The sequence below is a fragment of the Myripristis murdjan genome, chromosome 16 (genome assembly GCF_902150065.1).
Source record: "Myripristis murdjan chromosome 16, fMyrMur1.1, whole genome shotgun sequence".
In the NCBI taxonomy this organism is placed as follows: Eukaryota; Metazoa; Chordata; class Actinopteri; order Holocentriformes; family Holocentridae; genus Myripristis; species Myripristis murdjan.
Window position 1 is genome coordinate 24130397 of NC_043995.1, and position 144179 is coordinate 24274575.

Genomic DNA, 144179 nt, shown 5'->3' on the forward strand with positions numbered 1-144179 from the left:
TCAGTCCAATCAGTCAGTCAGTCAGTCAGCTTGCCCCTGCAGTAATAGTATGGCATTTAAGAAAGGAGAGGTTGAGTAATTGTTGCATCAGACTTTTCCACTGTATTTCTTCTATTATGTTGTTTTTAATATTATGCAACCTCTACTGGTAATATTTGGAGGAAGGTTTCAGTTTAAGCTAAATAATCCGGGAAGGCTTACTTGGCCTTTCTTTGTTTTTATAGCATGCTGTTATGACCGCAGATACTGAGCCACTTGTTCACTTCTCTGAGGTAATGTAAGCTTTAACCTACCTGCTTAGCAAGCAAGCTCAAATTGAACTTCAATAGTTTTGGAAAAAAAAAAAAAAAATACGAGAAAATGTGGTCATACTTTATCTGGACTGTCCAATGTTAATATTTAATTTAGTATCAACTCTGTGTTTCACAGCTGAGACAAGGTTGATGTTTAACTTCATTTTAGCCTGTCCAATATAAATATTCAACTTAGTATTAATAGACTGATGGCTGAATTTTGAACTTAGTATCAGCTTTTTATCACTTAGGGTTAGGGTTACAATTTGGCCTATTAGTTTGATACAAATTTGATGCAAAGTTGAATATTAACATTGGACAGTCAAAGTAAAGTTACCAGAAATGCCCCTAAGTTTCTGCTGAAGTACTGAAACACTCCTCAGATAAAAACACACACACCTGATGACCCACTGCTTTGCAAATGAACTCTCCATAAAGTCTCTATAGGGTGAAAATCATTTACAATTAAAGCCTGATAAAAGCTTTAAACCTGCCGATATCTTCGTAGAGACCTTTTTGAACAACCGACCTCATAAAAAGTGGAATGAATTGAAATAAAAATCCCAGAAATTCTCAGGATCTTCGCAGACCTAAACGGCATGTCTCCTGGCAAATCCAGTCCTCCACACGCAAAAAATATTGCATATAAATATGTCGAAGTGAGCACTTCCAGAATTTTGACATGATAATGACCGCATTCTTTCTGCCTCGTCAGATCAGACACTTGAGGGCCCCTGACTGTTCAAAGTGTTAATGAACTCATTAGCCCCTGGATGAGAAAAACACACTAGCTGTATAGGACGGAGTTTGGGGAAGACTGAAACGACGCCAGGCTCCTTAACACCGTGGAGGACATTACTTGTGATTAACACCCTGGACAGTTCCAGAACATCTGTGGGAGGCGAATCATGGTCGAGTGAAACATAAACAACACTGGTCAGAGAGAAGAAGCATGGCTGGAGTTGTGTAATGCATGCACCATGCGGGGAAAGGGGATGAGAGAGGAAGGGAGAAAGCAAGAAAGAAAAGAACTAGAGAAAAGGGAGTGAAACTTCTATAGTATTCTGGCAAAAGTGAGATATCCAACGTTATCATCTCCTGGTGCGTCCCTTATCGCCTCTTAAATTGCCTCAGTGCTTTAATGCTCCATTTGAAGCATGAAATAGTTAAGCACAGTTGACAGACATTAAACTGCACTGAATTATTATTGATATATTGATGAATACAATATTGATTGTGATCTGTTCTTGCATAGTGTTTGGGTCTCTAGCTGAGGTTTTTTACAACGTTGACGATACCTACAAGATATTGTCACAGCAAATAAATCAGTAAGTCTGGGATTTGCAAATCCTTGGGAATTTTCTAGGCTGCATGGCTGGTATCCAGTAGAAATATCGTTTCGGCAAGAATTTATTAATGTGTGTGAAACCAGCCAATTAATTTTTTTTATGGTAAATATATTTGGGAATCTCTTACCAGACGATAACTCTTGACATGTCATTTCATTTGTGGTGCACCTAGTAAAACCAGTCTTTGGCATTAGCTGCACTTCTGAGAAAACGCCAGCCGTCTGTCTGGCCAGAAAGACGCTGGCAACATTTTCTACAAAAAACCATCTCTGATTCAGTGAGAATTTGGTAACGAGCATGATTGTAGACACAAATAAATTCATGATGTATTATCCCAACATTCACTGACATAAACATCACAATAAATTACTATTATGGCTTCTAGGGTGAAACTACGGCTCATTAAACTAAAATGTTATTTTATTTTATTATTTTTGTGTGTGTGTGTGCCTAATATAGTCTTGTCTTATCAGTTGCATATGTTTATATAACCCCATTACTATATTCCATTCCATTTTTGTTTTTGGCCATTTTTCTTTACTGCCTCTTATTGCAATTTAAAACGGAGATATAATTCAAGATGAATCTTTTCTTAAATTACATTGACATTTACATTTTGAGTGCTGCTTTTGCTTCTTTGACCCTTATTTTTCCTTTGCATTCAGGCATTGCATCACATTTAGTTAATTTATGAAGCTTTACTATGTAATTACATTACCATACAGTTTATTGGGCTGAAAATGTGTGTGTTGTAAATGTTATGTTATCACTAATGCGGGACTAGAATTGCCAAAAAAGAAAGAAAGAAAGAAAGAAAGAAAAAAACAATGTGAAGATGTAAACTCTTCAGTATTATCAGCTATCACATAATATACATAATAGGTAAGCCTACAACTATGTTTATAAAGCACTATGACTGCATAATATTATAAATACTATGCATCGATGACAATTCAAGACAATTCTTTGTGGTCCTGGATCAGCATCAGTCCATTTTTCTCTTCTGGAGATTTGGCAGGGGGACGGAGGGCATGAACATGAAACTGAAGGCTTCATATTTAATCAGACCTGATCAGGCATCATACTGCCGCTCTTGCAGAACCACAAGTATGAGTGAATGGATCATATTTAGCATGCTGTCACTTCTATTCTTCAATCTCACATCTGTAAAATGTGAAATTTTAGATTTAGTAGAAGACATACAAAAAGCACACATAAACTCACACGGACCCGGCTCCAAGTCCCCTCTCTGTCCCGTCTACATACAAAATGAAGGGGGGCCTTACTCAAAGGGAGTAGGTAGTTGTCCATTCAATCTGAAAACAACAGAAAAGAAAAAAAAAATGAAAATAATATACATAAATACAACATAAAATAATAATAGGAGAGAATGCAAACAGGCCCGCCATATTCAGATGACTAATTGTGTATGAAATCTTTACATCAAATTCGATACGGGCGCCAAATCCTTTCATTTCTAGGAATACATGTTATCTTTCTGAGTGGGATGCAACTATTTGTTTCCAAAAATCATTTAGCTGTCTGGAAATGTGAATCTGACTTCCTCGTCATTTCCTGGCAACTCGTTATGTTATTATTTTTTTTTTTTTCTTAAGTTTCTTAAATGTGATTTTTTTTTTTTTTTTTTTTTTTTTTTTTTTTGTGGATCCAACATGAGGGTAAATTCTGCTGGTTTTATTAGTTTTGCCATAATGTCACAGAAGTATTATGTTTTGTACACGACCAAGTGTGATACAAAAATGAGCCCTCCTCTATCCCACATCTAAAACACATATTTGATAACTCAGGTTTGTATTTATGTAATCTCTGCCGTGTGAAATAGAGCTGCCGAGGCTGTAAGTTATAGTGGATCAATCTGTATCCCGCATTAATAGTGGCTGACAAACTTTTTTGGCACAATCCTGACAAATCCTCTGCATCAGTTGTTACAAGTAAGTCGGATTCCCACCTCTCGCTAGATTTATGCAAGCCTGGCTTTGAAGCTCCATCCATCAACAGAAAATACATTTTTGAAATGGACCCAAGTATTTCCCTCATGAAGCAGCTTTTCAACATCACCGAGCCCAGGTGAAGTCATTTGAAGTCCCAGAGCGGTTTTAAGAAAGGATCTTTGTTGAAGAGGCTTTTGCTGGACAAGTCGTCCTTCCTCTTTGGTTTTCCACGAGACATCAGGGATCAATTCTCATAACAGTCCTCCAGAGAGTGAATCCCTCTCTGATGCCACATTTCCAGAATCTTGTTATCCAGAGTCATGACTATCAGTTCATTCTGTCTCCAAGGTGTCTTGAGTGACAGATCAGCTTCTAGTCCAAGACTTTTACAGACCTCATACCATATTTTGACTGTTATGAGTCCTGGTGGTTTTGATTCTTGGGGTTCATTTGCAAATAAATAACAGAGCACTTTTGCTTTAAGATGTATACTCTTAAAAAATTGTAGTCAAATTAAACCTCAAAAAGAAAAGAATCGAGACACATTTAAGCAGCCAAATTATACTTTTTTTTTTTTTTTTTTTTTTAACTATGTAGTCAAAGATACCCACCCAGTTTACAGTTCCAAATAAGTCTTACCTTTCTGTATGAATTGCCTAATATGTTTAATAAGAAAGCCAGCGGTACTTGAATGGCTAACGACTGGAAAAGATATTGTAACCATGCTTATATATTCATTTTAACACAATTTATTCAGCCAATCAATGTAATAGGTAACTTTATTCATGTATATAAATCCACTACTATTTCAGTAACCAATGCAGGGTAAGTACGTTTATACAAATTTTTAAGATCATTATCTACCATGATTTGTTGAAGCAAAAATTGTGATTGGCATAATTTAGATGTTTTTTTTACACCATTCACTTGATATCCTGAGATCGTTTCTGTAAATTTAAGAGTGCGTATATGTAAAATTTCAGAAGGAAGGAAAAATCAACAGGGAACCGACTTCAGGAACAAAATAATGTTAGCGATGATAATGGCCCTGCAACTGAAAATGAACCCGCATTGATTAAAATCATCCAAGACACACGGCGACCGCTCCCATCTTTGACTTTCCAGCTCTCCACTCTCTGCGGGGTCGTACATTGGTATGACACCACAGATTAGGAACCGTTCCTGTGACCAAACAGAAAGCACAATATTGTCGTCCATTCGGCTGAGCAGTCTGGGCGTAGCTCTTGTTTATACCGCAGGCAACATGGCCTGCAGCCAGCTGTGTGAATGACCACCCAACTCCTGACAGCTTCAGATAGTTGCAAAGTTAATATCATACATTTTAACTTTAAGTAGGACCTGAGGAATACAGGGTAAGCATAAAATTAAATAAACATATTCATAAGAGTGCCTCGGAGGGCTTTCTCATGCTGTTTTCTGGAGGGTATCTTAAAATGAAAACAGGATTTAGTGATTTGAGACCGTCTTGGAATCTTGGCAACTTGGCAACAGCGAGCAGCCAACGTGTTGGTCCACCGAACCTTTGCATGTTTCTTTTTATGATCAATGGTGTCTAAATACTAACTGGATTGCTCGTGCCTTCATCAATTTTGCATAAAAACCATGAGAATTATTGTTTTATGTTCCACCAACTAATATAGATCATCTTCGTATGTTCTTGCCAAAGCACAACTGCAAGTTTATGGCATTGAGTTCCATGGCCTGAAAATACCTTTGCACTTGCCTCGGAGGTGTCAGTCAAATACAGGCACACCCTGCATCGCAAATTCACACTGCTTTAGACTTCCCCGTTATAAAGGCCGCTGCAAGACTTCATCACTGTTTTAAATAAAAGTCAGACAGACCTAGCCTCACAGCGAATAATGACATTTCTTGTAATGCATGACATCAAAATGCCAACTGTGATGACTTAGACTAGGAAAGAAGACTAAAACAAATATTTCTGTGTGGACACCATCTCAAAACAAAGCTACATCCTGAGGCAAAACCTATAAATGTGCACACAAACACTACCAACATAGCCACTCCAGTTTCATGATGATTAAGAAGCATGTCTACAGTGTCTCTTTCACATCTGGGTCCCCACAAACATCTGTTGCGGTCAAGCTCCGTGGCTCTAACATTTACCGGCCTTCTTTTACTTTTTGGCTCAAAAACTTGAGCCAGAGAGCCAACAGTGCCATGGCGTACCTCCTCGCTCGCCTGTCTTTCACCTGGTCTGAGCTGCCCTGGGCCAAGACCTCTGCATATAGACCTCTTTCTTAACTCAGCTCAAACGATGTAGACCAAGATCAAATTGCAGAGAAGTATTTAGAAACCTTTCTAGAGAGTGGGCTAAATTAAATTTGTTTGCGTTGAGACTTTTCTCTAAACTGTTTTGCCTGGGTTTGAAACCTTAGAGCAATAAGCTCACCTGGTTTAAATTGTCTGAGAATAACACATAAAACATTTCAACATCTCCCAAGAAGAAACAGCGAAGGGAATTTTAAAGAAATGGAAAAGGCTTTCTCCTCTATAATAAGGGTTTATTCTATTTTTTCTTTTTCTAAAAGGGCATCTTCTGCGCTCACATTAAACAGCTCATCCTGAGGTAATAAGAACACTGAGTGAGATATTTTGCACTCCAATGCTGAGCGTCTGCGTTTTCTCTGGTGTATTAGTAGCGACAAGTATCATCCATGGCTGACAAAAACTTTCATGACTTCTGCTAATCTTGTAGAAAAACTGAGATCTCTACACCACACTGATGCTAAGAAGGGAAGCAGTCTCCAACATTGAGGGTATCAAGAGCAATGAGTAATTGGCACCGCACAGTCTTTTAATGGAACCACATGGCTTACATGTACAAAAATAAGGTGATACTCCGGCTGTTCATTTGAGGACCAATATGGCAAACACATGTTGGCAGCCGCTAATGTTCGGGGCACATTGTTTCCAATGTGATCAATCTTTAGTTTGAAGTGTTGGGAAGAGTTTCAAAGAAAAAGCTTCCCATAACATTTGAGATACACATATCTTCTTTTCACTCGACAAGACAGCTTTTATTTGAGTGTTCCCAATTGAATTGTTGATGTTGAATAAATTGGTATGATGAATTGCTGCGCAGACTGTGTTTAGGACTACTCACTGCTCAGGTGGCCGTGAAAGCCGCGTTTCCAGCGCCTAATATGGAGGACTTCCCTTCTCTAGCAAATATGCCTTGGAAACGACCCAAAAGGCACCACAGCTATGGTAAAGACTGCTGTTCAACTGTATCGACTCCAAATTGGAAAATCAGTTTTACAGCAAAAAGCCACATAAAATGATCCACTTCAGAAATACCACATATGATCATTTATGAATCATTTTTAAAAAATGATGGCTGTGTCCATAAATCCATAAAAATAAAGCAATAACATCATCATTAGCAGCCGCAAGTGCTAGAATAGCCGTAAAACAGGAAAATACTTACTTTGTTTCATATCTCTATTACATGAAGCACATGCATTGCCATATCATTATAATTACCTCCACTCCCATTTGCAGTTTAATACATAAAATAAATCATTAATTGGCTGTTAAAAATGGGCAAAAATAACTGGCCTGTCATAGATCATATACTTCATCATGTCATCCTGACAGCCATAACATCTCTGCAAATGATCAGCAGATAGTAAAAGTGTGTGAAGCGAGGCTGAAATCCATAAGGATATAAAAGCACAAAGGAGTTTGCGCTGAGATTTTGAATTTTGTAGCCGGCACACACCAGATATTTATAGTTATTCTTAGGGCACATAATGAGGCGAATGGTCCATCTTGTGAGGAATTACAGAGCTTGACATGGGACGTGAGAATTAGAGCTGAACCTGAAAAATGATGAAATCCCGAATATTGTTAGTGACAGAAACATAAAAAATTTGGACTGGAGGCTGATAAAAACAGATGGAGATCGGAACGAGGACTTCAGAGCAAACAGTATCAACAAACCTGCCCTCTCCTTCTTTTCTGACTTTGTTTTAGACGTGGTTGGTGGACTTTATTATAGCACTGAATTGAATAACGGTGAGATGAACATTCATCTTTTGATGGGAGGAGAGGAGGGAGGGACAGAGGGGACGACAAAAAAACAAAAACAAAAACAAAAAAAAAAGATTAACATTTCTGCCAATGCTGCAGAGCTCCACTGATCTATGAGCACCATGGTGGACAATGTGTGTGTCCCCGGGGGGATTAGTGTGTCTGCATCACACCCTGTTGAGACCGTCACGGCTCACAGCCCTCGTGCACAACGCTGCACGTTTGGCCAGGAGGGAGCGCACAACCAGGATGGGCCGTACGAGAGGCACCAAGTCCAGGGACGTCCTCATAGCCACGACTGTCCCTCTCTGTGTCAAATCTGACCATCAAAGCTCAGCCTCATCTGCTGTTTGTAAAACACAGAAAAAATTCCACAATCTATAATTATAATATTTTAGTGGTTTGTGAGTAAAGAGGGACATGAACAAACAGTTCTGGATCCACTGATTCTTTTTTTTTTTTTTCATTTGCCACAGATTTGTTTTTGTTCTGGATCCCATGATTGTTTTTTTAAGCTCTTAATGGGCTCTGTTATGATTTAAAAAACAAACAAACAAAAACAATGACTCACATTAGCAGATTACTGTTATTTCATTTGGCACTTCACAAAGAATAGCTAATAGATATTTGAGAGAAATTGCTTTGAAGGATGAAGGAGCCCAACAAACAGTCTTGTGCATGGGTTGGAGACTCATACCTTTAGTCACTAACTCACTCATGATTAAATTCAGCAGGATTCATCTAAATCAACTCTCCATCATCTCAAAGAGAAAAGGATAAACTGTAATGCCCATCCATTGTAGTTCTTGTATTGGTATTACTGTTCAACAAGCACTGAGTTAGAAAGCCTATAACTTTGACACACGTACATATGGTGTAATTGTTTGCACATGATCATTTGGATTTTGTTTCTTTAAATTTTCTACAGCTGTGTATTACCATGTAAGTTGTGGTGCATGCGATTATTATCTTAGCTCCTCTGTGAGTTTTATTTCAACTTGAACAATTTCCCGAGCCACATTGGTAAAAATTCCAACCCAAATTATGGCTACTTGGTATTGTTTTTTTTCTAATCGAAAACACTATTCCCTGTATATGTTTTAACTTTATCCAGAACATAATTTCAATAAATTAAGCCATATGACAGTGGGTTATTTGAGTTGAAGAAGACGTTATTGTTTTTGATTTTGTTTTTGATACTTGTTCAACTTGGTTTTGCAGATAGACAATATAATGTATCACTCTTGATGTCAGGCTGCCAAGAGTATGCAATGATGATGACAAGTTAAGCTTTGACAATGAATAATACATCAGGAGGGACATATTTCCTTCAGTATTTGAAGATGACACAATTTTCCTTGTCAGAGTATTTTAAGACTGTCTCACACAGTTTTCATTAGTGCCGACGAATAATTCCAATGAGTTTAGCAGAGACGACGCACATTTCCACGTTGCTTAAAGTCTCAGTTTCGTTATTATCTTTGTTCTCCGCTTTCCGTGAACAGTGCAGATGCTACAGCCATGAGAAAATTAGATTCCCTCTCTGGTGTGTCTTTTTTCATTTCCCAGGCCTTACTGGACCTCTACAGGTGTCGCAACTAAACCGTGTTCTCAGAAGTCTAGACCACAAGCTGTTCTTTCACAAAATCCATAACTCAACCATGAAACCATAAACAGCATAAGGCAGGGCCGTGGGGGCCATAAAGACACTGAAAATGTTTTTTCTTTGTTTAATAAATCAAACAAGAAAAGAAAACCATGTGTTATATCGTATACTGTACAAAGTGCACGGCTTTACTATGAACATCTTCAAGTATTGGGTTTTTGTAAATAATTTGACTTTGTCCATTAACCTGAAATTCCCAAAACTGGTGAAGCAAGCAAACAACAAAAGCTTGAACTTGCCTACGGCATTCCTCTAATTTCTTTACTCTCTGCAAGAAATGTAAACCAAAGGAAAGGTCTTTGCATTTTCAAGGAACAATTTCAATTAAATTTATCACCCCATTGCAAGTGACCCAAGTCTACATGGAAACCAAACATAGGCACTGAAATCTATGTGTGACGTGAAATGTAAAAGTTAAAAATAAGCCTTATTAAATGTACGTTGAAAATGGACTTGCCCATTCTGTTGTGACCTTCTTGTGAAAATTGTCTCCACTGGCTCTGATTATTCAATAACAATATAATAATCTTATTAGTTGGAGAGAGGGTATTTATTTATTTATTTATTTTAAACACCTGGTGTTTATATAGTTTGCACAAAGTAGAACATCTGTTCTAAATTAAACTTAATTTTCAGGCAGAGGGAATCCAAATACTTGCTGCTATTGCAAGAATAACAGCTACTACTCTGTCTTAATGCCTGCGGGCGCATGATTAACTTACTAATACCTGCCATTTTACAGTCCAAAGGACAGTGGAGAAAACACAAGAGCTCGCTGAAAAACAAACAAACAAACAAACAAACAGACAGACAAAAACTCATAGGAATTTGCAATTAATTATCAATGTAAAATACATAGTTTGGATGAGAACTAATGAAAAGGGACATAATGTGCACCCTGCTAATGCATTTCCTAATTTTTCCTGACCTTTTTGCTGTAGTTAGGTTGTGATATTAAAAATGCATCCTAACCCCTTGTCCAAAAAAATATTTTTGGGGGAGAACAAGGGTCTCCATGCCATGTATACTTTGACAAGTATGGCAGAATAACCAACTGAGCTCATTAACTTACAAGAGTTACGAGAAATTTGTTTCTTTTCTGATAGGTCCATGTGAAATTTACAGTACGTGTTCCATATTTGGACTCCTAGAGAGCTCCTAAGCCAAAGGAAAGCGATGTGCATACATCTGAGAGAAATCCTTGTTTTCTCAGTGAAACCACTGTCTAATATGGCGCTGCTGGAGAGGTCGAGCCATCCAATGACAGCTAATCCGGCTGTATCAGCACTGCATCCGTGTAATTCAAAGTGAGCATTGAAACTGAGCTACAGTTTGTGTGCACTCTGGATATTATAACATGGGGTCATGAGGATTTCTGCACAGATGACTGGGCAGATAGCTGGCTCTGCAGCAAGCCTCAGTTGTGGTTTCATCCATGAGGATCAGACATGAGTAACGAGCAAGAAGTGAGTAAGAAATGTTTAACTGTGAGGAGTCCAAAATACCAACCAAATGCTGGGAAACATCACCACTTCACTATGAACTATTGTGCACGAAAAGCTTTTCTTATTTTTAGTCACGGGGTAAAATAATAGACTCAGTCATCCATACACTTGTGTGCATGATTTGATGCACAGTAGCTGGCATTCATTTTTCCTGTGGTGCATATACTTTGTCTACCTCCAAGGCCAACAGGATATTGATGATTGATCTGATTGTCAACAACTTTAACAGTCTATGCAAGAAACTTGAAAACCACCGAGAGCAAAGAGACTTCGATGTCTATATTGCGAGGTTTAGCGAAGTCTCCAATTCCCTCTCCGACAGTTATTTTGTTATTTATTGTTATTAATTTCTTTTTAACACAAATTATCTATGACCTTTGTGTGGCCTTTCGAATCTTCGGCTGCTTAAATCCTCTGAAAGAAACTCTGAAGCCTGACATGTTTTAATAAATTAGTATAAAGCAAAAAAAATGTCCCAACTGGAGCATCTCTGCCTTCAACAGCTTTGTATTATATTGCTCTCCATTGGCACATTTGACCTGAGGCTACTAAGGCCAGTTTCCAATGAGAAATGTAGCAGACTTGCACAGTTTTAGCGGGTTTAAGAAGTCATTCATGGGAAGCAAGAATGTTCAAGACTAAAGCCCTCACTGAAGTCCAGAATGTTTCAGGAGGGAATAGGTCCGCTGTTCACGGGCATAAATCAGTCTCAGCAAAGATCAGTTTGAGATTATCGGCACTTCTGAAGCAATTTAACATGCCATATGTATGAAACATGAAAACGCACTCCTCTCCCTGCCGTTTCCTTATTAAAAACTGGCTGGACTAATATTTTTTTTATTCTGATTCTAAAGGATTTGAACATTTGCAGTCCAGTCCAATCTGTTTTTGGTGCAGTCAGTACGGTAAGGAGAATGTGAAATCCAAATCTCTCATGTACATAAAAGAAACAGTAGTCTATACAGATTAAATGATGAACACCAGAGACATTTTATTTCATTTAATAATCAAACCTTTTAATTTTTTGTTTTTGTAGGAGAGTGGTATTATTTTCCTTTTTTGTGTGATGGATATGAAGACCATCCATATATTTTATTCGGACGTTCACGCTGTTCCGAACAATCCAGTGTTGGAGTCATAAACCTATCATTAGGCATCATTAATCCCCAGGTCTCTCGTTAAACTGGCTGCTCTGCAGTCTACCCTGGAGGTATTACATTGCCCTTAACTACCCTTGGCTTATAGACTATGACAGAAATTATGACCTTAATAAAGTCTATTTTGTGATATTTGCATGCATAAGCATCTTGTATCTGACACAAAAAAGACCGTCTGGCTCAGTTTTAGGGCTCCCCTGGGCCATCTCTTGGCAGGCACGAGGAAGTGTGGCACTCCCATTTACAGACAGATTCCAGTGGATGTCACAGTGACTTAAAGTGCTCTGGGATTTCAGGCCCAGCTGGTGAAATCTGAAATGTTTAAGTGCATGCATGTCATTTACCTTCCCCTGCCTTCTAACGTGAAAACAGCGGCGTTAACTTCTCACGTGTGGTAACGTTCCTTCGATTGCTACAGCAGAGATCCTCAGCACAGCCTGTGCAGCAGCCAGATTTAACACTCAACCAAAAAAAAAAAAAAAAAAAAAAAAAAAACATAGTATGCACAAGTTGTAGATCGATATCCAGGTTGGAATGTTCTGATTTCTGATATTACTAGAGAGATAAACAGAAATGCCTATTACTAATGAATTCCACAAGTCCACTTCGTCCACTTCCTGAGAAATTACTGGTACGTCCTGCAGACTCAGACTAAAAACTGCTCCCCGCTGTTTTTTATGAATGTGTGGAGTTGGACAAATTATCCCAGTTTTTGAAGAACACACAGGAGGCCCTGAAAGATTTGTGTTCTCTGATATTTAAGATAGGTAGGATTGGTGCAAGAATCTTTTCATGATGAACAGTCAAAGAGAACAGGGAGTTTTTTGGACCACTTTTTTCCTCAAATTAACCCAGTTTAATGGTTTAATCCACAGGAATCTGAAGTAATACAATAGTACATAAGGTAAAAGACATGCAAGCTGACAAAAACAATATTTTAATAGACTCTGTGGTAGTTTTATCAGTCCTGCTGCTGCTCTTTGAGGAGGCAAATAATGTGGCCAGGAATGTCTTGCATTCTGTGCCCCCAAAATGATCAACAGATAAAGCACATTACCTCAAACCGCCTGCCATGTAATTCACATGCAAACTGCAGCGGCATGTCTGTTTTTCTGTCATCACAAACGTCAAGTCCCTCACTGGTCAATGCACTTATGAAGTGATGATGTGTTGTTTTCAGGATTCTGGCCATGTTCTGTTCTTGGCAGCTAGAAAATAAAATGATTACAGCCTACACTGTAACTTAAATCGCATAATAAATCCTTAAGCGGGATAAGCGTAGCAGTATCTGGCTGGTGTTTATTCAGTAGTCTTTCTCATCATTGCAGCATTGATAAATGTCACACACTCTCACATTTTTACAAGATATGCTGGTCTGTGCGATCTCCAAGAATTGTTGTTTATGGCCCCCTGTTGGACCATGAGGAAATGGATACTGATATTTAATACATGGGTGCAGTCTTAAATGAATGACCTGATTATGTGAACTGATGGGTGAAGGCTAAAGTGGACAAAATAATCCCAGCTCTGTTCTGCTTTTTTTGTCCTGTCACATGTTTTGCCTTTTCTTGAGAAACGGGTGTAAATTGGCAAAATCAGCCGCATGTAGATTCCAAAATCATCCCGTTCCAATCTACATACATGGAAAATGCCCCATCGTTGTGTGTGTTTCTTTCTCTCTTTCATCTCCTCTTTCTCTCTTTAATTTTATATGCTTTTTTATGATATTCCCAGAGGCCACATCAAACATTAGGTGAGGGTTTAGAGCTACATCCTGTAGTTCATCTGAGCGAACTCGCACTTAAAACAACTACTTCCAAGCATGCTGAATATATTTATGCACACCAAACAATCATGTGGGTGCCTGAATTACAGTTAGAGGTCAAAGTTGCACGAAAACTCATTAGCACCTATTTTACACGGGGCTGGGGTGCCATTCATTCAAGCACTTAAAAACCACCATCTGTTGTAAAATTTAAAAATAAATAAATAAAATAAATTAAAAAAAAATATTCTGTGTGTGTCCGCTAAGTAGTATCAGGGTTATATTGCATATGTTTATGTTCCACCCCACTCCTCCCATTTCCTCTGTGTTTTTGTTCACTACTTCACACTGTATTGTATTTTATACCTCAGAGGGACTTGGCTGGTTAAATGAAAGTTAAATAAATACAATAAATATGGGTCCAGCTCTAGCGTTGCCAGCACAAACAGTCCTTTGGTTGCTTGTTAAGCCAAAGCACATTAGAAAATGCTACCCTGGCATGCACTGTGAGGTCTATGCAACAAAGTGAGAACCTCTGCATGGTGGAAAATGTACAATTAATTAGATTTTAGCCATATAAGTCACCCTGAGACCTACAAACGATAATGGTGATGTTGAGGGTCAGTGCAGGAGTAGCTTATGAAATCTACTTGGCTCTCTGAGTGGCTTTCCTTTACATTCTTGAAGTTCTACTTCTATTTACGTGGATTTTTCTCACCTGGATGAATTTGACCGTGTAGATGAATCGATCATAAAAAAAAAAAAAAGGAGGAGAAGCTGATTGAGGCCAGATGGAAGCTCTTTATACAATCTCAATAACCAACAACAATCACTTACTGACAGATCCTGACTCATTGTTTTGTGGTTTAAAAAAAAAAAAAAAAAAAAAAAAAAAAAAAAAGTTACACTTCCAAATCCACCGCAGGTTTTTCATCTCTCAGTGAGAATTTGAGGGGTGGGGCCAACTAAATTTAATGCCCGCTGACAGTGCAGGCGCTTGGATGCAAATATCACGGCTTCGTGACTCCACTTGCCACGAGTTGGATGCAGTTCGAAGCGTCAAAGTGGATTTATGTTGAAAATGCTACAGGGCGTCTTGCAGCAAAGGTCCGAACTACAATAAATAAATAAATAAATAAATAAACCCAGGGAGAGTAATTTCATTTTCAAGTATATATTTAGAATTTTTTCTTTTTTTCTTTTTCTTTTTCTTTTTCTTTTTTTTTCTTTTCTTTTTTCTTTTTCTTTTTTCTTTCTTTCTTTCTTTTTTTTTTTGGAGCAATTGATTTTGAATCCATCCATGTGATGGTGCGTGTGAGCCCGGAGCCGTGACGCTGTGACAAATTCTAAATGGGAAAGAAATTAAATCATTTGTCTTTTCAATCGGTGATGGAGAAAAAGCATCTCTTTTCCAACTAACATGGAGGTACCCTGTAGGAGGAGTCCTTTGTAACCAAACAAGTAAAGGATTTTCCTGTATAAAAAAGCACCGACCGTTCACTGGAAGACAGGAGGACCTCGGCGTACAGGTGGGTTGACTCCTAATTTTACATTTTATACAGAATCCTTCAAGCTGCAGACTGAGGACGAACTGATTTATCTGATATGTTTAGGCGCTTTTTATTTACTTTGCTTTATACTTCACAACAGGAAAAAATATTAACGTCATAGATATTTATAAATTTAAAACATTATCTCAATTTGTGAACAATACATGCGATTTATTCTGTCTTCTTCTTCTTATTGTTATCATTATAATGTTATTATTTGCATTAGTAGTATCGTATTATTGGTAGTATTTTACTTCGTGTACTTCCATTTTAATTTCATAGGAAGCATAGTAATTTCAAATACGCTGTGTTTTATGCAACTGAACATATTCACTGCTTTTCATTTGAGTCGACATTTTAATTTTATTTTTCAAAGATTTGCAGTGTAAAATACAGCTGAAACCCTAAAACTTTAAGAGGTCTCGTTTTCATTCATCATGAGCGCCGATGCGACTTTTTAATGCATTAGGTTTTCAAACATATGAGCATACAAGGTATTCATTTCGGCATGTTGTAAGCAGGGACACTTTCACGGGTCATTATTATGTCACTAAGCTTTAGAGTGGAATAGTGCTGTTTGGGGCTTTTTCTTTCACATTAGGTCATGATATCAGATCAGATATAGTTGTCATGATATGAAAAAAGATATTGTTTGGGATTTTGTCATATAATGTTATGGCATAAATGTTGTCTTTTCCTGGTTTTGTGGGCTTCACTATAATAGGTGGATACAGTTTTCTCAAACTGACTGTGTCAGCTGAGCTCTACCTGCCTGGTCATCCCATCTTATATTACTAATGGCTGTTTATCAAAAGTCTTTCATGTATAAATATCTTAAGAAAGCAACAACAGTCATTCTTGCAATATAGTCACAAGATGGATATCAAGATATTCAAAGATATCATGCTGTTTGATTATGTCTGTATTATAGCCCTATAGGTTGTATGAATGTTCCTGACTGCAGCTTCAAAGCAATGGAGGGATGTAACTGAGTGTGACATGATGAGTGAGAGATGCTGGCATTGGCTCTGGACGTGCACTCTCCTCGTCCCAGTGTAAGTAGATGTGTGTCAGCGTGGTGTGTGAGCCTCCGAGGTGAAGCTGAACCGTGCTCCACTGAGCTGCACAGGATCAACCCTCCGACTGCTGGGACTGTGCAGGCTCCGGTCTGATACATGGGCACTTGCAGGGGAGAGCGTGGTGGTGGAGCTGCTGGGAACGCTCACCGGTATGAGGCGAAAACTCAGAGGGAGAGGTCAGTGATGCTCTCTTGCACTCAGAGCGCTGAGCGGCCAGCCTGGGTTTCATCTGTTGCAGGTTTGAACTAACTTTCCCTGCTCTCTTAAAGCAGGACGGGAAGTGATTACCGACAAGTCTGTGGCTTCTGTAGGGTCCAACCAGGTGTTTCCCCGCACACATCTGTGCAGACAACCGTGGTGGACTGGTTACTTACTGTCTGCTGATTAGATTAGAAGGTGTTTATGGGATGTGCAGACTTTTGAAAAGGTCTAAGTGCCTAAGGAGTGATGACTCCTGCTCTTTTTTTCTTGTCTTACCCTCGTTCACCATCTCCCTTCTCTCCCTCTCTTTCCCTTTTTCTCTTCTTATCTGTTTCTCTTTTTCTCTCTCCCTCTTTTCTCGATCCTTCAGTTTTTCACTGTCTTTCTCTCAGTGCGGTTTGGGCTAGTGCCACCACAGCTTATGACTTGGAAGTAGAGATAATGGAATGTTCAAAATCAAAATAAATCAGACATGAATATTTGCTATGTCTGGGTAAAATCACATACCAACTCCCATGGCTTTGCTCTTTGCACACTTGAACAGCAAAATCTGGGGAGGAAAATTGGCTGATTTTAAAGCCTGCGTTTACCGCCAATACTACGTTTGGTGTCCATGTGGCAGGCGCCTCTCAGCAGTAATTTTGTTATAAAAACGAGAGGTTAGTCTGGAGGTTAGTGTGAGGCCACCTGTAGCCACAAAACAGGCACATGTTGGCCGTACCATTTTGGTTATTTGTCATGCTAAAAAAAAAATTCAAACATTATTGTGAAATGTTAGAATTTTATTATTGCATGTGGTATCGCTTTCTCTTGACTTGTTGCTGCGTGCCCAGAATTGTGTTAGTATACAGATAAGGACCATGATTTTTACATAGCTAATATACATTTTGATTATCTTTTTTCATTTAAATCTGTGTCAAAAGGTCACCAGGTTTATTGCAAGAGAGAAAGTTCATGAGCAGGTAGTGTTTGTAACTCTGAGCTCTGCGTTGTGGCACCTTCTCAGGTTCAGTAAATTCCCAGTGTGGGGGCTCCCTTTCAGTGCTTGAATAATTGATAGATCGAAGTTAGGTCTTACAAAGCAGGCAATTTAATCTCCTGACTATTTGATGAGCGGGGCTTAGTTTCATTGGGCTCAGCTGAATGGCGCTGATGGTGAGGAAAGGGACATGGTGCATGTGCCAGTTTAATGGACGAGGGAGCAAAGCCAGACAACATCCAAACATCCAGAGGTGCCACAGTGGCCTCATGGCGGCTCAGTGAGGCGACTGCTCGTGATGCGACAAGCTCAGAAGAACGGGGTCTTCAGTGCTCTATAATGAAACTTCTGCAGGTGGACCAAGTATTCTTTGATAGTCTGCAGCCTGATCCTCTCTGTTATTTCCATGTTGTGTGAACAGATATATGGGCTGAGGTGGACTTTTGGCACGTTGCACAGAGTCATGGGAGTGCTGTGTTACGAAAGAGGCTCTGACACATATCTTGAGTTGCTCAGCGCTGGAAAGCTTGTGGTCTGACTGATCCAGAGCCATAGCATGTCCCGTTCTCCAAGCATCACTCTCTCAAGTAACAAACAGGTGCTGCGCAAGATGGGCTGCTCCACAGTTTTTGGCTCTCTCCTGTAAATATGGCTTTAGGCAAGAGGTGTTAAAGAAATTTTGACTCGTTAAGCATCACCAAGCAAATAAACTTCCCGTTAGAGACAGAGAGCTGGAGGTGCTTCCCAATTAGGAGACGCTGCATTGCTTTGCAGTGTGTGGGTGAAAAGAAGTATCCTCATCCCGCTTTTAATTACTTATTGGGTCCTTGACATAGCAGAGCAATGCTCTTAATGGTGGAGTAATATAGCATGTTAGAGAAATAGTAATGTGAAATGCACTGTGAAATAGAACTTTTTATCTGACTGTGTTTGTATGTGCAGTTGTGTGTGTGTGTGCGTGTGTGCTTACATGCCAACTTCTTGACTAACATGCCACAGCAGATGCCCTTAGCTACCAGCTGCTCCACTTTGAGAGCTTCCCCTCAGAGATACTGTGTGCTCCTTTTGGAGATGATGGACGAGAGCCTGTGATTAAACAGCGTCCTGGCTCACATTAATAATGTTTCACAATAGCAAGACATTTTTGCACACAGCTCCCCCCTTTCTCTTAAAAGAGATTTTTTTTGGGGGGGTGGGAGGGCGGGTATTTTTGGGATTAGAAATCTATCTGTTGTGACAAATGACTCACAGAAAAATGGGCCATTGTCTTACCGTTTTTAAACTTGCAGTTTATTTCTGGAATCGAACATAATTCTCTTTATTTCAATCATCTGGACGTTCAAATTGGATTACAGACGTTTGGGTTAAATAACTCCGTAGTCCAGCTAAGAAGAGCATAGTGAAACCTGAAACGATTTTTGCCCTTTTGATTCATTCTTTAACAAGGAACACAGTGTTGCCGGTTGGAATGTTTAGATATACCAAATGGCATTGTCCTTTGCGCGATTCGGAGCCAGAACCAACTCAACAGCCAAATATGGTCCTATTTTTCTTTATTGAGCTGTGAGGGAGGACCTCCCATCACTCAGATCCTAACATGTTCTGTGTGTGCTCTTCACACAAGAGCTGTAAATACCGACCGAGTTTGCACTATCTGAAAAGATCTCGGCACCAAACATGACAGTGAGTCTTTTTCTCCGAGCGTGTTTTGTGTTTCCCGCAGAGAGTTGGCTACGCTGCATTTTCATCACTTTGCACAAGAAAAGAACAAACATGCTCAGCTCATCACCCAAGCCCAAAATGTAACTTGGTTAGTTTGTGGCTTTTTTGTTTCCTTGTGCCATGGCTGATGTTTTGATTGAACCAGCCAAATACTTCAAAATGACAGAGGTTGCTGATGGTTAGAGTTAAAATTACACTAATCATACTGGATTGAGAGTTGTTCATGGTAAGCAGTATAGCCAAGCTGCATTGACTTCATTGCGGAAAACGCAATTTGCTGCTTACGCAATAATAAAATAAATAAATTAAAAAAAAATCACAAAGTGTTGTTAACACACTGATATTATTTCATTACTATTCATAAATCTGGTGTTGATATCAGTTTCTGCCAAGATGTGAAGATCCTTTTGTAATACTAAACTAATGATGCAATGTTTAGAGTCTCTGTCACATTATTTTTCTCATCCTGCTTCCTCCCACCTCCTCCACCTGCAACAACTCCTTCTATCCAAACTGATGCTCCATCTCTCTCCATCTCCTCTCCTCCTGTTTTTCTTCCTAGCAGGTCCTGGCACAGGCAGACGTGTTGTCACGCATAGGAGTTGAGAACCTGTCTCCATCAGGCTTTTTTATCTCGTGAGCTCACCCTCCCTCTCCCGCGGTGTATCTTCAGTACGACACATGCTGCGGGGCTCAGGCGGTCACTCACGCCAAACGGGCTCCTTGCTTCCTTGCCGGCCCACGTTGAACTTCATGGGTTGAACCACCAGGAGTTCCACACTCTCCTCTCTGTTATCCTCATTTGTTCTCCGCCTCATCCTCTGGTCTGCCCCTAGACCTCTTCCACCCCAACCCACAAGTCCGCTCTGTCTACTCCACATCACTGCAGCATGATGGCTGGTTGTGCCGCAGGCTTGTTTGGATTTGCAACCACAGCATCACCCTCCAATACACGGAGTTGCGGACACAGCAGCCAGTAGAGAGAGAGAGAGAAAGTAAGAAATAAAGAGAGAGAGAGAGAGAGACTGAGAGAGCAGAGGCTGCAGAGCACAGCAGAGAGGAGGGATCGACAGTCCCAGCAGCAGAGGGATCCACCTGTCCCAGAGTGGAAGGGGGCCCCCCGCCTGATCCGTTTGGCTGCAGGGGGGGACCCCGTGTAGCCACGAAAGCCAGCAGAGACTATGCAGCTGGGACTGGTGGCGCTGGCGATGGTCTTCCTCAGCTCCATGAGTCACAGCGATGTCCTCAAGCTCTCCAAGGCGCGGAGACAGAGACGAAGTGAGTTGCCTATGTTTCGCCTCGCTCTTGCTCTCGCTTTCCCTCAATCTCTCAATCTCTTCAGTTTCTTCCTCTTCTTCTGCCTTCTGTTTCCCAGTCTGAGTCACACTCGAGTGTTCCCTTCAACATTTAACAGGCACAGTCAAGATAACATTTTGTTTATTTCCTCGCCAGTCTTATTTGTTTTGAAAAGACAGGTTATGTTAGGTTCACTGTATCCCCTTAATGACTCTTTTTTCCTCCTCTTTTTGTGATTACACCTCTCCATTTATATTGAATGTTTATGGGTATTAAGAGTGTTTACAGTGGGGATTTCAACGAATTCACCCTCAGAGCCATTGCTGTTATTGTGTACAGGTCTGTGGGCACATAGTGGAACAGGCACCTGACAGTCCTCAGCTCACTTGGACTGAGCTGCCTGTGTTGCTGTAAGCATTTTTCTGACCTCACGCACCCACAGAGACGGTGCTTACTCGCCGGATACCTCTGGCCTCAAGACTGGGGTGAATTTGACTGCTGGTCTTACTGTCAGCTTTGAGATAATTCCTTCACTACACACAAGGAGCTTTTAGGCAATGCCAACCTCATTCCCACCCAGCTGCAGCAACAGATGTTGTATCATGCAAGCCCTCTGAGAACTGTTGTTGGCGTCTTAAAAATAAATGAAGACGCTTATATACTCAGATTACCCTCAGACATAAACAATGCCACTCAGTGCTGCTGTGGTTTGTCCCGTGCCATTGCCGCATTTGTACAATATACATCAGCGCCCTCTAGAGCGGAGATTTCCCTCCAGACATACACGGTATCTGCAGCGTCTGGTTTACAGCTTTCAACAATCTGAGCTGAAGGATTATGAAGAAGCGTCTAAATATCAACACCCTATGTTTCCTTTAACTATCCTTCGCTGCTGGTAAATAGCTTTTGAGCAGATTCGCCCTGACAACTGAGAGGCTTGTTTTCCTCCCCGCGGACTTTGTGTCTTCTCTCCCCGCTCGGAGAATGAATAAGATGGAATGCAGAGATCAAACTGAAACCATCAGAGAAGAGACTAGCTCATATTGCTCCTCCTCACGCTCCAGACCACATTAACTCTCGCTTTGAATCAGCCAGGGGTCACAAATTGTTTACAACACCACATTCTCAGATTCATAGCCTCCTCCTATGCCATGGTTAAATATTACAACATCGGGCTATTATTACTTTTATCGTTACTAATGAGTGATAAGACCTGGCTGTAACTGCTGCTCTGCTGAGTTTAGCTCGGAGTTTAGCGTGACTCAGGCATGGTGTAATTGATTCATGGGAGAACACTTTTACCATCCAACTTATCTCTGGAAGACAGGTGGGCAGATGGATTGCTGTGTGAACGTATATGTATATTTAGCGCTGATACAACACAGGACTGTAAATCAGCTCTGATGTCTGCAGTTTCGGCGCTGCACAGCTCCTAGAAACAGGATGTGCACTCTGACACACTTTTCCAAAGCGATGATTTAGATTACTGGCTGTGCATACGACCTCTTTGCCTTTTCGGAAGATGAGGAAACAGGGATATAACGTCTGAATCCGGGATTACATGATTGCTACGGTTAAATGCGTCAGCAGTGCATCTCTAGAGTTTGGACGATCAATAAGCTTCTTGCACGCCTCTGGATTGTGGCTACATAAGCATGGAGACAGATTTTGTACATACTTGTCCCTCGGGCATGCCATTCCCAATCATAATTTTGCCAGTTCTTGATGCCCACATAATTTCTGATTGACCCTGGTGGGGAAGAGATCCTGTGCTATGTTAGTGCTTTATTTTGAACGACCCCTGGTGGGCTGTCAGTCCCAATCACCAGGGTTTCTCCAACTGAAAATCTGTTAAGGATCTTCGGCGAGCAGTTTCAAGTAAACAGTGAGTAACTGTTCAAACAAAGATGTTTGGCCGGGCCCCTGGATAGATTAAGCTGCAAACATTAACCCCTGCTTGTTGGGGTGATAAAGTGCTGGCAGGTTTATGGCTAAGTTTGTGGCGATGTCTGCAAAATATAAAAGTTCACAGATGTTGTTCTCACAGGCACTACAGTACATTGACAGCTGGCTCTTTTATTTCCTCATTAAATGTCATATCAGACTGAAGGTGATCAATTTGTGTTGACAGTACCTCATGCTGGTCTGTTCTGTTCTGTTCTGTTTTGTTCTGTTCTGTTCTGCTTTGCTTCATACCCAACTCATAATCCCCACCCTGCTACTCCTTTCTCTGATTATCTTATTTTTACAGTTAGCACTGAGGGGCTGCCATCTTGCCCCAAAGGCTGCGATCGCTGCTCTGAGTATAATGGCTGTGTGAAATGCAAGCCCAAGCTCTTCATCTTCCTGGAGCGCAACGACATCCGTCAGATAGGGGTGTGTCTCGCCTCCTGCCCCATGGGATACTTTGGCATGAGGAACCCTGAAACCAACAGATGCACCCGTGAGTTTGGCTTTGTGTCGTGGACTCCTGACTGAAGGCACTGCTCGTGTCACTGCTGCCCCAACAGGATGTGTCACTGACCACCTAAGACCCACAGATGCACATCTAGGGTCTTCTGAGTGCTTGAAGGATCCAGCAAACTAGCCAGCAATGCTACTACTGTCTAAACACACAAATCTGACAAGTGGAAAGTGGTAAAATATAAGTGATGACTTGCTGAAATCTCACAGTTGCCGCCCTGGAACTGTGTGCACAAAAGCAAAACACAGAGAGCCAGCAAAGCATTGGTCCAACTGGAAAAGAGTTGGTAGAAATTTTTAGCCAGGCGTCTCTGTGCTGGTTGTGGGTAGGTTTGGCTCATTTGGAAAGAGGGTGTAAGGGTGGCCATATAGTATTTCCCAAACTTACTCCGTTGGGTCTGGTGGCATTAGTCCCATGTTTTTTGGCCGTGGAGGGCCAACAGTTCAGCCTGTGGTCTGTTTGCACTCAGTTGTGTGCAGAAAACAGGACTGGAAGAATCTCCCAACGAAAACATTTCTAATGCACCATTATTTATCTGTTTTTGAGAGCATGCCTGTTATTTTTTATTGGCCCTCAAATGCAGGGTTCGTGCCATTTGACAATCCATGTTTGTTATGTTCCCCCCCCGTTCACAGATTTTATACAGATACACCTGTACACTATTGTACACGCTCTCTGTATAATTTCTGTAATGGGAACAAAAGTAATGAGCTATTTTATTGTAACTGGGTGGAAAAGAACTAGTGCTCGGTCTTTGCCTAACTTAATGTTCAACGCTGTCAAATTATATTGCATTATATTGCGGCTATTACTGGTGATTCAGAATTAACACTTGTAACTAATCGCCCTGAGCGCTCCTTAATTGTTTAATGCTATCCACTCCCTTGGGTTAGATGTAGGTATGGCTTTTTGGTAGGTAATTACAAAGGCTCGCAGCTTGTAGTCATTAATTTTATTTTGCCACGGGAAGACAAATACAGACTGTTTCCATCGTTCAATTGTTTTGTTTGATGACCCGTTGCTATATCACATAATATGTGTCAGATGTGTTAATTTTTTTCCTTCTTTTTTATCTCCAGTTTACACACCCCCATGGCAGACAAAACCCAAATAATTATTCTCAGCGGTGATGCAAGAACTATGATATCCTCTGCTGAGATTTTGAAAACAGGAGCTGAAATGTGTGCTCCAGCAGTCTCCTTATTATGATCCTGGGGTTTTGTTCAAACCATATGTTTTACAGCCCTCGTATTGAGAGTTAGATTAGATAGCATTCAGATTTACACAGCCCTCTCCAGGAACTGCTGCAGCCTTCTGCCCAGCAGATTCAGAGCACCTTGTCTTATTGTAAATCAAGAGAGCTTTGGGAACACATGAGGATGATACACAGCTACCTTAACAAACTTGAATTTAAAATCACTGTGAAACTCATCATACTTATGTGACCGACAGTTCAGTGTTTTAATCGATTCTTAGCATTTGTTGTATCGATTCATTCATTTTTTTTATGGAGAGATACAAGATAAAAAAGTGGAAATGCAAATGAGATTAGGCTGCATAATAAAGACAAAAGAGCTTTCTGTCAGTAGAGTTGTACCAGTAAATATGAACAGCTTTATCCAAGTGTCCTGATCATTTGCAACAAATTCAACCACTCCAGATACTGTGTCAGTATTATTTCAATGCTATGCTCTTTCACCACTCTGATTTGTTGCAGAGTAGGCTGGCTGTCCTGCCCAAATTTGTCCCTCAGTGGCTAACCTGAGGTTATTATCCACTCATCCGCTTTTACTCAAGTCATCCCAGAATGTCTTTTAAGGAACATTTGTCTTATATTAGAGCTACAAAAATGTCAGTACTGTCAAATTTAGCTGTCAAGGGCTTAAAAATAATAATTGAGAGCGGCAGGCTAGAACATTAAGATCCCACTGAGGGGGATTCAATGTTCGCTCATTTCTGACCTGGGCAGGAGACCAGCAGCAGTGTAGGCATTCTTTAGTTTAGCACATGTGAATACATTTCTACAGCTGAATGGGTTTCCCATATAGAAATATTCACACACAGTAATTTACAGGATTCCGTCTTTGTCGACCATTTTTATTGTCCCACGTTGTAGGGCTGCAGTATTAATTCAGATGTAGCTAATGATGAGAATAGAGAAGAGCCATTTGGGATTAGACCAAAGCTTTTGGTAGTCTTTAAATACGTCTGGTTCTTATTCCCCCATGTCTGTAATTATCACAATATGAAGTAGTTGTTTGTTTGACTGGATAGCCGGAAATTTTAACGAGTCTGAGGTATGGAGACTTGTTGAGAAACCCACTGACGTGATACACTGCTGGCCCGCACTCATTCACACCCGCTTTCCAAAAAAACAAGGGCTGTGGTATGTGTGTGCTTTTAGGCGAGGAGTGTTATTCATGAAGTCTCTCTCTAAATAGACTCTCCTGTTGTTTTATCACTAATAAATCTCTCAGAGGAAGTAAAATTCAAGGACTTCTTGTCCTCCCTCTGGAGAATCTTTCACTTTTTCTGCAAAAAAAAGCCATGAATATTCCATTAACATAATGCTGAATGTGTGTTCACTCCAGATTTACTGAACAAGAGCAATAATTTGAGCCAAAATGCATGGCATAAAAGCACCCTTCAACAGAATCATTGTGACTACAACTAATTTGATCCTTTCTGTTGATCCTCTCTTTTTGTCTCCCTTATTTCTTACAGAATGTAAAATAGAAAATTGTGAAGCATGTTTCAATCGCAATTTTTGCACAAAATGTAAGGAGGGCTTGTATTCACACAGAGGGCGATGTCATGTCAGCTGCCCTCCAGGCCTAAGCACTGTCAACGGGACCATGGAGTGTGTAGGTGAGTGACTTTTGACCTCATACTGTTCACCTCAAACCACAGAAATTATTGAACCTCTCACAGCTACCTCTGATGGGTCATTTATCTTGTTTAAAAAGTACCCAATTGAAAGAAACAGCGAGCATTATTTCAAGCTCGCAGGTGTGGGCAGCATATTGACCCACAGCACAGCTCACTCAGCCTTTGCTACGCTTAACATTTCATCTGCGCAGCCAACTATGTTCAGCTTGTCAGAAAATTGCTGCCTGGCTTGGAACAAAAGAAGTCAACACTTAAAAGAAATTACATGTTCTCTTGAGGTTTCCTAGCTGTTCTCTCTCTCCTTCTTTTCCTGTTGTTTCTCAATCACAAGTGAGTGCTTTGGTACATTTCTATAGAATGTATTTCTGTCATAAGTAGGCAAACACAGCATTAATAGCAGGACTCGGAGCTCTCCAAGCAAGTGTGCACTGTGCAGGAAAGACTGTGACTTTTTGACTGTGACTTTGGCGAATGAGCCACCCTGGTTTTTTTTTTTTTTTTTTTTTTTTTTTTCTGCTAAAAAAGTAGCTCTTCCTTCTTCAGCATAGCGGATTTAACAACCACACATTCTTGGTACATTTTCAGACTCACAGGAACTCCCTCCCTCTCTATCTTTCTCTCTCCCTCCCTCTCTCTCTCTCCTTTTCACCTTTCAGAAAAGTCCAAGTTTAAACAAAAATGTCGAAATTGTCTGCTGGTCTGGAAATTACTTAAGCTCAACAGCATGGCCTGAAACAATTGAGCCCTCCAAAAATACAGCCAAATTAGTCATACACAGGAAGGCTCACAAAGCAAATGAGCAGTATTTGAGCCATGGACTTTTCACCACACTGGTTTTCGTCCCGGTTTCATTCCAGGTCAACCTGTTGTCGAGTGTGAACTGGGTGAGTGGAGCCAGTGGAGTCCCTGTATGAGGAAGAACAAAACATGCGGTTTCAGGAAAGGCTTGCAGTCGAGGGTCCGTATGCCCCTTCAGCAGGTCCCCGGCCCAGATAACCCTCCGGCCCTCGTAACCTCACAGCCTTGTGCTCCACAGACAGAGAAAAAAAGGTGCACTGTGGTCAAGACCCCCTGTACAAGAGGTAAACCAGCAAATGCACACACACAAACCTCAGATTGTAGACAAGCAACAGATATTTAGTAAGGATGCAGCACAAAATGTTGCAACTCATTGATAATTATGCATGTGTGCATGATATCCAGTGACAACAGTCAGATGATGTCTGATGAACCAGTGATAAGCTCCATGTGTCTCAGCCAGTTAATATGATGAATGATGAAGCTGTTACTCAACATCCAACGGCCTGAAAACCCGCCAGTGTGTCTGTGACCCGCAATGTGTTGATTGGGTTTGGTTTGGCTGGGCTTGTAGAAGGACACAGAATCTCTTCACTTCTCAGTATGTAAACAATAAACTCCATCTACAAGCCAAGCAGATGATGGGCGGGTGTTATGCACTGCAGAGCTGGACTAGGATCAGAGCTGGAACAAGCTATTTGTTTTGAAGCTCACCGAAGCGTGAGGTTTACACGGTCCTGACATGTTTGCTTGGGCTCTTATCGTCCGCACTCCAACATGCCCTCCAGTGGGTTAACAACCATTCTCACTGTTCAGTGGCCACTATTGACATTCTCACCAGCTTATTAGTTGTACGTTCTCAGCTAAAGCTGATAAGTGATGAATCTAGCCAATTGGTCAAGAGTTTATTGGCTGAAAACTGAAACAAAAAAGCAGTAATCCTGGTCTGTTTGGTTTCGGGCTTATCTTCCAATAAAGTTCAGAATTTAGAACTTTATTCACTATGGTGCTGGGCTAATAAACCATGCAAAAGGCCAATAAATGGCGGAGAAGTTGTTAATTTCTGTTTATTTATGTTAAAGTGCTGGTTTTCCTGTAATGCAGAATTGCTGCTGGTGGGGTGCCTTTTGGCACATATTTATGGCTCTAGTTTATCACACACTAATTCCTCGTACTTTTGTAAGTGCCATTTTCAACCAAAGTTGGAAGCGTCCACTTATTTACAAGGACTAAGAGATCAGTAAACGAGCAGTATTCAAAACCTTTATTGGATAGTGGCATGCTTAGGGGATTTGAAGCACAGCAGCATCATTGTGTAACAGATTTACACAGTGCTGGCAAATATACATACAGTTGTTGCAATATGTAATGGACATTATGCATGCACTTTCACACTCCTGTATCATCCAATTCCTATTATGCTCTGTGTCTAAGGAACTGAGAATGATCTTATGTTGTCTCATACGGATCTTTAGTAAAGTTGAGAGTCAGGGAGGCTGATGTTGAACCGGCTTGTAATTCCTCTGTGAGGAGTGGGCTTTATGTGGGACACACAATAACAGCACCAATTGAGAAATGTGAGACAAATTTACACTGTCTGACGCCTGCATCCTGGAAAGAATTTTCTCCTTTCCTTCAGAAGAATAATTAACAGCAAAATATTTTAAACTGCCTTATAAAAATACTCACAGCCAAATTTCTAAATTTGGAGCAAAGGTAGGTCATGTTAGAAGGGCACGTGAGGTGATAAGTGAGGTGTCACCTGACAGGGGATGAGACTAGAAGCCTCCTGGTTTGCGAAACAGAGGACTGCTCAGGCTAAGGAGACATTTAATCCTGATTTACATCAATTTGGCGGCTACTGTAAACAAGCTGGTATGAAAATTAGACATACAATTGCCAAGATTCATGGAAATGAACTTTGCTCAGTGAAGTAATTCATGGGCGATGGGCAGAGTGATTCTAGTGAACCAGTTCATGTGGGTAAACTCACCATGTGCTAAAGGCGGATGGCTGCGGGTTCATCTGTGGGAGTTGGCCGGCAAGCTGGCTATATAAAACACAGGGGGCAGAGCTTGTATAACATTAGTGATTTAGTGGTCTGCAGATCTCACGCTTTGTGTTGATTTGGACGCATTTATTTTTTTTCCCCTTTCTGAAGTTCCACAAAATGGGCTCGCACGAAAACAGAATATTCTGGATGTGTGATTGCATTTGTCAGGCAACATTGTTTAACTTGGATGGCGAGGAGGTGCAATCAGGGTTGTCATAAACTGATGGAGTCCCCCTCTGTTGGCTCCATTAGTGATTTGTCAGAGAGCTAATTAAGTCCTTACACAGTTAGTACATCAGCTCATATGCCTCAGAGAATGTGTGAGGGCCCTTAACTCCACTCAGACTCCACTTAGATTCACCATGCCTCATTGATATAAACTGCAGCTAATGCTGCACAATACTGAGCGGTTGTTTCATTACTGACCAAAATAGCTCCCAAATGTGTTTACTGATTCAGGAAAACACATAACCACAGATCATGTTGGACATCAAATCTCCCCATGGACCAAATGGCCTCATGATTTTGGCACTGGTGGCTCTCAAAAACGAGTTATTCTTGTTTGTGCAATAATGTGTAAGACCAGGGCCGTTGCTAGGGATTTCGTGCCCCCTGAAAGGCCAATGATCAATTTTACAACTTTTTTTTTTTCCCTAGGACAATATATTATTAGACAATAATTAATTTTTCTGTTCCTCTATGGTCTTGACATTGTCTGATTGACAAATATGCAAAAAACATTGCAAAAAATTACAAAAATTTGTCAAGTTGCATCTTCTTAGTCAGATTCCATTGTCCTCAGGCTCAGTCACATGCAGCATCAGGCCGCGCTGTGGAAAAACCTGGTGGAAAAAGTAGCTTCCTTCTCTCTATCACTCACTACCTTCCTTTTAAGTTTATTTCCAGCAGGCTAGACAGAGCTAGGCATGTTGATGCCATAGATTCCTGCCTCCAAAAGTATGCAAGAATGCTGACTAACTTCACATTGCTTTGGCAAACCATGCACCAAACCATGCACCAAACAATTTTTAAAGAAGGAGGATTTTGCTTGGAAAATAGAAACTTCTTTCATATCCTGCATGATTTTGTGGCTTTGTCTTAACTTTAATGCATTAATATGAGTTTAGGCCTATTATGCAGCATACTTCACAGAAAGGGACCTATAACCCTATGACCCTAAAAGGCCTTGTATGCCCTGTAGTTTTCCAAAAGGAAGGAAAGCAATTGTGAATTGTGGGCTGCACTGAATAAGCATTTTGTTTCAGGTCTCTCTATAACTCAAAATATGAACTCCATTAAACGCATAACCACTTTATTACCATATGATTGGTGTGGGGGCTGTCTAAAAAACATGTTTTTGAGGAAATCAGAGAAATATTATACCTTTGAGCCTTTCATTTTTGTTTTGCACTCAGGGCAAAGAATCACAATTATTTGTACATCAAATTTAAAAAAGCTGGTCACTACCCGAAATAAACACAGGGCTACAATTATTACTGCATAGGAGCAGACAAACACTGGCTGCGCCCTAAGTCCTGCTGTTGTTAAAGGCGTCATGAGCGCCTTCTAGCCCTTGGCGCATGTTGACTCAGTTTCCAGGGAGTGCAGAGACTCTCCACACACAAGATCATAGCAAACATCCTCCAATATTAACTGTCCTTCCTTCTTTACCCATAATGGTGTACTTACAAGCCCTGCTTAAACAATCACCATCTGACACGTGACCCAAGTCCATTTCCACTCTTTGACAGCTCTTCACATCATTTGAGGCCATTACCAGGCCCTTGACAATGTTTAACACGGTACGCCAGCCATTTTTGAGGCAATTCATGCGAACAAAATTTCCAATCAAATGTCCTTGGGTGCTTATACGCTTCATTGTGGTACCTCATTTTCAGTCCTTTTTCCCAATCAGAGTCCCTTGAAATGTGGTTGTAATGGATGTTTGCATTAAGAGAGCAATTATGCACTTAAAATATGTGAGAGGTTGAAATCCTGATATAGAGTACCAACAGGGAGAGGATGGGTTGGGGGTTGTCGGGGGACTGAAACAGGAATTAAACTCAAACAAAGGCTTACCATTATTTTCTGGCCTGCGGTTGTGGTGCACTGGGCGCTGCTGTGTGTATCCTGTCAGTGCGGCGCGGCACTGCATAGCATCACTCTGGCATTTATGAATGGCTGTGGATCCTGTGCTGGATGTGTGAGGCTTAGATGTGATTAGCCTGCATTTAAAGGCAGATCCCACACAATACCCTTACCGTGCACTGTCATCCCTCAGGAATCCCTGCTGTAAATTTCACTTCCCAAAGCAGAGCTACTTCTGCACCCGGCAGCTTCAGAAAGAGTTTGTCTAGGGGATCTGGGAGTGTGGGGTAGGGAGGAGGGGATTTACTATGTAAAATAATTCAATATGTGATTTGTGCACATGTTAATGTCACTAAACAGATTTTCAAAAATACTGTTTGTCTGAATGACAGCGTATTTCAGTAATGATCTTTTTTCTGTCATCTGTTTCAGGCAGGAAAAATAAGGGCGACCGAAAGGATGAACCGGGCAGGAAAGAGAAGGAGAACGGGCGAAGTCGAGGGCGAGATGGCAGTAAAGGAGGAGGAGGAGGTGGGAGCAGAAGGAGAAAGGGCCAGAGCAAGACCACAACCGCTCCCAGCATCACAACAAGTTCTGTCTCCTAACTTCCAATGCCAGCTGGGTGGGGCCGGGAGAAAACCAGAAACAAGGCCTCACCCGACACCTCTGGCCAGAGAGAACATGATGAATATTAAACTGTTGAGGAAATGGATTCATGCTGCTATGCATTTTAGAAGATGCGCAAAGAGAACTGGAGGATTGCTGCAATACAAAAGACTTTCCAGAACTTTGTACTGGGAGAAGAGCATATCTGGAAGAGACTGTGGACTTGGTGGTACTTGGAGAGGCTTGCTGACTTTCATTCCACTATGAGGGATCACTGTTGGACAGCGCAGTCACATTGGAAAAGACTGCGGTTCAACATGGTTCATTTCATCCCTCGTGAGCCGACGTAAGTCCCTCTTGAACTAGGAACAGATCCTGCGTTTCAAGTGCAACTTCCTGATAATGAGTGAGGGATCTCTTCAATCTGCTCTGCTCAATGATGTATTTTTTTCCAATCTAATTTTAATCACAATCTGTTTTTTATTTGTTTCCGTGTTTGTGAGAGGTAGCAGACGGATATTTTCAAGAGCCGCTGTACGTGATGTAGAGAAAATGAACAGTATTAAGAGTCTTTATACCTTTATTTCTTATTTTAAGATGGAACAAAAAGAAAGGCACTGGAACTCATTTGTGGTTGCGGGGGAAAGAAGGTCTTATATATATTTTGGGTAGGAGGGAATATATTACAAAACAAGCCCGAGAATGGATGTAGAGGGGGATTAGTGGGAGCTCAGCTCAAATCCTGCTCTGGTGTCTGACAAAAGTTTAGCCATTTGATAGATTAGTTGTTTGTTTCCAATTAAATGTTGTATCAGAAAATAACAGAAAATGAGGAATAGACAAACATGAGTATGTGCATGGAGACAAAGTTGCGTGTGCGTGTGTATGTTTGTGTGTGTGTGTGTGTGTGTGTGTGTGTGTGTGTGTGTGTATACCTGAAGTCTACGTTTTTTTCTGCAAAGTAGGCCTAGTGAGCACTCTCATGACTGTATGTATATTTGTGTGGTTGCCTGTGTATTTTGTATGTGTTTCTGCATGGAATCTTGTTGTTTGTACATATGTGCTAATATTTGCACATGTATGGTAATTTTGGTCTCATACAGTGAGGGAACAGGATCTGGAAAACAAGAGCAACCATTGTAAAGGCACAATAATATATCAAAAACATAATTATGCAATAACTACAAGCCACTGATTATTATGTAAGCCATCAAGCCATCAGCTGCTCAATAATCATATATATTTGCAACAGGGTTTGAGATTTTGCACAGCCATAGTGTTTCCTACTGCTTGAGTTTCAAAAGAATCATGACATTTTACACATTTATATTACAAAAACTGGCTTCATGACGTCGCAAATACGCAGAAACTTTTTCGTAGAATTTTTAGGACACTACTAGTTTGAGCAAATACCGTCACCTGCTTTGTATAACTTTCCCTGGGGCTGTTTGCTTTACACAAGATATTAGTTTCAGGAGAAGTTGTATATCACATTATTCATTCATATTATGGATTGTGGTACTGAATATGTTTATCATCAAACATAAGGAGTGTAAGTCTCATCATGTATATCTTATTCTGTGAAAGCTCAAATAAAGTTCAGATGAAGTTAAATACTATAAAAAATGTATTTTTGCAATGAACCTATTCGGTTTGAATTCCATTTTTGTGATGCACTTATGGAAATTCCCGCAATTGATCTATCACTTACTATTCTGTTTTTCCATTCTCTTTTGGTCCTTCTTGGCCAATAACTGAGCCATACTGATGCAGCTTTACTTCTTACATGTTGTACACAAAATAGCTGATTCTTATATATCTTTAAACTGAAGGGTATAACATGAGATGATTCATTTGCTTAAGCATTAAGCATTAAGTACTAAGTAGGAAGTGAGCATTAACTGAGTGCCTGATGGAAGGAGGGCAGTCAGTCTCAATCTATTTTGACTATTATATTGACTATTTTGACTGTTTGTAAAAGTGCTTTTTGCCATAAACCTGCTTCAATAGCATAGAGAAGTTATGCATCATGATTATCCAAACAAAGGTGATATTGAGACAATCTCTAATTCCCTTAAATTAACTCAACTCAAACCATGCCAGGAATAAAAAGCTAGATAATCCAGCTCCCGCTGATAGCATGTTGTAACTGGTTCAAATCTGGGCTCCCTCTCCTCTCACCAGCTTCAGGAGGCCATCTTTGGAGGTGAAAGGGCTTGGGTGGGGCAACTGGGGTGATGGTCCCGATCACTGGCCAAATGCTGGCGCCTGGGCAGAGGTCGTAAAAGCAAAGACAGAAATAAAAACTAATGATCTGTCATAGCCAGGGGGAGGGGGTGTACCAGGCCTTGGCCTTACAAAAAAACAGCCGTTTCTCATTACCAATGGGGAGGGCAGGGGGAATGGTAGAGCATGCACCGTAAATTACACATTCATCCCTCTTCCTGACCATAAATTCTTACCCCGGCTCCACTGGCCGGAGCTCTCCCTCACCTCCCACTCTTTCTTTTTTCACTCTCTTGCTCCCAACTCCTCACTTTTCCAAGAGAAATTATTGGTACAGTATATGGAGTATATGGATGCCCTTGATTTGCCAGGATCATAAATGCTTCAATTGAAGGTCAAAAAGGGTATAAAAACAAACCAAATAACAAACAGTTGGTTGTTTAAGTCAAGCCCATGCATAAAGGCAAGGGTATTGCATGTGCAGAGATCTCTCTCAGTTGTACTGTCATCATTTAGAGTGGATGGGAGGTCTGAGGGTACACAAGGCCACTGGAATCTCATAATGGTCACTGCCCTCCGAGTAGTATCTGCACTGCTATAACCAGTTCCCCTCTACTGCCCTTCATACAACGACCCTTCAAACTGAGTGGCCTCCAGCTCTTTCAAGATAAATCCTGGGGTTGTCCTGTCAGTGAAATCGCTGATCTGTGATAATTTCCATTTCTAAAGCTCTTTTCTGTCTTTCATGGCCCAAGATCTGAGAGATAGAATCTGGAAATCTACAAAGAGAGAGGACTGTGCATCACAACTGACAGTCTGACATGTTAAATTAGCAACAGATATCTGTAAAAGAAGCTCTGCCGAGTATAAATATCAATACTATTTCATGTTTTGGGAAGACAAAAGTCTGTGTCAAAAAAATGACAAGCCACATCTGATGATAGTTACAACAAAAAGCCACTTGGACTGGAAGTTAGAATTGAGGCAGTACAGTGGCCGCCCTTTCACTGGTGAACCTGGGTTGAAGCCCCTGTGTTGACAAGCCTTCGTGGGACGTCTTTGAGCAAGACACCAACTCTCTGTCAGCTGCAAAGATCTGGACTGTGGATGGCTCTGGACCCTGACCTTCCTAGGGAAAGAGGTAGGCAAGAAAACAAGAGGATCAGTTTCAAATCATTTTTTTTTTTCCTTGGGAACAAACTTAGAAAAATTTAACTTTTCATGAAGTCGAGACTCCTGTTGCATGACTGTATGTATTCTGCAATGGTCTCTGGCTGACAAAAAGGGTAAGATACCCTGATATAGAGGAGAGAAACCAAAAGAAGATGATAAACATAGCTTGATATGTACTGCCCCCTTTTGGAATCAATCAGGAGTACAGGGATACACACACACACACACACACACACACACACATGCATCTTTTCACAGCCACCACCTGGGGTCCTTCCTGGTATAGTAGACCCCGGCCTCTATCGATCCTGTGCTTAGGGCCTGTTCTGTCTTTCAGTCCAGCCTTTTCTGAGCTGGATTCTACTATCTGTGGGTGATACATGCCATGCAGGGGCTTGTCCTTCGATGATACGCCTTTTCTTCTTCTTCTTCCTCCTCCTCATTGGGCTTCTGCTTCCTGAGGTATTCGCTTAGCAGGTCATCACTGTGGGCCGTCCTCCTAATGTATTCCTGTATCTTTGATGTTTCATCCTGGATAGTGACTTTGACGCTCACTAGTTCTTGGCCTTCCTCTCTCCTCTTAGTGTACGACCATAAGGTGCAGGACTTGAGGTGAAACCCTCCATGCATCGTGAGGAGCTTCCTTGTCTTGATATCAGTGGCCTCTATCCTCCTGTGGCCAGGATATCATACCAGCGGGGTATCTGATCACTGGCAGGGCATAGGTGTTGATGACTGTCCATTCAGCCGACTCTTCCAGACCTGCCTTTCTCTATGGAGGTATTTGGTTGTGGTTTCCATTTTCCTGCAGGATTCCAAGGTAAAAAAAAAAACAAAAAACAAAAAACAAAATTAAACAAATGACAGGAAGAAAAAAAATCATAAGGTCTATGGATGACAGTGCCTCTGTGTATCCAATCAATGACTGTCCATTTGATGTTTTTTTTTTTTTTTTTTTTTTTCAGAAACACCCAATGGAAGAAGAGAATAACTCAGTTTGACTTTTAAATCTTACATTTTGTACACACTTCATATAATACTACAGTACAAATTCTTGGTATATAAGCAGATGTCCAAGTCTCCATGCACAAGAACAGTTTGTTTATTTAGCTTTATATTTATTTGATTTAAAATAGAAATCTAAATGATGTGACCAGGCTGGCAGATTAGAAAACTCAGCTGTGGACTCTGTTATGTTATGTAATAGTTCTTACAAAAGGAGGGTTTCTCTGTTATCCCCAAGGGAACCTACTTATTGCTACACACGTGAAGGACACACAGCACACACACTCACTCCAAAGACAAAGGAAAGTGTTTGGTGTAGTGGTTTAGACACACAAGGATACAGTGCATGCAGTACAGGCAAGCTAAACCACAAAACCCAGACTGCACAACCATCAACCAGTTTCAGCTGGGTCCATGTCTGCAGGAAACAGAAAGAAAGCTAGTAACACACTGGAAGATAGTTTATGAAAAATATTTTGCATAAAAAATAATACAAACAAATACAGGCATCCTCAAGTTACCAGAATACGGACTGGATAAATTGGATAAAAATGCAAACTGTCAAATAGGTAAAACATCAGTTTACAATCTAAACAGATTGCACAAGGACCCATTTCCCTCAGGGTGTGTGTTACTCTCAGACAATAGGGCTAAACTTGGCTGCAGCCATCAGACATTTTTTAGGATTCGCAAACCAAAAAGATGCAATGAGATGGGGAACCACCAGATTTCATGCCAAGCCACTCAACAAGCGCAGGTTTTATACAAGGACGGAAACAGACGAGTAGTGTTTGGTCGGGATGAAACAGTGAAAATATCTATGCACTTTGCAAGAACTGTTCTTTTACAGTTTTTTTCAATCGCTTTACCTCCTCTGTCAACTCAGAAACGCTGGTATCAAAACAGTTAATCCATAGGCCTAATGAGAAGCGCACATCCCAAAATAACACATTTTGTTTGCAAAAGGCTCTTACCATGACAAAACATTTCAAACATGCAGCAAAAGCACATTTTGTCACCGCCCAATACAACTTGCAGTCAAGCGAGTTAATCCAGCCACTCACTCACTTCATACTCAACACCAAAATGCAACATACCCTTTTTAGTCTGAGCAGGTTCCACTTTACTTTTTTCCTGTGTATATTGCAGTCATATTTTTGACAATTTACATAGTTACATATTGTAAAGCAAGTAGCAAAAGCCAATATTTCCCTCAAACAACTCAACTTCTGCCCAAATGAGTAGATTCCTTCAGTCAGCTATACTGTACTGTAACACAGTTGACAGCAGAATACAAAATACAGCTATCAGTTTGAACAAGGCTCTCCTGTGAGCTACACATTCAAATGTGAACTTACAGTAAAGAATTGCATCCAAACTCAAAGACTTTGAAGTGAAATTTTACTGTATTGATGGCAAAAACTGAAATACTATAATTCACATACAGTATTACACAGAAAAACTCAAAGGAGTTGAGAAAAAAAAATACAAAATACAATTTATAGGCCCCTTTTTTGTAGGTGCATACTGATCGATTGGTGAATGGTGATTTGTGGAAAGGGTATTGATGCGGGTGCACTAGTGATTTCACAGTGATGCAGCTCATTTCTATCAGCTGTGAGCAGACGTTTTGCTTTTGACTACCATAGTGAAGTCAATGGAGTCAGGGCCATGTAAATGACACATGCGAGAAGTGTTGTGCAAAAGAGCGTGAAAAATTTGTGAATCCAATGAAAAGGTATGAACACATTTGCAAAAGAATACTTCTGCTGTGGTTTGGAGGTGAAGATGACGACAAAGTGGATCCCAGTTTCATTATACTGGAAAAAGCGAATGAAAAAAACTGTAAGGTTAACATGCATTATGTCAGGGTGATACTATATTTGATGAGCAAATAAGGCCCAACATAAACAAATCAAACCTCTCTCGTTACCTCCTGTTATAATCTCCCCTTCTGTCTTTATACTCAGTGTACATTCTGATAAATTAACAAAATGAACAGAATAATAAATAAAATAATGAATAAAAAAATATTAAATGTGTAGCATATTAGACTGTCATCACCTCAGATTATAAAAATCCATTGATTGTAATCTTAAATCAGAAAACTTATGCTGATGTTAGAGAGGAAGGCTGTGGGCAGATTACAGGATAATCCTTGTGTGGTTTATGTGGAGTGTAGATGGATGGCAGCTTAGATGCATTGAATTCTAAGATCTCACATTCACATAATAAGATCATTAAGGTTTGCAAACTACTCAAAATGGTCTTGGGGTGTGTTTAAGCTTTAGTGCATCAGTAATGAAGATGCAATGAAATGATTCACCACAAGGGTGGGCTATAAACTCATAAAACATTTGCCATCCTGACAGACTAGACATGGGCAACTAATGTGGAACACTCAGTCAAGAAACTGAAGTAATTTAATCATATAGAAGTAATTTAATCATATAGAGTACTACTTTTATAAATTTGGATGAATGTTTTCATAAAGTATGTGTAAATGAATGCTAAGCTTGCTTTATTCATTCAGTATAGTGCATGTTACACATATGATAATCTCAATAAATGGGGGTAAAATAGACCTATACGGTTTTGGGAATCATTTCTCCCTTCAACAACTTTTAATAAAAACTAACATCAGTCACAAAAATGACAAATAGAGGAGCAAGAGAAAAAGCTATATGTTACTTTTAAAATGATTTTAGAAATTCAGAGAAGTTGTTGCATGGCAATTTGATTCTATGTGAAAAATATGTTACTCAACTCAGACAGTTATTTTCATCTGTTGAGAATGGGTAAATAGAAGTGTTGAGGAATGTGAATAAATAGATAAATAAATAGGTAAATAAATAAATAAATAAAAAAACATGTGGTCCCACTCAATAATCTGCCTATCCAAGTAAACCCTTTCAGGTTCATTCAAGATAAATACCCCAAATGCTTCCAAGCATTATACTGGGTTGACTTTTCTCTTTCACTCCATCGATATGCCAGTCAAACCCTCACAAGCACCTAAAGTTTCTTCGTTTTTCTGCCTTAACCACGATAGCAACCGTACTCATCACTCCTTTCCAAAGAGCTGGAGAGCCAAAAAAAAAAAAAAAAAAAAAACATTTGATACCCTCCCAATTTTTTTTTTCATTGCAGAATCTTCCTGTCATTTTGAATTACCATCAATCACAAACGATTATACTCCTCAGAATTTTCACACTCCAAACATCTGATCTCCAAACAATTGTTCCAGGTGGAGCCAGTCAGTGGTCAACCGTACCAGACTGTGATTATACTGGGCCGCTCCGAGGTGGGAAGCAGTGTAATTGTACTGTGTGAATATGAATGTGGGAGTCAGCACAGTCCCTTTCACTGTACACATAAAGGATGAAATCAAGCCTCCAAAGTTTAAGCTCCAATGTTTTATATCAGTTCACCCAGGTTCCATAACCTCATGCAAATTCAAAAACATCTTTTTTATTGTTGTTGTTGTTGAAAACTCTCAATCCCACAGGAGCAGAAAAATGATCAAGTGGTTTCTCAGCGCTAATCAACAGCTTTAGTCGGTTTGGGCCATCTTTCATCACTCTCTCTTCACTCGATGTTGGCCCGATTTTGACGACAGTTTTCCTCTTGACCCTCTAAATTCTTTTTGTAATGATCAGTGGAGAATTCACTATACTGTTCGACACTGTTCTCCATTTTTCCTATCCACTGCTTCCACTCCTTTCTCCAATTCCACCCTCTCTATAGACTAGACTTCTTTCCACCCATCAACAAAGCCGGCTGCTCTTCGGACACTTCCATGTGTTTGACAGCTCCACCAGGAGCTCAGCTAAAAAGGGGTCAGGTAAACATACTGGTATTAAGAAAAAAAAATGACTTCAGAAAAACATTAAAAGCAACTTTCTGTCAAGCATATAAATCTTTATCTTTGACACATGGTGGTCTAAAGTGAATCAGATGACTATCACGTAAATTTGTTTTGAGGCACCAGGTCTCCATGGTGCATAACTGTACACTCCATATAATGCACAGTTGTGAATCTTGTGACATACTTTATTTCATGTCATTACTGAGGTAAAGAAGCACGTAGCTGTCAAAATAACCTAAAAAAGCGTGGAATATCTATAAGCGAAGACACTATATGCTCACATAACATGTGTACACACTGTAGTCACTGTAGTCTGTAGCACAAAGAGGAAGCATTTAGCCTACAAATACATTTAAGACAGGAGTTTGAGACTGAAAACCGCAGTGCAACCCAGACAATAGATGTGAGAAATATTCTTGTGTCCCTTGAATGTTTGAGCCTGATTTGCTTGGTTAAAAAAAAAAAAAAAATCATTACATTCCCACACTCCCACATTATTTGGGCATGTTCATTTCAAAACCACATGAAACCCTCAAGAGTACAAACGTATGGGAAAAGAATAAATGGCAGCGAAACTCACAAACACAGCAAGTTGTAACACATTATCCTGTCTGTTTATGTAGTGTTCCTGCAATACCAGTGTAGCTGTAAAGTCTCAGAACACATATCTCTGTCTTTATAGATCCCCTGTGCGTATATTAAGCACTGGCTGATTTTTGCATTCAGACTGTTGTCCGTTACTCTTGCTGCTTATATTATTTTATTTATTTCCATTCACAACTGACGGAGGAATCAGGAACACCTTATTTTCTAGCTGAGACTTGCCCAGTGTGTTGCTTGTGTCACACAGGATGATGCAGGTACATTTATCATCAGTCATTTTGAGAAACAGAGGGATTGCAATGGAGGTTTGTTCAGAGCAGTGGGTGCATCCCATCCTGAGCTGTGGAAAAACAAGGTCTTGTTTTCCTGCTGAGAGGGTTCATTACACGACAGTATGAGAGCTTCCCACAAGGAAGCACAACTCCTTGGACCTCAGATGGGAGTGAATGGAGAGGGTTAGAGCTCGGGCCAAGCCACAGAGACAGCCTCGCCAACCTCGCCAACAAGCACCGGCCTCGCAAGTGTCAGCTTGGGACACAGATGGATGTTTTTTCTTCCTCTCCATCCACAGTACACAGACCTTCAGCACGTTTTGAACCACTACAGCTGCTCTGGTGTGGGGTGTTACATTCTGTTGTGGTACTTTGGCCAAATATATAAAAAAGGCATGATGCCATGTGCTGTATGAATAGACCAGACTTATGACCAGGGACATGAGTAGCAGATGAATAAGTGTCTCCCTGGTTTATTCATCACTGCTCTGGGCATTACCAGGTTGGAAATGAGACAGAAATGTAGCCACTTATCCCCTGCCAGGTCTCACTAATACTCAGTTTATGGTCAGAGTGCCCACCCCAGAGAAGTGAAGATATCCAACAGCCACAAACTCATCATCCACTCAACATACTGCCTCTAAACTGGGCTGCTTAACACACAGAAATCCTAAGATCCATTTTAACAATGATGTTTAGCAAACTGTAGTCACTGTTGACCTGTGATTTCAATTTTCTTTGCTGTATCATTCATTATTATAAAAATTAACCTCCAAATGATGCACAAAATGCTATTTAAGCCCACATGCACAAATACTGCACATCCATAATCTGATGTTTGCTACTTATTTAGCCATGTTTAAACTCCTGCTGTGAGAATATTTGACATAGAGTATGAGGGCATTTACGAGTCTGTTTGTGCACACTGTTCATGTTTTTATATTAGCATTCCTGTGATGTACTCTAGATGTGCTTGGTAACTAAATTTGACTGATTCTGCATCACGCCATTTGATTTCTCCAGTAGCAAACATGCAGTTAACTGGTCATTGAGGTATGCTGAATTACCGATGAGAACATATTCTCTCAGACATTGGGGTTAACCCACGTCAGCTGAGGTTACATACTACAGACATGACTGCGGTGGACCATTGCATTTTATCAAGTGGACACCTAGGCTAAACCAACTACCGACACAGGCCAAAGGAGAACATCTCGGGGATTAGGAATAAACCATGAAAATGTATGGTCTGGTTTTAAATTTTTCCCTTTTGACAGTTGTGGCTGCATCGATGTCCCGCTGTTGAAAGCAATGAAATGATACGTTTTGTGTTTTCTCTCCAACTACATTAAAAATAAGAACAAAATACAGTACAAACAAAATGCACTATTGCCGATACACTTCTGTAAGCAGTCTCTAAGTGATTGTCTACAATGTTTTAAATTATGGAAACATCTTTCTTGGAAGTGCTCATTTCTGTGGCATTTTTGCACTGAACATTCCAGATATCCCTTGTCAAGCAGCATGTCCAGCACTGTAACATCTTCTCCTTTGGATTTGTGTTGATGAAATTCTTTCTTTGTTCAGCCATTGGCTATCGCTGGTCTTACTAACCGTGTGCTTCTATTTTTTCCTAAACTGCTATTTGCTGCTGCTGATACATATAGAACATATCCCCTCATGACAGGAAAGACCTATCTGACACTGGATGTTTAGGCCAAACAAGTAAGAGTAAAAGCTTTGTGAACTGGATAATACATAGATCCTAATGGATTGTAGTGTATTGGAGAGCAGTGTTCCCTGCATATGGACAGATATGTAGGTGTACACCAAAATAGCAAAAGTTTCACCAGAATTAATAAACATAATGCCAAAACTTGGAGAACAAAGCTCAGGTTGAAAATAACAGGAATTGTGCATGACGTATATGGTTTCATTTAGATCAGTCAGCTATGTAATATTTTCTGCAGGCACTGATTCTATGTAATTCTTAGGTTTTTCACCAGTGCATTTCCTGGTGGGAAGATTAGTGAATGCAGGTAATCCCCGTACAGCCAAGGGGAGGGGGTAGACTGGATACAACCTTTGTACAAACCTGAATATTCCCACATCAAAACTTCCTGTCTGTATGATCCTCATACATCCTTCATTGTCCTCAGTGGCAGAGTGACTTCTCTAAACACACACAGGCACGTGGACACACAATAGAAATGTGTTGGTGTTGTGCTATTGCTTAGTGTGATGAACTAACATCTGTTAAATGTGTTCACTGTGAAGGGAAAAAGCTCGCTTCCTGATTGGCTATCTGTCAGCTTCTGCCAGCTCTGCATCACTGCTGATAACCAGGCTGCAGACTCATACACTTCCAGTTACACTTACAGTCTTTGTGGTTGGACTTGTGCTCCGTGTGAGACAACAAGGGGTTATATGAGCCTCTGGCAGATGAGGCTCCCAATGGACCCCTAATTTAAGAGAATTAGAATGACAAGCAAGCTGCTGATTTATCACTGACGTTTGGAAGCAGCTCGAGACGACGGTTTTGAGGTTCTTGGAGTCATTGTCAGTGAATCAACATCGTCCCAGGAATGCTTACGTAGCCCTTCATGGTGCTTTCTCTCCGACAGCGGAACCAATGCATTTATATAGCATAAAATCCCGGGCATTAGATCTATTCTCGGCCTCTCCAAGTTTGTACAGCTATTATGATCTTTCAGGGTCTGGTATGCAGAGTGAATGAAGAGTCAGAAAATAGGCCAGAATCCTGCTGCTGACCAAGAATGGTTATGTCATCGGATATCAGGGGTTGACAACAGGTCACGGACTCACAAGTAGGATTTGCACATCAAAATAATGCTGCTTAAGGCCACTTGCAAAAATACTAATAATGATGGTAATAATAATAATAATAATAATAATAATAATAATAATAATACTAATAATAAACAGAGGTAATCTTTTAAATATTATACATACATTCTGCACAACAAAACTTGGAGGTAAACATGGACATATTAATCCCCAGCTACAGCCAGCCAATAGTAATGTAGATCAAACTGAGACTATGTTTGCTGAGAGGTGAATATGCCACACCAACAAGAAATATTGTGCCCACATCTCTACATGTCACATTTTAAGCACCAAGATAGCACAACAGCAGTTTTGACTGAGGCTATTTATTCACATCTACAACACACTCTTGCCATTTACTACACAGAGGGAATGCCAGTTATCCAGGCTTCTGCAGGGGACACCCTTCACTGGCACTTGAACAAATGTGTGTGTGACCATACCAGAGTCCACTTGTCCATCCCCTTGGGCTGATATGAGAAACTCTCCTAGCATATTGCTCTCTCTGGCATGACAGCAGGCATTGGGTGTGAACAGTAACACTGTGTGACTGATGACATTACAAGACTGACTAATGCTATGGCGTGCTTGTCTAGACACTGTACAATAAATTGCCTGAGGTTGGTGAAAGAGTCAATGCTACTGTTTCAGACTTAATCAAGTTTCTTTGATTATGTGGCCACTGGCCAGTTACCCTTTTATTCCAATTATGGCTCAAAGACCAGTCCAACACAGGACTAACATAATTAGATAGACAATCACACACAGAAAAGCTGACAGACATGTGACCATTAACAATTTAGAGTCGCCAAATGGTGGTTGACAGTGATAACAAAGTCCACCTGACTTACATATGTTTGACCGTGGGAAGAAAGTGGAGTACCTGGAGGAAACCCTCATAAGCTCAGGAGCAACATGTAAACTTCACAAGAAAAACTTTCTATGCTGTAATAATCATTGAGAACACCTTTAATATTTGATGTAAACCAGCCGAATAATGTATAGGGTATAGGATGACTTTTGTCAGGGAGAAAGTTGGGATATATGAGGTGTTCATCTTGGCTGCGCTGCCCTAGTGACTCAGAGATTTAGTAGTACTGTGCATGCTCCATGTCCCTTTGGTTTTGACTTTTTGTATAGCAACTCAAAAAAAAAAAAAAAAAAAAAAAAAAGATATGAGTTATAGGATCATCCTTTCAGGTGAGTGAGAGCAGATTAGTTGAAGATTTATCTGTATGTAAATGTGCATATATATGGATCAATGGATAACCTACATGCACTGTGTTGTTTTTGTGTTTGCTTACATGTGTGCTAAATTTGACTATGTATGAAAAACACACACACACACACACACACACACACACACACACACATACACACACACACACAGTGGGAGAACATGCATACTCCACACATTAGAGTACTGGTCACTGTGAAGCAACAATGAGCGTCTGAACCACTGTGCTGTTCCCCCCAAAATATGGTATTTGTAATTTTTCTCCCTTGCTGTGTATTCCAGGAGGCCAGCAGCTGACGAGAATACGACTTGTGCTATGACCAACGAGCTAATCCTGCAAACTGCGCATGGTTCCCTGCCATATGATGTCATTCCCTTAGAGGTTACAGAGCAATCAAACACTGTTGCTTCACACAAGTACCCTGTGGCATTCACAGTCACAAAACAAAGCCTTTTCTTTGTAGATGACTAATGCCATTCATTAACGAATAAAATTTGATAGCAGTTACTGTAGCATGACAAATCAACGGTTCTGTGAATCACACATCAAACGTGGCCAGTTAAAAAAAAAAAAAAAAAAAAAAAAAAAGCTGGAATTGAAAGTCTCATTGTTCTGATGTCCTTTTTGAGTTCACTTTTTCTCAAGTTTGGCCAGGCCTCCCAGCCGCCATTTGTTGACACACTTTATGAGACCACATACTGTGTTTCGCCCAGGTCCTCACATCATCGTACTTTGCTGCATACACCATTAATCATACTGATGCTTAAACATGTAGTTATTGTAACTTTTGACAAACTTAGCATTTTGGTATTGTGGGCTAGAATCACTTCATCACCACAGCCTGCACTACTCCAGTCTACAAGTGGGCGTTTTGTTAGCAGTGCATGTGGTCAGTCAGTGCAGATACGTGACCTGCATTAAGCAAATACCTCCTCAGTACACATCAGGCATTAGTTTAGTTATGTGCTTTGCAACTCTACATATACTGAAAACATACAAACAAAAATAGATAATTAGATACATCAGCAGCTTGATTTTATTTGTTTCGATAGATAGATAGATATAGATAGATGGATCTTTACACATCTGTGAGGAGGGGATATACCTTAAAATAATCCTGAAACAAATCTTACAGAGTGCTATGATTTCAATCCAAACTGCGCCCTACAGATCTGAAAATAATGATCTGAAGGTCTCGTGTTTACCTTGGATTCTGATGATTTACTTTCCTCTGAAACTGTGATAAGTGCTCCTGATTGTAGATTGAAAAGTGATCCAACCTTGCAAGAATTAGGCAGAACAGACATCTGGGAGCAATATGGATGGGGTCTGTGCTAATCATCCCTCACTGCTGGTTTTATGGTCCATACTTTCTGTAAACCTTTGGGATCTGAGCCCGTATTAACATGATTCTATCAGCATTTCTCCTCTGCACAGACGTTTTATGGACCTTAGCAGCAGCGCTAACCTTTACTGTCAGGGGGCAATGAAAGACTTGTGGTAAATGTTTTATAAATGTTATAATTTTATTTTTACATTTACTGTATAGCAAAGCATGTTGTGGCAAAAATCAGAGAGCTCTACATTTCAATTTTACACTATTACAATATTATAACTAAATACAAATATCAGTTGCATCAATATGTGCAGAATATGCTTTGGTAGCTTAGAAGTCGATGCAAATTTACTGCCATTCAAATTCAAGCATGCTGATTTGATGCATGTCAGGGGAATTAAAGAAGTGGGAGAATGAGAATGGGGCTTGTACATTATGGCCTGAGTGTGGCGCTAGAGGAAAGGTCTTGAGGTCATCAATGTAGACAGGGTTCATCCCCTAAGTAGCATGAATATGCTTTCCAAATTTCATGGCAATTCACCCGGTAGATTTTGAGATATTAAATTTTGATCGGCCTAACAGTGTAACTACAGGTAATGTCACCGGGTCATCAAAATCAAGAGGAATCTTCCTTCATGGAGCATAAATGCACCTGCCAGATATCATGGCAATCCACTGACTAGATTGACTGGTATCTCGTATGCAAATATGACATTTTGGCCTGAGGATGACTCTGAAGGAAATGTTACAACATCACAAAAACTGAGAGGGTTCGTTCTGCGGGGAGCATGGCTGTGCTTACCACATGTCATGGCAGTCTGGCTGCTAGAGAGTTAATAAACTGCACATAACACAATATATGGGCCAGTCTGTGATCATTTCATATCCGAAAGTTTACCAAAGGGACAAAGGCAAAAGATGTAATGCTCACTAACTGCTGATCAGTTTGCAGCCTATTTTGCTGTTGATTTTCCAGTTTGTCATTTCCTGCCTGTGATCTGTAGTTTCTCTACTAGAATTTGGGACATTTGGGAAATCAAGGCAAATGTATGGAGCTGCCTGGGAGTGATGGGACACACTTCTCTGTTGCAGTCCCACGTCGTAATTCAGGCTGATAAGACAGGTGCATATTATATTAGAATGAGCTGGACTGACTGTGAGAACTACAGTACAACTGGGGTATTTTTGGTGAAATGGTAAATGACAATACTGGCAGACAGCCTAAAATGCAACATATACATAAGGCTATGAGTCTGCTTGTGCTGTTCTTGTCAAACTCAGTCTGTTCCTACATACGTATCACAGCCTGTTTACCTCTGAGTCAGAGCTGGCTTCTCAGCAGACTTATGAACCTCATGTCTTTTGTGTGATGTGACCGACCCCTTGTATGTGAGTGTGAGAACTCAGCTGTGCTGCTGTTTGCAAATGGATAGCGTGCACCGGCTGAAGCGAACATGGCACTTCAATATGTAGCCAAATGAAAGGCCATACTTTCTCAGGCCTGTGCTGTTTCCCAGGCGTTTCTATCGGGCCGGCTTGATTATCGTTGACAGTGATAACAAAGACATGGGACAAACTCAAGGAGAAAGAGAAAGAACATTTGTGCTCTTGTAGAGAAGCAGTGCACAGAAAGGTATTTTCCCCATTAAGCTTTTGAATCTGCACAAAACCAAATCAGTGGGACTTCATATGCTGCATGATTATGTCTTTGACACATGCAAAAAAAAGTTTGCCAAATAACTTGGTGCAGAATTGTTTACAACTTTGTGTGAAAGCGAATCAGCCTGGGTTTTCTACTACAAGATGATACAATTCCTTAAAGGGATAGGAAACCAAAATATGTAATTTCTCATTACAAAAAATGTGTGTGTTTTTTGTATTACCTGATTATAAAAAAGCAAAAAAAGGTTTTAATTCCACTACGATATGAAAATGAACATTCAGAGACCAGACTGGCGTGAAGTTGTAAATAAAAGTAAATCAACTCACCCACGTTAGTCTTCATAAAAGCAGCAGAACTGGTCTGTTTTGATGACTTGAAATTTGGTGGAGTGAAACTCTACTGGAAAATAATTCACTGCACTTTCAAATGATCAGGTCTGTGGTTTATGAATGGCGACAACATTGTTTGCCACAGAGGCAGAACATGGGGTTTTCAACCAACAATTCTAACTTGAAAATTGAAGGATTTTGATTGTATGTTGTGAAATCTTTGGTACGGCCGCACGATTTGCATAATGGTTTGTTATGGCCAAATATTGAAAATTACCTTTGCCAACATTTTGTTGCCATAGTAGTTGCTATTTCAGTTCCAACAAGTGGGATTTTTCCTGCTTTGCTGGACAGCTGGTTGGTCTTACCAGGGTCAAGAGAATATTGTTACCCTACAAGGGGAGCTAAAGCCCACCCATCCCTCCTGGAATGTATCACCAAAGAAAATTCAGAAGATAGTACTCCAGAATAATTCTAAGTATGAAAATCCGATCTGGGGTCACCATCCCTTTAAAGGGAAAATTCTCAAAGTGGGAATGAGGAAGTAGCTTTAAAACAAATCTCTTCAGTTTGAAAGCACAGAATCAACGTATATATTGTGTACATTATACAAAGTTAAAATTTCCACAGCTCCCCTTCTCACATGGTTACTCTGACCCTTCTTGCCAACCCTCACCTCCCTGCCTGTCTCCGCCTTCCCATAAATCCAAGGGGCCGCGTGTGCATCTGACCCCCCATTGAAAGGGCCATGGAGCAACTCCAGATGTGAACATCCTCCCTCCCTTTTCTTCTTCTTCTTCTTCTCTCTCTCTCTCTCTTTCTCTCTCTCTCTCCCACACTCTTTCTCGCCCACTTCCACCACCCGTCACCCCCTCCCCCATGCGACTTTGAGTTTTCCATTTCCTTTTTTGGTGAAAAAATCTGAGACGGGGAGGAGGACATTCACCAATGCCGACAGGAGAGTGTATCTGGCACTGTTTGTTATTGGCCTGTGTGTGTGCTTCATCAAGGCGACGAAAACAGTCGAGTCAGCATAAACAACAGCGTGTGTATACACATTCAAGTGCACACACTTATACACACGTGCACCGTCTCACTCTTTCTCTCACACACACACACACACACACACACACACATGCAGAGGCACGCACTTTTTCACTCAATCTCTTCATTACACACATGCATGCTTTCTGTCTCACACACGCTTTTTTGCTCTCCCGACACACACATGCACTCTCTCACTCTCTCTTACACACACACACACACACACACACACACACACACACACACTCAGATGCGGTTGCACAGATAAGCACACTGAACTTTCCTAGAAATACTTCTCTAGCTTGCCATTAGGATTTTCTCTGTCTGAAATGGAAGACACAAATCCACTGAATCCAAATGACAGCTGTGCAAAAGCAACAGGTACAGCTGAGTATCACCACATTATTTTTTGCAGTGCAGTATTAACGCTCAATCCCCTTATATTGATACACAGCATTTATGCATTTCAGTTTCATACGACGGTTTGACGTCTACATTTAGTTGCACTGCTTTCAGTAAGAGCATTGTACTAATTGTCTTAATAAATTGGAGCTGGAATTCAGAATTTAATTATTTTGAGTCAGTTTGATTTTAATAGTCTATCCAAGTGTTTTCCAATAGGTTGTTTTCAGAAAGCACTTTTATCATAACCCATGCACTGGGGTAAATATTGTATCCTGAAGCCCTTGACAATCCCCAATCCTAATAAACTAAAACTGCAGAATATCCCAGAACATAATTGATACTTCATCTGTAGTGTGGTATTGGTATCTATACCGATATGGGCACAAAATAAGATTTCTTAAAGAACTCAACAGAAAACATCTGTTAATGTAAATTTATTTGATAAGACTTCACAAATAAATCACATCAGTGTAGCATTTAGTCATATCAATTATCATCTGATTTGCGTTCATACTGCTATCACCTTGATGGCCTATTTTTCCATCTTAAAATGCATATTTGCCAACTCTGACTTGCCAGCATCAAAGCTGAAATAATGAAATATAGGTATTTTTAATATTTTTTTTTTCTCACATACACGTGACAAACTAAAACACAGATAAAACAAAGATAAGAAAAAAAAAAAAAAAAACAGCATTGAGGCGAATAACCATGGCAGACAAATACATGCATACTGCATTTCAGCTTCTTTTGGGCTAGCCCATTCTTTCTCTGATAAATGCTGGCTCTTTGAGCAATGATAATATAAAGATTTAATATAACAATTAAAAGACAGAAACAAGACAAAACATTATGCAAAATAAGTGTCATTGTAAAGCTGATACAGGACAAAAAGTGGTTTGTGTGTCGTGTGCCATGTATAAAGTCCTTGACATGTGTTTTGTATGTGCACATAACATGGTGGCAAGAGAATATCTTATCCATAGTGCAAATGACTTTATTGATCATGACTAATATAATAGACTACTTCACTGATCTCCTCAGCAAACATTTTCAATGTTTCTCTCCATTTTCTCTCTCTCGTTTTTTTTACTTTCTATTTGGACACAATGCAAATTAATAACAATTAGTCTAATTATATAAAACTTTTTGCAGCAATGTTACCAACCCCTTCTGTTTAATAATATAAGTTGATCAAGAGGTGTAAAGCAGGACAGGTATAATATGGAAAGATAATTGACACTTGAGGAAAGGCAACATTCAAAATATGCATAAAACTGCAGTTAAAGGAGCATTACAACAGTAGCTCAACCTCACTTTGAAAATACAGACATAAAGCATTACATATATGTATCAGTGTCCTGTGTCTGCTTTTCAGAGCCTCATCTCTATTTTAGGTGACGAGTCACCCACATAAAATACCAGGGAAATGTTTGCATAGTGGCTGTCATATTGCTTTTCTTTGGTTTAATAGTACATAACATGTATAGTATGTTATAATATTCTTAAGGCACTCCATCAACTTTGATTCACATAATCGCCATCTTTTTGGCTGCAAAAGAAATATTTGTAGCGGTTGACCCGAACAGTAAAGCATCAGCCTAGGATTTTGCACACTATTTCAGGGATGAACATGAGGAATGGACATGTGATGCGTGGGTCTACGTGTGATTGTGTTCTCTGTACATCTGTGTAAGAATGACCTGAGAGGCAGCATGTGTTGGCCTGATTTACCATCCTGGGTAATGACTGGGGGTCCTGTGTATGCAGCGAGGAAAGGTGAAAGGAGCAAGGGGGGGATTTAAATGGCTGCTCTATAGATTGCTGTTGCAGTCACGGCACAGGATCCTGTCGCCGTCAGGAAAGAAGCCGGCGCCCACCAGGGAAACAGAGCACTGGGTGCAGGTGAAGCATGACTGGTGCCACTGGCGATCCTCGAATGAGATGTACTTCCCTCCTCCAAAACCTTGGACACAGGAAAAACAGCACAGGGATTAAAGACAGCTGCCAAAAATGAGTGTTACAAAATATTAAAATGTGAAAAAAAGCATCATCACTAGTTAAAGGTGATACATGTAGCATTTTGGATTTCTTGAAAGTAACAGTGACATTTCCCATTACTCCTGCCACCCCATGTGCATGAGCACGGAAAAGAAGCACCATGAACCCGGTATCACTGAGCTGCAGGCACAGAGACCAGCACATCCACTGTTATAGGATAAGTGCTTTAAAACTGGCTGAAGATGGTTAAGTTTAGGCAAGTATTTGCTGGGGTAAAGGTTACAGTCAGGATTCTGGGCCTGTAATAAATAATTTTCCTGCTTCATGGCTATTTTCCACTCTTTCTAAAACTGCTGGTCTAAAACTGTGGTGGTTCTCTGGGCCTGCAGTGCAATCTATCTCCAGTGAAGAGTCCTTGAGGGCAGAAATATACCTATGACAACCTTGTACAGAGCTGAAATCATGCAGCTAGAACAGTGAAACAGAATAAAAATATGTACTATATGTAAATTAAAACACAATAAAGTGTTGTTTTGTGCTACAGAGTAATTTCCCTTTGTGCCATAAAGCAATACAGAACTTCTCCAACAAAATCCAACAAAGTGGCATGTGAAAAATGTTTTCTCTATTTATTTTTAACTTGATCTCTCAAATCAGCGATGTAGTAGTTTCTGATTTTACAGTGCTACAAGTAGTATCTTTATTCCTAATGCAATTGTAAAATTATCAGGCGTGGCAGGACACGTTTACAAAAATGTCAATATTATAAACTCTTAAGGTTGTGCACTTTGTCCTACAAATCCTCTTTGGAGGGTCAGATGCCCTGAGTTAGTGGACTGCATAACTGTACACTATTTAACTGGTTATTTAACTATTTAACTGTGCAATAATTTTATGCCTGGGGAGCTGTACAATAACTGAATAGTGCAATACCTCGATGTATACATGGTGTGTATAGGTATACGTTTTACAAATTCAAGTTTCTTATTTCTGTATATACGGTTGTAATATTATTGTGGGATTAATGCACACAGTTTTACATAATGCACATATTTAAAAGAAAAATTCGAATGCATATATTTTTAGATTTATTATTTTCTGCATCTATAATTTTTTTTTCAAGAATCTGAGTAGCTGCAACTGACCCAATTACCCCTTGGAGATCAATACAGTATTTTGGATTCTGATTCTTATGCAGTCCTACCTGTGATGGGCTTGGCACAGGCCGCACACTTCTTGGCGTAGATGCTGCCAAAGCACTTGAGGCAGTAGGGGCTGTCGTCTCGGGAGGTGAAGTGCTGCCCAGCGAGCTGCATCTTACAGCCAGTGCACACAAAACACTCCTTATGCCACGGCTCGTCCCGATAGGTCACACCACCTTTAGCCAGGGTCTTCAAAGCAGATAGGTCAAAGGTCAATTAAATATATTTTCCTCTCACTTCTAAATACTTTTAAAATTTACTGCAACAGGTGGTGTGGTGGTAAATGCCCCAGCCAAGCCAGGATTAAATCCAATGCTTTAGTAAAATGAATTCATTTTTGGAGTCATTTTTTAGACTAACAGGACAAACAGGAGTTTCTTTGTCGTACAGATGACAATAATTCAGTTAAATGATGAATTCACTGACCTTTTTACAGCGCGTGCAGCGCGGAGCGAACTTGTCCTCGTAGCAGGGCACACAGTAGTGTTCGTCCTTGTCAGGGATGAAGGACTTGGAGCCGATTGGCTGCTCACAGCTGTGGCAGATGAAACAGCCCTCGTGCCACGTGGACCCACCGTACTCCAGCTTTCTAGTACCTAGCAGAGAGGAAGTCAGATGACGGAAGAGAGAGAAAAACAGACAGAGACAGAGACAGAGGGACAGTCATGGAGGATGCAGAGGTGGTGGGAAAGGTAGAAAGCAGGAATCGAAATTTTAAAAAAAAATTAGAGAGCATTTTTACCTCCTTCATCTGAGTTTTAGAGACATTCTGTCCTTGTTCAAGGATATTTCATTGAACTGTGACATAAAATACCACATGTACCACTACAGTAAACTCAAGGCAGGCCCTGGAGAGCAGGACGCTGCTTTCCCCACTGTCTGTCCCTAAACAATCCATCCCGCACCCCTCAATTGTTGAGTTTTTTTGTGATACTAGTTGTTATAGTTTTTGTTGATGCAGTGTTTTGTGTGGGGTCTACATTTTCTCATACTGCTGGCTGCGCGGTACTGACATTTTCTACTGCTGCGGGCTGTGTACTTGCTTGTTTTCTGATCGAAAACCGCTTTATTTTTCTTGACCAGAACACACTGGAAAAATCCCCCAGAAAAAAAAAATCCCCCAGTCAAAGGCTCCCATGAATCACCTAGCAGTTAGGCATGTACATCAGACAAGTCAGTGAAAATAATGAGAACAGGCTGAGGTACAAAAAAGTGTACTCCTTTTTGGGAACATTTTTTGCTCTCTTTGCAAATTGAGAAATTCTCTGATGCTCATAGCTTATTTTACGCATCTTATCCTGCTCGGTCGCATTGGTATCAGTGGACACTCACTCGACTCTACATTATACCTGCAAGTACACTGCAACTGCAATGGCAGACTGAACATGCAGACTGACTGGTGAACGTATGTTTGTAAAGTCAACGCCCTGTCCTGCAAAGGGCTTCATTCTAAATTACTATATGTACATTTTGCAAACATTTTGCCACTTCAAATTGACCAGGCACTATTTAAAAAGCATGCAGCTACTGAAGAAGGCTAAAGCTGAGACATGTGGCTGCATATACAAACAAAAAAATATATATTATTACAAGAAATGTCTTAAGATGACTTCTAACTTAAGTACAAATTCAAAATGTGCTTGACATTCATTCCATCAGTTCCATCATTCCATGGGAGAGCTTTTTTTTTTTTTTTTTTTAATGATCAGTATCTCATTTTGGTGCAACAGTTGGTTGCACCCTATATTGTGGTACACTAATTAGACACAGTTCATAAAATCTAAATAGACAGAAATATGAAATAATCTCGAATTAAACAGTACAACTGAAATATACTGTTATATATAGAGATACTAAACTGCCAAATTATTCTGTAATTAGACACCGAATATTACATTAGACTCAAAATATGCTATAATTAGACACTACACTACCAAATTATACTGTAATTAGATACTGAATTGAATGCCATATTAGAATGTATCACAACATAAAATGCTACCCAAAACTCTTTCTATGTTATTACTGTACGTAATCTGTTCCTATGTTGTGAAGGTTGTCATTATCTCTTTCCAGCAATGTCACCAAAACAAACTCCTTTATATTTAATCCAAGTTGGCAAATAAAGCAATTCCAACTCTGCCGTGACACTTAAATGAGATGATAAGTCACAGGGGACGGTGACAGCAACAGAGCGTCTCTCTGTGGGAGAAATATTTTCACCAAGGCATAAATTAAGACAGAACAAAAGAAGGAGCCTACTGTCTCGGGCACAACATTTTAACACCCAGATGACTATCTCAGGCAACTGGGAGCGTTTTAGCAGGCCTATCAAATCAATCTTGGTAACCAAAACAACTTCTGGGGAATCCATTCACACAGCTCTGATACTAAGTTGCCTCTTTCTTCTTGACACCAGCTAAAATGCTTCAGCTTAGCATCTGATTATTATACAAAGACAAGAGTGTGTGTCTGTTTTTGAGGGTGTGTGCACATGTGTGCATGATTGTGAAGGACTATGGCTGCCGGCGCTGTTGTTAGTAGGTGGGATTTACCATTCAGAAGAGCAACAAAACCACATCTGAGTCTTTCCTAAGGTGAGCTCACCGGTTCACACAACGATACTGATAGCACCTTAACACTTAAGAGGTTGCAGTATACTATTAACTTCCCATGAGCTTCCCTAATTACCACCTACGAGGAGGATGCCTTTGATCTGATCATACTCTATATAACAATTACTACTTCTCAAGGTGACTCGCAGGGGTATACATGAGGGGCCTTGCAGCAAGTGCACAAGCTTTACAAGAAGAAATGAAATGACCTAGAAATAAAGGGCGGCGTCGGACTGTTCCTGGAATCATTTGCTGCTTTGCACAGGCTATGTTGGCCACTACAGGGGCGCTGAAATAATTGACTCGCTTATCTCTTGTTATAATCAGACTGTTGGCAGCCTGCCAGGCCTGAGGATTTGGCTCACAGACAACAAGTCAGGCAGACTGGCAATTACTCTGTCACATTCAGCCGTGGCTGCCGCTCAGTCGTGGACTTCAGTCTTCCTCTTTGTCGCACTCTCTCTGTCTTTCTCTCTCGCTCTCCTTCCGCTGTTTTCTAAACCCTTTTCCCTCTCATATCCACTACCCATCCACTTCCTCTTGCCTCTGGGACGCAGTGCTGGCACGCTCTTTGCCACATCATCACTTTCAAACTCATTTTCCTATTTATCTTGAATTCTCAATTTGTACAGTATGTGGAAAATAAGAGAGTCTGAACATTACCAAATGACACTCGTGCTTTGTGGGGTGAAGGAAAGTGGTACATATGGCACTGTGAAATGCATTCTGTGTGAATATTTTATGAGGTGTTTTACATCTTCCCCTAGCCCGTACAGTATCTTCTCTGTCACTCTCACTCTCTCTCTCTCTCTTTTTTTAACCCTTCAACTCCATGTTTGTCATCGATTGTTATGCAGCTGAGCTTTGTTCACACCTACAGAGATCCCAAGGTTTACAAATACACCAAATTATAGGAAAAATCTGTATAAAATGATGCACACAGCATCAAGTTATTTTCTATTTCATGAAACAGTGCAGCCATAAAACAATGGAATTGTATTTATTTTACTCTATAAATAGTTTCAGTGAAGTGTTGAAACCAGCAGACAAAGATAAATGTGCCATTGTTGTACAATATGGAAATAAAATGGTTTTTTCTAATTTTGAAGCTACTTCAGGGGAAATGTAAGAGAACATGAGAATGTAAGGGGTTAATTTGTAACCTATATGTTATTTTTCTTAAAGCCCTGTCTCAGCTCCACTGGAGCAACTGGGGGTCAAAGGGCACGACTGAGGAAGCAGCTGAGGGAGGCAGGAGAGTCCTTTCTCCATTTCTCCAAGTCAGTCCAGGATTCAAAAAGGTGGTTTTCCACTTGTAAGGCTTCTCTAACCTATGGTGAAAGAATATTCTGTCCTCAAAAACCCTTTGGCATATCTTTAATCAGAACAGCTGATAAGGAAGAGTCATTCAGAGGGTACAATCCTGGATGGGGCCATAAGATTTTCAAAGTCCGCCTCACAAAACCCCTGTTTATGTCTTTACCTGGCATGACGATCTTGTCGCAGGCCACGCACTTGGAGGAGAACTCATTACAGTAGCAGTCATTACAGAGCAGGGCATCGTCCTGGCTGGTGAAGGGCTCATCTGCCAAGGAGCGGTCGCAGCGGAAACAGCGGAAGCAGTGCTCGTGGTAATGCCGGTCCTCGTAGAACAGCTCCTGGTGGCGGCACAAGATGAGATTGTTTGAGGTCACATAATTCACTGGTTATTCCTCTGGGATTTGGTGGGTAACTGCGACCATTGTAGCAAAATATGGATTAAAAAGATTAATAAAACGGTCAAATTCAATTCAGAAATTAGTGACCTTAATTTTATGGCGTTGCGTCCAAATTAAATGCATTTTCATGTAATTCATAGTCTCAGATTTGCAGCAATTTTGTAGGTCATCTAAAGCAAGCTAATAAGGGGAAATGCTGTAGGATTCAACAACAACAGTAACATTGGTTTCTGGTTACAACAGCAGCAGAGAGGAGTGTGGGACTGGTCTGGGTCAAAACGACATGTGTAATATCCGCACAGGCAGAAATGAGATACAAAGTCTGTGTGTTTATAAGTGGTTTAAGTCTGCATGTGCGCACATGGTATTCGTGCACAGCGCGTGTTTGCCTCTGTGTGTAAAAAAGATCTTGACAAGGACAAGGTTGAATTTATCGTGCGTAGGCCACGGGGCCAAGAAAAATGTAGGCTTTTTATGCCCACTGCTCGTGAGAGTGTTGATAACTCACTGTAACTAGCATGCCACACTGTGTAAACTCCGCTTAGTAGGGCACGCCGGTCTTAAATGATCCACTTCATGTTTGTGTTTTCCATTAAGGGAAGATTAAAATTTAACTTGATTGTGGGAAGAGGGAGACGTTCTCTCATGCTGCATTTTTACAATCTGAGACAAAATTAGCCCATTGGCTTATGTGGACTTAGTGGAAATTGCCTGTATAATTGCATGTTAAATTACCCTTTACTGTGTCTTGCTGCACAGAATATATAGAACACGCCTCATTTAGCATGTATTATGCATCATTAACGTGACACTACTCCTGTTTTAGCAATTCAAGGTCATGTCAAAACTGTAAAAAATGGCTTAAAGCTAATTAGGGCAGGGCCTTGAGGTGCATTATCTTTGTTTAACAATCTATACTACACAAAATGTATCTCACAGCATACAGCTTCTGAGATTAGTTGATATGAATGGTTTAATTCTTATTTATCCATTATGGAAAAAAAAAATAGAAAAAAGGGAAAATGACGAAATATTAAAGAGGCATGATTTAATCCTTAGAAACACATTATTTGTAGGCACAACTCTTGACATCCTGGAGCAAGCAGTTAAAATTCATTTTGATGACTTGCACTACTGTATTTCTTTAAAGCCATTTCATCAGAAGGGGCATCATTGTTTCCAAATGGTGGATATTTCACTTTGGATAAAAATCCTTTATGTGCCGTTGTTGGTGCTGTGGTGCGGCAGATTACAAGTCTCATCATGCCAAACCGGGCGCCTTACCCTGGCGTCATGGGCAATCAGCTCCTTGCACTCATCACATGTGTTAGAGAACAGGCTGTCGTAGCACGGGATGCAGTAGGGGTTGTCGTCTGACTGGATGTACTTGCGGCCGTACAGGGACTCTTTGCAGTTGTCACAGTCAAAACGGTCAGCCATTGTGATTTGCTATAAGCCTGAAACACAGAAAGGACACGTTCAAGTCAGCCGAACATCAAACTATACACTCTAGCAGTTCCAAATGAGGACAAGAGCCGATGAGGATAAAAACAGAGGGCAGAGAAAATAGGAGTGCAGTGGAAAGAAGAGTCTAAAGGAAAGATTCAGTCACTTAACCTCCTTTTGCACAGCAGTTGGACATCAGTATAGACTTTCACTGCCAATATTTATGTTGTAAATACTTCTGCTTGTACCAGAGATGGAGCTGAGCTCAAACAAAACATGAAGAGCAAGTGGGAGGGAGTGAAAGAGAGAGACAGGGTCAGAGAGAGAAAGACAGAGGGGGAGAGAGAGAGAGAGAGAGACAGACAGACAGCAAGAGAGAGAGAGAGAGAGAGAGAGAGAAAGGGTGACAGACAGGGAATATGAGAACGAGAAAGACATGACTTTCATGAGAGGCAGTGCAAAACGCCTATTAACTTTTATTGCTCTGTGATGAAAGTGCAGTGCAGGGAGGGGAGGGGACAGTAGGGTAAGACAGTCATTTATTTCTATCTGTCACTACCAACAGCTTCCTAACACTGTCAAAAACTCCAGATCTACAATCGAAAATAAACATAACAAAAATAAACTAAGACAGGCCCTGCCATGGTTGAGTGGGAACAAGGCTGTGAATATCGACATTGGAGTGGTGCACAGACATTCACCCTTGAATATTTATGAGGTAAACATCTATTTGTGACTATTGCATGGAGCAGCTTCTACAAGCAGTGTGTGAATTTGTAAGTGCTTGTGTGTGTCAAAGCAACAGACACTTGAAAACTGTTTTCTTTCTTTCTTTCAAGTGCCTTTGTTTCAGCCTACACATGCACTACATGCACACACATCAGACAGATACAGGAGATACACTGTCTAAGCATATGGTTTTTACTGTTTGATAGGCCCCTTGATCATAGCTGAGCACACAACAAAGTGACAGAATAATATTGTGGGAGCATTATGGCAACAATATCAGGTTGCCAAAACATTACAGCATGGCTGGAGGAAAGCCCGGTGATAAGTGATACAGCCCTCTGGCAGAGTACACTGCTGGCTATTCATCTCCACCACCCAGCAATAATAATCGCCTCTGATATAATAATCAATCAACCTTCAAACTGGCCTTGTGCTGCTTGTCTTACACACATACACACACACACACACATGCAAAAACACCCGCTAATGCAAGCTCACGTGTGCACTAGCACGCATGCACACATAGCACACCCCCACCCCTGCACACAGCAGTATAAAAAACAGGGTGAGACAGGGAGGAAGAAAGAATAATAACCAAATCACACAGGATCCATCATCAAAGAAAACCTAAGTCCAAAGTTCTCATGTTTCATCTGTCTCAGCCCTTTGCGAGACAAAAGCTCTTAATGAGCCGGGGTGAGAGAGTCAAGATCCAACAGACCTCACCTGCTCCCAGTCCTCATATATAAGCCGGTGACAGGCTTTGGCTAACGTGACACCACTTACCTCAATTCTGAGAGGCACTTGTAGCCCCCTTCACTGGCCTTAAGACATAAATTAGAGAGTGTAAATGTTAGACAGCACTGTGGCCATGTGTATAGACAGCACTGGAATACTGTATTTCTCTATCTAATGAAGGGAATGGATACCTCTTAAGGACCTGATGTCTCATGTTGTAGACATCATCCATCTGGAAGCTATGGCAAAATGTCAGAGTAAGCAGCAGTGGTTGGCCTGTGCATGGATAGGTGCTGAACTTGCAAGTCCGTCTTCTAATAATGTTGTCTTTACATTGGACTCACCATCCATCCAGCGATGTTGCCATCAGCCCATAACCACAAACGGTGAGATTAGATCAACAAAGTAAAGAGCTGAAAAGGAGTACTATGACCTTAATGTTATCTGCAGTGCCAGGCAGGTATGTGCTGCCTTCACTTGCCAGGTTAGCGAACGAGACGAGGCATGACTCACAAAGACGGGAAGTGAATACTATGACGTCTCATGTCAGCTTTTATTTCCAAAGCAAATCAGGCAGACGTTTATTGCCCTTCCCCAGCTCATTTGTATCATCTGCTTTCTAAAAACATGTTAGAAAGTAGGTCATAAAATGCTCTTCAGACTGACAAAAAATACATTTTCTGGATGAAAGTTTAAGGAATATTCTTTCACAGATGAGAAACTGCCCCATAGACACCTCTCTCTGTACCTGGGATAGATCATCTAGAGCGTTCAGAAGGCTGCTTATTTCCCGACTGCTAAAGTCCCATGCAGTCTTGGACAACCATCCTAACTACAAGTGTATTTACGGCCTCTGGAGAAACTGGGGTTTGAGGTTGAATAATGGGACTGCCAGAAATCAATTAAGATTAGGTAATGGAGACCACACTAAAGCACAGACGGGAAATCTACACTTGCAAGGATTCCAAAATTTGATTCATAACTTTAAAAACAAAAAGGACTTGTTTTGACTCATCGGTCTTGTAGTGTTGCTATCGTGCACATGATCAGTTAGACCAACAATGTCTGAGTAGTGAGTGGACAACGAGAAATGACCTCCTGATGGCACAGGAACCAGGTTCTCACAGAGAGGGGTATGACGTCAGTACACTGACCTCTGGCACTCTGCATACATACGTGACTGAATCCAGAAACCACTGACCCAAAAGCCTCGATCCAAAATCACTTCCCCAGCATCAGCCTGCCTCCAAGGCGAAGGTGAGGGGGATATTATAAAGTGTATAGGGTGGGAAAGAATGAGAATGAGCAAGAGGAGAGGGGAGGAGAGGAGAGGAGAGGAGAGGAGAGGAGAGAAGAGAAGAGAAGAGAAGAGAAGAGAAGAGAAGAGAAGAGAAGAGAAGAGAAGACTTGGATCTGGTCCACAGTGAATTCCAGTCAGAAGGCCAGTTCTCACAGGGCTTTGGACCCACTATATCCTGTCTTCCCAGCAGAGGTCCATCTCCTCCATGCCCGGGACCCGATGACTAAGAACCCCACTCTAGGTTAATAACATTCCCAAATACCAGAGTTGTGACTGACTTCAGCCCCATGGGAGCAAGTGTGGGCTTCAAGGCACTCACCACAGCCTCCACTGAGGACAATGGTCTAGAAATACTGTACAGAGTTTTATTATAGTATTGTAAAGCGGGAGAGGGATTTCCATCTAATATGGTGCGATGGTGCATTCCATTCTCTGTAATGACCCAGAGGGAGTTCATCTGAGAGGGAGATTTAAAATATATCCAGATACTGATATGTAGGTCAGTGTGAATGACTCTGCAGAAATGCTGGAAATGCAGTTCCATGGTTCTCTTAACACTTTCAAGGCTGTGATTTGTTGGCTCGTCCAGTTTGTTTTAGCATATCAGACTGAGAGATAGCAGAGGAAAGTCAAGGCTACTTTTGTGTAGTCATCACAACCGGGCCTGATTGGCACTCAGGGTGAAGTTCAGGGCCAATTGAAAGGCACCACGGAGCAACTGACTGTATTCACTATGCAGTTGCTGGGCAACATAGTCATGGTTGGTTACTGGGGGGCAAGCAGCTACCCTGTCCAGTCCGGTCCCACAGGCTTGCGTGCTAATCCCCAGCCCAAACTTTGCTCACGCTCCGGTTGACTCCAAATGAACAGTCCGCACACCCTGCTGGGAACGAGCCTAGCAACTCTTCTCCCCTTTCTGCTAGAATCTCCTAGTAAAGTATCTGTTTGACTAAGGCTAGACAAAGCACTAGACAGTATGTTGCATCAACACAGGAGACAGATCATCTTGACTATAGCAAGCAGATGGCTATGTGTTGCACAAGCAAAATGACTATGTAGCTGTGTAATGTCTAACGTCTGTTACAGCTTCTATTAGCGACAAGAGAAAAGAAAAATGAAGATTACATGGAATGCTCATGACAAAAATTAACTGTAAAGGGTAGTTTAAAAATTCCCAGCTTACAATACATTTCTGGGGTATCCAGAATTGTATTTAAAACTGTTCATCATGGTCAGAATGCCATTAACACAGCCATGAGCAAAAACAAAACAAACATGCAAAAAAAAAAAAAAAAAAAAAAAAAAAAAGACTGACTGGAGGCTGAATATCTCTGATCCTTGTCTGGTTTGTGGTCTGTTGAAGCTTACTGTGGATCAGTGTGTGTGTGTGAGTCAGTGCTGTTAGAGGTAGCTTAATGGTGAAAACATGTCTTTGGGAAAGGGAGCCTATCACAGTGAGATCACCTATGTATTTGGGCATTAGCCAGCAGGTGTTCGGTGTCCAGTTCACATCTTTGATAGGCTGAGCAGCACACATTCACAGACATACAGAAACACACTTAAGGTAGAAACAGAAAGCATAAGGGAACACACTCACTGCATTCACGTTAGCCGGTCACTCATGCCCTATTTGCCTGTTGCCATCCCTCTCTGTCTCCCTGTTTGCAAACATGGCTAACTTGCAAATGTTTACTTAAATCCTTTGGCCCTTCCATCATATTGGGCTTACTGCTGCTTTTATGCTTCTTGTCTTCTATGTTATTTTTTTGCCCCATTCTGATCATCCAAAAACAGATAAAAATCCATCCTACCAGTGACAAGTACCTCACAGTGATACAATACTGTAAAAAAAAAAAAAAAAAAAATGTCAGTCCACAGTGCAGTGTGGCATGTAATAATAGCAAGGTTTTTCTAGTTAAACATCAAGTCAAGGTGATGGCTAAAGGAACAAATGACTGTTTTTATATCCGTCATGCTAAAATAAAATGTCAATGCTAGTCTGATATGTTTGCAAAATTCAGTATCTCAGAACATTATTTTTTTTAACCGTATGTATTCTGCGAACTGAATTAACAGTAGTGACAATATTCAGTAAAACAGTTTAAAATATGGCAAGTGTCTTGAAAAGAGTCCCAGTCTGCCTAACTTTGCAAAAACAGGAGCAAAACTAATTTATTTTACCTAGAGAGCTGAGAAAGATGGACACCAAACCAAAATATTAAAATCTCCGGGTGAAAGTTTCTACAAATCTGTCAGTCAAGTATGGTAACATTTTGCTCCACATTTTTTTTTTCTTATTTGCCGGTAGCACGGTGCTTAGTAGATATTATCTGCAATGATATTAAAATCAAAACTCTGGTATTGTGACAACTGGTATCTTTTATTCTGTGTGATCTCTCCAAAAGAGAGGAAACAAAGAACCAAGACTCTCTTGATTATGATGGGCATACATACAATAGATGACACATCGTAGTGGTCCTGTGTAATGATGGGTAAAGTTAGCAGTTTGATTTATTCTGGAGCCACCCGAAAATGTATGCCAAAATGCTAAAGACGTTATAAAGCACTATGGTCAAAACAATCCTTTAAATGACATACTGTATGTTATATTTTAGACCTGGCACTGGCTCCATTTACAGTGAACTGGAGACTATCTGGAAAGGAAACACATATACTTAAGATCAAACACTTAATAGCACGGTTAAAGCTATTTCATTGACACAGTCACTGTAGTAATTGCTATTTTACAAAGTTTTGGGCACATTTTCAGTTTCATAATAGATACTGTTGCGCTACAGTGAAATGGAGCTCATTCAGATGTAAAAGTTCAAACTTTTCCATTATTAATAGACCAGCTCTTGGTTTTCTCTTGTTGACAGATAAGAGCCTGGCTGACAGGAGCTGCTGACTGTTACAAATACTGCCAAATCTGGCAACAATTGAAAAATAATGTAATAAAAATAGCTTAAGATCATAAGAACAATCCACGTGTGTTTTGTTTTAAGCTCAGTTTTTTTTTCTTAACCACCAAAAAATAAATATTTGTACGTAAGACACTGCCCAGATCCACGGCCTAGCTCATTCCCACATCCTCAACTGTGAATGAAAGATATGACGATGTGGAAATGGAGCAACTGAATCCACCCTGATAAGACACCATGTAGATGCCAGTGGAAATACCGTCATAGTCTACTAATGACACCCTTGGCAGAGGATACACAAATGGTTTCCCCTATTGCCAAGTGGGCAACAGCCTAAAAATTGTGGTGCCACTATAGTTATGTAGGCAAGTCAAGTTAGAAAACAAAAACAGGACACAGTGTGTGTCCTAGTTTTAGTTAACTAGGTTTATGTTTACTTCTGTGAATTTATATCCAAGTGTTTTTTTTTTCTCTCTCAAAAATGGATTAGACTATGTTCTTCTATATTCAAAGAAGCACCCATAAAAGCTACTTGAACACCTTTAACTCACTGTGTCCAGCACTGAGTTGAGCCACACACAAGGTAAAAACTGTTGCTGAGCAAGTCCCCTTAGGCCCTTCATGACTCTGTTTCCCTTTGTACAGGTCCCAGAGAGAGTGATGAAGAAATGGAGAAACTGAAGACAAATCAAGCAGAACAATGGGACGAGAAAAAGAAAGAAAGAAAAGAAACAATAACAACAAAGGGAGAGCGCGACATTTAGAGGCAAATGAATGCTGGAGCAGGATCTTAAACTATGACATGTCTTAAATCAAATTGGAGAGAAAGTGAAAAGGCTAAGTTTGGATAAACACATACCATCACATTGTGCTCAGTCCGCTGGACATCTTCCAGACAGAGTAAAGCTCTCTGGCGGGCTTAGAGACGGGGGGAAAAAAATACAGCACTGGACACTTGAGTATATCATTTGAGGCAGCAAGGGCCCAGCTGAGCATATCAAAAATAAAGAACGATGTCAAAAACACACTTCAGAAAAGTTAATTTTCATTACAGTCCAGTGGCCACTTGAAAGCAGCTTGATGGGGAAGTCTGCTGCTCGTTTTTATCCACTGCCTCATGACCGTGGAAGACTTTCCATTTGGTGACTAATGCAAAATGGCAATGGCATGAATTGCACAAGACTTTTTCAATGGCCCAGAACTTATGTTTATGTCACGATGTCAGAGGGATTACATTCACGTTACTCTTCAGTGGGCCGCCAACCAAGGTCGGGGTCCTTTGGGAAAAGCTTCCAGATCCGCATATTCTCAAGGACTAGTCACTCCACAAACTAAATCATGAGCAGTCAACATGACTAAATGCATGCATGAACATCACTTAAAGCGGTCGGGGTCATTTACTCGACATTGTAGGCTCATTAGGTCACTATAAAGCAGCAAACTGTTTAACTCTGAAATTTATTTGTTATATATTAGCTACATCTGCTTACACGTTTGGTTTGCTGTTCTTGCTGGCTTGAGCATCATCAGATAAACGAAGGCCAACAATCGTAAGGCCAGAGTCAGCCAATGAATCTTATCACAGGAAGAGAAGGAAATTGCTCATGAAGGAGAGATAGCAACGCAGCCCCATTCATAAACACATGTGCTTCTTAAAACAAGCTAATAAGTAATGGTTATGGAAATACAAAAACACATTATGCCTGCCCTTAAACGTTCACAATGTTAAAAAAAAAAGCTTCCTTGCTTGTTTGCCTTTGCCAGTTAAGCAAATTCTCATGCTGTTTAGTGCACTAAGTACCCTGCACAGCATCACTGCAATCGCTTTCATGGGTTGAGACATGTAAGGCATTGAGCAATCTGTGGTCATCAGAGTTTATAGCATGGGCCCGGCACAGAGCCACTGTTTGGATGCTGTTGGTAAACAAGTGGTGGCTCCAGTCGGAGAGTTGTCACTTTCTGCACTCGATCCTGTATTAGAGCAGAAAAACCTGGGCCACCCACATTGTCAGGCATTTAATGACGCTAAGGTCAGAAAGCTACAGGGAACAATGCCATTTACTGAGGTTCTTTCAACAACAGCAATGAACAGGTTATAAGGGAACAGCCGTGAGACTTCTTTCTGTGGGAGACTAGGTCAGACTTAAGGATAGAAGGCAAGCTGGAGGACCAGACACGGGAAAGCTAACCTGTCATTGTCCCTGAGCTTTTAAACACCGCCTGGTGTGGAGTGGGAGGAGACAGAAGCCTCAAATGAAAGCCAGCATCATAAACATAAAGGGGGAAAATGAGTACCTGCAGCAGAAAATGTCACCATGTCCTTTGTAATTTGTCCCTTCTTGGCAACCTTTAATGACCATGCAGGTGAAGGGATGTGACTTGATGTCTTTTAATATTAGCCTTGATTTTCGAGCGTGGTACACCTGTAGCATGACTGCATATCAAAGGGTGATAGAGAAAAGCTACGGGTGAACGGCAGCTGGCTTGCAAGAACTATACTTCAAACCATCTGGGTTCAAGTATTAAAAGGATTTGATGCAGTGATTTAAAGATGTACAACAAGGCCAAAAAAGGCACAGGACAGCTTCACTCAGTGTATGTTTGGTTATGCTAAAAACACAAATTTGTCATAACCTGACGTTTTCTTGGCAAAATGAGATAAGAGGACGTGTGAGCAAGGGAGACTCCATGTGCATATGAATGACAACTTTCTGAAGGAGAGCCCGGCCAAAATGCATTTGTCACATCTCATCTCTCCGCCTTCACAGCCCTGTCTCAATCCCAAGGTTCCATAATGCTCCACCAACACCAAACAATAACATTGCAATTACTTTAAATCATACAGTACTCGCTTAACCACCATGAGGGAAAGTTTGGGACTTGGGAATGAATCTGAATTTCTTTTTATATCACTGTGTGTGGATGGTCAGAAGACTACATTTTTGGCCTACATTTGTCTTCCTTTGAAGAAAAAAAAATGCTGCCATACATTAGAGTTTCACATCTGGTTTGCATCGGGGAAACTATGCAGTCAACTCCTGTGTGCCAGTGGAGGTTTTGGATAGTCATTGCCTGGAGAATGCAGGAAAGGCTGTCTTTTCTTTCTCTGTGCTGGTATTTGCCGGTAAATGTTTAGATGGCAGAGGGAAAAGTAGAAAGAGAGTGAAAAAGAGAAAGCAAATATGGAAGCAAGCAAGAATGAAAAAAAGAAAAAAAAAAGAGTTTTGACCTTCATCCTAGCTGATCATAAGATACAAGCGAGGCAGTTGTGGAAAGAAGACAGGAAGTTCAGGAATGCATAAAATGGAGTTAAAAGTGAAGTGTGATTAAGGCGCAATATTCAGCAAAGAATTAACAGCTCATGCCTGTGGAAAAATACTCACACTGAACAAACCTCTGTGAGTAAAAAGGGGAAAAAAAGAAACATGCTGAAAAATATCAGGGTGACAGTTGCAGCAGCAGGAGGTTTCACTCTGAGCCTTAGTGTGGCTGCTGACTGAGTAAGTTGAGTAGGGTTGCTCAGAGGCTTCTATATATCTGTATGAAAGGCGGAGCGTATCATTTCTCTTTGAACAAACAAACATGGCCTTTAATCCCAGGAACCCCCCTCACTCCCCAGTTTCCCAGGGCAGATTTATGCCCAAACATGGCCATCCTTGTCACTGTCTTGTCATCCCCTCACCCTGATTGTCATCATCTACCCTGTGATGCAGGGGATGGGGCATCCCTTTGAAAACTGAAGCCTCCACTGTTATTGTCACAGCAGAGTGAGAGTGCTTCTTAATTTTGATACCATCGGCTGCTGTTTAGCTTAGCTGAGCGCTGTGAACCTGCACACTGTTTGAATAAAAGTGAAGTAATAAAAGCAGATATCGCCTTACATGTCTACTTAAAAATGTCAAACCCGGCCCAGTTTACATTTCAGATTTGAGGAGCCAGGTCATGGCACTCTCTCTTGCAAATGGGCTGATTCAGTTCTTGGTTTGCAAGCATCTGGGGAGGATGATGTTTTCACTCAATCAGTCCACAGAGGGGAAACAGGAGGAGCCCTGCAATAAACTGCAATAAATTCAGTGGCAAAATGACAATATAATTTTTTCCCATAGCTTTGTGCTTCTGATACAAGCTAGACGTTTGTAGCAGAAGTACAAACTCACCTCACTAAATGCAATGCTCACTCAGTGTGGAACGTCTTTTCCTGTTCCTATAAATTTATACTTTCTGAGTACCAATGCTCTCATGGGTACAGTCTATGGCATGATGTTTGAAAGGCGACATAATGGATATGTCCTTCAGTGTCTGGAGTGGCCATAAATGTTCTTTGTTGCATCTGCTTATTGTTATTAAGAACTGCACCAGGCAGTAGCAGACAGAGGACTGATATATTACCATAACAGTCAGTCGGGCAGACAAGCCACCTGTAGCCAGGATTGAAGGGTGCCTGTCACCTGGTGTAACATGGATGGGATGTCAGCTGTGTGAATTGTTCCTGCTAAACAGCAGCAGCAGCACAGCTCCACAATAAAAGCCTCTCCATCCACAAATGCTTGGTGAACTGGCTGCTACAACTCTGTTTTTCTTTTCATTTATGATCTGTTGACATCTTTCACCTATCTTTACTGATGATTTCTTAAAACGCATGGACATAAATGGCAGGACACATCTTCGCCTCGTTCTAGGTGGTCCTCAAATCACTTTAACTTACCACTCCAATATTTACAGACAAACCAAACAATTCAAATTAATTTAATCCAACTTGTTGTGACTCAACAGTTCATGTCTGTTTAGATGTCTTTGGCATTTATTATAATGTAGATTTCTTGTTTTAAATCATGAAACCAGCCCAGGTACTGGAACTACTACAGGGATAAAGTCAGATTCAGCATAAATATACACATCTTGACTGACATATTTATCACCTTTACATCCTCTATTGTGTAAAAGCTTCATATTGAAAAAAGCTTTCGTTTAATCAGCATTACATGACAATGCTTCCAATATCCTCACTTTTGGAGATGTAACAGAAAATTCAAATACAGAATAGTGTGATAAATTACTGCTATAGTAGTATTATCACTTTTGAAATGAGTAATGACTGAAGCATTACAGCTCCTTAGTAAAAAGGGCAACACTGCAAACAAGCACACAGTATTGCAACTATGAGAATAACACTCTAGTCAAATGACTTATTACGAAACGTATGAAACTCATGCAAATGCCTATTTACTCAGAACCCAGGCCATTACCCGGCGGTGACCAATAGCATCCATCCTCTTACCCTGCCTTTCCAGATCATCTGGTTTCCTTTGACCTGTGACAGACAATGCAACAACAGGCCCTCCTGATTTCAGTGCAATCAAAGGTCTACTTACCAAAAGGACTAACTACATAGTATGCAAATTCCAAACCTGGTTGGTTAAAAGGAATCGTAAAGGCCATAATGTTAAGAAAGCATAGTAAGCATAATGTTAATGACTGCATCAGCGCTGACAGATTTACATTCCCATTTGTCCTTACCACTGCCATTTACACAGAAGGTTCACGGCCATCGGTAACCCACAGGGGCCAAAAACCAAGGCTAGCTTTGAACCAAAAGAGACAAAATGGTTCCTACAGACCGGTCATTCCCAGGTGGTCTCCTAATGTTGCTGAGTCAGCACAGCTAGCCAAGGCATCAAGGAGCTGGGCTAAGGTTTCTGAGGCCGCACACTCAGCAATTTAAGCACGCCCTGATGGCCACACACGAATGTGCACTGCACACCCACAACTGCTAGCAATTATTCCTAACACACGCAGGCACACGCTCGCAAGCTCGTGGCTGCAGTGATGGCACCTGACCTTGGGGTTGACGCCCAAAGGGTTTTTTTTTTTTTTTTTTTTTAAACCATATGTCTTTACATCTCATAGCATGAATAGCCAACAGGCTGTCATAAGCAGGTGGACATCTGAAGTCTCTGTGTGCAGAGGTTTTCCAACATGGCAAAAGTGAGAACAACCCCAATTATGGAGTGCAAATTCATTCATTAACTTCCACACTGGCAACAAATCAGACAGTTCTCACTAAGAGCCTCCTCTCTTCCCATTCAGCTCTGTAACCGTGAGAAGCTGGGTTCATACGTGAGGAACAGAAAAATACATTAGATGGGCCCAGAAAAGCGGGGAAAACCTGCCAAAAGTGAAATGACTGGGATGGATAAGTTAAAAGTAATTTCCAGTATATGCAGCCATTTTTTCCCTGCTCAGGCACATCTCCCTGGCAACGTGTAAACAGTGCCCTCATTCCACAGGACCATAAAACTTTTGGCAGTGACATGTAGCCCTCACTTCACCCTCCTCAGCGTTCACTTAGGGCAGAACCCGACGTTCTCCAGGAGATGCTGTGGCAATGCCAAAATTCACTTCAAAAATATTGAACCCCTTGGGGAACTCAGGCTCCTGATCAATATCACAAACTGGATGAGTTTAGACTGGATGACTATTTATAGAGCGGGACATTGTAGCCTGACTTCACTACTTTGCAAGAAAGTCAATGATGCATAAACAGGCAACCAAGCCAAACTTGTCTGCAATGAAGTGGAGAATTCACAAATGCATCCAGAATCCAGAATTTTGTATTCAAAACCGCTTCACAGTGAATTTCCTCCCTGCAAATCTGATGATCTAAATATAGATGCGATAATGTGGGTTGACCTTTCTGATACATCTCCGTTCACCATTTTCCTGTCGTAAAAACATAATGTCTTCTTCCTTTAGTCTGGTATTTGCTGTGAGACCAAAAGTGGGTTCATTTCCTGCTGGACGATGACCCCTTTAACCAGTGTGGGGTCGACAACAATGAGGAGTCCAACTCAATATGAACACACACTGAGCTTCTTCCTGTTCCCCCAGACATCTCTGGGACATCTCAGAGAGATGGTCACACACATATGCACACACACACACAAACAGTCTCAAGGAAAAATATAGCCCTCAGCCATGCAAGCACAAGTACTCACACACATATATAGACAAATGCACACCCACATGCACACGGCCCTGAACGATGCAAAGCTGAGGGAAGACAGAGGGCTCAAACAAAAAATAAACACAGCAGCCAATCTAGGGGGACAATGGGTGACTTGTGCAGGAAGAGAAGACACAGTGAGCAGCTGCATACACACACCAGCAGTTTGTTTAAAGTCTCTTTGTGGGGACTTCCCGTTGAGTGTAATTACTGCTCATATTCGCAATCCTTGGCTTTTCTGCTCACATAAATGAAGCTGATAAGATCCATGATTTTGATGTATTTAGGAAATGATTTTAAAACTAAGTGGCAAGATCTTGGTAACAACAATCTAAACACACTGAGTGAATGATGAATTCACACCAGACTGACACACTAGGACTGAATACTGCCAATCGGACTGCCTTATCCTCACTGGTAGACCACTGGATGGATGCTTTACTCCTTAAAAATGATGTCATCATTAGTGAGACTATTGGGGAGAAGCATTTAAACTGCAATAGATGGTAAAAATCGATCGAGACTCCACTCCTGAAAAAAATTGCCCTGATACTTCAGCATAATGAAAGAAAAAAGGAAAACTAGTTGGATTGTGTCAGATGATATTTCCCTTGACCCAATTTTTATGATCCCCATGGGCTCCTTAAAAAGGGACCACCTCCTTTTCCTTCTCCCCTTTTCCTTTTTCTCATTTTGTCTGTTTTCGTTGACCTTCAAATGGGTTACTGAGGAGAAAGTCACGTGTCCATTGGATGCCTTGGCAGCTCATTTTTGCATGGAGGAGGCCAAACACACGCTGATGAATTGCCACAAAATCAGGAAGTGCATATATGAGTGGTGCACCAGTGGAGGTCAGTGACCTGAGGGTCGTTTTTTTTTCCCCCCCTTGCTGTACCGCCAGGAGAACGCCCCAGCTCTGAAATGCGGCAGGCAGGCCGTGTGGCTGGAATGAGCTCACTTCAAAAGGTGTCCATAAATCATGCTGCCATGCCCAAGACTGCTTCCACCCTCCATTCCCCCTCTCCCCCACTCTCCCGCCCACCCAGCCACCCTTTTCTCTCTCTGTTGTCCTCCAGTCCAGTCTCAGACCACAGGCCTTAGTTCATTTACACACTTTGCACCATTCCGCTCAGAGTTTATTTGTTGTCATTGGATATTCTGGTGGATGGCTGACACATTCTTTTTGGACCTTCTCATCCACCCACTTTGCCAGAATAGATGAGTTTGATCTTGCAGTAACATCGCCATGAGCGGGCCTTGTTAACAAATTCACAGCAGAAGAAAGAGGGAGTGGCAGGCTGTAAAACATGTAGTGACCTGAAACAGATTAGTATCGATATCATTGGAAATCACAGCAGTGGCCTTGGTAGATGGTAGATCTCCATGGATTGGTGTGCGGTTCAATTGAGTCGCGAAGCGCCGCAAGTTCAGAAATCCTATTGCTAGTTTCACGACTTTGCCAGAAGGGAGCTGCAATCCGTCAGGTCCTTATCTCCCACTGTCACACACTGGGATCTCTTTATCATGCAGCCATGCAAAACACCATTCATCTTCCCCACCTAATTCATTACAAGTGATAAAATGCAAAGTCCCAGCTCCAGTTGTTAAATGAAGAGACAACGTGAGCACAGGTGCTTTGGTAAACACTGATAGTGTGGCTGAATTATGTTGCTTCCCAAGCAGGCCTGTCTATCTCTTTCAATCTATTAACCACAATCCCCCCACTCTTGTCCGACCCCATTTTGTTTTTTTTTACCTGCTCCTCTTTACTATATAGGGTTATTCTTGGCTTGCACGATTTCGGGAACAGCACTGAACAGACAACAGACACTAACAAAGACAGCGTGAAGCTAGTCAAAGGCACAAGGTTCTCATCAAGGCTCCACAGCCTGTTCATCGATCAAGTGAAAGTAAATGTATGTCACACATGGTGTAAATTAGCAGAATATATGGCCCCTCCTTCATTAGTGGACTAGTGGGATCCACTGGCACTATACAGAGTAGATGGTGGTTAAAAGCTAAATGGCACAAACTTGGCATATATTAAATGTTGTGCAGACACACTGCACTCCTGTCCAGTTGAGACAAGCATGACATGGCATGACCAACGACCATGATCTTGCATGCTGACATCTTATACTATGAGCTGCTCTTTTCTTCCATTCTTTTTTTTTTTTTTTTTCAGAAATCATTAAACCTTAAACAGTTTCCACTTACCAGCACTGAGAAAGTGGGTGATGGGATGAGGGATGGGGGCTGTTGAGGGGGGCTGAATACTTCCACAGTGAAGTCATGCTGCTAGTGTCATTGGCCCTATGCTGTGCTTTGCTCACTGTCTGGCCCCCATTTTACCCATTGATCTAATTTCCACTGCCAGCATTGGATGTGGTTCTGTTTGAAGCTGGATGTTTAGATCCATTAAAGCACCAACCGAATTGCTAACGTATGGTGAACCTTAGGAAAAGTAAAGAACAAACAACTTAGTGATGTTTGCCAGACTCTTGAGAGGAATGGAGAAAATACAGTTTTGTGCTGAGTTAAACGAGGTAAGAGAGTCCATACCTGGCACGCTATTTCTCCAAGATCACAGAGGTGATTCTTCTTCCCTACACACAATTGCAGAGAAGAGGGAGAACTACACAGCGTGAACTCCTGACACAAATACACCACACTATGTCTAAAGTACATGACTACCTTCAAAAAGTGAAATCCACGCATGACTGAAGGCTTCTAAGAATAGAGCATCTTGGGGGTAAAATCCAAACAAAGTAGTAACAGCTGTTAAGATTTAAGTTGCACCCTGACCAAAGGTTGTCTAAATCTTGCTGGCCACGGTCAGGTTCAGCGGTTAGTTGAGGGCCGCCATTGTTGCTCCTCTAGTCGTAAATGCCAAGAGGGGTATTTAATGGTTTGCTGAGTATCAGGTGATATCGTACTTCTACGCTGATGATTACATATCCCGCATGTCTGTTGCTTCTTTAATACAATTAGAAAAAGGGCAACAGGATGTTGTGATTGACAGAATCAAAAACATTTCTTTGCAGGCACAGAAACTATTTTTCTTTCTATTGGATTGAAAGGGGATTATGCTAAACAACAGTAAATGCAAAACAATAACAACAGCAACAGCAACAACAACAACATTCTCGGGTACTGGAAATCTGTGAGCCATCTGCTCAGCGTGCTGAATGTAAATGCTCTGATCTATTTTTGGACGGAGTTATGTCCAATAACTGTAAACACGCTGAGCTCAATATGATTGGCTGGTTGTGAACATTCTGTCAAACAGCGTTGCACCTCAGTCTAATGATCTCACTGCACCGAGTCTCAAGAACTTTCATGACATAAGGTGATTGTGAGTCTGGAATTACTTTTACTGGAGAGTCACAGCATGTTCTTTCTCTTGTTGTGGTAGGGGTAAAAAGTCACTGGAATTTCTGGAGAATAATACAAACCTCTCCATGTTGGAGTCAAAGAGAGGTGGTACGCACAGAGCAAACTGTACACAGTAAGGACTTGCATTTGTCTCAGATTAAGCCTTTCTGTGACAGCTCATTGACAGATATGCCTACAAGCAATAGTGGTTGCTTGGGCCACTCCTCTCCTCATCTCATCTCTTCATGCTCCGTCTTCACTCCTATTGAGGACAAAGCCAAGAAATCCCTCCTTGGCGCTCTGTTACTCGTCCCTGTCATAAATCACCGTCATCTTCCCATCGAGGAGCTGACGTCCTTTTATAGCCACACCAAGGACACTTTCTCCCATTTATGGTTTCTCAAAGGCACCGTATGACGGCCATCTAGCGTCCCATGAAGGTGAGACAACGCAGAGAGGTGTAGAGGGCCAGAAATCATCCGGTCCCACTCCTCCTTCCTCTTCAGGGCAACATTGAACTCTGACCTTCCGTCCTGACATCCTTTACAATCAGTGCCAACCTGTGCCCAAGCGTTGCCAAGTACACTCTCCTCTGTGTACATTGCAGAGGGGTGACTGTCATATACGCTTCGATTTATGGTTTAGGAACTGACACAAATCCACACCTCGGTGCATGTGAGACATCTGGCCTTTCTCAGCCTGTCTCCTTTGAAGAGACTATTATCTCTTCACTAGAGCTATAGAGAAGAAACTGAGAAGGTGAGGTGTGTGTGTGCGTGGGTGTGTGTGTTAAACTAGAGAGCTACAGATGCACAGAGAAAGACAAAAGAAGGGGAGAGGGGGAAAGTGTAAGAGATTCTCGATAAGAGTCGCATTCTTGATCACTCACCAGTTTAATCATGCAGAGCAGGGATTTTGCCAGTGTTTACTCTACGAGGGGAACGCTCTCGCTCACAGCTGCCCTCTAAATAAACACTCGTACATTTATCAGAGAGCAGAAAACATATATATCTAATCTGGACAAGTAACAGCTTTTCATGGAGTCCAGCGAGTCATGTCCTTTTGGGTCATCCTGGGAAGTCATTTGTACAAGGCAGAGGAAAAACCCCAAAAACACAAATGCACGCTTGCTTGAGCAATAAACATGTGCATGCACACACATACACACAGGCACGCTGCCATACACCCACACTCTTATGACTACACCTCATCTGCCATGACTTCAGTCATTTAGACTCATTCTTTGCAGATGTGGTGGCCGACCTCATTAAGTGTTTGGGAAGCAATCAGCAATAACGCATTCTGTCAGCTGGGTAAGGTAATTAGCCATATAAAGACACAACTACCACAGCAGTCGGGGGTGAAGGCAGTGATAGCGGCATGGTGGAACAAGCAACGTATACAAGGCCAAGGCTAAATTGTCTCTCTAAGACATATCTGTTATGAAGAGAGAGTCGTGCTTGCATGTTGCTGTGGAGAAATACTTTAACAGCCCATTCTCGCTGTGGTTTACAGTGTTTTGAAAGGTGCCAGTTTGAGCCCTGGGCATTGTTGCCTTGTTTGAGGCCTGCTGTGTATCACTGTGTGGTTAAGGACTGCATGCCACATGGCCTCAAAGTATTGTCCAATTAAGCTAGTGTGCCTGGTATGCAAGAACAACCAAATAAGGGCAGGATGACGACGCTACTACTCCCATGCAAAGACGCCTGTTCATTTCATGCAAGCGGATGAGTGTTTGTACGCTTACTCAGAATTCACTTAATGGTTGATTACTAATTCAGAACATTAAGGGGGTGTGCAGTGAGCCCCAAAGGTCTAGTATTAAAAGCCTCCACTTATCTATAATAAGAGAAATCCACGTTTTATGGTTTTCACTGTCAAAGTTTTGCTTCTCCATATTAGCAATTCAATACTGCACCACTTCCAACAGAAGCCATGCGAGGTGGTCTGTGGACCAGTGATGGCCTCAATAAAGAGGCTGCCCAGGAAGAGATCAAAAGATTTTTCCATAACACTCTCTTTTCCACAAGTAGAAGATGTGGTGTTACAGTATGAAGTGTAATCCTTGGCTTTTTAATGTCTCATCTCTCTTAGCGCTGTGACAGGTTGAAATTACACACCCCATGTGCTGGAGAAATTCTCCTTGCCCCACATTTTTCTCCTCAAGTGGCGCTGTTAACCATAGGTTATCCTATGATTTAGCCATTAGCCACAGCCCGACATAGCCATTACTTTATATATGAATTCATAATACACATCACATTACCAGTTGTAAAAAAAACCACTGCAATTTGTCTGCAGACTTACAATTTGTGCCTACTGCCCTCCCTCTACTTCTCCCCCTCTGAGTGCTGCTTGATGTGACTTGCTAAGTTGGTTTTGGAGGCCCATTTCGCGGACAAATTATACCCCGCTGTCATCTTTATTTATGAGCTTCCATTCATTCACCATGTAGAAATGTGCTGTTTACCTGACATAAGATCCTTTATGGGTGCCAATGTATTGAGCAAACTGTTATATTGAGCAATTCGAGAAAGATGCATGCATGTTTGGGCAAAGGAGAGAATCGCTGCTCCCATAGCTGAGGTGAAACACATCTAGGGACAGTCAGGCAGGTTTATCAGAGATTATGTTACCCAGAACGATCACTGGGAGGTTAGGCACATGATGGAGGAGGAGATGTTGTATGAGTTGCATCATAGCATTCCTTTCATCAGCTCTGATTAACTGTATGTGCTATACACTTCTGCTGGAGCATGACCTCCATCTTCTCCCTTGAGGCGAGGGTGCAGGGAAACAGTCACGGCTGACTCACACCCTTCCTCAGCAGAAGTTCAGAACATGACCACGGGGGTGATGATGATGTGGTGAATCGACAGGATTTGGGCACCCAAACAACATCTGTTTCATGTGAGACCTGGTGCAAAGGAAACTTGGTAACGTAAGGTACAGTGTTTACGTGGGACTGCCCTGAATGGCAGTGTGAGTAATAATCAAATGCAGAGGAAAAGAAGGGCAAGGCAAACTAGAGCAGAGCAAGTGACAGACAGAGTGAGGTAATGCATGGCCTCATTCTTTTATAAAACATGCAATTACTTGTATTAAAGTAGTAAGTGTGTAGTTATGAAGTATTTGCAATTTGGTCCATGCAATTTAGCATTTCCTTGGAAAGCAGCATTTCCTTTGAGAATAGCAGATAACTGCTAGGTATAGACCTGTAATTGTGCACCTAGAGGAATGTAATTGCCCCATTAGCACAGAGTGAGATACCTTTTAGTCGCCATTGTTGCCTAAAGAAAGTTTATGTTCCCTTAATATACAATCTCATACCATGTGAATGCCTGGGCAGCATGTACAGAGGGAGGGAAAGGGAGAGAGAGAGAAAGAAACAGAATGACTGAGATGTGAGGGAGGCACATTACCTCCCACGGGGGCCCTGACTCAAAGGATCAGGTTTCAGACGTTTACCAACAAAGCGTCCATGGAGGAAGCCTTGTGCCCCTCATAATAACACCACAGCACCTGGCCATCACCACGCAGGAAACCTGAGGTCACTTCCCCCCATTCAGGGAATGCAGACACACTCCTGCGGCCAGTCATGCGCCCCCGCAGCCTATTGAAGAGGCGGCTGCTGACCAAGTGAAGGAAAAACAGAAGGACGTGCGAGGCTGCAGCCTAAACATACGGTGTGATTTAAATATAAAATCACAAATACATTATGAGCATCTGCACATATGCAATAAGAACAAAAAACAGCTTCACTGTTATTTCTCCCAAATCTATAAAAGACAACATTCACACTCAACCTGTGTGACCCGAGCCTGATTTTGATTTTTTTCATTCATGTGAGAGAGAACTGGTGCTTATTAAAAGCTGCATGGAGTCACACATTTTTTTTTTTCGAACGTGTAATATAAAATTGAATCCCAAGATGTGAAATACATTACATTTTTTATTTGAATGTTCAGATCACAGTTTGGCAGCACTGCCATAACAACATGTAAAATGTACATTATTCATCTGAGACAATTTTGGCCTGATTCACTGAGGAGGACAATAAGACCCAACAGCTGAAAGAAAGTGAATTAGCCGCATACTGCAATCCAAATGTATTCAAATCATTTAGGAAAAGTGCAAGTACAAAAACGGACATGACATCTTCTCTTATTGTTGTTCTGCATGTGTGTCTTGTTGACATCTAATTGGTATTAGATGTGGGCTACACTGGAGAATAGACATGAGCTGTCATCCAAAAAGCATTAGAAATGAGCAGAAATTTAGAAATGAGCCTATGGTCTGAATTCCTTAGACACAACCTGACGGGAAAAAAAAATGGGAAAACAATACAAACAGTATGCGGTGTCTTCTGCAACAGCAACAAGAGGCAGAGATAAAGCTGTGCGACGTCAAAACAGAACTGCCCCGACACAAATCTAAAATTCGCTCCCTAACCACCTGCAAGCACTTGACCGCTGACTCTCCATCATTATCGTTGGCCTGGTTTCAAAAGATGCCAACCTTTAAAACACCCAGCCACAACCAGTCCGACCAAGTCATTTAACTACAGGCTCAATGTAGTTTGGAGCTGGCTATGGTCCAAACACCACGAAGGGCTAACCTTTGGAAAACACTGAGACCTCTAAGGAATGTGACCGTGGTCAAGGCTAGCTGGAGCTGTGTCGCTGCAGCACTGAACTGAATGAAAGAGAGGAGGGAGTGGGAAGAGGAAAAAAAAAAAAAAAAAGCAAACAAATACACTGCACGGCCCATGAGCTCTGCAAGGCAAAATTCTCAGATGCTAAATAAGACAGAATGACTGGCTTCTGACTGCTGCGGGACTGTTTGTGCTTGTTACTGTGACAAACAGTTTGTGCAAAAAATAAAATGCCAGTTTGTGAAAGCACAGCGTGATGCCTCAGAGTCTAAATTCTTCATAGGTGGAAGTTCTGTGGTAAAGGCCAGGAAAGATGGGCTCTGTAGAATATTTTTGTTGTTGTTATTGTTGTTGTTGTTGTTGCAGAGCCAAGGATCTACAGCTTCTACAGAAATCTACTGTACACAAATAAACTTTATATTCACTGTAATCTGCAGCTGTAATGAACCAAGGCTTCCTCACACTTTTTCAATTTGACCTTTAAATTTAATTCAGACCGAGCTGAGGCTGTGCTACAGATGCAAATTCGTTTAACTACTGCCAACTACAAGAGCTGAGGATCAAATCCAGGCTATGGGATTTGATTTAGCTCCAATTCTAGGAGTGAGAGGTTACTCAAGTGATTCAGAGCCTGAATTAGAGAGTTTATTGGGATTATCGCCATCCTCAGGGGAATCATCCTCTCCCCCTAAATTGTATATAGCTTTCACATGTTTTAAAGAGCCTAAATAAAACCTGACAGTAAATTCACTGCCCCTGTTTCTGACATATTGTGTTTGGGCATTTGAGCGCCAAGTCGGGTGCTCTCTACAGATGCCATTCAAAGTCCTTTGCACTAGAAGACAAGACACCGCCGTCTAGAGCAGGAACTATAGGTGAGAACACGTCTCCATCCTCCCCAACCGTACAATTATTCAAAAGAGCAATATTCTCGAATACAACAACAACAAAAATGGTGAGAAAATTTGATTTGAATCCAGATTTTCTTTTTTTTAGCCACGCTGTATCCTTTCCCAAAGTGTAGCTTAATGTACTAGACAGACATGCCAGTGATGCAACAGGTGAGAAGGCTATTAAACTACTAATGTAGTTTAATTACAGTTCAACCAGGAGACGACCTGCACTGTCCTCTCGGGCTCACTCACTACACTAGCCAGTGAGGGGCTGTCTTATTTTCGGCAGGCTCTTTGTATCCTATGTCAGCTTTTCCCACGGGTTCATTCATTCATTTTTTTTTCTACTCCTTTTAACTCCCTTTTAGGATACTTTCTAAGACAGCCTATCAGCTCATCCGCCCGTCAGTGTCCATCATCCAGAGCACCAATCATAATCTCTGCATATACAGCTCATTCATCCTGTGTCCATGCTGTCATTTCAGCTGCAGTTCATTCATGCGTCACACCACCTCGCCACCACCACCAATGTAAAGGCTCCGGTGGGTCACACAGGGGCAAATCCTTACTGCCATCATGATCATCATCACCATCCACAAGAGCCTTTCCCCAGAATCTCCTCATGTTAATTAATGAGCTTTTTTTCTTTCAGCAAAGCCTCATTTTGTTCGTTGAAATTAGTCTCTACTGATTGAATTACTATGAGCCGTGTCGGTGATGCATGCCCTAAACAAACCCAGAAGCTGCACCCCAGACACACCCATCCCAGACACACGCTGCCACATCCCGCTTCCTGTTGCTGAAGTGAAGAAGAGTTTAGCCTGAGGGACTTTGCTCTCTGAGGCCATGACATACCACTCAGCTCGGAGACTCTGTCACAGCTGTTCTTTACTCAACAACACAGTTCAATGGGTCACACAATCCAATACAGCATTATTCTTCCACTGGAGCACTGTTTTCGTGCTTTGCTCTGTCTGTGTGCAAACGTGTGTGTGTGTGTGTGTGTGTGTGTGTGTGTGTGTGTCTGTGTGTGTTTCAAAGAGAGGGACGGCAGACAAGTGTGTGCAGGTGTGAGACAGTGAAAAAAAATGTGGAAGACTGAGGCGTAAGCAAAGAAACAAGTTAAAAAAAAAAAAAAAAAACGAGAGACAGAGAAAATTTCCAGACTCCCTCACTTGTCACAGGAAGCAGTCCCTGTTTTTCTCTCCAGCCCTTTCCCGGGGCATGTGTTTGACTAAGGTGTGAAATATTAAGACTTGTCATCTTGCCATGCCCATTATTTCCTTTAATCTTTACGGTTAACACTGAATGAGAGATTTAAAAACTCTCAAAATTCCCCAAGATTGCAGAATAACTCTGATTTACACGTTAAACAATGATAATAATATAATAAATATAACTCCTGTCAAAATCAAATGTAAAATATATGTTTTTTTGTTTTTAAATACTGATTTATTTATTTTTTGAATTTTAATGTGTTGCTTTTGGGATGAATTTGCTCTAAAGGACCACCTCTCTCCTTGACAGACTGTCTTACAAATAGCTGCCCTGTAATTAATCAATACGTTCAAAGTGTCCAACTTAACTAATAAAGTTAACAAATCCAAAGCTACTTCTGCCCAATTTTTTTTTTTTTTTTTTTTTTCATTTATAACCCCAGCCACAATCTGTATTCATTTCCAGCCCCTCACATAATTGGTATTATTTTAATGAGCAGCACAGACTTTTGTTGGATCAACTATCACCGCTGTGATGCTTAAATTGACATCTGGAATAGACCTCATGTGACCAAATAAACCACAGCAACGTTTCCCCATCGTTTCGCTACACATGAGGTCAAAGAGTGCAAGTGCTTCCTTTTTTTTTTTTTCTGGAGAAACCCCACCAGAGCCGAAGAAGGGAGCAAAGAAGGATAAAGAAGGAGCGAGAGAAAGTGTAAGAAAGATGTCACTCCTACCAGAAGTAATGTCTGCAGCTGAAGGCACCTTTGCAACCTGAAAGTCGTGGCTCTCCTCCCTCTCTCTCTCTCTCTCTCCCTCTCCCTCTCTCTCTCCCTCTCCTCTCTCTCTCTCACTCTCTCTCTCTCTGTGTCCGATCAGCGCTGCCACCAGTTCACAGGTCGCTACTCCAGTGGCTGAGGAGCGTCGCCAGCTGTAAAACTTTTCTGATCCCTTTTCACTGTTAGTCAAACCTCTCTGCCGAGGACTGATACAGCCTACCGGCTACTTTTGTCCTACTACTGAGGAAGTTGCTGGTGAGTCACAAGATCCCGCCTCCCCCCCTAAAAAAAAAAAAAAAAAAAAAAATCCTCCCTCCCTCTCTCCAACGACTTCAAACAAGAGCAGAGAGGAGTCCATGCGCTGGTGGGTCTGGATGGGATGGGAGCTCCCGGCTAGGCCCTCTCTCTCTCTCCCAGTGATAAATTAACCGCTGGGGCTATTTCTGCTTTAGTCTGATGCCTACACGCCTCTGTGGAATTAACTCCATAATTTATTGCTGACTACATTGTGTATACTGGATAAGTGATAGGCCAATTCTATTCTTCTTAAACCTTGATAGAGGACTGTTGGCCACATTTCACAGAAAATCCAGCCTCAGCTAACCCGACGTCTATGAGTAAATGAGGCCAATGTGCAGCAGCTGCTCTATATCCTAGATCAGGGTTTGCACAAAGAGATGTTAGTGCCTGTTTTTCAGATGCGGCTTCTTACCTCATCTAAATTGCAGTCAGAAAGGTTGATCGAAGGGATTATCCCAAGACAGGAATGCATTGTGATTGCTTTCAGAATTACTTTTTTTTTTTTTTTTTTTTTTTTTCTTTTTCCTGATCTGGTCCCAGTTACAAATTTCAGCTTTCATGTTTGCATATAAACACAATATTCATCTCTGCCACATGTTTTGAGGATGCAGAACACCTGCCACTATTTAAATGGCCTCTGAGGCTTTCACTTTAAAAAGTATTCCCAGATATCATCTTCAAATGTTCCATGAGAATCTGAATTTCTTTCTCTTTTTTTTTTTTTTATTTAGGAAAAAGTAAAGTAAACTGTAATATGTTTGTATTCAGTGACTTTGAATACAGTTACATCCTTTTATATTTACGGTGTACACTGTTTCAGATCCACCATTCCTACCTAACAATGTCTACATTATATATCAGTAATAACTTGCTGACATATCAGTTAATATGATTAAATACTGAGTGTTGGCCAAGTCTTTTGACCATGTGATGGATTTTTGAGTGACCACAGCTACATAAAGCCTGCAATGATTTTGTTTCCTTTACAAACTGTAGTTTTTTTTTTTTTTTTTTTTTTCATTTAACTCTTCAGTAACATTTATTGTCAACTAATGTTAAATTCAAAAATACTTCATATATCTCAAAGTTTCCCCTATTTCATCAATGTGATGTGTCACCCAGGCTCAAAGACTGACTAAGCGACGTCAAATGTTTAGAGTTTTAGTTTCAGTTTTTAAATAAGTTTCCCATGGCGTCTCATAGTCTAAATGCTCTTTAGGAAGCTTTTCCACCCTTACAAGAATTAAATTCTGCGCAGGGATGCTGAACACATTTACTTTTTTGGGCATGAAAATCAAATTTAAAGTTATTGAACATCAACTTAAAACATTGGTGGTCAGCAACTTCAATAAAGAAATAAATTAAGATACAAATTTCAACATTAGGCGCACCCCTTAGTTCATTTTGCTCTCTCAAGTGAACTTGGGTTGCCTTTAAACCCTGGCATTGCCCAACAGGAACCATTTGTTCTGGTGCGTGCTTAAATTTCACTTCCCCTATTAAATATATTTTATTCTCCTTTCATCTCTTTTTACAGTTGTGTTATTTAATTTTTAAATGACTCATCAAGTGGGGGCGACTCTGGCTACGAATGCAACCAGCTGTTGTTTGTCCCACATGGAGGCGTTTCAGCTGATCATCTGAGTCAGAAAGCGTTAATCAACGTTGTGCCTAGCTGTGGTGTTGACACAAGCGCCGCCCTACATGGTGGATAGATAGCATTGTTCTGGGGCTGCCACCCCAGCGTGGCTTTAAGGACACAGACTACTGACCAGTATCCAGCTCGCCAGTCACCATTTCTTTTCATGGTCTGTGGTTTCATCCGTATCAGTTGTAAAAATCATGTCGGTCCATACTGGAATCCAACAGTTGTGGGTTTGTGAAGGCAGATACCAATATTTTCAGTCTGAAGCCAGTTTTTTTGCGGTTTTATTCAATGTCTTTGAATGAAACCATTTCTGTGCCAAAAAGGGATTTAGTTTTGGCTCAAAACTTTCATTTTTGTCAGAGTGAAAAGCTTCTGCAACATTTAGACCATCATGTGACACCAAACTCTACACTAAAACTCAATCTAATGAAATGTTAATTGGCTAAACAGCTCCTTAAATCTCAGTGACGGACTACACGTGGCAGGAACTCTTGGAAATTGGTTAGCAGAATTGAAAATAAAACAAACAAACAACCCAAAATCTGCAGCAAAAACTTTTTTTTTTTTTTTTTTACCTTTTCTGTTTATGTAGTAAAGAGAAAATCCTATTACACTCTCTCCTAGGCCTCAGTGTGAAAAGATTGATCTGCTAAAAGAAAATGTGTTCTAAAAAGTAGCTTTAAAGAGTGAATTTTGCTCGTGAACTCTTTTCCCTTTTGCATTTGAGGACTCTGAGGAGAGGCAGCTGCCTGCAAAGCAAACCATCCGAGTATATACACAGATAAAAATCAAGATACAGCACTTGCACAGTGTTAACATGGAAACTGGCTTGTCACTGGAGCAAGACATTTACAGGGTAGTCACTGGTGAAGAAGAAGAAAAAAAAAATCATAAAAGACAATATAGGAGAAAAAAAAATAGTAAAGTAGTTGCTTCATGGAAAATGACACTGCTTTTCCACCTTCATACTGAAAACACATTGTCTTGTTCACAGCCATTTTTAGATGAAAACTCATAACTCAATTTTTATGTCTTTCATGTAGTCTAATTAAGATGTGCATTCTTCACATGCTGAGTACATTTTATTAGCATATGGTGAATGAAAAACACACTGAAAAGCCATTCTATACTTCTATAATTTAAAAAAAAAAGCATAGGCATCCATCGGATTATATATAATTTTTTTTTTTTTTTTCTAAATTGCTGATCACTTGACTATTTTTGAAGATTTTCAATCAACAGCAGCAAATGTTACATAAGGAATAGATTATTTGACATGGATCTTTTACATAACTGTCCAACATGTACATGTACAAGCATGATGACTTGAAGGGGTGATCTTTGATACTGCCCTGACCCCTCTACTCTCCACACCCTACTAATTAGAAATTCTAATTTTACACACTGAGGCGCAGTCTCAAATTAGAGGATAGACACGTGTGTATTCATCATGGGAGAAATGGCCTGATGACTCCCTCTCTGGTCTTCTTCTTTCCAAAGAGGCTGAGAGTGATTCTGTTTACCTATGACACAAAACATCTGTTTGTTTCAGCTTCGGAAAAACAAGACACAGGGCTTCAGGGCTAACTGAGTTAGCAGGTCTGAGTGTGAAAGTTTTCCAGCACGAAGGTGACAGCTGTTAAAGGTTATGCATCAGCATCTGAAAAAAAAAACAGGTACTAATATGAAACCAACAACAGGATCACTGTATGGAGACATTCATGCAGGAATGAAGTTAATTTGAGGTGTTTACCTTCCCACTTGTGTAACTATTGCAGGTATGACATACAGCGTGCAACATGATATATTTGGATGCAGTGTGTGGCCAATTAGGATAACGTGTCAGATGAGTGTTATGCTTTGCTAAATGAAATTTACACTGGACCGACACTTACAGCTTCTTCTCAGCAGTATGGCTTTGGAAACACCTGAGTGAAATTAACCATAATGAGCATCATGGCCCTGAGCAGCAGCCTAATGGGAAGATTAGCGGTAATATGTGGCTATGAATTATAGGCCTATTTTCAGCAAAAAACATGATGGGGAGTTGCAACTGTGGTATGTTGCTATTCTAAGTATTTGTGTAGCATGATATGTCTTAAAGACAAATTGTCCATATGTTGTGACAGTCCATTTGTTGTAAAGGAAATACAACAGGAACATGCACGTGCAAACAGGTAATGCCATAATATACATCTCAAAACTCAAGCAGGGAAAATAAGCATTATATTGGCAGTTAATTGTGGCCGATTTTGGTTTTACAAGAGTTTGTGGTTGAGGGGCGATGGTGAGAATCCGACCCAGGAGAACACCTACCGCTGAGGAAAGGAGGAAAATATATTGTGAAATGAAGCTGGGAACCTATTGACTTGTGCTCTTTTTCTTGTTGATTTTTGTGATGAGAATAAATTTTTGTATGGATTTTCATCCACTTGGGTAGAGTTACGGGAATGCAACAAAACGATCAGATGGGGGGGACTCCTGCTTAAGGCATTTTTTTTTTTTTTTTTTTTTTTTTGACAGGGCTGGCTTGCACCAACCACGGTCAAGGGAGACATACCAGAGCCCTGAGCTCAACCCAAGTCCTGCAGTCTTATGTCAGCAGTGTTATTTTTACAGGGTTATATTAGAAAACCAAACGGCTATGCATCTGCCCCACAAGGGCATTCCTCCATTGCTGACCCCTGACAAACCCGCAGCCTCTTGTCCTCCTGCTCTTGCATCAGCTTGTTACAAGCCTCTGATTTCCAGAGTAGTATTTACCCCTGCCGCGGCTCACCAGCCGTTTCACTTGTAATGATAAATACTCCCATGAATTAAACAGCAAGGAGCCCAGTAAGTCAGAATGCAGACGTATTTAACCCGTAAATCCTGACAGCCGTCTGTGTTTGCCTTGTTAAACACACGTTAGTGGGTGAGTGGATCAGTCAGGCCTTGGGCTGAAACCTTTGCAGGAATCGGGGTCATTAGCCATCAGACTGATAAACAAGCCTGTGACATAATGTGGAAACACTGATCCCATTCAGAGGTCTCATCACCCACAAAACATTCTGCATGCCGGACAAATCTCACACATATAAAACAAATTCTTTGTGGTTAGTGGGGGGATAGTGAGTCGCCGGTAGGGGAGAAGTGGCTGTTTAGTGGAATATCACTCTTCCTCCTATTGGCTTCCTCTCACATCTACAAAGGGCTACGAGTCTGGGTGAAATTAGGGGACTGGTGCCACTTGGGCTTTGTCCATGTCTATAGGCCTGCTCCTCTCTCCCCAAAATATGTCAGGAAGTTGGAAGGAGTCTTTTCCCTCAGAGTATGGTGGTGAGCCCTTCATCTTCCCAGACCCTGCAGCACTTTTTTTCTCTCAAAATGGACAGTTTATTGGACTGAAACACTGCTTGTCTTTTGTTGTTGTTGTTGTTGTTGTTGTTGTCATTTGGATGGGAGCTAAAGCCAAAGCCATAGCCCATTAGTTCTATCTGTAGGCTATCCACAACAAAATGGTTCATTTTGAGTGGGAAAATGGGGTGTGTGTTATGTCCTAATTGTGCATATTATAAAATATTGTGCACTTTTTCCATGTTTCTATATTTCAACATTGGAAATTCAAGACAAAATACATAATAAAAAGAAAAAAATATTGCTTTTGGGTGTATAAATAAATAAAAGCAGCTTGAGGAACTACACATTATATGTTTTTAACACTGAAGTTTGTCATCTGTGTCGGCTATATTTGTCCGGACATGAATCAAAACAGGGGTCTGGACCCCAGGAGGAAACATGCAGTAAAAGTCCATGTGGAAAAACATAAACTTGTAACTCATTAGTGTTAACCAGGCACTCTGGCAAATGCAGGCCTTCATTATGATGACCAAAGTCATTTGGTGTGTAAACAGTGCGGCAAGACTTATAAAGTCAGCAGCACTGTGATGACCCTCGTTTGTTGTGGCTCTTTCATGGTCCAAGCCTGGGTCTTGCACAATTTGGGAAAGGAGGGGGAGACTAATTACACTGGCCGTGGAAGAATCAAGTTGCGTTATTATGATTAAATCTATTGTCCTTAGTCATTGCAAGGAGGCCCTATTGCAAAATCTGTGGTCTTTAGTATTAAAGCCAAGTACATTTTTACAGGCTTGTGAATACTAGTTACAAGTTTATAACACAAGATGAAACGGCATTAAGTGGATCAGCTGTTATTATCTTTGAGCCAGTTTATTGATTTCTTTTTTATTGTATTTACTACCCTGATTTTTGCCAGTTCTGGTGGTGACTACACACAGCCAATGCATCTACCTGGACAGCAGCAATGTGCACAAGTTATAAGAGCTTAGGTTTTCAATTTGCGTACAACAGTGCCACCTGCTGGTCATTATGAACGCCTACAACAGGCAGCATTAAAGTAACTGAAGCCAAAAAAAAAAAAAAAAAAAAAAGTCGAAATTTTTAGGTTTCCATTTAAATATCAAATAACTTCCAAATGCTATTTTTTTTATGTTTTTATTTTTAGTCTTATTACTTAACAGCTCTAATGCGTGAGTGCCGAATTGCGAATCTGCGGTATAGAAACGCAACTTCACGGGAACCTGGGAACCAGGAAGGAAGCCACGTGCCGGGGAGAGGAAGGAAAGTCGACACGGGCTGCTGTTTTTTTCCTGTAGTTCATAGCAAACTACTATATTTTGTGGTTCAGCTATTTAATTCACATTATCGGCTCAGGAGAATATTTCCAGCATGTCTTCATTCAGGAAAGCGCTGAAGTCGCGACAAAGACAGCACCATGAGAGATCCCAGGTATGCTGTATTATTATTATTTTTAAATAGCTTATTAGCTTGTTAGCCGAGCTAGCAGGAGCATGTCAGCTGTTGGAGTATAACAGTGACTTTGAGAAACTGCCTGTTCGTGTAATTACCATTAACCTCTTCATTTTCTAATTTCTGTTTAATGTAGTGGTGCAGGCTTACAGGTTTCAGTGAAGTGTTGAAACCAGTTACAGTGTATCTGTGTGACATTGCTTTAATATATGAAAACAGAACATTTTGAAGCTATTTCAAAAGGAAAATTGAAGGGATAATCAGGGATAATAAGGGATTGTTAAGTGTCCTGTGGTGTATGTGATAGTAAATCTTTCTATTGCATATATGATGTAACATTTTCTAACCATGTTTCATTTTTCTCCACCAGCCTGCTTTCAGGAAAAATTTGGGATTGCTGGAGAAGAAGAAAGACTACAAACTCCGCGCAGAGTGAGTAGCTTCTTCATGTTGAGTACACCTTTCATCAAGGTGCCAGAAAAACACGCTTATGGAGATCAGTGTTGCTCACTTGATGTTGAAATTGTCCTGTTTTTTAGTGACTACCACAAGAAACAAAACACTCTTGCTGCTCTGCGCAAGAAGGCTATGGACAAGAATCCAGATGAGTTTTACTACAACATGATCAGCTCTAAGCTGCAGGTGAGATAAACATGATGAGGAATCCTCAGTGGTGTGGAAGAAAGGCATTTCATCACACTAAAATTTTTGACCCGCGTAGATTACCTTGCTTTCTCAACCGTTCACATTTCACACGTGTCTCTTATGATAACAGGATGGCGTCCACGTCTCGAAGAAGGCTGGCGAGCAGGAAGAGATGACAGATGAGCAAAAGAAGGTGATGAGGACGCAGGATATCAAATATGTGGAGATGAAGAGGGTTGCTGAGGCCAAGGTAAGAGGTTTACATGGATGCTGTATTGCATGTTATTCATGGATTATACTGTAATCAGTCCCCAAATTTACAGATCGCAGTGTGTCTTACATCTGTGATTTGTCGCCACACCCAACGTGCACTGTGTCATATGTACTGTCCAGAATTGACATTGACATGCCCAAACAATATCAATAAAGTTTGGCTGTGAGAGTGAAGAGGTCACTAGTTTATAATTCATTTTATTTTATTTTTAGAGAGGGTGAAAAAGGTTCAAATTTGCTCTGTCAAGGACATACACACTCGATAAAAATTACAGTCACAGTAAATTCAGATTGAACTGAAAGTAGAAACATGCTCTGATGATGATTGCATTACCCCATCTACTCCTATAGAATACCTTTAATCCCAGTGGACATTTTCAGTAGGTATGTCTGTATCTATTATCTGTTTTCAGAAAATTGAAAAGATGAAGGCGGAGCTCCATCTCCTGGATGCTGAGAGCAAACAGAAAAACAAACACACGTTTTTTGTGGATTCCAAGAAGGAAGGTAGAGTAATGCTCATTTAAATGTGTGTTTTTATTAGATAGTGATAAACATCTCATGGACAACAGTTGCCCGCAGTCTGTAAGCGTTCACTGATGTGCATGTTCCTGTGTCCGTGCAGTGCAGTCGTTTGACCTGGCGAGCCACCTGAACACAGCACCTGAGCTGGTGGACAGAGTGTACAACAGACCCACGCTGCAAACACTGGAGACTAAAAGTATCCAGGGAGCTGCGGATCCTCTGAGTATTAAGGTTTGAACATAGATCAACTCCTGTTGTTTAGTTACCAACGTGAGCCTCTGTAATCTTTCATATTATAGATGTCTGTATCGCAAAGTTCAAGTGGAAAAATGTGCAAAGCTAAATGAATATACTATAGATACTGCTTTGTTTTACCTTCTGCTGAGTATTCAAATTGTTCATGCATGTTGTTATTCATATTCTATTCTGCGGTCCAACCCATAAAAAGTCCTGTCTTTCACCCTATGTGTAGAAAATGGCCAAGCAGAGGAGGCACCAGTATAAGATCCTTTCCCAGAGAATCGACAGGGAGAAGAAAATGTTTGTCATCAGCCAGAAGATCCAGACCCGCAAGGACCTACAGGTGTGGAGGAGGAGGAGATGGTCCATGCTCAATAAAAAACATTTTCAGTTTAAGTTCACGTAATGTAACTGAATTCTTTTGTAGTGCAATTGAAGACACAGCTTACCCTGTTTTAAGCATTTTGTTTTAATTTAGACCTAACTAAACACAATTAAGGCTTCTAAAGCATCTCCTTTTTTTTCTCTGTGCATTTTTTTCATCTGCAGGAGATTTGTGATGTGACTTGGGAAAGAATTAAGAACTGTCTTACTCATTTACATTTCAGTATGGGATATAGGATGGATTATACCATGATAACTATAGACACCATGGGGGGGGATGTTTATGTTTGTGTCGTGTGCTCTGTGTCCTGTTAACCACGTTCTTGTGTGTTTCCTCTGTGTTCCAGGATAAAACTAAGAAGGTTAAAGTAAAAAAGGAGACACCCAATGCTGCAGCCGTTTACAAGTTTGAGTCCAAGAGGAAACGCTGAGAGGAGCTGCATCGTCCCACTGTGAAGAAATCATCACCTTTGCCAGCTGAATACCTGACAGATAGTGGACTATTGGACCACGGAGCAAAATGGTCTGTATGGACGCCCTGTATTACTTGTTGTGGTCAGGGGAAAGACAGAACCAGTGTCTGCTCCTCAGTGGTGCAGCTATGCAGTGTTTTGTACATATTTATCATTTAATTTGTTTAGTTTCTTTCAAATAAAAGGCATCAAAAGAAAATCCGAATTTATGTGATTCTTGTCTTACAGATACTCATGGTTAGTTTTGTTTGGGTCATGTTTTTTTTTTTTTTTTTTTTCCTTTATTGGACAGCTGAGCCACCAGGATGCCCCAGCAGTTTGTTTGTGTACCAGTAGATGGCACTTTTGTTCCTTAGGACACTATTTTTCAAATGCCAAATCAGTTTGGGACTGAAAATAAGTACAGTAGACTAAGTTATAACATATACTACCCACTGAAACTGTTAGACTACACTGTTAGAGATTTGGTGCGTTTGTATCGTCACTGGTGATGTGTTTGGATTTGGTGATTGTATGAAGTTCAGGAAAACAATTTGCAGTCTACATAAAGTAGTGCCAATGTCTCACTCAAGTTTTAAGGTGTATATCTTCGTCTACCCATCATTCTTGAAGTTGCTGTCTGGTGTCCTCATTTTGTTTGTGGTCATTTGTGCATAAACGTATAGTGAGCACTGACAAAGTGTATGTGCACTGAGTTCCTCCAGCTTATAGTGTGGAGTAAACTGCAGGCCCGGCGCCCAGCAGCAGATCACAGTGAGCCAGGCTTGATTGATCACTGTGGTGGCAGCAGCTTCATAAACAGGGCCCATCCATCAGCCTCTCCTGGGAGCCACTGGAGGGGAAGGAGGGAGAGAGGGAGCCTGGCGGAAATGTCACCAGGCACAGTGAGAGGTGGAGCGGCTGGAGGAGCGGGGCCAGAGGCCTTGGCCCAAACACTGCTGATCAGACTGAAGGTGGGCCAACTGCTCAAGACGGGCCAAAACAAGAAAAGAGTAATGGTAGGTGTCTGCTTGGACTGCTTCCCCTCATTAAAACTGAATATGGAGCAAACAGCAGTTAAAGCCTCAAGTCTAGGAATATAAATCCTTCTGCCATCACTTTTGTAAATATAGCTGAAACGTTTCCAGAAAATATCAGCGTCGATGATGAGTATTTTTTATATATTTAATAAACTGTGTTCCCACTGGTTATTGAATTTGTGGAAACTCGTGCACATCCATTCATTCATTCAGCCATTTATTTATTTATTTATTTATTTGTGTTTTAAGTTTTAAAGTATTCAACATAAGGAAAGTAAGGAGGTTTAATATGTTATTGAACATACGAAATTTTGCCACGATCAATTAAAAAAGTAATAATAATAATAATCAGCACAACATTTTAACTCGCCAAACAGTATGTTCAGGTTATGATCACTTCCCCTGCAGAATAAAACAGAAAAAAAAACAATATTTAACACAACCTCTTTATCTGAAATGGTTTTTAAAACTTTGGTCAAGGAAAAAAAAAAAAGATGGATATTCAAAATTTTACTCAATGAAAAGTCAGGAAATTTTACATTTGACCTTGTGGAAAATGTCTAATTATGTAAACACATTCATATAGGACTAGGCACATCCAGTGTGCCTACACATGTGTATTTCACACACACCCGAGGCAGGGCAAGGTCCTTTGCTGACATTTCAGTGTTGACCATTAATGTGGGAATTGTGTTGTTCCCAGTGACAGAGTGACTGACGTCCTTGGTTGACTCTCTCCCTCCCTCCCTCCCTCCCTCCCTCCCCGCTTACTCTCTCCTTACGCCTTCCTCCCGGCCTCCCTGCCCCCTCTGACTGCGTCACACCACCAAGAGAGTGTGCGTGTATCAGGACCTTCAGGCGCAGTGTCCACAAGCGGAGGTGGGGGTGGGGTCTGTGCGGAGAACCCAGGGGTCAAAACACTGTGTGCGCAGTTCCGGGACCCCTCTCTGACTGTGCGACCCAAACACAGGCGAGCCACTGTTCCTCCTCAAGCTCTCCTTTCATTCCCCCCCAGCGATGGGACCGTTAGGCCGGGGCGCAGTGGCAGGACACGAGGGCGGGCAGTGGGTGACCTTCTGATTTTAAAGATATAGACAGGCATTCCTCTATTGTCAAAAGGCTCGGAAGTTCATTTGCGTACTTGCGCAGTCTACCCAGCCCCCACTGTTCACCCCAAAGTTAATGACCCTGGAGATTTGCTGGGGGATAGTCATTTTTGGAATGGGGGGGTAGAAGTAGGGTGCTGTGGCTGTCACACAGCTGCAGGGCATGACATTGACCCTAATATATGGTAGCTGTTTGAGAGTGAAAGTGCAGCCTGGTTAAGAAGGGGATGCAGTACAAAAGATCTTTGTTTGCATCAGGAGAAATATGAGTTTAGTTATCGGACGTATCCTGGAAACTTTGGTGACAGGGTTTCCCATTTACCCCGGTGTCTGTTTATTAGTGTACAATGCATCTTCAACAGATCGGCTTGGCTCCAGGTTGTTAAAACAAGCAGTGTCAGCTGTCAGTCACAGCAAGGATAAATCTTAAGATACAGCACCGTAGAAGTTTTCTGTGGGACACCAGTGTTTCATTTGATTCACAGGAGATTATACCACATTTATTAAATAGGATTTCGATTTTTTCAAACAACTGCTAGATTGTTTTGCTGTTGTTAAATCTGCTTCATTGGAAGGTATGAGCATAACGGTTCACTTTTTTTCATGGATCGCTGTATACCTTGTTTTTTTTTGTTTGTTTGTTTGTTTTTTTTTTAGGTCAAGATGTCTTTTTAATTTGAATATACCCCGTGTTTCTGTAAAGGCTACTCGACTTAGCAGTTTAATGCATTTGTATGCAACTTGTGGACAAGTCTTGAGTGTATTTTACAATAGAAATAAAAAGTAAGATAAACCCATTAAAAATGCATATCAGCTTAAAATCATCAAAGATAACACAATAAAGTCAACAGGCTCTTTTTAACGACTAGATGGCACAGACAGAAGTGTAGGTAGTCAGCGTCCTCAACAACAAACCATTAAAACCCAAAATCACAAATGGCAGAACAGATTCAAGCGGCAATAACTTAATTGATGGAACCACAGAATGTGATTCTGCAACAAATACATTTGTTTTATTCCCAGACTGGCACTTCTGTATTCCTAGATTGTCCCCGAGCCAGATTTGGAAAGTGAGTTACCTGCACCTTTAACATGCATTGGTAACTTCCTCCAGTTTTCTGCTCCACAGTACTTAGTCAGGACTAACAGTATGATTAATCAACAGCAGTGGTGGATGATATATATTATGAATGTGTGCACTGTAACTGTAAAAAAAAAAAAAAAGGCTGTATGTGCGAGAACTGCGGTGGGGCGGAAATCACTTCGCCACACGTACAGTTCACCCAACCGAGGACTGCAGAATCACGGTTTTGTTAAAAAAAAAAAAAAAAAAAATCTTTACACTCCTTTTGTTTGGCGATGCGGAATACAAATTAGCAACACGGCGCTGTCTCGTTCCCACATGGCGTTAACCAGCACTTGATCCCTGCACCCGAGAGCGCCGCACCTCCACCTACCTCATTCACCCGCCCAGAAACCCCCCAACCCCCCCACGCCCCCCCTCCGCTCTCCAAGCCAGCTAACAGAGCCGAGGTTAAGGATGGTTAAGGACAGTGCTAATCGATCCCCCAATTACAGAGAGCTGGAGAGTGAGAGGTGGGGAGAAGAGAGAGGTAGCCTGGGGTTTTGAGTGCGGTGAAGGTGTCTCAGGAAAGTGAGAGGGAGGGACAGAGGGGAGGAGAGAGAGACAGAGTCTTTATCCTCGGATCCCCCTCTCTCCTTTAACTTGAAGCCGGGTGTCATGGGGCTTTTGAAGTAGTGGATAGAGAAGACGGACAGAGGAGGAGGGGTTGTGGCTGGCGTGCAGGCAGGGTCTGTCTTCATGCCAGGGGGAAGACGTCTGAAGGAAAATCTTTACAGCCTTGACAGTGCCCCTGACGTGTGTGTGTGTGTGTGTGTGTTTGTGTATCACTGTGTGCATTTGTGTGTTAGCATTTGGAGCTGTGGGTATCTTTGAATGTCTATGTGTGTGTGTGTGTGTATATGCATGCATGTGTGTGTGTGTGTGTGTGACTGAATGTGTGGCTCGTGCAATGAGGTGGGGATCACAGAGCCCCCTTTTTAAATTGCCACTAATGAGCCCTGGCTGGTGAGAGGTACTCGAATTGATTAAATTTGCATGGGAGCCTAAATCATGATGGGGGCCTCATACTTGTGCCCCCCACCTCTACACGCACACACACACGCACACACACCACCCCTGGTACCCCCCACCTCTGCATCAGACCTACAGGGGGTATCTCGCTGCGGGAGAGAGGGACAGCATAGACCAGGGGGAGGGTGTATATATATATGTGTGTGTGTGTGTGTGTGTGGTGTTGAACGGGGCGTGGAGCGCACCCATCTGCCCCGGTATTACTGTCAGTCCATCATTCAGGGGAATGCCAGGCGCGCGCCTCGGGGACGTGTTCATTACGCTTTAACTACCGGATCTGTCCTTGTCTTGCAGCCTCCCCGTGTCATTGTCTGCCTGAGATTGCGCGTGTTGTGTATCTGTATATTTATGTGTGTGTGTGTGTGTGTGTGTCTGCTTGCTTGCATCGTAATTGAATGTTCCAGGTCTGCATGTGTGTGTGTGTGTGTGTGCGCGCGTCTTTGTGTGTTTTGAAAGTATGCAGTATCCTGGCACAACAGACAATGGACGGTGTAGTTTGGTTTTGATTGGTGTTTTATTTGTGAAAACTATTTATTGCATTGTTCTTCCTTCCTGCCACGCTCCTTTGCTAGATCAGGATAATATACTGATAATATATCAATATATTGATATGACACATGCAAGTGGATACCATCAAAGATTGTTGTTGTTGTAATATTGTGATAGGAAGTAAATGTCGTCTTTCTTTGGTTTTAAAGGCTGCATCAAAGTAAATAATTGCAATTTTCTGAACTCATTAGTCACTCTACTAACTGTTCCATTATTTCTCTGGACCTTCTTTGTCGTCATATCCACATTACTAATGATTATTTATCACGCGCCACTAGCACCACTAGTCATCCCTACAATTTTGTCACAATACTGACACTGAGGCGTTCAGTCAAAAGTATTGTGATATTTTATTTTGTCCACATTGCCAAGCTTCATCCTTCTCACCGCGTTATAAAATCCCACCTCAGTCTCTTCATTCCTCACACACATTCGTTTACACTCCCCCTTTTTTTTTTTTTTTTTTTTTGTGCCTCTGATTTGTGTTAGTGTGTTGCGTCTCTAATGGCAACTAATGGCAACTTCTCTAATGGTTGCCTATCTAATCTAATGGCAACTACGTGACGACGCGTGATGAGAGTGAGTTCGTGTGCTCCGTAGCTACGCGGCGACGGTGAGGTGTCGGAGCGAGTGTGCACGCGTGTGTGTTCGCTTCGCTTGTGGGGACAATGCCTGCGCGTGGTTAGCCTGGGTGATTGCAGTAATCAGATGTGGGGGGGGGGGGTGTTAATCAGAGTTTGTTCGTCAGTGGCCTGATGAGGGGCGATGAGGGCCGCTGATTGTAATGCGATGCTTCGATCGGTCCCTGTGACTACTAAAGAGATGAACTGCCAAGAAAACTGCGTCAGATCATAATCATACGGTGCACCGTCTTCCGCGCTGTCTTTTGGGCTGGGAAAGTACAAACAAAAACACCAAACTCCGATACAGCGCTCCGATGTGTGACATTGGGACGATGCGGACTCTGTTATTCTTATGTGGGATGTTTTCGTTCCAATGGACACGATGAAGCACCAGTGACATGATGGGTCATACATCACTATTTAGGTGTCAGTGTCATCCCTATTGAATAATAAGAGCAGGGGGAAGGGATGTGTTGGGGTTAGAGGGGAGAATGGAGGGAGTTGGGGAGAAAGGTTGGGGGCGGGGAGGTAAATGTGACCCTATAGTTTATAGTCCTGTCTTGTCACAGACGAGTGGTGCGTCGGATCCCTCACTTCTCTCTCTCTCTCTTTTTCCCCCCCTTCCTCGCGTTCTCTCTTTTCTTTTGCAAGTGCTGACGCTATTATGGCTGCCTCATCAGCCAAGTCCCTACAAGGGCTGATACAAATTAATTAACCTAATTAGGGGCTGTGATTGCGGGTGTGATTATAGGGGCTGGAAGGGGAGGGAGGAAGGGATGGAGGGATGAGGCAGAGAGGGATGGTTTGTGGAGGTGGGGGTGCGCTGGCAGCCAGGGCCCGGGCGGTGATGAGCCGGGAGGTGTGGGAGAGGAGCCAAGATGCTCTGCATGGTTAATGAGGATCGCAAGCAAGCTTCACAATCTCTCTCTCTCCCTCCCTCCCCTTTCTCTCTCAGTTTCCCCCTTTTTTTTCTATTTTCTTCAATTTACTCTTCTCGTATGGAGTGAGAAGCTCTTTTTGAATTTTGCCTCAATTTCTCCCTCCTCCTCCTCCTGCACCCTCTATCCTTCAGTGTAGTTTCAGATTTTTCTTTACCTTTCCTCACCTTCTGTTCTGCTTCCTGTGCGTTTGGTTTATTTATACTGGTCTTTTGACTTTGCCTCTCTCCTTGTGCTTGTGATTTTGCTTCTGTTTTGTGACACCGGCTGCAAGGGCTGACCTGACCTCTTTCCTGGACTGTAGCAGCATCAAATGAGACTCCAGTAAGACCCTCGGTACACTGAACTGATCCAAGGTGCACTGTAAAAACCAGCTGAAATGACTGCATTCTGTCGGCTGTTCATAACAGAAGGTCAGAAGCATTCACCAGTGCTCCAGTCCCTGGCCTTCATCAGGCCTTTTCACTGATATTGAAAACCTTTGAGTCCACAGAGCACGCTAGCGGTTTTAACTTCTGCCACTGCAAGCTGAAAAGGATTCCAGCCTCCCCAACAATCTGTGCACTGCCTTTTGTTGATGTTCTGTAGTATCACACGTCATAGGGGTACAATGCGGTAGCACTTAGTGTTTAGTTTAACTACTATCCCACAAGGAACAAAAATACGCTCTTACAACACACACACACACACACAGACACACACAAACACACACACTTGTGCACATACACAGGCCTGTGCATGCACACACACGTAAACTCTCACGAGAGCTCATCCACTCGTACACACAGCCATTTGTGGCTCAACCGACTTACAGTCTTGCAGTCATACACAGATTCTCTCTCTCTCTCTCTCTCTCTCTCTCTCTCTCTCTCCCTGTCTCTCTCTCCCTCTCTCTCTTACACAGCTAGAGACACTCCAGAGGAGCAATATTTAAATCTCCTTCTATTTGTTTTGGAAACAGAACAAAGATATTCTTCAGACCGAAGCAAAATGTGTTTTCTTGCTGGCATCAGCAATTCTAATGTTTCTAATGAGTTGGAGGAGGAGAGGAGCTACTGGAAGCGCTAGCTATCAGTAAATAAAAAAACAACAGAAAGTTCCTCAGAAGTGCAGTTTGGGGCTTCTTTCTACCTTGCTGCAAGTGCAGGAACCCGTGCCAGCATTGTCCAATATCCCCCTGATTGCAATGTCACCTTTGAATATTGTCATTGTCGCTGTATCTGTGCCTCACTGAGCACGCGGTGGATTGTGGCATTTGATTTCCAAGATTGTCTCTCTCTCTCTTCCTCCTCCTCCTCTCTCTTTCCTGCTCTGTCTCTCATGTTCTCTCTATCTTGCTCTCCCTCCCCTCTCTCTCTCTTTCTCTCTCACTCCCCCTCCCACTCACTTTCTCTCTTTCTGCCTCTGTATCAGTTGCAGGGATGTGATTAGGAAGCCACTAGCAGACAGAGATAGGGAGGTGTTCATATCACCTTTTTAATCTGGAGCCTCAGGAAAAAGGCCCCTTCTGTTTTCCTCTCCCAAGGATTCTGCATTGTAAATGGCTGCAAGGCTCCTCCTCATATGTGAGAAGGCTTTTCATCAAGCATAAAGGTTGAAAATGAAAAGAGAGAAAATAGAAAATGTGAGATTTAATGAATGTGAGATTGAATGAAAATAATGCGAACAAGGAAACTGAAATATTCCAGCACGGAAATAAAATTGTGAATCACAAAGTAGGCATTTCTAAACATTTATACACCATTCCATGTTTGAACTAAAATACAGAAACCGCAATCAGCCACTGGTAGAAGTTTTGTTTTTTTAGGACTTTACTGAATGCAGCGTCTTCAGAGGAATTATTAGGTATACAAATACATTTTCATGCTTTTGAGCTGTCAGAGGGCACAGACATGATCTGGAAGTCTGGTTTTATCACTCCCGATTTCAATATTTCCATAGTATTTCTGCCTTATTAGACCGTACACAGGAGAGAGTGACAAAGAGAGAGGGGGATTGCATTAGTCAGATTTGAACCCACAAAAGCAAAAGATGCATGCCCTAACACAGTCATCAATCAGTCATATGCGGCTGTCGTGGTTAGTGCCACAGAATGAGCTCAGGGGTGAGTTAACCTTTAGCCTGCATGTGAAGAAAACGAACAGTGATATTACACTAACTTCATGAAAAATCAAGCACATACCCTCATGATACATATATTTCCTCATTATCGGTATTTTGCATTTGCTAACAGTTGTTTAAATTTATACAGGGGCACGGGGACACATCGATCATTATTTATGGATTAACTGCAGCTGTCGATTCTTTGATTTGGATTTCTGTGTCTTGTCAGAGTGTCTTGGTAGTGAAAAGGTTGAGAAATTCAATTGTGTCGTATCCGATACCTATAGGGAAGAATTCACAAAATGTTTTAACACAAGGCGCCAATGCAACATGGATGGTTATATCCCAAAGGCAAAAATGTAGTACTGGTTATTTTGAAACGTATAATGTTGGCATTACATCACCATGATGTTTATCAGCCGCTGCTTAAATATCATTTCATCCACAAAAACACATAGTTCTGAGTAGATTTATCCAGTAAAAATGAATAAATAAATAATTCAATAAGTAATGACGACAGCAGTGATAACAAAAACACAAGTAATTCAAACTCTATACAATTCATGAGGCATCAGTCATTTAAAAAAAAGTGTCTGTGAACTTTTTTTAATCTCTGTTTAGCTACATTTTCAAATCAACAAAATACATCCACGTTATTATCCTTTAAAGTAGCACATCCCTTCAGTGAATAATGTTAGGTGAGCAGAAATAATTCATCAGAGTATTTCAAAGATCCACTGACATATGAGCATAGGAGATACAATAATATTTCAACATCACTTTCCCTTTAACATCCTCATCTGCTCCCCTCTGATAATGCTCTTAGTTATGCTTTCATTGTTAAAGTAATAATCCGTTACATTTAAGTAGAAATATGTCTGCTTTGCTGCTTTTCCCCAATTTATAACACAATACACGTGCCCATTTAATTAAAGCTTTAACATTTGCATTCTAGGCATTGCGGTGTTGTGCGTATCTTTCTTGGGTAAAACCTGTTTTATGTTTCCGTAAGCAGAAACTGGGAGAGGTAGTTGGCATGAACAGGTGTAAGCACCATGGCTGAACAAGCAAAGAAAAGAGTGCAGGAACTTGGAAATCGTCCACAGGGAATCCAGGGAGAAAGACGTCACAGCACTGAACTCTGGAAGTCATCCCTAAGAAGTTCAGTACAAAAAAAAATGCAGCATTGACTTCTTAATGCCAAAGATGTCCCCAAAATTACAAATGTTTGAAAAAGACAACTCTGTGGATTATTATAAAAAAAAAATAATAATAATAAAAAAAAGACATACCCCTTGAATCTTCTGTCTCCTCATTTAAACTGTACTTATTGTCGGCCTCATTAGATAATTTAAATAAACAAAATGTAGGAAGACACGTCAAACAAGGTAAGAAGAGTCACAAGGTGATCGATGCTCAGGCTGAGGAAATTGTGTGTGGGTGTGTGTGTGTGAGTTTGAGTGTGTGTGTGTGTGTGTGTGTGGGTGGGGAGGGCTGTTGCAAAAGGGGGTGCGTCTTGAGCGATTACTCAGGCCTTTGAGAAGTCCCTGTCTCTTGGCTCCACTACTCTTGCCTTACTGATAAGCGTGAGCCCTGTCAGAGAGAAGGTAAATACCGCACTTAAGGATTCCTCTCTCATTTTGCGGTCACACTTACGCTTTAATTAAAGCCGGAGAGAGAGAGAGAGAGCGATAGCCCTGCAATGAGCCGATGCTATCAGGGGGCCAGGCAGGCAGACACACTGGGAGATGAGGGGCTGAGATCAGGCCTCCGACCAGTGTGTGTGTGTGTGTGTGTATGTGAGAGAGAAAGAGAGAGAGAGAGAAGAATAAAGTATATGTTCAAGTATGTGTGTATGCGCACACACACGTACGCACCAGAGAAAATGTGTGTGTGTATGTGCAAAGGGCTGTACGTTGCTCTCGGAGCTAAACAGCTGTAGCGAGGCTGCTATCAGATATTTATAAGAGGCTCATGAATATGGATGGGCAGCGAGATGGGACTGATGTTTGTCCTCTAAGAGGGGATGAAAGGAGAATGTGCTCCCCTCCCTGAGAGACCCAGTCAGGGCCGCTCACAGAGCAGCTCTGGATGAGAGGAAGACGGGTGGGTTTTTGGGGCTGGAGGGAGTTGGGAAGGGGGGGTTGGTGGTTGCATAGGACAGGACTTTAGATGGTAAAATTTAATGAAATGTGATTTGGATACTCAAGGCAAAGCATTTCCCTCATGGGTTTCTAAATTGAAACCTTGTAGAGAAGTATCAAGACTGTCATCAGTATGATTGTGGGCAATGCTTCCTACCCCTAACTCTCCAGTGAACATACTCAACCACCTCACAAATGTTTTTGGATCTTGACATATTTCCCTATTTGGTTGCATTCATTTTTGTTGTCCTATAGCCCATAATGAGCATAAAATATACCCCACCACCACCACCAGGCCCCAACTGGACAGTGCTGCCAGCAAGCAAGACATAAGACTCACCTGTAGGATTACTATATTTTGCATTGTGATAATGTACCTCATAATATACCTCATCTCTAGATTTTTATTTATTTATTTATTTATTTAAGATTACTTTTGGCCATCACAGTAGAGAGAAACAGGAAAGACAGGGCAGAGAGAGGGAATGACATGCAGCAAAAGGTCTGGGACGGATTCGAACGCGGGCCGCTGTCCTTATATCTAGACATTTTTAATGGGTCTTTGATTAACTAGCTCACTGGTGTGTGTTGTAAAGATGTCACTTTATGTTTGTCTATGTTAACTGCAGGCCACTGTAGGCTGAGATGGTGATCTATTGATGTATTTGTTAGTCGCAAAAAAAATGAATAAAGGTCATAGATTTCTTTATCCTCCCTTAAGACTAGTTATGAAGGTGTTTGATTACATGATTACTTTGTACAGTTAGGAATATTGCATGCTTTGTTTGAATATCACACCCACGATATGTGTGTTGCACTAGAGGGATCAAAGTTCAGGGTCTATATTTTCTTTACCTTCTGGTCTCTCTGACCACGCAACAATGCCATGCCGGCCGACATGAAAATCAAGCATGTTTTTCATCCAGCCATGAAAAGCATGATCAAATCCTTTGTCACAATGAATGGCCTTGTCCATAGTGGTCACTCTGCTTCCCAGCAGCAAACATTTGGTCAGGGAAGTGCATATCTGACCTGAGTGTCCACTGTGGAGGTCACTGCACTGAGAGAGTGGATTGAACTGAGAGTAGCGAGGGCAAGCAGCAGGGCTGCACAACACTGTTCCTCTCGATGCTAATCACCAAGTCATCCATCAGACCTAATAGATGGGCGCTAAGCAACCTGTACATGCATTAGACCTCCCCAATTACCATAATGAGTAGGTTTTTAATATGGCTAATAGGCTGGCACGACCTTGCCCATTCACTCAGCAGGCATATCCTGGGTCTAGCCACATAATGTGGACTTATTTAGGGACTAAAAATGGGACTTTCAACTGTTATGGGTCCATAGTTACGCATCTGAAAAGGGATGGATGGATGAGAAACAGGAACATCTGTGGGCCTGATGGACAGAAGTCAATGAAATGAGGGAAAAGATGATGAAATGGTGATGTTTGCGGAAAACAATGGATATCATTGTTGGTTTTGCTCTTTCGGAGTGCTAAATCACAAAATGACTATTTTATGGGGCAACACTTTGACCAGGCAGCCTACTTCATATCTTTAGTGTGACTGTGCTAGTGTAGGAGATCCCCGTGGGCACAGTGGGCACCGCAGGCAAGTACGTCAGTGTGGGCGCGATGTGGTACCAGGAGGGCGGATGGGTAGCGAGGAGGAGAAGGGGCAGAATTTGAAAAATGTGCCTCAGAGAGACCCCGGGGGTTAACATTTTGGTTTTCTCTGAGCTTCTGTAGCAGTGGACAAATGATCCCAGGAGCTGGACAATAATGTTTTTATGGGACTCTAAATGTTGAGCTCAACGGAGCCATTGTGGGAGTGTAATGGCCAACACGTGGCCAGGCTTGAACTCCGGTAGCCTCGCAGCCGGTCCGGGGGCCAGGAAGGAGGGGGAACAGTAGGGAGGAGAGGAGGTGGGAGGAGAGGGGGACAGACCAGGGACTCACCCCTCTGGCTTCCTCCAACAAGCCTTCACTTTGTTCTTACAGGAGACAAGAGCCACTCAGAACATGAAGTACCTAGAAGACCAAGCTAGACCAGGACAAGCCAGACTGGGTCTCATAAAGTGGCCTAGAGAGATAATGTTTCCCTCTAGCTAATCTGGGATGCCCACGCTCTGGCATCTAGTGAACAATAACCCGTACTGCTTCAAAACAAAAATCCTTTTCTTGGTGTGTCTTGGGACATGTTGCTCTTTTACTGTCAGTCGTTTTCCTGCGTGTGTGGGTCAGAGCTGAGTAGTATATCTGTTTGTTAGTCAGGATAAAGGAGTTCACTGTAGTCTGGCCGGCCACTTCTCACTAATAAAAGAGAAACATGGGAGACATGTAGTGGAGGAGGCCATTTATGTGTGCATGTGATCTCATAGTTACAAGTGACAGCGGCTGTTGTTTTGCATTTGTTGTTTGATTGTTCACCAGATAACTGACCTGTGATAGGTAGCATGTCACCGAACAGGAGAGCCAGATTTTATTCACATCTGAAAAAAAAGATTGCCCCTAATCTGTCAGCAAATATGCCCTCCCTTCCCCTTTTATATCCTTTGTCCACTGTATATCATTTACATTCAAAATGCTTTAACTGATTAAATGAAGCACAGGTAGGTTATTGATAATCTACAGTCAAGGGTGGAAGCAACTTTACTTACACTGCTGCAAATGGTTAGGTTTTTTATGTGCTTATATTTTTTTTTCCTGAGTATTTGTTAAAGGATAGGCTTAGTATTTTTCAACCCATCATTTAAAATTGTATATAACATGACCTCACCGCTAGCTTCAGGGACAAGGAACTTGCAAACCATACTTTCTGGCAGATTTTGTCCAGCATTTTTAGTAATACTGTTGCTTTGTGTGCATTGCCACCTTTCCACTGCTGGCTCGGGTGAGTTACACTATCTACAGTTTTCCAAACTGTGCGGAAGATTACAAATATCTTGGATGTACTGTGATCACTGTAAAAAGTAGCTCCAAACATAGTAAGGAATAGTAGTTTGAAACTTGTTCTGAGTAAATACAAAAATCAAAAAGACACACAGTGTACTTAGATTTTTTATGTAAATGTTTTGCAAAAATGTTTTCAAAATGGCCTCTGCATCCGAGCTCACCTGCATTAACTCTCTCATCCAGATTACAGCTATATACACCTGCACTTTCACTCCTACATCAGTAAAACATCAGCAAAGTGACGACACCTCTACTTGAGAGGGACTTTCTTGTTTTGTTTCCACCAGTCTGGGTCACCAAATGTGCGCTCATCGACTTCTGAGATGGGCTGAACAGATGTTTAATAGGACAGATCTTGGTTAAGCAGCCTCATCTTGTCTGTGTCTGTCTCTTCCTTCTTGTGATGGTCAGATGGTGAATGGACAGGCTGGGGGTGTGGCGTGTGGGTGTGTGTGTGTGTGTGTGTGTGTGTGAGTGAATATGCCACTGGGGCCCCAGCTTCATGTCCCCCTTGAGTGAAGCCGTATGTCTGCTGTTAACAAGGGTTGGAGCACCAGACAGCTAATCAATAGATCAATCATAACATTACCACTTCAAATCAATTACACCACAGCTTCCTCTCCATCGCTGCTGCTTTGTTTCAAAAGGTTGGGTTGTACCCTCTAAGTATTGTTTGCTCTATGTGATGTATTATTTAAGAAATCTTTTATTTGCCTTCATAGTTTTTTTTTTTTTTTTTTTTTAATATTTCTTCTAACTTACAAGGCCGAGCAACACTTAAATGGTTCGGCACGGAGATTTCCGTCACAATGAAACTGCCAACAAATGAAAAGCACAGCTACATTTACAGAAGGGGGATGATTAAAAACCAAAGAAGAAAGAGGGAGAGTGAAAGAAAGAGATAGAGAGAGGCAGAGAGGGTGCATTGTTTTCGGTCTGCACGCATGAGCTCGTCTATTCGACCATGTTGAATTCCAGCCATTCAAATGGCTGTAGTGCGTAGGCCAGGCCTCCAACGCGTTTCCCCGTCACCATTACAACAGCGGCCATTCAAGAGGCTCCCCTGGCTGGGGGGGACATCTGCACCACAGCGCTCGTCACCTCAGCCCCCCCCCCTCTCGGTTTCACACCGCCCCCCTGAAACAAACACGCACACACACACATACACCATCACCCTCACATACACACACTCTAAACTTCTCCAGCTAAATGCCAGTGGGGAGAATCAGAAGGGCATCAGAGATGGCTGTTGTCTGCATACGCCCATGTGTGGTTTTGCGTGAATGGGACCCAAGGGTGGGGAGGTCTTTGGTACCACAGGGAGCTGGCAGCGGTGGCACATAGCTTGGCTTGCTCGGGTGTGTCACGATGCTTGGGCTGGGAGAGGGTTGGGGCTGGGGGCTTGACAAACCCAGAGATTTTGACCAGTATGACCCCCCCTGGCATTCCTCTCAGACTTGTTACACTACGGTGACGTGGGTGGGCCAGGTGACCTTTGAACCCAGCAGAGCTCTCTTATGTGTGCCCATTGTGCCGCGAGCACTGTATCAATTTCACACATCTACCCAGTATGGATCTTATGATGTTCCTATACAAAGCTTAGTATACAGACACACAACTCAAACCAAGCACACTGAACACAGTCAGTGTGCATATTTCTTCAGATGGATATATGGACAGGGGCGCCGTATATGGGGGAAAAGTTAGGACAATTCCAAGGGCCCTTGCCTGACAGGGGCCCCCAAAAAATAGGTAAAAACTAATATAAAGTTATTAAACCATCATCGAGTAAATATATATATTTACTTTTGTTTTCATGGGGCCCAAAATTCCTGGCGGTGCCCATGTATATGGAGTGAAAAAAATTAAAGTTCTTCATCATTTAAATGCATGCACAACAATTTCCAGTATTAAAGCCAAGCAATGCATTGGGAACACCCATGATGTGTAATTGTATTTTTAGCGCTTAGTATCTCTTCAATGAGCCTCAATGAAAAAGACGAGAAGAAATGTATTCAAGTATAATTCCCATTCATGATATTCCCAAGCTGGCTCTTCTGCTGGTATTTCACACCATTGGGAATGGGCGTCAACACAGAGGTTTGTTGGATAAACAACCAACGCTGAGTAGGAGCGGCAAGCATCATTGTTATTGTTACTGCTTAATGCCATGCACCAGCATTGTTGTTTTGCAGCAATCAACACATACATATGTAATAAAGCTGAGAGGCTGAGGGACAATACGGGCCTTTGTAACACTCAACTCCAACTCAGATCGGCTCAAAGGCCCCCTCCAAGTCTAGATCGAAGCTGACACTAGCTTTGCATAACTGTTTGCAAATACTGGATATAACTGTTTCCTAGTTCTGTGGTGCTGGACTGCGAGTGAACAATGCAGAGTAATGCGATTGGTCCCCTGCTGGGAGTTACCTGGCATTTGTCATGATCTGATTGGTCAGGGAGCCATCTGTTGAGCGCGTTGGCGATTTGGTGAATGATGAGGGCTGATGGATGGTGATGAGGGTTCGATGGAGGGAAGGACAAGAGCTGACAGGACATTTGGAGTGACTGCAAAGGTGGTGGAGATGGTCGGTGGGTGTGGGTGTGCGTGTGGGTGTGCTTTTCTGCGTCTTTCTGTGTGTGCGCTTGTGTGGGTGTGCGCTTCTGAGGGCAGACATCGACGGCGGTGTCAGGGGTGAGTGATAACCGTGGTCTTTTCAGCACTGCGGGGCGGGTCAGACAGATGTGATGAATGGTTAGCAGTCTGGCCCCTTTCTTCACGCCTCTCTCTGGCCCAGTGTCTGGAGCTCTGGGCTGGGGTGGAGGGCTGAATGGGCTGGGTGGCTAGATGGTTGGGGGTGGACATGTCTGGCCTTCATTAAACATTGGTTGTCTGCACTCTACAGGGGAAAAAAAAGCTTCTTCAGAGATTCTCTCTGGGCTAAACGGTGTTTTATAGCACAATCGCTATTTGCTGAACCACTTGAACCTCTGTTATAGAGCGGTAGCCAGTATAACACAGCCTTCTGGTGAGATGGTCCTCAGGGTTTAGATTTTGATAAAAATAGTAAATTAGTAAATTACCTCATTATATGATTCTCAAAAAGCATTTTATTACCTCTGATCTAAACAGTCCGTCTCCTCTCAGAGGCTATTTTTAGTTTAGGTTCTGTTTTATCCTCTTGTTTTTGTTCTTCCTTTCATTTCCATGTTCCTCTATTGCTTTGTTATTCCGTTGCTTTACTGTTCTTTTATCTATAACACACACCTTTGTGAACTCCTCTTTTGAAGGCTAGGGAAATAAGGATTATGATGATGATTATCGTTGTTGTTGTTGTTGTTTTGGGGAACCTTTTTAACATGACATTTCAATTGCACCAATATGGTGTTGCTATTGTACAAGCCAAAGAAACCCTGATGTGGTATCCTATAGTACCCTTTATGTGGAGAGTGTAGGCTGTGTAGTTTAACCGTAGTGCAGGGAAAACAGCTGCGTAGCCTGGACAACATCTCTGGAGGGTGAGACGAGAAGGAGAAAAATGGCATCAAGAAAAAGAAATGATAGAGGTTTTCTTAAAGCAAAGTTATCCAAATTCCTCTGCAGTTTCCCTCTTTTCTTTATCCTCCTCCTTTTCTTCCTTCTTTCCCTTCTCCATTCTTTTTCCCCTCGTTTGCTTTCTCCTCGTCCACTTTCTCTTCATTTTTTTCTCCTCCTTTTCAGGTTCCTCTTCCTTTTCCACCCTCTCTGCCTCATCTGCTTCTCTGTCCCTATTTCTCCTTCCCTTCCTCCTATTCACCCTCACTCTCTTTCTCCTGTTATGCCTTTTCCTCCTCCTACACCTTTTTCGGCTCCTCATCCTTGACATCACCACAGCCAGTATCCCAAGAGACTTCATTCAGTTATCTATATTTTTAGAAGCTATGGTTTGGCTTTCCATGGCCAGGCCTGTGTTTTCTCTCCTGTTCTTGAAGGCTCTATGGACTCAGCCTCTGTCCGGTCTCCTACTTCTGGCTCTCTCTACCCAGGCAGGCTTGCAGAGGGGCAGACAGCAGCCAACACCCCAGAGAGGAGCTGCAGTAACCTGCCTTGTGTTTTATCTCAATCTTCAAACACTGGGGAGACGCGGAGAGAGAGACACAGAGAGAAAACGAAAAAGAGAGGGAGAGAGAGGCAACAAAGGCTCATGTGAAAGAGCACAAGGCCTTCACAAACCCTGGCCCACTAATTGACGGCTGCAGGGAGTGGGAGAGACAGTGGGAGAGATATGAAAGTCACCAAACCCTCCTTATACTCTGCACATGGCACATACGAACATAAGTGCACACACACACATGCACACACATGCACATGGCCTCGCACACAACACATAGTGAGGATATATGTGATTTTTTTTTTTTTTAGGGACATATGTCTCCACTCCACCTTGTCTCTCTTTATTCCTTATGTCCTTGGTGTTCTCTCCGTGGTCTCATTCCCATACATGCACCCCACACAATGCACCTTCATCAGACACACACACCCACACATACACATGTGACTCATCTCACTAGCATATGCGCTCATATGCGGACACACATATTGAGAGAAAGGCCCAATTTGCTGCTTTGTCATTGGGTCTGGTAATGGCAAACCAAGGGCCTAGGGCCACCATTTAATTGCTGTGGCCGTGCACACCAAAGAGGTGCCACACCAATTAATCCCCTTGGTGAGGGCCTGTCCCGTCCCACTCCTGCACCCTTTGGCTGGGCTGTCCCACAGGGGGAGAGGTGGGTGGGGTTGAGTGGGTGGAGAGACACATGGGAGCCCCCCACCAACAATGGGTATCAAATCCATACCCTGCATTTTGCCTCCATCCCCCCTCAACATCAGTGGGTTACGTTTCATGTGCGAGCGAGTGAAACAAGCTGTGATTGAGAGCGCAGTCTCTCACACTTAACTCTGTTGTGCAAACCACAGTTAGATCTGTCATATTTGAATGGAAGTGAATATTGGTATTTTTAAAGTAGTAGATAGATAGCTGTGTTTCTTGTTATGGTGACTAGCATAGAGGAGCTACAACAGAATAAAGTAATGCCCCTTTTTCCACGACCTAAAATCCCACTACCATCACTGCAAAAACTCAATATCTTACCAAGATTATTTGTCTTATTTCAAGTCAAAAATGTCTTATTTCATTGGCAAAATTTGTTTCTTGTTTCTAGCTAATTTTCACTTATTTCAAGTGAATTTTCACTTTTTCCACTGGCAAAGTTTGCCAATGAAACAAGCAAATTTTCACTTGTTTCAAGCAAATTTTCACTTGAAACAAGAGACAGTTGTCTAAAAACAAGTTACTTCTGAGGTGATCATGTCTTATTTTAAGTGTAATGAGATATTTTCACTAGTAATAAGACATTTTTGACTTGAAATAAGACAAATAATCTTGATAAGATTTTGCGTTTTTGCAGTGATCCGGCGACTTGAACTCAGTGAAAACCGGTCAACATGGCATTTCAGTGTCACGTTCTGAACCCTACAAAAGTCCCAGTTAATTTTTGGCTTTGGCTTGACCCTGAAGATGAGGCTAAATGGCTTATTAAGATGTGTGGGTGTAAATAGGTGACCTGCTAATTTGTGACCCCTAATGATATAGGACATGCTCCACATTACTTAGGCAATACTAACCGCAGTGTAACTTGAAATATGCAGGACTTCTGCTAATGTAAATGGTGTCACCCACTTTTTTAGCAGTTAGTCCCAGGTGAGAAAAACAGTGTAAAACCAGCTTGCTCGGTGTAAAAGTAGTATAAATGACCTTAAGCCATCCATCAACCAATGGGATACAAAGGGATCTGGATTTAGGAGAGTGAGAGACCCCCTTCCTCCACACTTTCCTCCTTCTGCCTACCCATGGGCCCATAGTCTTTACCCCGACAAAAGACCTGTCACCTCTACCCATCATCCCCTTATCCCCTGGCCCCTCAGCTGTGGCTGAGAAGGGGTCAGCTAGACTGGCCACTGCACAGAGAGCAGCAGGTGGACAGAAACAGAGAGGCAGAGAGGAAAAGGAGAAAGGAAATAGAGAGAAGAGATAGTGATGTTGTCTTGTGGCCACGCTAGAAGCACTCGACTGGATTGTCCAATGTGCCACTTTTTAGGAAGGGGTGGAGGGAGACGGGAACAAGGGGACAGCAGGACTGGGAGGGTGGCTGCGGGTAGATGCGGCATCTGGCTGATGTGCAAGCGTGTACTGACGCAATGAGGAGCCTCCAGCCCAGGAGGAGGTAAAGGAGAGCACAAATGGGGCTAACATAGACAGACGACTAGATAGACAGTGATAACAATAGCCTGCACTATAGCCCACAGCACCAGTCATTCACACCACTGACAAACCCTCTCGACCATAGTACTCTGTGAACTTCCTTTCCATGCTGCCTCAAACTTTTCTCATCCTTCATTCAGCTTGCACCAACAGGACAGAAATTAGGATCCATCATGAATAAAGAGGAAGTGTCACATATTAGAGGAGAGAACGCCACAAAGACAGGGCAGGACACCAACTGACCTTTTGTCTTATTTAAAAATCAAAAGGGTGCCACCTCTGGGCCTATGGGGGAATAGAGGTGGGATGGCTAGGGCACAAGGGCTGGCGGAGGTGTCTGGGTGCTAATCCATGGGACCATCAGTGACCCTTGACCCCGGGGGTGTGGGGGGGTGCGCTTGGCCAAGCTGTGTCTGTGAATGTCAAGCCTTCCCTCTGCGCACCAAGCAGGCCAAGCCCTCCCAAGCCCTCCTCCCAGTAATGATTTATGGGGCAGGGTGCGATCGACACACACTCAGCCCTGGGGATGAGCCTAAATGGTAGTTTTGACACCACTGAGAGACGGGGTTAAAGGTGATCGATAACAAGCCACTGGAGGAGGAGAGGCAGAAGGAGGGATAGAGAGAGAAAGGGAGGTGGTAGATGAGGAGGAGGGAACGGCTCTTTTTAATTGGCCTCCACTCATTACTTGGGTCTTTGTAGGCCACTGCCTCTTCTGTGCATGTCCCTGCCTCTAGCTCCAGGGCACATATGCGATGGGTTTTAGGTGTTTTTGTTTGATTCTTCTTGAGGTGACCTCAAAATGTGGTGCCTTCAAAAGACCTGTTTGAAGTTTAACCCAAAAGCTGACTCACTCGCAGCGAAACAGAGGAACCGTGTCTTTTCTTTCACAACACTGAATCTTACTTCCAGTGGCACAAGTCAAGAGTATTGTTCACTAAGTATACTTGCTAACTTCTCTCCCTCTGTTCTCGCTCCCTTTTTTCTTTATCTGTCTTTTTTCTTTTCTCACTCTTCTTAATCTTATCCTTCATCATGACAGTCTGTTTCCAGCATATTGCAGCCCTCTGTTCCTCTCGTTTACCATGTTTTCATCATCACCAGTCTTTGACACTGGCTCAGCACACGAGGGCTCATAATACATAGAATACATACAGTTCTCTCTGTGTTCTCTGCTTCCCACACTGTGTATTCTGCTGTCAATACCCGCTTCTCTCTCTGTGTCTCCTTTCTTTCTTTCTGTGTGTCTTTGCATGTCTAACTTTCTGTTATGTGCTTGTCTGTATGTCCATGTCTCTACTGTGGGACCCCCCCACACACTCACCCTCATCCAAGGGTTTGTAGTGAGGGGTGAGGTGCCTAGTGATGTGCACAACTCCTTCCAGTAGCACTCCCCCTCCTTCCCCTCTGACAGAGACACACACACACACACACACACACACACACAACCACCACCACCAGTCTTGGAGTATCTCTCAGAAGTGAGCTGATTAGGCCTAAGACTGGGGACTGCTTTGCCTAATCATATCGCTGCATCCAAATCATCTGTGTACATTTCTAATTACAGAGTGGCACGCGGTGTCCTTGAGCGCAGCAGCGGGTCTCCATTTCATCTCTGCGCTGCGTCTCTCTCTCTTCCCCCCTCCTTCCCTTCCCTTCCCTTATTTTTTCCTCTCTCCTCCCTCTTTATTTATTTATTTCCGACAGCCTCATCTTTGTTGTTGTTTCGGTTGACTGTGTGGTGTGCCACAGCACTCATTTGCCCGCCGATCTTCATCCTTTGAACTCAGCATTGCAGGGCCAAGCCGACTGTTGGGGGCAGCGGGATCATCTTTGATGATCTGTTTAATGTCCAGTTCCAATTTGCAGAGGTTCACAATATGATATCCATTCCAGCATGCATAACTTGATGGAGCAGTGATGGGTAAAGGACAAATGCAACGAAAAAAAAAATGTTTGGATTTAGATTATAAGGCTGACACACAAGTAGACAGCGTAAATCAGTGTTGGAACTTCTTTAGTTACTTTTGTAACTCAGTAGACCTCCTAATCATTGTTGCGCATTTGTGCAAAACTACTTTGCGTGTACCAGATGGACAACATGTCTTGTTGAGGCAACTATAGAGCTGTTCAGGCATAGAAAGATATTCTTTCTGTTGCTGAGCATATGCATTTGACAACTCTGAATAGCCATTTTTTTAAGGTTCTTGATGGTAGGCAAGACCCTGAACATCTCAACGTGCTCTAGGCCCAGATGACCTTCCTATTGTTTACTGCTGCATGTCTCTTTACTGTGAGGCCTTGTCCTTTTCTTTTCTTCTCTTCTCCTCCTCTCTGCGGTAAACCTCTTTATTAAAGTCGGGAAGAATTGCAGTGCCTTCGCTACAGTTGACAAAAGCCACGCTTGAAGGTGAAGTGAGGGGACAACCTTTAACATGGGACTAACATGGCCTTTCAGAGACAACAATTAACTTTGCAACCTTGTGCAGCAGACTAAAAAGGCCTCCTTAGCAGCTGTGGGCGCAGATGTGATTTGAGGCTGTGAAGGAAAAAAAAACATTATTTCTGGTCTTTGTTTAGAAATTGTACTAACCCATCAATACATTTTTTTCTTGAGCTTCTTTGCAACCTTTTTGCACTAACATCACAAAGTGTGCACTAGGAGATGACTGCATTTTTCTGGCCTGTCACACAGTCTTATATCACCTGCTAAGGCTGACACAGTCATTGTTTAATACCAGCCAGTTTATTGAATATATAAGTAGTGATTGCCACCATTGAATGGCTCTAAAGTGTGACTTTCTTCCCTTGTGTACCACCAATAGTAACATCTATGAGCAGCTGCCTGAAGGCAAGTGCCTGAGATATTAGTTCTCCACTCTCAGAACTGTTAGTCACACTGACAGACACCTGAGGCGGTATAAAGGGCCCCTCAAAGCCATGAAAGAGGGAGACGGGCCACTTCTCTTCTTCAAAACCTCCAAGTGTGGAGCAAAGAGATGCAGAGGGGAGGGTAGAGGAACTTTCTAAAGCCACACTTATACCTCTTCGCATATGGGGGCTATACCTCGGAGTAGACATGAAGGGGGAACCCATATAGCTACAAGGCCTGGTATCATAAATAACACAAGATTTCTCCTCTCCCCTTCTCCCGCTCCTCCAGTTCACTGCTGGAGCGTTTCATATGGTAACTAGGTGTTCACTGTGTGGCCATATTGTTGCCCATCTTTCAAGTGGCTCAGAGGAGGAAACCTTGAGGTAGGGGAAAAGAAGGAATTTTTGATGAAAAAATGCATTATTCCGTTCTTTTTCCAGTTCCCATCCCCCCCCTCCTTTCTCTACCTCTCACTGTGGGAGTGGAGTATTTATTACATAAACGGTAAAAAGAGGAGAAGAGAACTCAGCTGGAGGAAGACGGAGAAATAGAGAGTAAGAAACCTACAGGCTCTTTCACCTGTCAGGTCAAGAATGTGGGTTAGATGATTGAATGAGCACTTTTTTCTCCTCCGCCCTCCGCCTACACAATATCATCATTGTGACTATGCATTGAAGAAATATATAGATGCCCTCATGCTTCCATATAGATGCTTTAAATCAGTGTCAATCATATTTCTATATTACTCTGCACAAACTATACCACGGCCTGTCTGAAAAAGCAAAGAGCACACATTATTAAAGGTGAACTTTATTTCTGAGTCTACTCAACTGTAAGTTACTGGCACATTGTGCATGATGCACCAATTTTTTTCCCCACATTCTCTCTTTGAGCTTTCCATTTCTGTCATCAAGCTGAGAAATTCAAAGTTGTGTGCCTCTGCCTCTCTCTCCAGCATCACCCATGCCTCGGTACATGAGGATGATCTGGAGAATCCCAAACAAGTACATTATTCAGCCGCTCCCATTATTTCCATAATTGCCAGCATTGTAGTGGTATTTGTAATGTCATTAATAACAGGCGCTGGCGTATAATACGCTTAATGTTATTTATCTGTTGGCAGATAGCTAGATGCTGCTAATCCTCATTCATTTGCTGTGGATCAATGCAAATCCGCTAGCGTGAGTGAAATCCCCACCCCCTCCCGGAGCCGATGGTTCCTAATGTATTTTCCCACCATTAACCAGCCATAATCCCTGCTAATCATCGCTAATCCACATCTCCTGTGTGTGATGATACTTCCCTGATGAAGGAGGCATTGGTGTGCACAAGTGCCCGGGCACTACTGAGGATACAACTCATCTGCAAGCGCTGCCAAAGGCCCACTCAGTACAGGAGAGCCGACTGCTGAGACACAGAGAGGAGGGTGAGGTGAACCTTTGAGTTTCATGGGTTAAATGATTGGGTTTCCTGTCTGGTGATGAGCTCCCCTGATGTATAATTGATTTATGAGCATGCTGGTGGTTGTATTCCCTAGTATTCAACACAATAACGAATAACAAATTGAATACCATCAAAAATAGTATACATATACCACCACTTATCAAGCCTATTTTATTTGGGTGGCCTTCTTTGACTGTTTATTTCAGCTTCTGACATGTCCACTCTATATTTTTCTGTGCATTGCATTTCTATCAGTTTGCTGTGGTCACTGTTGACTACTCTTCCAGCACAGAGGCTGAGTGATTTGAGTGTCTGCAGTCTCTCTGTAAAATTTGACTTTTGATCTTTGACAGGGTCACATGAAATACTTAAAGCCTGATTCCTCTGTGTGGCAGTCAGCGTTGAAGAGCTGAAAACTGATTGGTGTTTGGTCAACAAATGTTATTATGCTTCTCACCTACTAGTGCTTCACAGAAACAAGTGCAGTATAGTCCACTTTAGCCCATAAAAAGTTTATGTATTATTATTTCACGATTCTAATTCCTCATGATGTAAGCTAATGTATAGCCGGCAGCTGATAATCATATCTCTTTGGGTGAGAAGCATATTTACCTGCTGACCTCCTCTTAGCCTCATGTCAAACTGATGCAGGAGAGGGTTTGTGTGAACTGCCAAGGCCGCTGACACTTGATTACAAAAGCATGAAACAGCACATTATTCAAATAGACAATAAGATGACCAACTGGCTTAAACAACCTCTAATGTATGCAAAGGATCAGGAGGCTTGTTTTGTAAGTGATCTTACATGTTTAAAATGAATAAATAAATAATAAAAACTGCAAACAGACGGTCATGATATGCAGTCATGATATATTGCAGCAACCGTCCACTAACTTCCAGCATACTGACTCACAGTGCACCCCTGGTGACTACAGCTGCATCGAAGGCGACGCACGGCTACTTTTTCTGTGTACCTATTTGAATGACTGGATGTCAGAATGAAATTTAAAAAAAGAAAAGAAAAAAGGAGAATGCTGTATTGGCTTTGCATGGAGTTAGAAATTACCTTAGTGCTTGTTATTATTACAAACTTGAAAAAAGGTGCAGGCTGATTGAGCAAGTGGGATTACTTTTACCCCTTTGCACACATACACACATACACACACACGCGCACACGCATTTTTTTTTTTTTTTTTTTAAATAGCCCACGCCACAGCTTTAACTGAGGTACAAGTTCCATGTTGTACCATTCTCGCCTTACCGGCTGGGGGCGCTTGTGGCTCGCTGTTCTCTGGGAAGTGGCTTTCTCTGGCCAGCCCTAAAGTGGCCTCATCCTCCACAGTTTGGCCAGTTTATCCACTGCAAATATACTTTTTTATTTTAGGTGTTTAATTGTCTATTTCCATGGATTTATTTACATCATAGCAGAATAAAAAATGTCAGCATTCAAATTGCGTTATCTTGTCATTTTGTGTCAATAATATACTATAATTTTTTGCACGCATCACACGGCTGTAACGGACACATACTAACAACTCTTAAAAACAGAATTACGCTTATAGAGATTGTTAATCTTTCTGAATATTGTTTTTCGTGCTATGGAGAGATTATCAGGTGACGCGGGGAAATTAATAGAATTAATAACCACCATGGATGCACTGACTGTTTCCAAAGTGTGACATTTAGACAGATGAAATGTTTTGTGCAGAGACACAACACTTCCAACTTTGCAGCAGAGAGATGTGACACAGGCAGTCTGGTGAGGTCTATTTTTATTTAATTACTAGGCTACACTTTCATTGTGACCCAGTGTCATTCAAGTCAAATAATTCTTCAAGTGTGGCCGAAGACACGCAGCAATCACCTGCTTTAAAAATCGCCTGTCTAAAATAAATGAACTGACAGCACTGGAGTTTAAGGATAAATAGCCTAATTTCACGTTTCTTCAACGAATCTCAACTCTCTGAAAATCGCAAACTCTCCTAATGAATGCAGAATATTACTGCTGATGTAGGTCTGTTCACGGTTGCCTTTATCCAGTGATTTTCATAATTTATAAACGGGGAAAAAATATCATCAGCGCTGGCAAAGTGTTTCTCCATCAAACCCAAACAATGTGCAGTGTCCTGCTCTTATTTATACACGTAAGTTCTAATGGAAAGGGACTCCTGCACTTGCCGCTGTGGCCTGTGGCAAGCGAGCACAGAGGGGCCTAAATTTCCCTAATTTGGCCATATTTCTTCCAGGATGCTCAACGAAAATACTATCATTATTTCGAGGGTGGTAAAATAAAGCCAAGATATATTAAATCCAAATGTACCTTTGCGCTTATCAAACACAAGCACCTACTCTTTGGGTCGATGTGGTTCTGGTTGTTGTTTTGTTTTGTTTCCTCTCTTTTGGGGGAAAAAAAAAGAGAGACAGATTTTTTCCTTCCAGGCACTTCTGTCTGAGATCAAAGATTTGTCACGTTGCCTTTTGAATGCTTAAAACATGACAAGTGACGTAGGATGGTTTATATAAGGTAAATAAACTAAATCAACGCTTTTTTACTAACGCTTTTTCCAGCATGATTTAGGTGGGTTTATTATAGTGAGCAGTCAGAGATACACTGGAGCCTATTTATTGGAAATAAATGAGTCACCTGGATCTCGGTGCAATAAAAATAATAATAATGGTCGTCATAATAATGGTAATAATAATCTTCAGTCAATGAAAAGACAGTAATTTCGTATTAATATTGCACAATTTAATACTGCGATTACACAAAGATGTGAACAACGTCAGAGATTGTGTGAACTTACGGAATGCCTGAGGTAAAATACTGTCTATCCCCCTTAACAGCACATGTACACAGCGTCTGATTTTAAACGAACCCCTATTACATAACGAAACATTGCTTTAAACTGAACACGTTGTGCTCACCACTTTTTGGTGCTCAGTATGGTGAATATCCTCAAACATTATGATGCTCATGTTTATCTTCTTTGCCTAGTGGTGATACAATAGTCAGCAACAAAGAGGTGGTTTGGATCTTAATGAAGACAAAAGACCTTTTCATGTATATATGTTTTATGTAAGTAATAAAATATTACTATAACATAAATATAAATGTGACTTTGCAGTCTACATTTAGCAATCAACATACAACCAATGTAGTAAACAAAAAAACATATTGAAATCCACTGCAACATAACCATTAACAGAGCCAAACAAAAAGCTCCAAACACATTTAAGAAATAAATATATATATAAATGGTCAGATTCATAAATGAAATCATATTAAAATATCTTCTTGGAATTAGTAAGTGTACAAAACTGCCCGGAAAGAAACAAAAACAAAACAATATCTCAGAACAAATACAAGTTTACATATTGGACATATTTACATATCGGAAATAATCCTGGCAACATTTTCTCTAAAATCCTTTTTTTTTTTTAATCATTATTATCTTTTTTTTTTTCTTGGAAAAAAAAAGGAGAAAAAAAAATCTTGTTTCCCTCATTTGTATTGAATACCACTGCTGTAGGCTTTTGGACTGTCCAACATTGAGAAATGACACACAACGCACGAGTTTTTTTCAGTTTTCCTTTCAGATCAGAAAAAATAAATATATCTAAAGTAAGTCCCTTCATCGCTCCATTTTAAGGAATTATTTTCTTTTCTGCGAATACAGCGTTTTGATATAATACAATGGATATGGGACAAAGGAAACGGTGTGGCTGATTCTTTCTACAGAACAAAACTTATGAGAACACAGAGGAAATACAAAATAAGAGTGTACAACGTGATACTCCGACATGGGGCACTGAAGTTACCTGAGATATTTCATTTCGTATTTTGACCAATCTCTCTTTAAATCTGTGTTTGGAATAGAACAGGCTAATAGGCAGTAAGCAGCGTAAGCTGACAGCGCTCTGTGGTGATACCAGGAACCTGTAAACATGGATTTATTGTGTATGAGCCTATTGAAATCAGTTATACTCACAATTTTATGAACAAATATAAAATTGCAATAATAATATCAACGAAAGATTAAGTGCTCCATGCAAAGAAAACAATAATTTTAAAACACCCCCCCTGAAAAAAAAAATGACAAGAAAATCCGTGTTTAGAATCCATATTGCCCTTTTAGTGGCTGTTGCTGTCTGCAAATTTCGACGTGATCAGCTGCAAAGCTTTGAATATTTTTTTAAGGCTGTCAGAACTTAGATGTCCTGTTGCATTCGACATTATCTGAAACGCATCTGACGTTAATTATGAGGATTTTCGTCTTCGGGTGCTTTAATTTCCATCACCTTTCCACCACCAACTCCTCCGGTCACTGAGTCAACAGAAAAGGTAATTAGGAGGCTGTTCTGATGAGTTACAGTACATAGCAAATAATGAAAGAAATCAAAGACACTGTTTGCTGTAAGAGAGACACTGAAGTTAAAGTATTTCCAAACCAAAACATCACACTTAATATAACAAAGAAAGTATAGACTAAGAATTAGAAATATGGTTAATCAGTTTAAGCCTGAAAAGCAAAATGTTCATTCAGTGTTGGCTATTCGTCTCCAGTGTTAATCGTTTTTAGGCAGTCACCTCTTACCAGTGAGCGCCAACAGTTCATGGTGCACCAAGAGGAGATGGCCTCACTCGCCACATTTAATTGCTCCTCTTTTGAATAGCCATGGGATATCAAATTTACTTTATATGCAAGTCTCCTCCATAGAATTTTGGTAAATAAAGATCTTTGTTTCATTTTAATTGCGCACGGAATCAATTAATTAGCGAATGCTTATTTTTTTTCTTCTTTTTTTTTATTATTATTATTCTTTTTTATTTTTTTGTTAACATTTTCCCTCATGCCATCTATTTCTTGGACATGACGATCCCCGGACACTAAGGACAAAAATCATCTGTCCAACTTTTCCATGTCTCTTTTCTCTCAGGAAAACAAAAGCCAAACTTAAATACTGTAAACTCCATAGTCCCTTTCCCTTTTCTATCCCCCCCGGAAATGCTTAGATTGTTCATGAAAACAGTCACTGCACAGGACTCTGTAGTGTGTGGTGTAGAGGAGGGGTCTCTGCTTGAGAATATACGTCCTCCATATTCGGGTGAGGGACCCCCACTGGTGTCATTCTTTTCTCTTTTTGTCTTCTGTTGCAAAACCAAACACGGACAACCTCTTTTTCCAACTGAAGAGTGCCGGCTAAAGTGGTGATTTCATGAGCAGATGGCTTTGGGCATTTTAAGAAATGGTTTTCCAGCGCCCCCTTCACCCCCACTTCAATCGAGGTCCTCTTCTTTCGTTTCCTGCCCTGCGCAGCAATCTTGTCCAAATTGGTGGGACTGCCAGTGTTTGAGTCTGTCTCCTCCAGCCACTTGTTTAGGAGCGGCTTAAGTTTGCACATGTTCTTGAAGCTGAGCTGCAACGCCTCGAACCTGCAGATAGTGGTCTGAGAAAAGACGTTTCCATACAGGGTGCCCAAAGCCAAGCCCACGTCCGCCTGCGTAAAGCCCAGTTTGATCCGCCGCTGCTTGAACTGCTTGGCGAACTGCTCCAGGTCGTCGGAGCTGGGCGCGTCCTCGTCCGAGTGGTCCTGGTGGTGGCTGAACGCCTGCTGGGGCGACTCCATTTGGTTGTCGTGGCTGCCCGAGTCGTCGTGCAGCGGGTCCCGCATGCCATGGTGCAGGGAGCCGGGCTGGGGACTCAGCATCGCGTTGAGGTTCGTGTATCCAGGCTGTGAGTAGACCAGGGACTGGTGACCGTTGGATGCAGGGGACAGTGGAGATAAGTGGTGCGTCGTGGTCGGCGCCCATGAGCCATGGTGACCACTCTGCGTCTGCTGGTGCACCAGGTGAGATCTGTGGTGGAAGCCGCTGCTTAGGTCCTCCCGGCTCGCTTGCACGCTGGCTTTGTGCTCCTGCTGCCCGATGTGGGTGCCGCTGGTCCAGTCGGTGTTGGATGTGGGCAGCCACTGGTGGTGCGTCAGGCTCATCGGGTGTCCCGTGTTGGTAGCCGCTAGCCCTTGCAAGTACTCGTGGTGCATCATTTTCTGCACTTCTCTGTAGGTCGTCCCCTGGTGCATCCTATCCGAATCCGGATGCATGAGCGGGTTGGACGGTAAGGAGTTATTCCTCGGAATATACTGAGCTGTTGTCGCCATGACTCCGACTTCGAAAACTGACGAGTACTTCGGAGGTCTCCAGGCTTTAGAGCCAAAACGCAACAACCTGCTCTGGGAGGTCTTGGGGAAGAGCGAAGACACGCCTCCCCTCCGCTTGTATTGGCTCCTCACCGATTCAAGCCCACTAGAGACATATTCAATAGGCGCAGGGTTTCAGAGCGTGGTACAGCGCATTTTACGCACAGGATGGATAGAGCTCATGTCTCACACATGTTATAGAAGGACATACGTATTATTTATTAAATGTCTCTTTGTGTTTTTAGCAATTCTGCTCTTGCTGCATGTGCCCAGTGTTGCAGATTCCTCTCTGTTCAGCAACGCGGGCTGTGCGCACAGATCCTATTGTTGGAAATTGTCAGCCCACTAGATTTTTTCCTCTCATTCTCTCTCTAAGGAAGGTGAATCGGGCTGCAAAGCAGCGGGGTATGATTAGGTTTCTCTGGGTTGGACGGGTTGTTTTGCAAATAACCACGTGGGGGAGTACGGGGATCTTTTTGAAGGGGTGACAACCCCCCACCCCCCACCCCCAATCTCCACCTTTATCATAGGTCACTGATGAGTTGCGCTCCTCATTTTAAATAGATTATAAACCACTATGCTCCAGAATTGCAACCACCCACACAACTAGAGGCATGTAAATAAGCACCGTGATGCGTCTATGAATGCTGTTGTAAATGTGTGACAAATTTGAAAGCATTTGCTCTATATCAAAGCCACCGCGTTTGTCATTTATTTGTATTGTCTCGGTAATTTTCAGTGTTGTATGATCTCATCATCACCACCCACTTAGTTATGACAGGCCAAGCTCTCTCTCTCTCTCTCTCTCTCTCTCTCTCTCTCTCTCTCTCTCTCTCTCTCACACACACACACACACACACGCACACCTTGCTCACGCACGTGCGTACACACACTTTGCATGCGGACACGTACACAAACGCACGCAGTGCATAGACAGTAGTGACAGATATGTGACATCAGTGTTGGACAAAATGATTACTATGGTTGTTATCAAGGTTTAGTACCATATCTGATAATAATCACATATAATTTATCAGAAAAGGAAACTAGACTAGGCTATATGACAATCTAATTTAATTTCCATTTGATATTGTTTCCTCCCTGCCACTGTCCTCAGTTGGCTTTTGATTTGTAGAAATTTCTCAGGCTTGAAGACTTGGATTTTAACTGACTCAAGGAAATAAAATAGGCTATATTTTTATATCATTTTCCTCTCGAAGCATTTTACTAAACAGCAACTTGGAGAGAAACCCAGTGTTTCTTCCTCCTGGCTCCTTCCTCACTACCTCTCCCGGTTGATCTGATTATTTTTCCCTTCACGTTTTGTCCCAATAGCAAATTACCAATTCTATGAATTGCAAAGCAGCCTCAGAGACGCTGAGGGGTAGAGAGAGGGGGGGGGATGCGAAGATTGAAAGGGATCTTTGCAAACACAATCACGTTCTTAAATGGAAATGCGGGGCTTTAAACAAATCTTACATCTCTCCCGTTCCATTCGCCTAAAACTCTGCAATCAGGCACATGTTCCACTCCTTCTAAAACAGGAGCTTTTTGGAAGGTTTTTCAGCCGCAACAGTCCTATTTTAATCATTTACCTGAAAGCAATGTTTTGCCTTTTTATCTCAGGCGCGAGTTTGTTTGTTGTCATCTTTCCCATGCGACTATTCTCTTTCTATTTACAGGACGCCTCAGCTGTAGTATTCGTTTTAATCCGGGACTATGACTAAAAGGTAAGTTGTCTCCTTTCTGCTGTGACCGTGTCCTTGCTGTACTGTGTCTCGATCGTGAACCATGTAGTGAGTGTGTGTACAAAATGTTGTCGGGGTCACAGGTGCTCGTCATCTCTTGAAAGGCGTGGTTTTTGTCCAGCCATCCTTTATATATTTATTTGGGATGAGTGGGAGACAATCCTCACGAGTTATCTACGTGTCGTGTTAGGGTCATTTATTAGGGAGCCAAGACTGTCAGGCTATATTATACATAGGCTATGATCTTTTTATACAATATACCATAAACCCCTCGACACACAGGTAATTTATTTAATTTTAGGAAACAATTGCCATGCATCAATATGATATATTATGCGGCGACATTGCCACAATGCTCGTAAAATGAGAATTTTTATTATTTAAAAAAAAAAAAAAAAAAACCCGGATTTTACTTTGGATGTGATCAAACATGGAATTGATAGAACAATAATAGTTGCCAGAAAATACAGTGACACGTTGCCTCTCAGTAGGCTATGTAAATTGTTTTATGTGCTGGTTATTCATTAATAAAATATTTCATGGGAATTAAACACATCAAATATAAAAAATAATATGCAAAAAGGGGGTCATGATTCAATAACGACCGTCTTTTATGAGAAATCACAGGCAGAATACTTCTTGTCGTGAGTATATTTTCTGCGCCCTAAACTCCTGAGGGACCTCAGTGGCTGTGTGACTGCTATAGGAACCGGAGCTCCAGCTCTCACTTAATGAAGATGCGTTACCCATTCAGTCATTCTCGTCTCCCAGTCTATAAAAAGCAGTGGTTTCTGCCACACAGACCCAGTCTTGTGCTTTGCCATGCCAGCGAGGAGCTGCTGGAAATAAAGATCCAGATGCTTGGTCCTTTTGTAAAGAATATGGCCTTGTGTGCGCCGAGGTGCATTTTTGCCAGGACGCACTAGGTTTCCATGGTGCGCTCGATGAAAGGGATCACACAGAACTTACTGGTGAATGACAGACCGTACAGGAAAAAGGGAGAAATGAGCACGATATGATGGATGTGAAAAAAAAGAAAAGGAAAAAGAAAAGGAAAATGGAAAAAAGGAGAGATTACGAGGCAGACTGAGTATGAGCCACAGTGATGAGTGTCGAGGAAGTTGGGCGACCCAAACCAAAAATAACAGTGTCTACAAGTCTTTTCTTTGTATCACCGAGAATGGGCTGAAAACACAATTCTCTTATTTATTCTTCAACTACGTATGAGTTTATTCTCGGTATTGTCTTGAAATAATTTGTACATCCGTGACTTGTTCTGTTTTTCACATGAACTCAGGAGAAATTAGACAACATGACTTCGAGGCCTTCACAGGGAACAATCCTAAAGCTGGCACTCTTCAAAATAAATACAACAGCAACATGAACGAAGGGCACCAAATATACACTGCGCTTGGAAATGCAAAACTTTATTTCCTCACTGGAGAGTTTGTCTGCAAACACTGTGAAGTTTTACTAAATGAACTGAGTGTGTTGTAATTTAGGGGTTCATTTGTTCGAATAGAGGCCTTCCCTTTTTTCAGTCAGTCACGTGTTAATCTTTCCCCCAGCCTACTTAATATGCAGCAGTTACTGTCAGGACGCACCTCAACCAATAGGACCCAGTCGACCCTTCAATTAACCAAGTTCCCCTCTCTCTCTCTGCCAGGATGTCATTACAGTAGGCTAAGCTGCACAGTGGAAAAAATAATAATTTCTTCTTGTTGTCAGACACAAAGATGGCATATGACAAAATCTCTGGGACTTAAAAGGGGAATTATGAAATTACGTTTCACTGCATTGGCTGTAATCTCCAATAAGATCCTGAAATTGCATTGTTAGGGTAAAATATTCAAAAGAAGGTTTAATTGAAATTGACGTTATTATTTCTATCAGAATGCAATTTAAAGAGGGCCAATCTATTCATAAACAGGCATTTTTAAAAAATAGTTTACAGATTTTTTTCAGTGGCTATAGAAATTATGGAAACAGCAACATTTTGTTTTCAAAATAAAGATTAATCCTTGTAGGATTTTACTGTCAAGATACAGACCAATGTCCGCACTCACATAATCTTAAAACGATATTAAAAAATGTTCAGACCTGTGGCTTCTCTCCGTCCACTAAGGCACACTTAGGGCCTATAAACACCTCCCCCAGAAATTTATTCCACTTTCGAAATGGCCACGACCCCATATTTGATGTTAAACACACGTCTTCCTCTATTCCAGAGGGAACAATTCGACCTGCCACAAGCTATGTTTGGATTTTAAAATTCATGTGATGGTACCTCCTGAAACTACGGCGAGTGGAATAATATTCACCAACTCACTCAATCAGATAATTGTATTTCTTTTTTTTCCACGTTACTTTTCGCTTTTTGATAGACATGCGTAATGGGCACTAAATATGCAATAGCAAAAACCCTGTTTGCCCATACATTTTGAAGACCAAATCGTCCCGCGCTTTTCAGGTAACTTTTTTCCCTTTCTTTTTTGGCTAATGAACTCGGGCTATTCTGCCAGCATCCCCCTGAGAATGCGAGGGGGGGAAACGCTTCTCTTGTGGTAAAAGGTGCGAGTTTTCTCCCTCTATCTCTCGGCTAATTAGGCGGGGTCTGAACACACCAGAATGAATATTCATGAAAGGCACCGGCGCGCAATTAGTCGTGGAGAGAGTTCCCAACTTCAATCCCCAAACAAGGCTGCTTGCAGAGGAACGGGGTACCGGTCCCCCCTACTCCATGTGTCTGTGCTTCTGCGCCAAGCACTCTTTCAGCCCTCAAATTCTCAATTCTCATCAGCCAGTCTCCTGCTCCTCTTTTGAAAGCCACCACCAAAATGAGTGATTTGTCCACTCCATATCAAACTTCATGGTGGGAAGAACAGCTAAGCCAGCAATAGGGCGCAAAAAAGAAGAGGAAGAAGGAAAAAAAATAAATAAAAGAAAACATCAGTTTGATTTTTCTTTAACTTAGAAGTGGCCAAACTCACATTTCTTATATCAGCTGTGGTTTAAAACTTTGGAGTCACTTTCCAGTGAGTAAAACCAAACAAATAATGCAATTCAATTTGAAATTCATTCAAATTTTCAATGGGATACACCTGAAAAAGAAAGGAGGGCTCCTAATTTAAGAGGATTTAACTGTCAGCTCACACCCAACCGTCACACAACGAGGTTGAGTGTCTGTATAATTGTTGCAAAAACTGACAAACACCAACACACCTACATCTGCGCCCGCACACAAACACACACGAGGACACATGCACATACACACACCTATCACCTAATGATGCCTATCATCGAAGAACACACAATTTCATAAGCACCACACCTCACTATTCCAAATCCCCTGAATTGCCAATGGCCCTTGGCGCATGCATCTGCCTCCATCCCCTAAAGCCCCCCGTCTACCTGTCTTGCGGCTCGTGTGTCATGCTGGCGTGAGCCTTAGCCTGTGTGGCTGCCTGTCCGTCCACCGAGGACCCAGAATCCTCTGCTTTGAATTCAAGGTGATTCTTATCCCCGACCCCCTCCTGGCCCAGCGCGTTTGCCTCTTGCCTCCATAAAGACGTGTTTATGTATGTATATATGTGCAGAGGGGAACACGGGGAGGTTTTTGAGGGTTGGGGGGAGATAAGCAGCGGAATTTGAGGCCGGTGAATATGGATGGGGTCCCTGCTTTTAGAGAGCACCACTGATAGAGAGGTAAACAGCTCCTGGCCAGGAGGAGGGGGAGGAGGGGTGGGTGTATGTGTGTGGGGGGGTTGCATGCACTGGCATACATTTGAGGCCTAACTCCATCTCTCTCTCTCTCTCTTTCTCTCTCTTTCTCTCTCTGTCTCTTATTCAGTCACCATATCTATGGACTATCTGTCATTATTCTTTCACCTTATTTTGCTTGTAATATTGTCGAGTTGTGCTTTTGGGCAATCTTGTGGATTTAGGCTACAGTACCGGGTCCCATTATCAATACGCTGAGTACGAGGGTGTTTGCAAACCTCTTTGCAACTTCTTAAGTTCTGGTTTGTTCGATGCTGATGCGAGGTTTTTAAGGTGTTAAAATCAGCTCCGGTTATGCACAGCGAAAAAAAGCTCCATCTACAAGTCAACAAGTTATTTAGTATCATATTCAGTGTTAAAGTGTTCCTTTTCTTGAAAAAAGTGAACAAATCTGCCAGTGGGATGAGATAATCCCACTTGTTTTTTTTTTCCACGTTTATCTTATCAACTTGTTTCCAGAATTTTCTTGAATCAAGAGTTGTTTTCTTGATCCTCGTCTACTGATCTGCCTTTTTCTGCCTTGTTTCATCATATTTACCCTGATTCCCAGAAAAAATTACCCAAACAAGTGAAACTGCATCGGAAAGAAGTGTGATAATCTCTTCCCACTGGTGGATTTTTTTTGCCACTTGTTTAAGAAAAACAAGATTTTCTAAACTAATATGAGACTAAATGACTTGTTAAGGTGTTGTTTTGTCAGTGTGGGCTGTAGCTTGATAGACTGGCACAAAACTGTTGTTTTTAATTCGTGGATCCACACAAATATCCGCATTTTCTGTGTTCACATGAACTGTATTACTCATCCTCTTGTCAGTGGACATCCTCATCGTGCATCATCAGTCATCAACGTGATCATCGTAACAGTCATCTTTATTTTTATGAGCATCACCATCCTCATTCAGCATCAACTCCGCTCCACTCCTGAATAACATCACCTGCAGCTCCACTCCTTCGGATGCTGTTTTCTCCCTCTCCTCCTCTCCTCCTTCTCCTCTCTTTACCTCTGCCCTCTCTCCCCTCCACGATCTCCTGGTCATGATGAGGAGACCATTAACATGATGATCACAGACTTCCTGACTCTTCCTCTCTGTCTCTTTCTGTCTCCTCTACTCCTGACAGATCCTAGAAGGCTCACCAGCTCGCCATCATGCAGGCCGTGACCCCGACAGGACACAACAGGAGTGAGTCGTCACGTCTTACATGCACATGCCGGCATGTGTGAGTGTCTGTGAGAGTGTGAGTGTGTTACCTGTTATTCCACGTCTCTTCGCCCAGCCTTTGCCTTTGCCCCAGCCCCATCCCACCAAGCCCATCCTTTCATTTTTAACTCCTCACAGCAGACTTCAGTATGAAAGAGAATGCATGACTGTTTGCACGTGTGTGTGTGTGTGTGTGTGTGTGTGTGTAAGTAAGACAGAGTAAGAGAGGGTGGTGCAACAACTCATACACAGGAGCAGAATCACCTATCTACATAACCTATTGTCGCTTTTAGTCAGTGGTGGAAAAAGCACCTCAAGTTACCTCAGTAAAAGCAACAATACTATAATGTAAAAATACTCAACTTAGGGTAAAAGCCCTGCATTAAAAATGTTACTCAGGTAAAAGTACAAGTAAAATATGTCAAAGTTTGGAAAATAAATGTAATCATTGTGAAGAATGGCTCTTTTCACATTGAGAAATTATTGATACATTAACTTGTAACAAGGATTTTTATGTAGCAGCTCTTCATACTAGTGGCTTCATGTACTATTTTCTGATTTCAATCAACATATTATATGATCTTCTCATATTTTCTGCACGAAAAACATGATTCTGCAAAGTAACTAACAACCATCAGATAAAAACAGTGTTGTAAAAAGAACATTATTTCCCTCTGAAATGCATTACATAAAAGTGGAAGTCTCACAAAATGGAAATACTCATTTAAACTTCAAAACTGAAGCACAGTACTTGAGTAAATGTACTTAGTTACCTCTCACCCCTGCTGTTGAGTGAAAACTCCTGTTTTGGTGAATTTCAGTTTTTATGTCAGTTGATGGATTGCATGGTTTTCCATGGTTTGACAGAACTGTATAACACTTGGGTCTATGAAACCGTTTCAAAATTTTCAAAATTAGAAAGGTCAACGAGCTACAAACCTGCTGTTCTGGAGATACGAGGTTTTCACCCAACAACCCAAGAACAACCGTGCCACTTTGATTTTGTAATAATCAAACAAACTTCGCATTCCCAGAAACTTGAGTGCTTGTGTGTATCACAGCTTTAGGTGCAATTTCATACATTTGAATAAAAGCCTTCATGTCATTTATGCAGTTTGTTGCTATTGAAAAAAAAAAAAAAAAAAAAATTACAAAAAAGTTGACTACATTTGGTGAAGAATTTCTTGTTTGCATACAAGTAATTCTGAGTAGTTGTTTCGCTCCACAGGTTAGCCCTCTTAGGCCCTGGCTTTCCTTTGGAGCAGCTGCTTAGTTTTATCCCACTTGGTTGCTCTCTTGGCCATGACACAACGCAGTTACTCTCTGTTGCTTTCACACACACACACACACACACACACACACACACACACACACACACACACACTCCGGAGAACTTCCACACTTAGGCCCCAACGCAAAGTTATTAATGAGCTGTTTAATTTTAATTAGATAGTAATTCATGTTAATGCTTGCTTAATGGAGCCAAATAATTCCCCTCGGTCACTCGGGGTCTTTATGCTTCGTTTACCAGCCCCTGCAGATATTCTCTAGCTTTTGTTTTTATATTACATTTCCAAGTCTGTTTTTTTTTTTTTTTTTCCACCAGTAAGTGAATGATGAAACAGTGCAAACAGAAAACATATGAGGTGAGTGAAGCGTGTGTTCGTTGTGTGAGTGTGTATGAATCTAAGAGGCAGTGTATTAGGGAGAGTGAAAGTTTCACTGTTTGAATTCATTGTCCTTCCATTTCTATCCCATTTATATGTACCTGCTTGTTTATTCCACTGTGTTTATGTCCATGAATGTATGTATGTCTGTATGGAAAGCTGATTTACATAGCAAAAAAACACACACGCCCACACACACACACACACACACACACACACACACACACACTTGCCTCTCATCTCTTAATGCACAGTCCACTACAGTAAATGCCCTAAGTCAGACCAAAGGAAAAGGTCAAACTCAGTATTGAGCGCTAAGCGGGGTCAAACTCTCAGGTTGAAGTGCAGGCCACCAGCGCACGTCAAGGTACCAAGGCAGTTGTAGGAGTGGGGTCGCGACCTTTCATCCATGGCAGGCTTCAAGGTAAATAGTCCATGCCTCTTGTCACGTGTGTATCCACTACGCTGTTTGCCTAGGGACGCATTTGTTCGAAACACCCCCTCCCTCGAGGTTCAAACATCGGTAAGGCTGTGTAGGAGTGACCACACCGGCCCTTGACCGAGGTTTGGGGGAGGGAAGTATGTGTGTGTTTGTATGTGTGTGTGTGTGTGTTGGGGGGGGGGGTCAAGCCTGCTCAGCTCCCGAAGAGTCTGTCTCTGCTCTGTCTGGGTGCCTCGGCTCTAACGCAGCACTAAGCTGAGTGGTTGAATTAAGTTAGTGGCTACAGACAGGCTTTTAATTGTTGATTGACCAGTCTGAGTGCTTCCTGGGCCGGGGTCATTGCAGAGAGCAGGCGGCAAGGTCCCCAGGCCCCAGCGGCAATTTCAGCCACGCGCACCCAAGTGCCGCGCAGGGGCGGAAAGAGATTGAGAGGAGGACGGCGAGAAGGTAGTTAGAGCGCGACAATGGGAGGGGAGACTTTGGAAAGTTGGAAGATTTACTGGGCTTTATTTATCATTATTATTTTTTTTTATTTTAATGTGAAGTTTGATCTCGGGATTTACAGGCAACAGGCAATTTGAACAAACAGAAAAGCATACCGGTGACAGCAGTGCAGTCAGTGTGAGCAGAGCGGCCTTTGAGGTCTGCAGATTGGCAAGTTCAATGTTTACTCCGCCACAAAATCTCAGCTCCTTCATCTGTTTGACAATTACAAATTTACTTTGTACCCGTTCCATCCACTTTTTGCCCCTCCTCTCCCTCCCTCCCGCTTTATCCTCTCCTCTTTCTCCCCCAGCCCTCTTTCCTCTAATTCTGCATGGGGCCACAAAAGCCCATTCTGCTGTTTTAGCGGGTTAGTTCGTCTCCCCCTCCTCCTCTCGGCTCACAGCAGGTGCCCGTCCTCGGCTAACATTTGTTATCTCTAATCCTGCAGGTTCGGTGCACAAAAAGAGCGTAGTAAACTCTCTCTCAGCCCTAATCCTGCCACTCCTTTTTTGATGGCGCTCCCCCTCGCCCTCCTCTCCTCTTTTCTCCCTCCTCTATCTCTCTTTTAGGCTGCTGGGGGGACACTCCACTTCTCTGATTGCCACACAGTTTTTTTTTTATCACCGTGGCCTTCAATTTGGGGGGCGGCTATTGGTGGCGGGGGCTGTCCTTTTTTCCCCTACTTTATACCTTCGGTTCCAACTCTCTCTCTTTCTCTCTCTCTCTCTCTCCCTCTGTCTCAGTTTTTTGCCCCTTCTCCCTCTTTCTCCCTGTCTCCTCTGTATCATTTACAGTCATTTTCTGGCAATTAAAAGGGAGTGCTGCTGCAGGATTTTCGCCCGCAGTGCAACACTACAGTGCTGATGAATAATTCTTCACCCTGCAAACTGGAAAGCTAGCCTTTCTTTCATGTCGGCCCTTTGTTGATTTACCATTAAAACTTACTGCACCGTGCTATGAGTGCCGGGCCCAGCTCTGCGGGTACTGGCAAAAAGCAAAAATGGGGATGAAACAGATATGTGTACACATCCTTTAGGTCAGTTTTTTTTTTTTTTTTCTTGCCTAGAATGAGGAAATCTTTGAGTTACGCATCGATGTGTGAGTCAGGAATAAAAGTGTTTATGGTTTTGATTTACAGCACGTGTGCTTTTTTTTTTTTTTATTATCATTATTATTATTATTATTATTTATGCACACTGTGTCCTTCTGTGCCACTTAGGTTTTATGTTAATTTTTCTTATCAGTGGTTTGTCATTATGTGGCTTTGCTGTATTGTGTGAGTGATTAGATGGTCATTCATCTCTCTTGCTCTCTTGTCTCTCTTTTCACTCACAGACACGCACATGCACACTCTCCTCTCTCTCTGCATCACACACACACTCACATATGCACACATACTGAGCGGTGAGTGATGTGTGGATGGAGTGTGTGGGGTGCCCGGGCTGCAGAGGCGGGGTAGTGTTGACAGTATGGTAAACGATGTGGGTCTCCAGGCCAGCCCGCTCTGCCCTGCTCTCTGTAGCAGCATCCTGGAGCTGGCGATTCATCGCTCCAGCTTCAGGTAGTTTAGTTCAGTTGAATAACTTTATTATCCCAGTGGGGAAAATAAAAGTTTACTCCATTTAGAGCTTCACCATAAAACAATTTATAAATGCATGCAATATACATGATGGAGCAAATAGTGATGTACCTTCACAGCAGTACCTCTGAATTCTTCTGTGCAGCAGTCACTGTACACCTACATCTGGTACTGCCCTGAACCTCAAAATCCCTGCTGATTAACTGATTAACTGCATTCTGTGATTATGCTAGTGCAATGGTTAGTTATACAACTACTGCTCATTAGAGGTATAATGATTCATTCAGTGCATCAGTGCATAAATTATGAAGAAATAGAATGAATCGCTCTGATTTTGGCCTGAATCAATATGATATGGTTTAAATCAATCATGACAGTTCTTTTAAAAAAATAGACTTTATGTTGTGGTGATCTAACATAATTTTATTAATACTATGAAATACAGCTTTTTTTTTTTTGCCAAAGTTTTATATGAAGTGATGTTAAAATAATTCTGTTGTCTGATTTTTTTCCACATTACAAAAGACTAAGGATAGTCTCACATTACTGCACACGTTTCAGTCGAATCATTGACTGTAATCGTGGTTTACAAATTCAAATTGTATTGAATTGTTCTGAGAAAGAAAAAAAAAAATTTCTTAAAATGAATCAACAGTTAGTGAATTGTATATTGACCTGATGTGGCGTTAAGGTGAAGATGCACACCCCCGGTGTTAATTTTACATTGCGGTGTTTTGTTTGGTCGCTGTGTTTTTTTTGTTTTTTTTTTTTTCACATTGTCTGTGGTGCTGCTTAAATTTGCACTGCGACCTCGAGAAAACATGAACGTTTTAATGAAATGAACTCAATCTAGACATCAGCAGTGGTGTAGACCAGGATTGCACGTTTTTGTTTAGTGGTCATATAACTGTGGAGATGAAAGGGCCGCTCAGTTTTTCTTCTTCTTCTTCTTCTTCTTCTTCTTCTTCTTCTTCTTCTTCTTCTTCTTCTTCTTGTGAATAACTCCCTGAAACCTGCAGCCAGGAGAAAGACGGATAAACTCATTTTGCAGGGGATGAATGTCACTGGAGAGGATTTTGTCCAATTTAATGAATGAACCAGACTTCCAGGAGAGAAACAAGGGGTGCTAGAGGAGGTTTGACCCAAGCCGGGAGGGGGGGGGGGGTGTGGGGAGCGGGGGGTGAATTAGGGCCTGAAAGGAAGCAGCTTCCTGCCATGTCATCTGGCTGAGCAGTTATCTCCCAGCCAGTTATATGGGCTTCAGCATATTGAACAGCAAATATAAACACACGTTCACTTGGATTCACTGACAGGCACACACATGAGTAAGCAAACCCTCAGACACACACACACACACACACACACACACACACACACACAAATACACAAGCTGGCACATGTGCACACACGTACACACAGCAAGTAAACAAACAAACACTATTTTTCACACTGTCACACTCACATGGACACAGTCACTCGCTTAAGAGATAATGGTGGCCAGAGGCAGTCTTAGTGCTCTGCTCTCTCTCTCTCCCTCTCTCTCTCCATCTCTCTCCCTCTCTCTATCACACACACACACACTCTCTCTCTCTCTCTCTCTCTCTCTCCCTCTCCATGTCTGTGAGGCAGAAAGCGTGCTCCGGTCCTCACTGTCTGTTAGATTTGATCACCGTCACCCAGCTGCAACGGACAGAGCACAGCTCAGCTCAGCTGACGGCTCACTGGCACACACACACACACACAAAAAAAAAAAAACACACACACAAGCGCACACCCACACACAAACACATGCGCTCACTCACATGCACACACAAAAGCACACATGCACAGCTACTCTGCCAGGGGATATTACACGCAGTGTCTGACACCTCTAAATAAGTGTTTACTGTGTGTGTGTGTGTGTGTGTGTGTGTGTGTGTGTATGTGTGTATTTGCCTCTGCATCTCGTTTGTGTGTCAGTTTGCCTCTCCATCCATAAGCATTTGACCGTGTGTGTTTGTGTGTATATGTGTGTGTGTGTGTGTGTGTGTTTGTTTGACTGTGTGTGCCAGACAGCAGAATACCTATGTATCCAAATGTATGATCACCCATTCGCTGCCTCTACATGGCTGTCTCTGTCATTAACACAGCCAACATCATGTAATGCCATGAAGTACATTGCTCATTTAAATCAAAAATGTTCACATCACATGTATATGTGTAAAGTATAATTTCACTGTATAATGAATAAGCAAAAGAATTTAAATAAAACAAAAAAAGTGAATGAATCTTTGCGTGGAATGGAGTCCTTTAGAAATCCGTCCGTGTGTCTCTGGAAATATGAAACATCAAGACAATAGGTTGTGTGAACGTTAAGGTCAAACAGTAATTTATCATTCATCTGCATATTTTCTTTCCTCTGCTCAGTGATTCTCACTTCTGCTTCTTTCACACACACGCACACGCACACACACACACACACACACACACGCACACAAGCGTCTAAAAGCTCAGACACAGACAAGGTCTTATCCGGCTGCAGCAGACACCAAGAAACAGGATGGAGAGATGTGTGTGTGTGTGTGTGTGTATGTGTGTGTGCCCGCATGCGTACATGTGCAGACATGTATCTCTGTCTGTCTGCTGAGTGTTGAGGGGCTTTTAATAGGACAGAAAAGTGGGGGTAAGGTAAATCCTAAATCCGAGCACACCCATCTCAGAGACCCGAGGGTGCCATGCTATGATTGACAGGCCTTCTTTCAGTGGCGCTGTAGGACGGGGGCTGGATTAGGGCCGTCTCGCCCTAAAGGGCCATTGTGGCTCCGCGTCTCCCAGCTGCTTCACCATGCACCCCTCTCCACAACCAAGGAGGGGCCCTTATGAGTGTGTGTGTGTGTGTGTGTGTGTGTGTGTGTGTGTGTGTGTGTGCACATATGTGTGTTACAAATGGGTGATGTGGTGTGTGTGGTGTGGGTGCACATGACCTGTCTCTATTCTCTAATCTGTTAAAACAACATGCTGTTACCTTTTGCCACTGAAATTTATAATTCCTATCACATTTTGTTTATATTTTTTTCCTGTATGTATACGTCGTTTTTGAAAGTGTAAGTGACAAGTGTAAGTCACAACTAAATTTAACGGTCATCTTAATGTCAGTGAGTGAAGCACAAAATAAATTATGTAAAATGCAGAAGTCTTGATCTTGATTCTTATCTTGAAAATCATTTCCACCTTTATGAGACATTAAAACTCATATTTAACATGCCGCCACATACTCCGCACTTTAATCAAGAGCTTAGTCAAATTTGAGAGTGAAAAAATGTCTCTTTCCAATTAAAAAGACACATGCAAAACCAGCAGTATGGCCACCATTAGTGCTTTTTTTCTAGTTTCAATTGAAAAAAAAAAAAAAAAAAAAAACACATTAGCACGTACCGCTGAATGTCTGTGCAACTGTGATTTTTTTCCCTCCATCGTCCCACATGTGAAGAAGCAAGAATTCCAGTTTGACAAGTTACTCCTATTTCAATATATCTCAAAACATGCAACAAAAAATAGGAATATCTAAACAAATAGCCTTATTGTCAAACCAGGATCAACAGAATCTGTGACCATGCTACTTTTTCACAAAGTACCTATTTATGTTTTTACATTACTCATGTACACATTTGGACTGGCTGGTTACCACAGTCCAGACCGTTTTGCCAACCGATCTCAACACGAGCTTTCAATATGAGTGTTATTTGGATTGCGATACAACCAAAAGCTGACATGGGAGCATTAATACATTCTGGCATGACTGTGTAAGTGCAACCATACTAATGATCCCAGCTCTTCACAGTTAATTCACATCTAATGGTGCAGATTTACAATCCTGACCAGCTGTACAGAAGAACCTCAGCAGCACACGTCTTAAACTGGATGATCGGGCGCTTGCACACAGACAAAAAAAAACAAAAAAAAAAAAACACGAGGGCTTTCCTCTCAACGCTGGTGACTTTTAATGCATGACAAATCCTTACAGCTGTTTACTTCTACCTCTGGCTGTGTCATGAGGCAGTGCAGCAGGTGGGGACAGGTGACACTCACAGCATGGCTATGAAAGCCACGTGTATTGCTGTGGTCGTCTCCGACTCTGGGGACTGGAGGGCCCACTGTTGCCTACCTGTACCAATCTACCCCTTAGACCTCGTCACCACTGTGATTGATGGCACAGTCAGACTGGATTTGCTCCCTCTTCCAACAAAGAACTGTGTTTTTTTTTAAACGGTGTGCCAGCCCCGTTCATTAATCGGAAAGTTGCCTTACCCCATTTTCCCACTGTGTTCCTGCTTTTGCCCCAGATCCCATGATGTACGACTAGTGTCTTTTTAATATGGTTGCCATTTTTTGATCTTGTTATCACTTGGTATTTCATTTTATTAGATAAGAGATAAAATCAGGGATGTACAGTACTTGGAACTTGTTATGTTATGATTTCAAAAAGCAATAAAGTTATGGTAGAATGAAAAAAAGGGGGGAAAAAAACAAGGCAGCTTTATTATTGTACAAGTGCAGTGTATGTCTGTGTGTGTGCACACTGCATGTGAATGCATGCCAGTAATGTGACCTTTCCAACCTTTCTGCTGCTTCCCTGGGGTTTCCCATCCGTTTTGACGGGGGCCTGGCGGGGAGTGCCCTGCATGGGGGAACCCTCTGGGGTATGTGACCCCTGGCATCGAGGCTGGGCAGGGCGGGTTGGCACTGCAGCAGAACCAGAAGAGGGAATGCCAGAGGCCTGCCACTTTCCCGCTGAGAAGCTCCCAAGCAATTAAACTGCGGCATGAGTGTGAACAGTGGAGCAGTGATCAGGGCCAGTGTTTAGCAATACATGAACAGTTTGTGCCGGCACTGTGTTGATATTTGTGAACCTGTTGAGAGTAAAGAGATATGTTGTTTCAGATTAAAGTGTTCTCTGTATAAAAAAAAAGGCTCCAAAAATATTTTACTCTCATATTCAGTGTTAAAATCTTGTTTTTCTTAAAACTAGTGGAAAAAATCTGCCAGTTGGATGAGATAATCCCACTTGTAAGCTCCACTTATTTCAGGAATGTTTCTGGGAACAAATATAAATATGTTGGAACAGGGCAGAATAAGTAAGATCAGCGCTCTAGTATCAAGAAAATTAGTCTTAATTCAAGAATTTTCTAGAAATAAGATGATTAACATTGGAAACAAGTGGGATTATCTCGTCCCACTGAGTTTTTTTTTTTTCTAGTTTCAAGAAAAACAAGATTTTGAGACTGAATGATAAATGACTTGGCTGATTTTTTTGTTCACTGTGTGCTCGCTGTTTACGTGGAGCTGCACCCGTACAAACAGGCAAACACTCAAATGCAGGCATTTTGTTTGGAGAGCACACCAAAACGGAGGAGTCCTTGGAAGAGGAGCCTTGGTTTGATATGTGCAAAGGGTACAAAAAGTTGCCCTCCTTCTGCTCATGTCCCCATCACCCGTACGGAAAAAGGAGTGGAAAGCTCTCACTCACACTCTGCCTCTTCCTCTCTCTCTCTCTCCATCTCTCTGTCTGATGAAAGAGTCGCTGTGATCGCTTCGACAACAAAGGGCCCGGCCGCCTGTGTTTGGATGAGCCTCTCCTTTCTTCTCTCCTTCCTCCTCCTCCTCCATCTATCTCTTCTAACCCCCTCTGATCTCTCTCTCTCTCTCTCTCTCTCTCTCTTTCTCTCTCTCTCTCCTCCACTAACCCCCCATCTCCCTCACCCTCCCCTCTTGCTCTATCTCTCCCTGCCTGATGCCACTCACTGGCAGCGCTGCTCCGTTCTTCGTTAGGGCCTCAGCGATACAATCAGGGGACGGAATTAAAAATCAGAAAGTGTCCTTGTCGGAGAGACGCCCCGGATGGCGCACTTTGATGTCTCCTCGGAAATTTGAAATTCATATGTTGTCACACTTCATTTTATTCCCTCTCTCTCTCTCTCTCTCTCTCTCACACACACACTCTCTCTCTCACACTCTCTCTTACTGCTTTTTCCCTTTCTTCGCCTTCCTCCTCTTTTCCGTCAAGTGCCATCATGTACTATTCAGTTAGAAAGATAGTCAAAAACGAGTGCAGGGGAGAAGAATGTAAAAAGGCATTGTACAAGTGTTTTTTGAAAGCCCTTTCCTGTCTTTTATTTTTCATGTTTTTACTTTGTGAGGAAGGCGGGGAGACATAATGAATCATTTAATTTTCTTTTGATTGTAGGTAGATTGGGGCTCCTGTGGGGCGTGCGGGCTTAGAAGTAGATGACAGGGAGTGGGAGACCACAGGACGGGGTGGAGACATGGCGGTGGGCCACTTTGATGCCACTTCAGAACCCTGTGCCAAGTCAAAGCGATTTGACAGAGTGAGGAAAGTGTGACTGCCACACACACATGCACAAACACGCGCACGCATACACACACATACACATGCACACACACATATAGAGGCAGGCGTATCAACTCCTGGTAGAAACCCTTGCCTGGTCCCCGGTGAAAACAAATAAATGCACATGCCACACCAACAGGGTCGGTGATTTCCTCAAACGTTGAAAATGAAAGATGGGACTTTGGACTTAATCCTATTAGGATTAAAATAAGGAAAACATCAAAATATGTTAGATTAACTCTGAATAGCAAGAGGCACGCATGAGTCAGTGCGCATGTGCATGTCGTTAGACTGAATGTGATTGTGAGCACGTCGTTGAGATCTGAAGGAATTCCCCTTGTTGGGAGTATAATTAGTCATCGAGTGAAAGCAATTAATAAACAGTGGCCGTCCCAAAGAAGGCTAAAGAGTTGGATTTGGAAGTGACTAATTTCTAGAGCTCTCTGCCTGCGACTCAAGAAAATGAGGGGGCACATTGCTGGGTCCTTGATAGCCCCTCCCAAGGCAGTTACAAATGGGCACGGAGGTGGACTGGGGAGGGCTGGGGAGCGGGGAGGGGGCTGAGCAGGATGGGGATGGGGATGGAGATGGGGATGGGGATGGGGATGGGGGGTCCCACTGGTCCACGATACCCCAGATTCATCATTAATCTCTCCTGATCCCCCTTCCTGGTCTTCCGCCTATAAGACTCGCTCCCTAAGGTGATGGCAACCCATCCCTCCTGCCTCCAAAGCCCCCCCCCCTTCCCATACCACTACCCCCGCATTTCTGTCATCTATTACCCCAAGCAAGTCACCCTCCTTCATCTCTCTATCTCTCTCTTTCTCTCTCTGTTTATATCGCTCTCCTTGCCTTTACACTTGCTCTCTCTGTCTTTCTCTTCCCCCTCTCTACTTTTTTCTCCCTCCTTCTCCACCCCCTTCCTCTCATTTTCTCCTTCTCTCTTTGTGACGAATGGGTTTTAATAAAAGCTGACAGAGCGATGAAATTAAAAGAGTGTATCCCATGGCCAGCTATAGCTCCAGCCTCAGCCTCGGCACTGACATATTTAAAAAGGGGCTCTATTTCAATAGCCGGCCCGTGTCTTACATCACCGGGGCTTTTCACTGTTATCGGAATCATTATTGTTGTCTGACAGTGTATTGTTGATGTAAAAAAAAAAAAAAAAAAAAATCATAGTTACAAGTGGCACCACAGGAGACAAGCATTTAGCACCCACTTTGTCCTTGTGCCAATGTTGACCCCTATAAAACGGTTTATTTCATTGACCCTATTAGCAGATATTAGACATCATCTCCCATGTTGCTTCATAACAGCCCCGATCGTAAAAAAAAAAAAAAAAAAAAAAAAAAAAAAAAGGGGGTTGGGGTGTAGGATGTGGTCAGAGACAGAAAGCGAGTGTGCGTCTTTTCCAAGGGAACCCTTCCATAAGGAATAACTGACACGCAGGACTTACCCACGCCTCAGGAGCTCTCGCTTGACGTTAGAAAGCATTGTTTTGTTGGATTACAGGGTTAGGAGGGGAACTTAATCCTCTAATTTTTAATCTCTCCTGATTCCAGAGGGATGCATAAGAGACTGGGGGCTTGCCTGACATGGCGTGGGTAGCTGGGTTAGAGAGGGGACAGGGGGAGGGGTGAGGGGATAAAAGAAGAGGGTAGGTTTCTTAACAAAGGCCATATGATATTATTGGTGAGCTATGACACTTCTGGTCAAAGAGATTGTTAGGCCATACGGTATCTTTAAAATCACCTTACTTAATAGCTAGTCACACAGTGCATTGCTTATATGCCTTGGAGCCCACTGAGAGGTATTTTCTATTAAATGTAAACTCATAAACTGGAGTCCAGCACCAATAAATGTACCCCAAATCAGAAATAACAAAGGTAAAATCATAAATAAATAGGAGTATACTGATAGCAGCTACCTTGTAACTGGCATAACTCCAATCCTATTTGTAGGCTGCGCACTGCACAACATCCAAAATCATTCTGCAACAGTGATAACGTATCCTTCTCCCAAAACATTTCTGCTTTGTCACTTTATACCCCCACCAACATGTGTCTGGCTGTGTGGATAATTTCTCAGACAGCTTACGGTGACAGGCTTTTGGGACGGAGGGATAAGTTGTCTGGAAGCTCATCCCTATAATCTGGGAAGGATATACAGGGTCTCCCCAGGCAGAGCACAGGGACTGTTCACCTGCAGCATTAGCCAAATAAGATTAGGAGCAGGACTGGAACCCAAATAGTCGCTCTGGGCGGATATACACACAGCTATGAATGTATATATAAATCACATACAGGAAATGTGTTTGAAATAGTAAGCTGAGACATTTGTTATAAGCTGGTAACATTTGTAATGGGAAGTTCAAAATCAATTTGATGGACAAGACATGGGGGCAAAAGCAGGGCCAAGGAGGCTCCAACTGGGTTCAACTAAAGGCCTCTTTCAAATGTAAAGTTAGCTATAGAGCTGGCGGGAGACGGGAGTGGGAGGGATGGAAAGAGAGAGAGGGGAGGGAGAGGGGAAGGAGGGTGGTCACAGCGGACGCGGGGAGTTAGAAGTCGTTGCGTCCATTGACGAAGTAACCTTGGGTGGCTTCCAGCATGAGTGACTGAGTGAGTGAGCGACAGGGGCTTGGAGCTCAGCCAAGCCGGGCCTTTTGTGCCGGCAGCCGCCACATTCCAATCAGCCACGGATATTTATACTCCAGGCCTAATTGAAAGGTTGGCTTGTGAGCCATCTGCATGAACGACTGCACCCCCCCTCCCCATATCCCCCACTCCCCAACACACACACACTCACACACACAGTCATACTCCTCGGTGCTTTACTACTGCAGACACAGCCAGCTTTGACCCACAGAGGAGGGAGGCCAGACATGCTGCATCTGTGACGGCTAACATCCCAGGAGGCCAAAGAATGCAAAGAATGACTTATGACCAAAACCATTTCTGTCAAAGGTTAAATTCGGGATTTATTTCCACTGCTTAATATTTAATTCTTGTGAAAAGTGCATGCAGAGAAAAGTATGTGATCTATATTCTCTCTGTTACAAGAAGGGCGATACTAAAACTATCTCCTATGTTCTCTCCCAACATTTCTGACATGGTTTCTAAATGCATAATTGCAAATGAATAAATAGATAAGCACCTGTCATTAAACATTTAACAATTAAACAATTAAACTTTATGCATAATATTACATTTCAAACAACCTCTTTTCAGTTCATTGCATGGGATGCAACTGTTAAACTTTTCACATTCATAGTAATCCCATATACAGTATAGAGACATGGGAACTCTTTAAGTTGTGGTAATTTCTATAGTGCAAGGCAGTCAATAATATTGCACACCTGAGATGGTCTGGCAGTTGATAAAAGGAACTCAAAACCAAGATTAATGACTTGATGATTGATAATTGCCTAAAGGGAAAAAATGAGCAACGCACATAACCAGTCAGTGCTGCTTGTGTAATCAGTGTTCAGCGTTTTCTCACAGTGCAGTAGCCTCGCCAAGCCACACAGTCATGTTTGTGTGTTTTAGGACTGCTGCTATATAGTTCAGGTAGGTCTTACAGCTACAGTTATTAAAAAAAAAAGGCTAAATGTCTTTCCTGAATGTAAAATGTCCATGCACCATGTCCTGCAAATCTTCCTCGCTCTGATAAACACTCATCTTGAAGTAAAAAAAAAAAAAAAAAAAAGAGCTTGTCTTCCCATATTATTTTTTTTTCTGATTATTCATCTAATGCACCTTATTTCTTTCCTTAATCTTTTTTTTTTTTTTTTTTTTTGTCTCTTACATAGCTTAAGGGCCTTAAAGTTATTGTCAGGTCACTTTATCTCTCATGAGCCTCACATGTTTTGCATGTAATCACGTGTAAAGTTGTTGATGGATGCTAGGATTTCAAAACTAACAGTACTGTTGCGATCATTGTACGTCTTTGGGTAAGATCAGCAGCGTGTCTAAAATGTAACACGTATTCTGAATCTCGCAAGGCAGTGGATGGTAATAATATTATTCCAAGACTTGAGATTTGCCTAGTAGAGAACCTGTGCAATGATCTGTGGTAACTATCTACGGCTGAAGGCAAGTTATGTCAGTGAGTGGTAAATTTATATGTCAAAACATCACCAAAAGAATCCAGCATTTCATGTGTCATGTTGATAATGATCCCCACCTCTGATCTCAGAATATGCAAAACCAACCACAAGTTTAACCAGCGAAATAATGAAATACCTGCACACCACATGATGAAAAAAAAAAAGTGATATCGGACAGTAAGACACAGGTATTAGACTTTTGTCTCACATCCGCTGAAATTTCTTTTAACTTCACACAGGCTCATGGGATCGGGTAACTAAACCCACTGATTAATGCACAATTAGTGTTGTGTTGTGTCAGTTAACAGGATGGGCTGATGGAGTTTGCAGTAATGGTGAGGAGTGTGTTAAAGCTCTCGGCGGGCATCCAGCTGGCCCGTCGCTTGTCTCTGGGATGTGTTTGGCTGCCTCTGCCAGCTGGCACGGGGACACGCCGCCATGTTCATTCATGACAGGCATCTCCAAAAACTTGAGAAAAAACCTGGTGATTCTTGAATGCTCCCCTCGCAAGATGCTTTCAAAAAAAAAAAAAAAAAAAAAAAAAAAAAAAAAACCTTTTCATGTGTTCTAAGCCAAGGACATTTGGAGTAAGTCAGAAAAGTTTATTCAGAATGCCACCAAAAACATTATTCATATTTGTGTGTTGTGTATGACACTCCCTGAATTTACATCGCCACAACATAGCAATTGTGAAATAACAAAAAAACGGGGGGAGAAAAAAAAGAAAAGAAAACAACCTTCCCCATGTAGTCTGCTCCACTGGCATGCAATATGATGACATAGCAGGCAACTCTATCCAGGGTAGGAAATGACTCTGTCTAAGCAGGAATTAGGCTTTTCACCAGAAAACAGAGCCATTTGCATGCTGCTAGGGAAGGGGGACAGCCTGCCAAATGCAGAATCATCCTCTGTTCTCCCTTGGCTTGCACCACTGATAAATCAAAATGCCGAACAACAATTAGCACTCAGTTGACACTCT

General features: G+C 41.9%; 4 protein-coding genes across 4 annotated transcripts; 2 read left to right on the forward strand and 2 right to left on the reverse strand.

Annotated features, from left to right (window-relative positions):
- Window positions 1-15134: 15134 nt before the first annotated feature.
- Window positions 15135-33081, forward strand: rspo1 (R-spondin 1). The gene is made up of 6 exons (XM_030071556.1): window positions 15135-15293; window positions 19861-20573; window positions 22843-23034; window positions 25780-25923; window positions 26802-27026; window positions 31316-33081. Exons 2-6 carry the CDS (start codon window positions 20477-20479, stop codon window positions 31486-31488), a joined length of 831 nt encoding a protein of 276 aa, XP_029927416.1. The 5' UTR covers window positions 15135-15293; window positions 19861-20476; the 3' UTR covers window positions 31489-33081.
- A 17508-nt stretch (window positions 33082-50589) lies between these two features.
- Window positions 50590-82300, reverse strand: fhl3a (four and a half LIM domains 3a). Its single transcript, XM_030072942.1, has 6 exons — window positions 82051-82300; window positions 58319-58491; window positions 56800-56974; window positions 53128-53297; window positions 52704-52890; window positions 50590-51464 (listed from the first exon to the last, which is right to left on the reverse strand). Exons 2-6 carry the CDS (start codon window positions 58472-58474, stop codon window positions 51313-51315), a joined length of 840 nt encoding a protein of 279 aa, XP_029928802.1. The 5' UTR covers window positions 58475-58491; window positions 82051-82300; the 3' UTR covers window positions 50590-51312.
- Window positions 82301-88610: 6310 nt separating this feature from the next.
- On the forward strand, window positions 88611-91590 carry utp11 (UTP11 small subunit processome component). Its single transcript, XM_030071572.1, has 8 exons — window positions 88611-88828; window positions 89220-89281; window positions 89389-89491; window positions 89625-89744; window positions 90181-90274; window positions 90393-90523; window positions 90765-90875; window positions 91264-91590. Exons 1-8 carry the CDS (start codon window positions 88769-88771, stop codon window positions 91345-91347), a joined length of 765 nt encoding a protein of 254 aa, XP_029927432.1. The 5' UTR covers window positions 88611-88768; the 3' UTR covers window positions 91348-91590.
- A 27160-nt stretch (window positions 91591-118750) lies between these two features.
- Window positions 118751-121764, reverse strand: pou3f1 (POU class 3 homeobox 1). The gene has a single exon (XM_030072353.1). It carries the CDS (start codon window positions 121762-121764, stop codon window positions 120637-120639), a length of 1128 nt encoding a protein of 375 aa, XP_029928213.1. The 3' UTR covers window positions 118751-120636.
- Window positions 121765-144179: the final 22415 nt, after the last annotated feature.

What these genes read in the sequence shown, in the direction of transcription:
- rspo1 (XM_030071556.1), top strand. Translation starts at nt 20,477, where the DNA reads ATGCAGCTGGGACTGGTGGCGCTGGCGATGGTCTTCCTCAGCTCCATG. An exon ending in GGCGCGGAGACAGAGACGAA is followed by an intron (nt 20,574 to 22,842) that starts GTGAGTTGCCTA and finishes TTATTTTTACAG; the next exon opens with TTAGCACTGAGGGGCTGCCA. An exon ending in CGGGACCATGGAGTGTGTAG is followed by an intron (nt 25,924 to 26,801) that starts GTGAGTGACTTT and finishes GTTTCATTCCAG; the next exon opens with GTCAACCTGTTGTCGAGTGT.
- fhl3a (XM_030072942.1), bottom strand. Translation starts at nt 58,474, where the DNA reads ATGGCTGACCGTTTTGACTGTGACAACTGCAAAGAGTCCCTGTACGGC. An exon ending in CGACAAGATCGTCATGCCAG is followed by an intron (nt 53,298 to 56,799) that starts GTAAAGACATAA and finishes CCTCTCTGCTAG; the next exon opens with GTACTAGAAAGCTGGAGTAC. An exon ending in CTGTGCCAAGCCCATCACAG is followed by an intron (nt 51,465 to 52,703) that starts GTAGGACTGCAT and finishes CCTGTGTCCAAG; the next exon opens with GTTTTGGAGGAGGGAAGTAC.
- utp11 (XM_030071572.1), top strand. Translation starts at nt 88,769, where the DNA reads ATGTCTTCATTCAGGAAAGCGCTGAAGTCGCGACAAAGACAGCACCAT. An exon ending in AGCACCATGAGAGATCCCAG is followed by an intron (nt 88,829 to 89,219) that starts GTATGCTGTATT and finishes TTTCTCCACCAG; the next exon opens with CCTGCTTTCAGGAAAAATTT. An exon ending in AGAGGGTTGCTGAGGCCAAG is followed by an intron (nt 89,745 to 90,180) that starts GTAAGAGGTTTA and finishes ATCTGTTTTCAG; the next exon opens with AAAATTGAAAAGATGAAGGC.
- pou3f1 (XM_030072353.1), bottom strand. Translation starts at nt 121,764, where the DNA reads ATGGCGACAACAGCTCAGTATATTCCGAGGAATAACTCCTTACCGTCC.